The sequence below is a fragment of the Podarcis raffonei genome, chromosome 2 (genome assembly GCF_027172205.1).
Source record: "Podarcis raffonei isolate rPodRaf1 chromosome 2, rPodRaf1.pri, whole genome shotgun sequence".
Taxonomy (NCBI): Eukaryota; Metazoa; Chordata; class Lepidosauria; order Squamata; family Lacertidae; genus Podarcis; species Podarcis raffonei.
In genome coordinates this window covers 63,308,965-63,453,143 of record NC_070603.1, presented here as the reverse complement: position 1 = coordinate 63,453,143, position 144,179 = coordinate 63,308,965, and the positions used below count along the sequence as shown (strand labels likewise).

Below are 144,179 nucleotides of genomic sequence, written 5' to 3'. Positions count from 1 at the left end.
AGAATAGGGGCAGGATGCGCTGTGAGTGACTCACAAGTGGCGTTCAGACAGACACACTGCATATGTTTAACAAACATGGAAGAAGCGAGTCATGGGCCTGCACAGGCCCCCACCATGGACTACGTGAGAAGGGGGCTCCGCGTGTATTATTGCTCCTCCACAACCAGGAGATCCCGACTGGGCCACGTGGTTACATTTACAGCGTGGAATAGTGCGCTTGCCTTGGCGGGTGGGGCAGAAAAACGGGCGCGGACGAAGCCCCCTGTGAGGCGTCGCGCAAATGCTGCTTGCTCAGTTTACCGCTTTCAGACTCTGCAGAGAGACGCTGCCGAGACCGCCTGGAAAAAGAACCGCTCTTAGGACCCGGGAAGATCCTCCCGGATGACTCCTTCGAATCAATGAGAGCCCTGGGAGGAGCCGGCGCTTGAGGCTCCCCATAAACCGGCCAATATCCTGGGCAGATGTTTTACAACTTCTTGCATTCTTCAGAGTTTGCTCAGGACGGGCTTTCCTGCCTGGCTGCGCTCTCCACATTTTGGGTTTCCCCCGGGTTGGTTGGACAGTGGAGGGTGGAGGGCGCGGAAGAGGAGGACGTTGACCAAGATCTGCGTGGATTTTCGAGGCGGGGGAGTTTTAAGATTACTATTATTATTCATCTCAAGGGGGGCTAATGATGCGAGTCTGCCCTCGCCAGGGATCTCCGCCAGGGCAAAGCGCGGAGAGGGCAGGGAAGCCCCCGCTCCGCAGGCCAGGAGGGGGCGCAGCGGCGATGGGGGGCTGAACTCCCGCGCCACCTTCGGCAGGAGTAGCACGTGGAAAGATCCTGTCTCTCCAAAGGGGCTCCGGGACGCTCAGCCCGCAAACAGGGGCGGGGAAAGAGAGAATAAATAACGGCAAAGCCCCAACTTTTGGGATTTCAAACCCCGAAGTCTTTTGAGGGCGTCGTTCTCTCGTACCTTGGCTGATATTAACAAATGATACGATCGCTCAGGAGGATCCCTTTTGTGGCTTCCCCTAGATCGGCTGGGAAATTGTGAATCAAATCATAAAAGTTGCTTCAGGAAGCAAAATAGTTTTTTGGGGGGGCGGAGAGAGGAGATCTCCTGCTGCCGAAGATGCCGGGGCTGCACTAGAAAGCGCTTCTTCCCGCTTTTAAATGCCTGCCGGCTCGGTCCAGCATGGCTGTGTATGCCCTCACCGGCTTCTCCCTCGTCAGCCTGCTGAGTTTCGGCTACCTCTCCTGGGACTGGATGAAGCCCGGCTTGGTGGGCGAAGTGCCCGGGGACCCGATGGGCAAGCCTCTCCCGGCTGCTGCTGCTGCTGCTGCTGCTTCTGCCGCTCTGGCCAGGCCGCCCCACCTCATCTTCATCCTGACGGACGACCAAGGCTTCCATGACGTGGGCTACCACGGCTCCGATATCCAGACCCCGACGCTGGACAGGCTGGCGGCCGAAGGGGTGAAGCTGGAGAACTATTACATCCAACCCATCTGCACCCCTTCCAGGAGCCAGCTCATCACGGGCAGGTAAGGGCTCTGGGGCGGAGGGGGAGGACAAGCAACCAGACCCCCCTCCCAAAAAATACACAGCTTCTTATCAGGATGGTGTGGTGTGTACCACCCCTCCATCCAATAATTTCACATGCAACACCTGGCAAGTGTTAGGACATGGAATTCAAAAGGTAAGGTGAAGATGCCCAGGGTTAGAATCATAGAATTCTAGAGTTGGAAGGGACCCCAGAATCATCGAGTCCAGCCCCCTGCAATGCAACTGTCCCATACGGGGATCGAACCGGCAACCTTGGCATTATCCGCACTACATAAAATAACAACTGGTATTATACCGGGGGCAAGATCTGCGTGCTACTTGTAACTCGACAGCATTCTGTAAAATAAGAGAGAGGGACTTTAAAAGCCAAGTGAGGAACTCAATTTAAAATAACAAAAAACAGATTTCAGGCAACTAAAGTTTTGCTTTTGTTTCCTGGATGCTAAAGATACTAGGACTTTTTTGGGGAGGGGAGTGGGGGCACAAACAATAACCCTAACTGGGTAAAATATACCACTTTATCAAAATAGTGAAATGCAGCGTGGTTGGTGTGTAGTCCGTGTGACGATCACTGGGAGGGGATACTCATTCCAACAGTTCAGTGAAGGCGCAATTTCATTGGATGCCTTTGAACAAGTCATCACAGCTCATTCGCAGTATGGGGATCGCGCTGACCTAAGAATTAGTTAGGATGAATGATACATGTAGTTTGAAAAGCTTTTCTTTCATTAGGAGTACCATAGAAGGATGTGGTATGTAACAGGAGAAAGCACCTTAGACAGAGTAAGGCAACTGCTTCAGAGACAACTGTTTTGGGTTATCACAGAGGGGCAGCAGCAAATCGTTATTTATTTCTTTGTTTTATAATTGTTGTATTATTTACTGCTAGGGAGGGATAGAGGCATTTGCAGGATTCTCTGCCTGTACAGTGGTACCTCGGGTTAAGTACTTAATTCGTTCCGGAGGTCCGTACTTAACCTGAAACTGTTCTTAACCTGAAGCACCACTTTAGCTAATGGGGCCTCCTGCTGCCGCCGCGCCGCCGGAGCAAGATTTCTGTTCTCATTCTGAAGCAAAGTTCTTAACCTGAAGCAATATTTCTGGGTTAGCGGAGTCTGTAACCTGAAGCGTATGTAACCTGAAGCGTATGCAACCTGAAGCATATGCAACCTGAAGCGTATGTAACCCGAGGTACCACTGTAGTGTCAAAATAACTGGACCAGCCTTGCATCTTATGCTCCTTGACGTGTGTGTGTGTGTGTGTGTTTGTAGTGGAGTCTTAGACAACAAAATATCTTTAGTCAGCCCTTCCAAACAGTAGCTCTTTGGGTGGAGAAATCAGTGGCGTTTGAATACCATGCCCCACCTCTCTCTTTTAATTATGTCCTGGACAATTTCCCTTAGCAGTAAGAGTGATTTATTTCCCCCCCCCCCTTTCATTTTTATGAAGTACTTTGAGGCATGATCTGGCTCCTGTTATAAGAAAAGATACTGGGCTGAAAAGTACTGTAGATGTCAAGTGGGGAAAAAAAAGATCGCTTGCCTGCCAAGACACAAGAAGGAGAAAGCTGTGTAGAACCGTAAAGAAAACTAATTTTTTAAAAAAGTTTCTATTAGGAATGTGCCCCTGGGGCCTTAGGTTGCAATCCTGAGCTTCTCTACATGGATATACAGTCCATTGAAATCCACAGATAAATGCAGGGACTGTTGTAAATTTTGGTTCATGAGAGGGGGAATGCAGGCTCTTTTCTGTACTGTGTCTGCAACATGAGGATAGAATTAGTGTTCAATTAATCGGCATAATAATTTACTGACTGGTTGACTTCAGTGCCGTTAGTAAGAGCCTCACAGTCTGCATTATAGGTTTAGACGTCCATGGGTGGCACAGAAAGGGAAGGGTGGATCCTGACATCAAAACCCCAACAATATTGATGGGTGTGTGAATGACATTTTTCCTTCAGCATTCTCCTATTCAGTGGCACCTATTTTGTAGGGAAGAAGAAATCTAGCATTATGACAAAGTATATTGTACAAACTGAGATTGTTTGCTGAACAAAAAACTCCCTTGGCCAACTGGAACAGAGCATCTAGATAGAGAAGATTATCATCATCATCATTTGTTAGTTGCTTTGTTCATGAAAATGATTCAAAGCTACTTAAAAACACAATAGAAAAAAACACAATAGAAAAAAAATCCAACGTCAATAAACACAGTCAATAAAAAACTAAAATCAAAATGTAATATAGCAACTCAAATAAAAGACAAGCGTAGCAGATCCTGCTCCATGGGTATAGCCAAGAGGGGGGCAAGGGGGGCAGCTGCCCCCTCTAAAGCAAGTAAATCAATAAAAAAGACTTAACTAGCTGAGGTTCTGCCCCCCATCCCAACATAAATCCTGGCTACACCCATTTCCTGCACCAGAAGAGACCATCTGAGGATTCTCCCAAATGCTCTTTACTCTACACTCCCTTGTATTGCCAGTGTCTCAAACCACCAAAATAAGTACAGTATTCTGAATAAAAATTATGTTCTAACAGTAATCATTCCTCAAATGATTATGAAACGATCTGCAGTGTGAAAATCAGGAAGCAAAGAAACCTCCCTGATCCCATGTAACCAATCACTTTTCAGTCATGGAACAAAGGCAGAAGGGACTGGTGTGACCTCTCCAGGCTACGCAGCCCAAACCAATGTAAGGGTAAGAAAGAGAGGCCAGAGTCAGCTGTGGTCACTCCTTCAAAAGGAGACTACATTTTGGACTGAGTAACAGGGTGAATAGAACAGACTCGCTGTGAGTCACAATGATTTCATCCTGGGAAGACTTAACTCTACAGTACTTCCAAGGGGATTGGACAGTCAGCAGTGCCAGTTAAAAAGGGGAATCCTCTTTGTACCTGCCTGGAATAAATACAAGAAGAATACTTAAGAGCAGTTGGGTGAATAATTAGCATGTTGGCTGCAGTTTGAATTGCCTGCATGCCCAGGACAAGTTTGGAGGGCGTGTAAGGTCTCTCCCTCCTCCCCCCATGCAATCTGACTGCACATTAACCTGGGATCAAGTCCCATTGCATTCAGTTGGAATTACTTTGAAGTGCATAGGATTGCATTGCACAATAGTTTCTCCCTTCTGGCTGAGCCTATCTATCAAGGCTACCAGTGATAGTGGTGGGTGTGGCCAGATGATCAATAGCTGTGGCTCTTATCTTTGCACAAGAGACTACAATCCAGCCAAGCACAAGCCAGAGGCTTTCTCACCTCATCCCACATATCTTCATTCAAGCAATCACAGTTGAAGAACATGTTCCAGCCAGGCAAAAACATTCAATGAGGGTGCAGAGCGTTAGTGACTGGGGAGGCCATGCAGGTGAGGTTCAATTGCTCTAAACACAGTGGGTCACTGGCACTTACCCAAAGAGAAGAGACAAGGTGTGGGAAGCTTGGCACGGCGCAGCGCATGGGGCCATGTACCCCATGTGCTACCATGTACCGTTTCCCAGTTCACAATGTGTTACACCCCACCCCCACCAGCAACCTGTGGTGTTGGGAAAAGGGGAGAGCATTAAAGCCCCACCCACACAGCCTCACGAGACACTACTGGGGCAGAGCAGGGCCTGGGAAAGGTTTGGCCTGGAGGGAACAATGTGGCCTAGAAAGAGTCCTGAGGGCTCAACAGAGAGGCCTGCAGGAATGTATTTGGCACCTAGCACAGAGGTCCCCAACGCCTGGTCAAAAAGCTTGGTATTGGAGCAAAAACAGGCAAAGGGTACTGTGTCACCTTAACTACTGAATGATGCATAATGGACTGGAGACTATGCTTATGCATCTGATGAGATGGATTCCAGTCTATGAAAGACCAATCTATTGGTCTTTGAGGTGCCTCAAATGTGCATTTCTAGTCCTGGACAGCATGGTGAATAACATGGTGTGGTAACAATGTGATTAGGGCTACAATATCATCATCATCATCATCATTCAATGTAGCACCGAGCAAATTGCTCTGCCAGTGCAAACATTTCTGCCTTCTCCCTCACCTGTGTGCTCTTCTGGGGCTCTCCCACCCCCAACCCTAAGGGAAGCTTCGCCCCATGGCACTAGCAAAAGTCCTTGTGTGGGCTTCCACTGGCAGAACTACTTAGTTGAATCTGCCCCCAATATACATATATTAGGTGTGCCTCCAATTTGAGAATCCTGAATATGCAGCCATGGGACCTTCAATAAACATTCTCAAGTGCACCTAATGCCCTGCAAGGGCAGATTTTTCCCTCGGGCTCTCTGCAAATGCAGAATGAGTGAAGGGCTGAACTGTAGCCATTAACGATTTCCCTTTCTGATGCCCTTTCCTCTCCTCCTAGGTATCAAATCCACACCGGCCTTCAGCACTCCATCATCCGTCCCCGGCAACCCAACTGCTTGCCCTTGAACCAGGTCACTCTTCCCCAGAAGCTGCAGGAAGCTGGCTATTCCACCCACATGGTGGGCAAGTGGCACTTGGGCTTCTACAGGAAAGAGTGCCTGCCCACTCGCCGGGGCTTTGACACTTTCCTTGGCTCGCTGACCGGGAATGTGGATTACTACACCTATGACAACTGTGACGGGCCGGGCGTTTGCGGCTACGACCTTCACGATGGCGAGAACGTGGCCTGGGAACAAAGTGGCAAATATTCCACTTTCCTCTATGCCCAGCGAGTAAACAAAATCCTGGCCACCCACAACCCCAAGGAACCCATCTTTATCTACGTAGCCTTCCAAGCTGTGCACACACCGCTGCAGTCCCCAAAGGAGTACATCTACCGCTACCGCTCCATGGGCAACGTTGCGCGGCGTAAATATGCTGCCATGGTCACATGCATGGACGAAGCGGTGAAGAACATCACCTGGGCGCTCAAGAAGTACGGCTACTATGAAAACAGTGTGGTCGTGTTCTCCACTGACAACGGCGGGCAGACCTTCTCCGGGGGAAGCAACTGGCCTCTGCGAGGCCGCAAAGGGACTTACTGGGAAGGAGGAGTTCGTGGAATTGGCTTTGTGCACAGCCCGCTGATTAAACGCAAGCGGAGAACCAGCAGGGCCCTGATTCACATCACAGACTGGTACCCAACTTTGGTGACTTTGGCCGGGGGCAACTTGTCCGAGGCAGACAACTTGGACGGCTATAACGTGTGGCCAGCGATCAGCGAGGGCAAAGAGTCTCCCCGCATGGAAATCCTGCATAACATCGACCCTCTTTATAACCATGCTAAATATGGCTCTTTGGAGAGAGGCTTTGGCATATGGAATACGGCAGTGCAGGCCTCAGTGCGGGTAGGAGACTGGAAGCTTCTTACCGGAGACCCCGGTTACAGTGACTGGATCCCGCCACAGACTCTGACCAACTTCCCAGGGAGCTGGTGGAACCTGGAGCGCCTGACAGACGGCCTACGCAAATCTGTCTGGCTCTTCAACATCACCGCCGACCCGTACGAGCGCTACGATCTGTCGGACCAGCGGCCCGACGTGGTGAGGGCTCTCCTCATTAGACTCGTCCGCTACAACCAGACGGCCATTCCGGTCAGATACCCGGCAGAAAACCCTCGTGCCCACCCGGACTTCAACGGTGGCGCCTGGGGTCCTTGGGCGACGGAAGAGGAGGACGTGTGGGAGGGAGGACACGGAAAACTGAAAAATAAAAACCGAAAGAAGAAGTGCAAGATCTGCAAGCTGCGCTCCTTCTTCCGGAAGTTGAACACAAGGCTGATGTCCAACCGCATCTGAGGGAGTAGGGGTAGTGCCAGACGCAGCCTCAAGGTGCAGTTCCAAATAGAATCCATGGGGCAGTTTAATCCCCCCCCATACCTAGTGCGTGAAATGGGTTGGGATGCTAGTCCACTTCTTTTCCAGTGGAGGTAGGGCCCCTCCAGGTGGCCTTTTTATTGAGCATTCATGGTGGTATCTGGGGAGTTATATGCAATCCTGCTTTCAATACGGGTTGCACCTGCAACAGTTCCGGGGCAGACGGACTGCTTTGTTTCCAATTATCTCACATCTCGTAACTCCCTGCTGAAATCCTGCAACTTTTTATCCACAAATCTTCTGTTTTCTTTGTGTGGGCCTTGGTTTTCTTGCGCTAGAGTGCAAGAGTGTCCCTCTAGGTGGCAATAATGCGCTAACATTGGGGAAGCACTAATAAAGCGGAATGTTGCACGAACAGTCCAGTATAAACCCACCACTGATATGCTATTATTGCATCAATGACATGTTACAGAAAGAAATCCCGGTCTGGAAGGGCCTTTAATAAAGTTTGACCTAACCCACCTCACTTCCTTTTTTCTTCCACTCTAGATACTGTCCACAACAATGAATATTTTTACTGGGAAACCCTCCAGGACTTGTAATCTCTAATCTTTGAGAGCCTGCTTAGCCTCAGCAGGTTCTGGAGACTGTCTCTTCCCTTCCCTTCCTTATTTCAGAATGTTCCGAACCCACAGTTGTCAAGTGTCATCATGATTAATGAAGGTGTGTGTATCATAGTTAGATACAGTACCGCTATTCAGCAGTAGTCACGCTGAGCAAGGTCTTATCCACTACCCAAGGACCAAACCAATTGTACTCAAAATCACTGAAAGGTGTTTGAAAATGTCTGCAGCTGCTCTGTGGATGCATCATGAAATATCATAAATAATTTTAACTTATGTAACGCTTTTCCTCTGGGAAGGCGTCTGCAGGTTCTCCCCTCCCTCAAGGCTGCAGCCCCCGCCCCCAATCACTTCAGTGCATGTGGGCGGTGATACAGAAGACCTAGGACAGTTATCAGGGGGAGAGAGAGAGAGAGAGAGAGAGAGAGAGAGAGAAAGCAGAGCTCTAACCTTGTGAACATTTTACCCGAAATATACATAATGCCTAACATCTCGTAGGCAGGGACATCAGTAAAGGGTGTGTGAGCACTGCAGGCATACAGTGCGCAGAAAAAATGTAAAATGACTGAGCAATATTTACATACTGATCCAACTACCTCATCGTTTATGGAGAGAGAGATGTTTCCACGTCTATTTATTTAGCCACCAAGTACAAGAGATTGAGAGGAAGCCACAGCTCTTATGGAGCTCCTTTAACTGCCCGGGTTTTCTTTCTCTTGGGCACGCCACAGGATTTTCTTCCTCTTCCCGCATCCTTCAGTTCAAGGGCTTGAGAGCGTTGGCAAAAACTGCTTACATAAACCACTCGTGTTAAAAAACTTAACATGAGCAAGATGTATAAATATAATTAGTTCAAAAATCATTAAACAAAGCCTACTGCTGCTAAACTTTGGGAGCAGTTGCTTGAAGACAGTGCTTTTTTCCTTTAGTAAAAATGAAATAAAATGAGGTGCCGTTATACGTCTATTGATAAAAGTGCTTGGGGTATCTGCACAAATTGGGTGCCGTGGGCAGCAAAAAAGAAAACCAAAAAGGGATGGTACTCTGTACCATCTCTGTCACAAAATTGCCCTGCTTAAAATACACCTTGCAGTGCACAATGAACTTGCAGTAACTGCTACAAATGTAGTGATGCCTACTAGTATAGCCTGCTTTAAAAATATGGACTTGTTAGCACGTTAGCTGTGATAGCAAAATAAACTCCCCTATATTTGAAAGCAGACATTGAAGGCAAATAGGAAATGACCATCATGTATTACTCGCAAGTAGGGTTGGAATGATCTGTCCATTTCTTTCCAATCTTAAATTCAGTTCATACAATTTGCAGGGTTGTTGTTTTTCTAAAATCCTCATGAAAATTCTTCAGCATTTTAATGCAAATTTCTTTTAATAAATACACTTTTGTTTTAAGTTTTGATTTATGTACATATTTTTGAAAGCAATTTCTCCTCATATAATGCATTTTGTATTCTATTTATTCACCAATACATTAATTTTAATGCACATTTCCCTCTGATATATGCATTTTTGTATACATGGATTGGTTGGAGAGCTGCATCACAAAATTAAGATAAGTGCAAATTTTGAAGGATGGCTATGCTTCAGTGCCCATATTTTTTCAGAAGGTGGGAATTGGATAGATTTGGCTTTGAATTTCTCCTCCGTCCCTGCTTGCAAGAGTCCAGCGGCAGTGCTTGATTGACCATTGTGGGAGACGGGCTCTACTAGATGGGCTGCTGGTCTGTTGCACAGGTACACAGGAAGCTCCTGTTTCCAATAGCATTTGTCCAACTGGTTTGGTACTGTCATTAGAGTCTCGGGGTTCAAGGCAGCAGCCTTTCTGAGCCCTGCCTGGAGACACCATGGATTGAACTTGCTTGCTCCAACAAGACAATTCTTTTGATCTTAACATTTCAGAAGAAGCAATGCTGACCCATTCAAAGAAGGCATCAAAGCCTGCAAGCAGCTGAAAGGAATTCAATCATCACCGGAAAACAAAAATTAAACTATTCCCCTCTTTCACCTAAGAATCTGTACGCATGTAAACCAGGGGTTGCTAATCAGTTCAGGGACCTGATTGTTCACTTTTCTGCCCCGCTGAGACACACTTCCCCCTGATTTTGGCTTGGCTCACAATGTACACATATAGGCCTGTGTGTCATCCCAATGTAAATAATACCAGAATTATTAATGTGGGATAACCAGCCCCATGTTATACATGAAGGGGTTAATACCATAGAGTAAGCTGCTTTGCCAGGCTTAGCTATGTTCCCTTCCCTTCACCTTGGGAAGAACTAAGCAATCAGGCCTTCCCAGTCAGCCTGAGAAGATCAGTGTGTGAGGAGGCTGAGGTTGGTTGCTCCACATGGCTCTCACAAGCCACTCTTGGGTTCCCATACCAATAATTTAGGAATTAAATTTATTTCACCACTTTGTAATGAAGCTAAGTTTTACTGCCTGGGCAACTTTCTGAAGCGCATGAATCTGACCTTTGAAGAGTTTGTAAGTAGACTATATTTTATTATTACAGTACAGTGGTACCTCAGGTTAAGTGCTTAATTCGTTCTGGAGGTCCGTTCTTAACCTGAAACTGTTCTTAACCTGAAGCACCACTTTAGCTAATGGGGCCTCCTGCTGCTGCCGCGCCGCCGGAGCACAATTTCTGTTCTCATCCTGAAGCAAAGTTCTTAACCTGAAGCACTATTTCTGGGTTAGCAGAGTCTGTAACCTGAAGCATATGTAACCTGAAGCGTATGTAACCCGAGGTACCACTGTAGTTCCTGCCTTGGGCTGAAACAGGTCCCTCACCCCCACTTTAAACCACTCTTTATTGAACAAACCATGCTTAAAGCAAAGGACATTCAGCTGGTTGTTCTTACAGACATTCAGAGTAACTCTCGCCTGTTTCATCATCCTTGGCCCTCCTTCCTCCCTTCAGCTGTTCCTCTGCTCAACATTTCTTAAGTCTTCATGGCACCAAACTGATGGCATTGTCTCACCACATCACCATTTCCCTTGTTGCTGGTCAGCCGTGAGAGCGAGGGTGTGGGAATCTTCTCTGCAATCTTTGTCAGCTATTCTCCCTTTCCTCCAAGAAGGAAACACCCACAGCCCTTTTGGAGTTTGTGGTTTTTAAAAGCTATTCTCTTCCACTTCTCCGTTCTAAAGCCATGGTTTAGTTTTGCTTTTTCCTTTCCCCAACCAACAGTTGGTTGTTACTGGGAATTCATGCTTTGAGTTTAGTAACCCTCACCTATGCTGAAGCCACCGCTTATCTGTCCCCTATTCCTCTACTACTGTGTGTGTGTGTGTGTGTGTGTGTGTGTGTGTGTGTGTAGTTTAAACCATTTGTTGTAATGACTGCCAGGATGGGAACCTTATTTTGCACCACCCTCCGTTATCAACACCTGCTGTTTTGTTTTGTTTTGTGCCTCATGATTGAAGCAGAAAGTTAATGCCCCCCTCATCTTTCAAAACAGGACTTTGCACTCTGTGCCTTTGCTCCGCAACCCATATGGGCAACCCTTGGTGTTTATATTTCTTTCTCTGTGTTAAAATGCAAACATTTTCCAGCTGCACAAGTCTGTCTGGTAACATCCCAGCCTCATCCCAGCTGTGCAACCCTGCAGTGCTGAGCATCCACATTTTTGAACCCCACCCCACCCTAACCATAGAAATTTTTTTTTGCAAGGACTTTACTTGAAAACTGCATGAGACAAATGTAGCTTCAAAAAACTAATCAGGAGCAGATGTTGCATGAGATATAAACGGGGGAGGAAATGTGTGTGTATATTTGTCACATGCAGGTGTGCTGCGGAGTTAGCAGCGGCATCAGCTTTAGGGAAAGTGCTTGCTAGAGGAGCTGAGCGTTGAGAGCAGCTTTGCTTTACAGATGCTCTCGTTTGTTGGGCAATGAAACAATCTAGACTTAAGCCATAGATAGAGAGGTACCTATATTCACACAAGACGCTAAGTCATGGTTAAGGGCAGCAAGCCAGCAACAAACTATGGCTTATTTTCACAAACAAACCATAGTTAATGGCTTAATGTGATGTGTGAACCAGGTTACTGGGTCAGAGCGCTGGTCTACCTAGCTCTACAGTGGATTTGAGGCTGCTGTCTTTCCTAGCCTTACCAAGATAGCTCAGGGATTGAATCTGTTACCCTATCTATGCAGAGAACAAACTCCTTTTTTATATTTGTGGATTGTTTTCTTGAGAAAATCCTTTAATCTTCATAGCGTAAGAAAGTTGTATTGCACCTGACTAGCAATGTGGACCCCTCCTTCTGATGCTGCATTTTCAAACACAGGCTTTTGATACTCACCTTGTCGTGTCACTGAAAACAATCATAGTATGAGAGATTGCCCTTCGAAGCCTGGTGCTGAATGTCCTATCCTGTTTTGAGGATTGCTATCGATCGGTTCGCGGGACGCGGGTGGCGCTGTGGGTAAAACCTCAGTGCCTAGGACTTGCCGATCGTATGGTCGGTGGCTCGAATCCCCGCGGCGGGGTGAGCTCCCATCGTTCGGTCCCATCTCCTGCCCACCTAGCAGTTCGAAAGCACCCTTAAGTGCATGTAGATAAATAGGTACTGCTTTCTAGCGGGAAGGTAAACGGCGTTTCCATGTGCGGCGCTGGTGCAGGCTCGGCAGATGCCGCTTCGTCATGCTGGCCACATGACCCGGAAGTGTCTCTGGACAGCGCTGGGCCCCGGCCTCTTAAGCGAGATGGGCGCGCAACCCCAGAGTTGGTCACGACTGGCCCGTACGGGCAGGGGTACCTTTACCTTTACCTTTTATCGATCGGTTCCTTTTAACATAGCAGGTGCAAGTATTACTTGACTGCAGCTTCCAGTAGAGGCAGATTTAGGGGAGCATGACTGGTTGGCTGAGCCAAGAGGGTGCTGCAGCAGTGACTTAGAATAGAAAACCTATAATAATTGTGCTCAGGAGTCTCCTGAGCTCAGAACACCTCTTTGGTCAGTGGACTATGGAATGCAGGTGCTTTAAGTAATCCTGGCTACATCATTCTGGGACTTCCTGGACCATTGCAATGAGAACTTGCGTTTTCACTGAATATCTCTCAGCCTCACTTTCAAGACAGTAGCATACGTCATCTGACAGACGTGACTGGAACTTTATGGGGCAAACCGACATTGGCTGGCATGGCCTCTCCATTCTGCTTCTTTTCACGTATGCCTTTTTGTGTGTCTGGAGACCACGTTCTGTGTCCGTATGTGCACCACAGACGGGGGGTAGGCTTTAAAAGCAGTTTCCCATGTGAGCTGCATTTACATTTACACAATGCATTTTACATTTTCTCCCCACAGGTTTTACATGGTGTAGTGTGTGTAGGCGAAAGCCCTGCTGTGAAGTTTGAAAAATAGATATTTTTGTCACTGGGAAAATAAGCCCTTTTATGACTTGTCAGCTCTTGGATGAGTTGTGTGAGGGTCTTTTTCTTTCCTTTCCTTAAAAATAATAATAATGAAATAACATGGATTTAAAATCTGTCACTGAAAGCTGTGATAGTTGGCAGCATTTATACTCTGTAGCTTTAAGTTTGCCTCTGAGCATTTGAGCAAAGTGTGGATTCTTTTGATGGTGTTCTGAATAAATGCCCTTGGTAATCAATGATGCAGATTCAGAGGGGACATTGAACACAGTCCATCATTTACTAAGTGGCAACTTACCCTGTTCTGCAGTAAGCATGTTATATACTGCTCATCTGAAAAGTCGTGTAAATGATGTGGTGCTGACCCAACAGATAAACCTGATCAGCAGTGCCAGCCTACTCATGAGGCAACATTAGGCGACGGCCTCAGGTGGCAGGATTCATAGGGGTAGCAGATCCTGATAGAGATCTTGATCCAGTCATATTGTTCCCAGTGTAGATCTTCACTCATGCCTTCTTCCCTGGTGGGAAAGTGGTGCCATTTTGTGGTTCACCTCAGGTGCCAAAATGTCTTGGGCTGGCCCTGCTGATCATAAACCCAGGGCCGAGTTTATAATAATAATTTTATTATTTATACCCTGCCCATCGGGCTGGCTTTCCCCAACCACTCTGGATGGCTTATGCATCCAACAAAGGCTTGAGTCTTTTTTTTGCTAAATCTCTGGGAACTTAAAAGTATATTTTAAAAGAGTTATTATATTTACCAGGCAGCCCAGCCACACAGAGGAGTCTTATGGTGGAATCTGGCCTATGAGCAGCCTCTAATCATACATACATCATTTTATTTGTCTGCCGCCTTTTCACACTTCATACCATGCTCCAGGCGGCTTACAGCATGAGTAAAATACGTAACTACAAAAGTAGACATAAACAATGAAACATTTTAAAAATGCAAAACTGAACTGAACAATTTCAACATAAATCACTACAAAATATAAAATAAAGTACAAAAAATCAATCCCCCGCCAACAACCCCCTCCCAAAAAACAATACCTCAGCCCAAGAGTGTTCAGCAGTGCAGCTTTTGCAGCTGGAGATAGTCCTCCCAGGCCAGGTGGAAAAAAGCAGGGAGCAGGTCTTCCCAGACTCACAGCCAATATGGTCTTGGCAACATGATTTTGGCATGGAAACCTGAAAGTGGGATAATGGGTGTTACTGCAGCTGTTTCTCCTTGGCTAAGCCACTGTCTCTGATAGTCCCATTAAGGCCCATCTTGGACAAGCTGTTCTGACTATCACTGCTGTGAGCTTGGAAGGCTTTGAATACTTGGAGAGAGTCTGAAATTGCCTAAGGGAGCTGTCTCTGAAAGTGGCTGATTTCTTTCCTGCCTGGTGTCAATCAGTAAAGGGCAGAGCAAATGAGAAAAACAATTAAATTCAAGGCAGCTTTGTGGAAATACAGGTTTCAAAGTGAAATGGCTCCTTTTGAGTCTGCAGAGCCATCACCCAAGATGCACTGCAGCCGTATCCCTGCCTGTCCCTGTTGCTGTTGCCACTTCTGGAATGTTCTGCACCAGCATCATCACTCTGCCTTCCAACAACTCTACACCTTCTTCATTTCTGTCTCAAATGCGCATTGTGTAGCAATTCCAATCCCCCTTCTGAAATTAACACAAGACATTCTGATTGTTGTCTTGTCTTAAGATAATGGGTGATTGACTTCTTTTTTCTCTTTCCTCCACATTTTCGTTTGATCCTTTCTCATCCATCTCTCAGAGGTTTGGTTTCCAAGCCTGCTCCATTCTTTCTGCTTCTCCGAGGAAGCTCTCCTTATACCAGAGGCTGACTGTGTGGCTAGAGAGGGAATATCACCCTCTTTCATGCCTGTTGGTGAGGAATTATTTCCACAAGCTTCTAAGAAATCTAGATGCAGTGGAGCTGATAATATATAGGAAGGAGAATAGGATACGAATGTCCTTCTGGCAGTTTCAGCACCAAAGAATCTGAGCATTTGCTGCTAGAGCTGACAGGCAATTAATTCTATGCTGTATTTTGAGGTGAACTTCAAATGCTATAAATTGGTATATGAGCAAAAGGAGAGCCCTGCTGGGTTAGTCCAAAGGCCTGTCTAGTCCAGCATCCTCTTCTCACAGTGGCCAACCAGAGGACATCAATACTCTCCCCACTTGGGACTCCCAGCAGCTGGCATTCAGAGCACACTACTTCTGAGACATGGAAGATGCTGGCACAACAAAGGAATTAGTATGAAGCTTAGCTCTGTTCTAATACTTCTACCTGTCAAATATCGGATGCACTGAATGGTGTGAATGCAACTCCACTGTACGCCGACAGTTGGGCGGAGCCTGCAACTATTCTTGAAAAACGCTGGGTACTATCTAGCGGCATAATTTCCCAAGGCAACTAGCCCTAACTGTTCCCCTACAAAAAATGTCACTGCACGTAGGAGGTGTGAAGCCAGGAAGCTGCAGGATGCAGTGCACAGGGAATTCACTCATATTTTTCAAGTTAGTATAACACAATCAGTTATGTCAATTACCCATGGATGAGAGAGTTGAAGAGGAAGAAGCTTATCGCATGCTGGCTAGTACATAAATTGAAACCACAAAGGATGGCACAACCTTTTACTCTGGATGAATTAATCCAGATTCACTACCCTTTCTGTCTCCATGCAAATGGCTGTTTTCATCCGGATTCTAACTGATCCTCCTATGGACTAAAATGTATGCGTTGGTGAGGAAGGAAATCCACAATTTTAACTCCATATTTTGAGAGTGCAAAATAGGTTTCAAGGGAACCGACAGGTGTTAATTTATGTCTGGTATGTGTGCCTTTAGATGCTCCTGCCATTTTATGCTCTCTGCATATACATCATCTCTTAACAGTTCAGCCGTACTTTCGCTCTGCTACCATGACAAACTCCTCCGTACTCCTATAACTTTGCCGGGAGTGAGGTGGGGGTGTATGCCAAAAGTGTATAAATAAAAAGTACAGCAGAATGACACAGTATTCTTTAGTGACAGATTTATACATCCACTTAAAACACACTGGGGGCTGGTGCAGTTTGTCCTGCTTCTGATCAAGTCTGAGGAATAGCAAGCATAAGCCTCAATCACATCACTTGAAGTTGGAAGAGCAGCCACTTAAGATCTGGGCATTTATTCAGCGGGTCCTTCCTGGCTTGATCAGGTGCAGCAGGTATTCTGCACATTCTTCACATTTGACATTGCTGTACTGCCTTCTCTCTTCAAGAAACTGTCAGCTCATTCCACATATACATCAGAGTGACATTTCCTATTTACAAATTCCATATCCTGGCCTCTCTTTAATGAGGGTTGCAGCGCCCCCTAGTGACATCTGGGATAAAAGATGTCGCTTGTTGGGGATTGCGCAAGATTTGCAGTTGGCCTTCCAGCTGTGGCCATTTATCCATATGTGCAGCCCCACCCCCACCAAGCCTTCAAAACTCTTTCTCAAACTAAGTAGCTTTCAAAAACCATTTAAAAGTTTCTGTGCTCTTTTCCTTGAGAGGAACTTCCTAATCTTCCCTGCCCACCGCACACCCACAAAGTCCCTCTTATCATTTCAGCACTAAGTGGGTTTCTTTTCTTGCTTTTGGGAAGGCTGGCAGCTCAGTGGCTGAGTGCATGCTTTGCAGGGAAACGTTCTCAAGTTCAATCCCTGGCATGCCCAGAGTGGGCTGGAAAAGGTTCCAAGTCCTGTCTGAAAACCTGGAGAGCCATTGCCTTTCAGTGGCAGCTGGATGGACCAGTGCTCTGACCCAGTATAAAATGGCTTGCAAATAGTACAGGAACTCTGCATTCCTCTGCCCTGAAATGTTGCTCATGCCAGCCAGGCTACTAATATTACAAACATTTCTGAAACAGACAGCAGCTCAATGTTAGAACATATTACACAACCCCCACCCCACCATCTTTTGACAAAGGAGCACCAACCATGTTCTCCTTGGCAAAGAAAATGGTATCACAAATGGTTTTCCAGACTGGCTGATGTCCTATTCTGAAATTTTAGGCCATAATCCAAATTTACTTACTCCAGAACAGCTCCATTTATTGGAACAGGATTAATCTGGAATAAATAGAGTTGTGCCTTACAACCTCTCTTACTCAGATTAATCAGGTACTGTGAAGGGCCAAAATACTGCAAAACGCTGTCCTTAATGGACTCCCTCTGAAGGTGGTGCACTGCCTTTCACTGGAGGTTTTTAAACAGAGATTGTATGGCCATCTGTCAGGGATTCTTTAGCTGTGATTCCTGCATTGCAGGGGGTTGGACTAGATGACCGCCGGGTCCCTTCCAATTCTACAATTCCACAGTCCTCTCTGTTTGAACATTTACACAAGGCATTGCTACAATAACACCTATTTCAATACAGCTGCGAATCAGACAGGCATATGAGCAGGTATGGTAGCACATGCATGTTATAAGAATTTTAAGGTATTATATATATAAAGTAACTGTTCATAAATGTACCAAGCAAGCACATACATAAATGTATAGACCACATGTCTGAGACCCACAGAAAAAGTCCTGAAACCATTTGTCTCTTCCAAATTGACCTCAAATATTTCTCTGCAAGGTCGAAGGAAATGGGGAGCTTCCCCATTGTCTCTTTGCTCACAAATCCTGTCTCAAGGGCACAGTTAAGATATGAATAGGCTGAGCCTGTGACCTGTAACCTGGATTCAATAATTGAGTAGTTATCATAACAAAAGAGTGGCCAGGATGCCCAGGTAATCCAATCAGGTAACCTGGCAGACAAGGATAAAAACAACACACTCAGATTTCTATTGCAGTCTGCTCCTTCTCTGATGTATGTATGATGTATTGGGGGGTTGTCCAGGGAAGGCAGCTCAAAAGTATATATAAGGGCTTGCACACCTTTGTCCTGGGTCCTCCTCCTCTCTCCAGGGGGAGCACCCTGTTGCCACAGCTTTAATAAAGATCAGGTTTACTAGCTGCTTTGCTTCTCAATATTCTCTAGTTGGCCTCTGTTATTTTCTCCTACTGATGGAGAACCTACAAAGGACTCTATAAGGGCTCTTGTGTGCACCATAAGGGAAAGGAAGCAGTTTTTGTTTACAACATGCATAAGGCAAGATAAAAAATACTGAGGTCACAGTGTGACCAAAATTAAAGTGCAATCCTATGCATATCTATTCAGAGGCAAGTCCCATTGACTTCAATAGGTCTTACTCCTGGGCTGTTATCTTAAGCACTTTTACTGACTGATAACATATCCAGGTTAGTAAAAATTAAAATATGCACAAGTTATTGTCCTAAACGTACTTATTTGGATTGACTTTTAAATAAACATTAATACTGGCCAAAACCCAACAAAGGGTTAAACCTGCTTAAGCCCTCTACTTTCAAAGGCATTAAGCACACTTAATTCTCCACTGGACTTCTTAGCCTATGTATTTATATAGTGTTATAAGTATATAATTTACAAATCTCTTTTCTATTTTAAAAATATCCCAGAGCAATAGACATATTGTTAAATAATTCACAAAGTAATATTCTATGTTAGGAATAGTTAGGATTGGGCTGCAGATTTAAATCCAACCAAGTTCCATTATGTGGAGGATGCAATGAAGGGACTGGGGAGTCCCAAAGGAGATAAAGGATCAGCTCAGACGGGAGAGAGCCAGAAGCAAAGGAGTCCTGGGAAACAGTTTAAAAGGAAAAATGAGGGGAGTGAAGATGAATAATCTCTGACCAACCTATCCAGATAAACAAGGATTTATGCAATGTTGATTGCAAGTCTGCATACACAAGCTGCTTGACAAATGCATAATTCTGTCAGTGCAACCATGATTTAACATTTCAGTAAAATGGCCCGGGATTACGCTGCTTTGGAGTAACTATAAATTTCCCGTGAAAGAATACCAGACCTAAGAGACCAAAGGAAAACAGTAGTTTAATGATATGCATATGTGCAGAATTTCTGTTGAGACGCTCCGCAGGCTGGAAACACAAGACTGCATAAAGTTGTAGAAGTGGTGGTGCCGGCTCTCCGCTGAATAACTGCAGTGGTATCTAGAATGCGCATATCGATAAAGGCATTGGCACAGCTTACTCGCTTGTGCTTTTGTGGCTCTGAGTTTCGAAGAGATCCTAACAAAATGAGAATGAACTGGTTGGTGCACTTCTCTGAGGACATTCTTAGGTCAGTTTCCTTGCAGATACAGAGCATGTCAGTGAGAAGGGAAGGTGGCCTTTGGAGCATGCTTTGAGATATACAATGGGAGATGGGAGAGCAGGCAAGCCCTCTCCAAAGAGTGCTGGTCTGTAAACTGGCCTCAGTTGCAAACCGCTGACTCTTCTCCTTGCGGTCTCCTTTTTGCCTGTCGCCCACAAGTGTCAAACCTCTTTCTGATTTGCTGACCTCATTCCAAACTGAGGTCACACCCACACCTTATGTTTAAAGCACCTTTCTTCTCCCCAGGGATCCTGAGAACCATAGTTTCCCCCACACAGAGCTGCAGTTCACAGGCCTTTTTTTTGCAGGGGTGGGGGAGGAAGCTATGTGCTTGAAGACTTATGAATGGTGGGAATGTTACCCGATTCTAACCAGCCACCACCATTAAGTAGCTGCAGCCACCAGCAACCCAAAGCCATTCAAGCTCATTTCTGGAAACCCCTTTTTGCCTGTTAAAGGTACAACTTTAGCTGTTAGCTAGACTTGAAAGTCTTGAGAAAATGCCCTCACTTTGCACAGCCATAATATCATTGCTTGTCAGTGCCCTCCTTCAACAATGAAAGGAGCATCGGTAACCTCTACGTTAGATTACTGCAATGTGTTATACGTGGGGCTGCCTCGGAACACGGTTCGGAAATTTCAGCTGGTGCAAAGTTCAGCAGCCATGTTGCTCACCGGGGCAAGACAGTTTTAGCATATAACACCAATCCTGGACTGACTGTACCAGCTGCCAATTAGTTTCTGGACCTAATTCAAAGTGCTGGTTTTGACCTATAACACCTTAAACAGCTCAGCACCACAATACCTCAATACCAATCCAGACTGTAAATTCATCATTTGAGGCCCTTGAAGTGCCATGTTTTCTCTTTCTCTCTCGCCTAGACACATATATCCACAAAGGGGGACCAGAATATCCTTGTTTCCTTTCTGAATGTCTGCAATTTCAAGCGTAGACATACATTCCTTGGCACCCTGGAAGGACGTGTAGCAAATGAGATGGCTTCTGCAATGGCCATTTTGTATTTGGAAAGCAACAAGCAATGCCATATGCTGTGCGCTGTTTAAAGCAAGACATTTAATTAAGATGCAATAAATCACAAAGGATGAATGGCTAGTGGAGGGGGAACCCTCAAAATTCCGGGGCACATGAAGCAAAGACAACAAGTCTTTAGGGCATAAGCTGTAACACCACAGGAGCTATTTCAAATGCCTCACTCAGCATGCAGGCACTACTGAAGGCAGTGAAATCTGCCTCGAGCACAACTGGCAGAGCAGAGTGTGAGCAGCAAAACACCATGTGAGGTAATGGAAACCTGACTAGCCAGAAAGCAAAGGAAGCCCTCGTACACTGTGGATGAGCTTTGCAAGGCACATGGAAGACTAGCGATTCTCAGCACATAGATGGAGATCTGCTCTGCGGTGACAGACAGAAGAGAACAGAAGGTACAAGCTAGAACAAAGCTGGTAGCTAATAAAACAAAACAAAAAACCAGCAGGGCTGTGATGTGAAGGAAGGATCAGGCTTCTTATTAGCATAATGATCTTTTGCTGCATGTGTGCAGGCAGGGCAGGCTCCAACTAACTGGGCAGTGAGAAGGGGGCATTAAATGGAAGAATATGACCTGGAGGTGAGGGTGGTCTTAATTTATTTATTTGCTTGATTTATTAAATTTCTATACCACCCTTCATCACAGGGCGGTTTATAATATAAAAACACAAAAATGCATATCATGGTAACGAACAAAAACAATAGCCCCACGACATGCAGTTTAAAAGGGTATAGGATGCTAATCAGCTCCAGGGCTGGTTGCAGAGGAATGTTTTGCCTGGCTCCAGCCAAACCTCCCTGGGGAAAGCATTCCACAAATGGGAGCCACAGTAGAAAGGCTCTTGTTCTCTTGTTGCCACCCTCCAAACCTCTCGTGGAGGGGCACATGAAGAAGGGCCTCAGATGTTTCGTTAAGAGGTGGCTTGGCAAGCACATCTGGAGAAACTGTTCCCTATCCACAGCACCAATACTAAAAATTCATTGTTTGTTTATATTCCAAGTAGAAGAAGCCCAGGCCAGAAGTTAATATTCTGAGAAATACATAATGCACAATCCTCTCATCTTCCTCTCATACAAATATACACAATGGAATATTTCTCTGTTGAGTGGAGAGACTAGCGATGGGTTCTGAAGGCTGGCATAATTTCCACCAAGTCATCCTCCCCAAAGAGTTTGGTTATCTATAGCTTCATCATTCTCATAGTGCTTCTCACTTTCAGCGCAGCAATGAGTAAGATCCAGATGGCGTAAGGATTTTGTAGGCAAACACAAAAAACCATTATGAATTCTCAGCAATGGTTCCATAAAGCCAGCTTTACAGGAAGTGAGAGAGAGTGATTTTTAGCCCTGCGAAGGCATTTAGCGAGTGGGTTGTGTGTGTGTGTTTGCATGCGCATGTGTGAGAGAGAGAATTAGTGTCATACCTGCTGCCCCTTCTCCCAGCCTCCAAGTGGCAAGCTAAAAGTCTGAAGATAGGCTATGCGTGTACAGCCATGTGTGGATTGCTCGTACCTGCGGTAGGTTGGAAGCAGGATGCTTCTAGATGCCAGTTGCTGGAACCCATAGGAGTGGAGAGCGCTCCTGTGCTTGGTTCCTGCTTGCTGGCTTCCCGTAGGCACCGGGCAGGCCACTGTGAGAACAGGAGGCTGGACTAGATGGGCCATTGGCCTGATCCAGCAGCCTCTTCTTATGTTTTTACAGCTGGTGACTGCCTCAGTAGGCCAGCAAAGTTATCAAGTACAGTGGTACCTCAGTTTAAGAACAGTCTGGTTCAAGAAAGATTTGGTTTATGTTATGTACTGAAGTTCTCACCCTGGGCCAGCAGGGGGATACTGTAGATAGTTATGCAAATGAAGGATCAAAAGTGACATTCAGTGATTGGATGGATACTGTAGATCGTTATGCAAATGAAGGATCGAAAGTGACGTTCAGTGATTGGATAGTTTTAGAAAGTTGTTACAGTAACGTGGTACTGGAGCTCTATATAAGCAGGCTGACTGAGCCCTTCAGCTCAGTTCTGTCCTGGCCTGTGAATAAACAAGAGCTGTTTGAAGAATCGCTGTGTCGTCTGATATGTTCACCCACAACTTAACAGTTTACAAACTCTGCAAAACTGGAAATAGTGTCTTGGTTTGAGAACTTTACCTTGGTCTAAGAACGGAATCCGAACAGTGGAAGGGCACCGGCAGCGGGAGGCCTCATTAGGGAAAGCGCGCCTCGGTTTAAGAATGGCTTTGGTTTAAGAATGGACTTTCGGAATGGATTAAGTTTGTAAAGCGAGGTACCACTGTAACTGCCTTTCAGTAGGAAGTTGGCTGATTACTTTCTTTAATGTGTCTAGGAAACGGCAGGAGAATATGGGGAGCATTTTGGAAAACGGGCATGTTTCCCACGCCCATGGTGCGAATTATGTAATCTGCGCCTGACAGGAATTTGGAGTTTGAGGCACACGGACAGAGGGCTGAGTTTAGGACATTGTAAACTAACAGTGATTTGGGGTGCTGACTATCTCCCTAGAGACCTGATGTGGAAGCAGTGGACTTGGGCTGGGTGCTGGAATATTTGAACCGTGCCCCTACTCACACTCAACCTGTGTACTTGGTTAGTACTTGCACCCCAGGAGCTTCTTTCCACCTGGAGAAGTGGGCTAAGTGTAATGCTATTTTAACTAAATAGTCGCATGACTCCTACTCCTGGATTGTACACAGAAAATTATTTTTCTTTTGTTGAATACCTTGTATTCGAAATTTGGTCCTGAAAATCTCCTGCGCTGGGGATCTTAAATAAAGGCGTTTTTTCTTCCGTCTGGAGACGGTCACCTCCCAAGTGTGATGTCACGTGCTGTTGCTGAACTCCTTTCAGGTTAGCTTAATCTGAATATATCTATGTATATTCCAGAATCTATCTGGACCATCCCTCCTTGTCAGCACCTTCTGCAAATTAAAGCAAAACCAAAGAGCTTTAATCTCCTTTAAAAAAACACAACCCCCCCATCTTCTGTATTCTAATCTCGCTCACATTTCACCGTGCTTCATTGGGCCTGCTGAGTGTGATTAATCAAATAATTCTCCCCATCATTACTTCTTCATTAGCCTAATTTTTCTCAATGGCTGAGGCTCTCTCATTTTCAGTCCCGTTTCCAAGAAACGCTTCTCCGTTCCCTCCCCAGCACTGCAGGAAGAGCCTCGCTGCCTTGTGTTCTCATGACACATGTCATCACTCACTCAATCAGAAACAAGACATGCTGTCATTCGCTCACCTCAACCGGTCTCTCCATAGCCAGTTTTTGCAGGCAATGTGCCGAATTGAAAATCCCAGCCCCTCCACCATACCAAGAAGCTGCTTACATAACTTAGTTTTACTCCTTTTACAATGAAAAACAGCCTTCAAAGCATCTTTCTAATTATGTGTTCATTTATGTTTCATGAAATCGGGCCTGGCTGTTAGAGGCTCCCGGGGTTGGTATTGCAAAAGCAAGAAACAACAAACATGGAGGCAATTGTGTAATCAGGTGGTTGGAGGATAATCACAGCTGCTCTTTTTTTCTAAAGCAAACATAGGTCACTCAGCATCCTGTTTTTTTACTGGTTCAAAATGTGGAAACGGTAAAGAAGGGGAATCTGTGGTTCTCTGGATGTTGTCCGTGTTGTGTATTGAGTCAAAGGATTTTATATCTGTATTATTATTGTCTGTATTTGCATTAGGGTAAAGTAACTGCCTTTTGGTTCCAGAGGGTACAGCTACTATTGGTTCATTTAAGCTGCTGTATTTGGATCCTCTGTCTTATTGGTTTCCTCCAAAGGGCAGGACTGTGATTGCCTGATATTGTTCCCTCCAAAATGTATCCTTTCTAGCTAGTTCCCTGTCCCTATAAATGTAGCTCTCCCCTCCTCAGTTCTCTGTCTTGTTTGCTTTAATAAAGAAGTGTTACTACAGAACTGTCTCCAGCATATTATGTCAAGAGAGCTGAAATCACAAACCCCACGTCACAACAGTCCGACTGCAACTCCCATCATCCCTGACCATTGTCTATGCTAGAGCTAATGGGAATTGGAGTTCAACCACATAGTGAGGGGCCACAGATTCCCCACCCCAGCTGTAAAGAAATAATTCCCACTTTGGGCAATGCTCTAACCCCGCCTTTGAAAGTATCCTGAAACCAGATTAGCTCCAGGCAGACAGCACGGACTTGAACTGATGCAGTAGTCTTTTCCTTCCTTCCAGGGGCCCCTTGAGAATTGTGTGACTAGGGATCTCTAGAAAAGTTAATATGTCCATAGTCTATGTGCCCTTACAATACATAGCAAGTTCTTAAATTGCCAGCCTTGGTAACTCTAAAAGCAGAAAGGTCTCTGTAGTGTACATATGCCCTTACTACAAATAAAGAAGCATTAGTATAGAGCAAATATTTAGCTGGCCTTGAAGAGGGAAGGAAGAGACTCCCTCTTGCAGATCAGTGTGCAGGGGTGTGTGACCCAGTGTCCTGTTGTAATGTGTGCGCCTGTGTAAATGTGGGCATACCTCATTTTATAAGGGACAATCTCCTGGATTCAATTAGATTTCCATTGTGCTACCTCAATAGGTGCTCAGCCATCAGTCTATTGCTGCTGGCAATGGCATACTTCTTTAGTTTAGATTTAGCGCTGATGGCATTAGACATAATGTGTCTCTGCAAGGGGCTGCAATTATCTGGCAAGGTATAAGCAGAAAAGTATAGACCGAGGCAAACTCTCTCCCAAGATGATTAAAATCACTTCCCTAGCCTCCATCCATCAGCTTGCCTGGCTCTGCCTTGCAAGTTTCACACGGCAATTTGGTGGAAGGGGACAGCAGAGGAGCCTGGCCTAGTTCTGGCAGGTGTCTGCAGACCAGAATTGCAGTGGTTAGCTTTCACTCCTCCAAGGTTTGGGGGTTTTTTTTTGTCTAATCATGAAAGCGAAAATGTTGAAAAAGAGATGGAAGGCAGGTGATCCTATCTGAAACAGCTTTAGCTATACATTCACCATGGTTAGTTGGTGGTCTCTAAATCTATTTTTTTATTTGTTTCTGTTGTACATAGATACTATTGCAAGCTGCTTTGATGTTTTCATTGACATATAAATATTTTATAAATAAATAAAATACCTTTAAAGCACACTGCACTGTCTCTATTAAAGCCCTGTTCAATCACTCCGGATGTTCATATAGTTGTGGGGGATTGGCTGGTTTAAAAAATGCATTTGGGGTGTGTGTGTATGTGTAAGTTGATTGCAGTAGCAGGAGCGTGGGAGACCTGATTAACACTTTACCTCTGGATTTACTATAATCAACCTTCCTCTCCCACCAAGAGTCCCCCTATTCCCCCTCCTGACTGGTGGAAAGCCCTCTTTGCTCCAGACTGACGCCATACTCAACAAATTCACATCCATCACCTACAGCTTTTCACTTAAACAACCACCACCACACACGACAAATGTCAGGAGACTGAAGAGCAGGCATAGGCAAACTCCGGCCCTCCAGATGTTTTGGAACTACAATTCCATCATCCCTAGCTAACAGGACCAGTGGTCAGGGATGATGGGAATTGTAGTCTCAAAACATCTGGAGGGCCGGAGTTTGCCTATGCCTGCTGAAGAGCAACCCTGCAGTCTATATTGCAGGGTTCTCACGCACTACCCTACTTTAGACCCTCTCCTCAGCAATGTGGGTATGGATCACCAACACGGCAGCCTCAGATGCAAAGGCTTCCATTGGCAGCCCCAGGCAGGGGTCCCAGTCTCTGAGCTTTCATTTAAAAAGCAGAGCACAGCATGTCTCTAGCCCTCTTACAAAGAAAAGGTGGTTTGCAGAAGAAGAGCTGGCCAGAGTGGAGTGACAGCTCAACTGCCCTGCTAGCTTGTGTTGGAAGAAATGGGGTCTGTCCTAGGAATTGAGTAACTTCACCCATTCTTCCTCTGCAGCCCCCCATTTTGGGGTCCTGTGTTGGCTATGTTGGTTGACGTGTCCAATATGTTGCGGTTTCTGCAGCCCAAACAGGAGTCTCTGCGTTGGTGGACCTCCCTCCCTCTAGCAGAGGCCAGTGGATGGGGATGTCTGCTACATAATCATTCCCTCCAGCTGGAAGGACCAGGGTTTAGGACTGCAGCCCTAAACATCTTTATTTAGAAACACCTTTGGTCTTGCATGTGGTTGCTGGTCTATTTTTGTTATGTGGGGCGGTTGATGACTGATTTGTTGTCTTGTTTGTAGTTATAATCTGCTTTTACCCAATTAGGATATATGTGGTATTTTTTACATTGTTGGCACTGCAGTCTTCATGAGAGCCATGATTTTTGGCTATTTAGCAAGATCTCAATGTTATAAACAAATAAAAATAAATAAGTTGATGGCAAGAAGAGACACTGTTCTCCAGTCCAATGTGCCTGACTTTTTTCCAAGAAGTTCTTCTTGATTCAAACATTTCTGGGTGGATCACAAGGCCTCTTGCATCGCTTTAAAAGGGTGGAGGGAGCAAGACTGTTCTTTCCCATCCCCTTGTGGTTTCACCAGTTTCCCTCTCTAGAAAGATTTGTGCTCCTGACTTTTATTGTTGTTAGCCGCCCTGAGCCCAGCTTTGGCTGGGGAGGGCGGGATATAAATAAAATTTATTATTAATATTATTATTATTATTATTATTATTATTATTAGTGGAGTATATGCCTCCCATTCATTTTTTACAAGTTGGATGTAAATTAGGGTGGCCACGTGTCTTATTTGACAGAGTACAGTCCTGTATTTGAAAGGCTATCAGAGTAGAGTCCTCTGTTTTCAAGGAACCCTCTGTTGTCCAATCCAAGTCCTTGGTAAAAAGAAAGAAAGAGTGGAGACCATCATTAGCAGCTGGACAGCAAACAGAGCCTTCCCAATATAGTGAGATATATTTCTATTTAAATTATAGTAATTATTTTAATTCTGCATCTGTACATATAAATTAGCACATGCAAATTTTATGCAAACCTGTGCCATGGTGATGTGTTTTCTCTTCCTGGACAATGTGGAAGTTGTCTCCTTAGAGCACTTTCCCCCTGGAAGCAAAGCAATTAACTAGCCATTATATTTGTAAGGGTCTTCTACTGTTTCTAGAAGGGCTAGAGAGAGAGCAAAGCAGAAAGGGAAAAGTCACTGGCCAAAACAGTCATCTGTACAAACTCGTCCAGGAGGGGCCAAGACGTCCCCATCATGCCATGTTTGTGAGGCATCTGTCTAATCACTGTTGGTAGACAGAATGCTGGGCTCCTGGATCCATCGCTCTCACCTAATGCAGGAAGTCTGACATTCATAGATTCCTAGACGTTCTAAGACCTGTGTTCCAAGCTGGGCCTCCTGCCATTTGCTGACAAATTGTTCTCAACACTATTCCATGCCATTTAAACAAACACCATTCGTTAGTCACTGCTGAGGTAACAATGTCAGGAATGCGGAGAAACAGAATCTGCTTTTGGCTTTAGATATATGCAGTTTTGATGCAGCCCGGCCCATCTCGCCCCCAGCTTCTCCTTTTGCAATTAAAAATAATAATTACTGTAGTTCTCCACTTTTCAGTCAAATGTTCTCCCACCATGCTGGTGGACAGGAGCTTCATTCTCCTATGGAACATGTCATCTGACTGAAATCTGCTGGTGGATGGAGTTGAAGTGTATTGTGTGGAGGAATAAAAAGCAGGTGTTTTCACGAAGATGGCAAAAGTGCAATTAAATGGAAAGCCATTCAGGATTGCCTTCTCCCCCATCTTATTCTTTCTGACTATCCTTCTCCATCCACCTTAGCACCCCACCCTGCTCTGGTCCACTCTCTCTACCACCTTCTCTCCCTGCTGCAGAAAAGCACTGTGGCTTGGGACTTGATTTCAGCTTGGTTAGTTTTGCGCCTTTCCCCAATTCTTTACCATACCTACAGAATGGGGTGCAAAACCTCTAAAATGGGGGTGGTGGTGGAGAGGAATCTCTGCAACAAGTACACACTAGCAGTAGTTTGCTTCTTAGCATTACTGAGAATAATGCTGGCTGCTAACAAATTGTCCAGAACTGCTCCGGTCACTATGACACCTGCAGATGTTTGAGAGTGGAATGTGAGTGGCATGCTTCCTTAGTGATGAAATCATTTTGGATCAGGCTGCAACTGCAATGGCCTGTCTGCCTTTCACCCTAGTTTTAGGTCTCTCTGTGTGTCTTCACTTAAAGAAATAACTTGGATCAAAATTCCGTGCCAAGGAAAGGTGAATTCTGTAAGTAGCATGAAACATGTCTATTAAACCCATGTGTATCTATTTGCTGATTTTCTATGATTCATGCATGGGACAGGATGGAAGTTTATAAAGGTATGTATGGCGTGGAGAAAAACATGATACTAGAACCCAAGATCATCCAATGAAATAGATTGGCAATAGATCCAGGACGGGCAAAAAGAAGTACTTCCTCACACAATACATGCTTATTTTGTGGAATTTGCTGCTGCAAGGTCTATTAATGCCTGCTAGCTAGGTTACATGGTTTCAAAAGAGAATTGGGCAAATTCATGGAATCACGGAATTATGGAATTGGAAGGGGCCACAAGGGTCATCTAGTTCAACCCCCTGCAATGCAGGAATCTTTTTGCGTGGGGTCAAACCCACAACCCTGAGATGAAGAGTCTCATGTTCTACCTGAGCTATCTGGTTGGAAGATAAGATTATTAATAGCTACCAGTGCAAGTTCAAAGGCAATATACCGCTGAGGCTGCAATCATGTACACACTTACCTAGGAATAAGTTCCATTGCATTCAGTGACAGATCCTTTTGACTACACATGTACAGGATTGCACCATTAATAGCAGTTGCAGGACAGCGACAACAGGAGAGGGTGATTACTTCCATTGCCTCTAGCAAGGGCACTCCTTCACACTTGGTATACTGTGTCTGTTCGTCATAGTAATGTGGTGTTATTCAAGGAAAGCTGTCTAATAATAGAACCTCTACTGTTCCCTTTATGGGTTCAAAGATTACGCCAGACATTGCCCACTCATTTTCAAGCTCAACTCGTGACATCATGAGGTCTAAAAAAATTCTTTCAATATTAAAGGTCAGAATGTTGATTTCTGCAGCCAGTACGATGCTTTCCATCATTTCCGCTACTTGTGAACACCACAAAGCTCTGAGTATAAATCTCTGAGTTTGTTGTCACTGTTTTACGAAAGAAATATTTCTTAATGTGCAAGCATCTGTTGAGTTAAGAGGCCTGGAACTCTTAGAAATCAGAACACAAACTGAAACCATGATTGTTCAATGAAGAGGTTTATTTTTTAGTACAGTGCTTTGCTTGCTCACACCTATACAGACTGGTGTTCTTCCTTCCAGAATTCTCTGCAAGTCCTGGCATGGACAAGTCTATGCTGCTTAGATCAGAGCATTTTGGAATCCTGATCTGGATCAATGAATGGATCTAATGTAGGCAGTACAGCATCTGAAACATTGAATGCCTGTAGTCTCTGCTGGAGCATGGCTACCACTGAGCACGATGAATTCTTTTCTCTTTCAAAGCCTGCCAATAAGATAACTTGCCGGGAAATGGGGGCACTTTGATTTTAAAATACAACACTGTATAAGAATGAGAAGCCCAGTAGTAGAATTTAGTATCTGAAGGAAAAGGAAATAACTCCACATTGGTTGCTCTTTGGCTGTGTACACACCAATTTGTAGCACAGAAATGTCATTTTTCTTGCTATGCAATCATTCATGCTCATTCTCAACATGCTGCTTTCAGTATAGATAGACTGTACTGGAGATCCTGCTATGCAGACAGTTGGGTGTGGGTACTATGGAAAAAACCCTGATTGAAAATTATCCCCTTGTAATCTTGGTATATGACCGCCAACCATATCATTGGGCAGGTGAGGATACACTCCCCATTGCTGAAGACTACCAATTATGCTGTGGGTTGTGATGCAGAAGCAATCTGCAATAAGCTTTTATTTTTGCAATGAAACCAGTTTGTCAAGAAGTGTTTTTTAGGAGGGAAAAACAAGCAACAGGTTTAGGTTTTGTGTGGACTAGTTTTTTTTTGGGGGGGGGATGCTCAGTTTCCATGGACTCTAAAATAAAATGCCATATGTGCACATCCTTTGATTACACACCTTCATGGATGGAAATGCTGAAAAATAATAATATGAAAACTAGAAATAAGCAAGCACTTGCCACACAACTCAGGATAGTTAATATAAAATAGTCCCCACAAGCATTACAAAGATGTGGAAAAGCCTAAACATATTTAATATGTTTGTTCCTGTGTGGGCGACCTTTTAATATGCGAAAAGGCTGGCTCATTGCATTCCCAACTGCTAGAGAGGGAGGATTTCGGGGTTATTGGCAGAAGATATGGCTCTCAAAATGTAGGCATACTTTTCCGGCATCCTTAACTCAGCCCACACTCCATAATCACATCCACACAAGGACTGATGTCTGCTAGGCAACCTGTCCTTCCATCAGGATGCTTTTCCTCATCAGCAGCTGCATATAACTAACTACTGTATCATGCTGTTCTTGTTTTCTCTCTCTCTCTTTCTCCTCCCCCACTCCTCAGGAAATGTTTTTTTCCCCCCTTTTCCTTTTCCTAAGTTCCAATGGCAGAAACAGAAAGTGCATGAAATCTGGGCCAGACACCCTACTGGGAATAAAGCTCTGTTGCTGCTTTCCAGAAGGTTTTGCAGATTTTGAATTAGTTTTAGCTGCTCCCTCTACAGGAATTGGAAAAATTCAGACTGCTTTATACTTTATTTATTCAAAAACCATGGTGTATCCCTTTAAAGGCACCCCATTCTAATGGTCCTAAGTAAGACTCACAGGTGCCTTCAGAAGCAGCCCCTTATATCTCCCCCAAAAGTAGCTGTGGCTGAAGGAAGCATAATGTTCCTTTAAACCTTGAAAGTATTGCAGTTGCCTGGGCAACGCAGCAATACCTGTCTTTCTGGAGAATAAGATGCAGTTGCCAGGGCAACAGCATCCTGTCTTTCCAGAGACCATCCTGTAATGTGGAAACTGCAGTTTCCATAGTAACCTTTTTGCCCCAGTTAATTCTCAGTTGCTTGACTTAATTTGCCCATATATATATATATATATATATATATATATATATATATATATGGTCTTCTCCTTCAAGTCATCTTCTGTTTTCTGGCTAAGGATGCAGTTTTCACAGTGACAGAGTCAGGGCGTTAGAGAGCTACAAAGTAGCGGGCGAAGCAGGTGTTTGGGAAGCAGTTACCCAGGCAACAAAACCAGGGCGTTCCAGAGGTGGTTGCTATGGAGAACTGGATGCTGACGAAGGCTTGTGAGGCTGAGAAGACAAATTGCCCTCATCATTATCTCCAGGCTTGTCAATCATACATATTCGCTTATTTACCTCTGAGAAGGCGAGAGCGCTAGGAGCGAAGAGGAAAACGAGAAAGTGCGTGCTCAAGAGAGGAGAGGTGTTTGTGTAAAACTTCACGCCAGGGGAGGCAGTCACCATCCAGGATGGCAACCATCACCTGCACCCGGTTCACGGAAGAATACCAGCTCTTTGAAGAGCTGGGGAAGTAAGTTTAAGACAGATACAGTGTGTGTGTTTTGGGGGCAGGGATTGTACTGGAAATGAATGAGAGTACTGGACTGAGGAGTCGGAGGGGGGGATGGAGGCATCAGCCAGAATGGGAACAGCTGGCATCCCGGGGGGGGGGAGCGGGGGGGGGGAGAAAAGGCAACGGAGTGAACAATAAAACAAACTCGCAGGAGAGCAGGGAAATGTAGGCTTTAAAGAGGGCAGGAGGGGGGCTTCCAGGAAAGCAGAGCCAGTCTTGGAGCTGGCAAAACATTTTTTCAGTCTGCTGATAAAATAAGGGTTCCATATTCCTCCACTTTTGTAAAGCAATGAGATCAGTGTGGGAAGTGTTAAAATCGCTTTCTAACATCGTTCGCGCTTGCTGTGTGTGTATACTGTACTTGTGTTGCTATCTGTAGTTCTGAGATGACCCAGCGGAAGAGGGCAAGGGCACTAGGATCCAGGTTAAAATAATTACGCCAAGTGCCACTTTCTTTTTGGGGAAGTTGATGTGCTTGATTTGCCTCGCCAAGCACAACTTTCCGGGGAAGTCGCTGTCTTCCCAGGGAACGAAGGACTGGTGATTTATAAAGCAGCCCTGGATTGCAGTTGCCCCATTGCTTATATTCCCTTAACCCTCTTTTCAGGTGAGACAGTTTTAGAGAGAACCCTGAAACCTGTGTGTAAAAACACTCACAGGTATGCAATAGAAACAGAATGAGAGAATGCCAGTTGGGTTTTTGAGACTGTAATGAACAGATGTGACAGTGTATAGTTTTGCATATTAAACCACATCTTTGCATGCACAGCTAGGTTTGCACCTCTCTTTTGCAGTCAGCTTGCATATCTCTTGTTCCGAGTATTTTTGTGTGCATATGACCACATGTGTGAATTTATATATCTGTTTCACTTTGCATATGCACTTCACTTTAAAGAATGGGAGAATTCACTTTACATGATCAAGTATCTTAGATGCATATCAGGCAATGCATATATCTTTCATGTGTCAGTAGTGTGCCTTGTATATGTGTGTCTGTATATCTATATCTATAGATATGTAACTTGTTCATAAGAGCACATTTAGATGTTCAAGACTGGAAGGATATCGCCTATAAATGATCCTCGAATAGTGAGCATTTATGGATTTTTGTGTGTTTATGTGCTTTTTCTCCACACACGTTGACAATCCTAAGTGTCTGTATAAATAATCCTTTGTTGGAGACCCTCTTGTTTGTGCTGGCATTTTTCTGTCTTTGCAACATATTGTGAATATGTGCCCCTGATTTGAATATGTAGGTGTGTCTATTTGCTGGCATTCGTGTTTCTCCAAGTCCACACAGTGGTACTTTGCATACGTATAAATGTTTGCATGCAAGTACCTGGAATTTTGGATGCATTTAGTTGCACTGGGGGATATCTTCACAGCAAACAAGATTCGAGAAGGGGTGGTAGAGGAAATTAGACTCATGTGTTAACACATGTGGTTTAGCACATGCAATTTAAAGCGGAGAACAGGACAAAGTGGGATAAATTCAGTAAGAGTCAACTCCATAGAAGTTGAACCCGTTTAAACTAGCAGGGTACATGTACCCCTCTGATGTGTGTGCACATATGCATTTGTGCAGGGAACATATTTAGATGTGGTTCACCAGACATTGCATTTATTTTCACAAACATTTGGGCTGTTGAATCATGCATAGGTGGCGGAATGATGAGTCAGTGGCCAGATCTCTGCAAAGCTTTATTTCAGTCCAGAAGATGAGTGCGATTCCTTCTTAATTGACACCTGGGAAAGACTCAAACCTGTTTCTTCGGGAAGCTTTCTAACATCACCCCTAGCCCTCATGCAGGCGCTATTTTGAGGGGTGCTAATGGCTGTGAGTCTGTGAAGTGTTCACAAGAGCCACTGAATTGGATGGAGAGCTTATAAGGAGCAGCGTTTAGATGGTACCTGGCTCAGAAAGAGAGGGCACAGTGTTCCAACAGTGTGAGAATTCAGGTTAAAAATAAAAAAAAGCTGGCTATCTTTGGTTACCTCACAACAGTTTGGTATGGTCAGCATCCATTACTGACTCCCCCCCCCCTCCCGCCCTGGCTCGTTCCCTGTTACTTCACCCAGCACTTCACTCAAACATTCCTATGGTCAGAAGGGTGTGGCAGAACTTCCATTTTTCCTCTGTTACAGCTTAGGAGGAGATTGTTGGTGTCACACAGTATCCCATGGAAGGCTGCATGTGCCTTTGGTTGTGAAATGTTATTGACTGTGACGCAGGAAGGAAAGGATAAGTGTTGCATGGAACATGTCTCTGTCTGGCGGATCTGCCCAAAGCACACTTCACCCACTGTTTTCCATAGTCCTTTGAGCAGTGAGCCACGCCGTTAAAATGTTTTCTGGATATTGCATTACATGTTACTCAACACGGTTGCAAGATGGCCACTTCCTCAGGAAGAAAGCCAAAACAAGTGGGATTTGCTGGAGAGGTTTTGTTTAACTTGAGGCACGAGGTTATGCATATCTTCATCTTAAGATATTTCAGAGTGTACTCTTATGTGGGACACTGTCAGAGATTGTTTTTACTAGACATGAAGGGGCTTGTTTGGCGGGCACCTTCTTCCAAACACAAGCAAACCCCAAAGAATGTTATTTGCATCTTAAAAGCTTATCCATGCATTTACTGAGGCAACTCATGTCCTAGTCCTCAAACTGAACTACTCACAGAGGATCCACTGGTATGCAAATTATTTGTTTCAAGAGATTATTTTGAGTACTGGGCTACTATCAATAAATTTTGGCTACATCGTCATTAGCATTATTAACATGCATTATGTTTTTGTGGAAATGCCTAATGTCACACCCTTCTCATATTGAGTAAATGTGTAACAAAAATATAGCTCTTTTAGGGAACACGTCCCCCATCCCCCTGCTTATTATATTCTAGATTCACACAGCAAAGAAATAATGGGCTTGCAAATCCCACCAGGATAAAGATGGCAGCACCAAGGGAGTAGACTTGGCATTTCTCATTCTCCCCACAGCGCTCCTAAAACATGGCTGTTTGAAAGATCTAACACACCACTGGCTATATGGAGTGTATGTTAGTTGGAAGATGTGGTGTGTGGAGGTTGCTATTTGTGTTATATAAGACAAAGGCACTCCAGGATGAGAAAGCAAAGTACATTTTGGCAGACTGCAAGCAATGAAAAGGAACTTGTGAGTATGCTGCCCCTGGTGGAGACGGAGTGAAATACCTCCGATTACGTACCTTTCCAGGGTCCTGTGGGGAACAAAGTGACTTGAGAAAGGAAATATATTCAGCATATAAAATACTGTCATTTGATATTTATGTTTGTCTTAAATTGGACTGAAAAATCATTCTTGGAACATCACTGTCTCCAGGTGGGATTCAATTAAAGTAAAGGTAAAGGTACCCCTGCCCGTACGGGCCAGTCTTGACAGACTCTGGGGTTGTGCGCCCATCTCACTCAAGAGGCCGGGGGCCAGTGCTGTCCGGAGACACTTCCGGGTCACGTGGCCAGCGTGACATCGCTGCTCAGTTGCATTCAATTGCATACTGGCAAATTCAGGTTCCACAGTGAGAGTTGATTGGGAGCTCTTGCACTGCAAAACCACTTCCCCAAAGGATCAGACCTTTTGTGTTAAGGAAAGTTCAGAATAACACTTTGATGCAACATCATTTAACCTCCCCGTAGACAAATCAGGCTGAATGTGTAGTAAACAGGTTGTGTGGAAGCACCCTTGGTTAAAGTAATTTTTTTTTGTCCAAAATCAAAGCAAAAGAAAAATCCCACCAATCCAACATAATATTATTTTTATTAGTGGTAGTAGTAGTAGTAGTAGTAGTAGTAGTTGGAACCAAGCAACCCTACTGTTTGGCCATGGAAAGAACAATTTTCAGAATTGATATCAAGTAAAGGTAGCCAAAGTGTAGAGCTTTCATTGGTAAGGAACATCCAAATTTGAATTCAGTCTTACTCATTGGAGAGGCTTCCAGTATATTGAGACACACAATAACTTCGTCAAATTCTGAGGGCAGCTTTTCCAGTGCCATATGAAACAGAACTGTTGGTAGAGAAACATTACGTTCTATCGACCATCTATCTATCTTTACCTGGCTGTGTTAAATGGTTTTAAAGTCATTTTAAGTTAACCAATCAGAACATTGTTCTAAATTAAGAGCTGATCAGTAATGGAGTGAACTTCCTAGGAAAACAGTAATTTGTATACAGTGGTGTTTTCAGTGTGAGATTAGAAAGGCGTAAGGGACACTTTGAGCATATGATGTTCTGCCACAGAGCTTTTGGTCATAGTGAGCTGCAAGTCTTCAGAATGCTGAATCAGCACATCTGAATCATCACCCCCCCCAAGGGGATTGTGCCATGTTTCCTCCTTGATCATTGCTGGTGCAAAGAGAGTAGTAAACACAGATAGCTCACAAACTAAAATTCGCCAGCAGCGCCCAATTCTCCTACAGGTCGATACCTCTTCTTAAGATTTGTATCCCTTCCTCTTTGGTTATACCAGCAGTGGTGAAACTACCCTTCGGTCCCTTCAAGCTCTGTAGTTCCAGTTTGCAATAATATCAATATATGGTTAAGACCAGCATCATGCATCTTCTAGATGCTCATATGGTCCAGCTCCAAATGGTCCACATGCACTGTACGAAAGCACAGGATAATTAAAGAGCATGGAATTCCATATCATTAGCTCCCATTTTTTGTCACCAGCAGAAATGCACACCTTTTATCCAGTAAATCAATATTAAAATTACTGTAAAAACACAAGAGCACCCTTATGTTCAAGGGCCTCTTCAGCATCCTCTTTCCCACAGTAGCCAACCAGAGGACTATAGAAAACCCAAAAGCAGAACCTAAGAGCAATAGCGCTCCCCAGCTGTTCTTCCTCGGCAACCGGCACCTGGAGGTGGTATATGGCCATCATGACAACAATAGCCATTGATCCCCATTTCCTCCATGCATTTCTCTGATCCACTTTTAGAGCTATCTAAATCAGCGTCCATCAGCACATATTGTGCAAGTGAATTTTGTAGTTCAGCTATGAGCTGTGTGAAGAAGAAGCTCCTTTTGTCTGCCCTGAATCTCCCGACATTCAGATTCATTTGCATGACCTCAAGTTCTAGTATTATGAAAGGGAGTGGGGAATATCTCTATAATAATAACAATAATTTTTCTATACTGTACATACTTTATACACAACTATCACGTTGCTCGGGACGTGGGTGGCGCTGTGGGTAAAAGCCTCAGCACCTAGGGCTTGCCGATCGAAAGGTCGCGGTTCGAATCCCTGCGGCGGGGTGCGCTCCTGTCGTTCGGTCCCAGCGCCTGCCAACCTAGCAGTTCGAAAGCACCCCTGGGTGCAAGTAGATAAATAGGGACCGCTTACTAGCGGGAAGGTAAACGGCGTTTCCGTGTGCGGCTCTGGCTCGCCAGAGCAGCGATGTCACGCTGGCCACGTGACCCGGAAGTGTCTCCGGACAGCACTGGCCCCCGGCCTCTTGAGTGAGATGGGCGCACAACCCTAGAGTCTGGCAAGACTGGCCCGTATGGGCAGGGGTACCTTTACCTTTTTATCACGTTGCTCCATTACTCTCCTGCCCTCCCCCCAATCTATAGAGCCCCCAAAGTTGTAACCCTTTCTCATGATCATTTTGCATGCCCTTTCCTATGCCTTTTCCAGCTCTACAATGCACTTTTGTGAGATGCAGGAAACAGTAGTACACAGTATTCCAAGGTGCAATCACACCATAGGTTTATTTAAAGGCATTGCAATCTTGATGTTTTTATTCGTCGATCCTTTTCCTAATGATCTCTAGCATGGAACTGTCCATTTATTCCTACTTTTTGCTTCTGGTTCTTTACTGAAGCATAGGAGAGCCTCTCCTCCTGTCCCAGGACTGCTAAGGCTTCTCAGGAGCTTTTCGGAGAGGGACGTTGTCCAAAAGATTTTGAACACCTAAGTGAACAATGTGCACTAGATCACCCCATTGGCACGCTCTCGAAAAACTCTGAAACAGAACTTACCTGTTGTAATATTGAACATTTACTGAAGCCTCAGACAGGAACCGGAGAACATATAAAATATGAGCCTGGAGAAGCTCCTTATAATTTGGTTTTGTTCTCTCTCTCTCTCTCTCTCTCACTCACACACACACACACACACACACACACACGATCTAGTATCTTTTAGATTCTTTAAAACACAATATTCCGGGGAGAGGTTACATTTTTATTTGTAATATCATTTTTTATTTCTTAGTTTTTGAAAACTGCATGATAGAGTTTAAATTTTTTTTTACAAACTATGTCTTCAATGCAGTTTTTTAAAAATTCAAATGATAAGTTTCAGTAAATTACACTTGTGATGTGGGGGGGGGAATGGTTGTAAGGTCTGACTTAATGTCATCTACGGAAAATGTAATGTCATCTATGACCTTTTTGTATCAAATATCCTCTATGTTAAGAAATAACTGGGGGGGGGGGGGAGAGACCATGACTTGCGCTGTTCAGCAAGTTTTTCATTGCGTAAAGTGTTATACAACTGCTTGGTGCTTTACAGCAGGATTATTATTATTTTTTACATCAATCTGAATCCCTGTTTACAGAAATTCACTTGGAATGAATTATTCCTGTTACAATAATCCACTGGTGTGCTTGGCAGCATTAGCTTTTCGATGGCCACTACTTTTTATTATACATCTTGACACTTAGTAGAGCCTTTGATTGCGCAAGGTCACACTGCTCCCATCCCTAGAACAAAACTAGAAGATAAGACTTTCTTTTTCCTTTGGGGCATGGGGAATGGTGATAATTAAAATGCAGGGAAGAGCTGACAGCACACCAGGAATATCCTTCTCAATGCTAGCATTACTGAGTGGGTCTAGTTAAACTGCCCCCCGCCCCCCAATCCCAGGAATGCGAAGGCAGAATTTCTAGAATTCAGTTTTCTTGCATCACTTGAAAATTTGATAGTATGGTCTAAACCCCAGTAGTTCCCTGACCTGGTGAGCTTTGAATGATTTGGGCAGGGAGTTGTAGTCCCAAACATTCAGAGTGCAGCAGGTTGGGAGAGGCAGCTCTTATCATTAGTGAGGCAGAGAAAACTAGCTTCTCTTGGGGGAAAATGCCATTGATCGATCGCTCTGAATGCACGAGCTGATACCTGACGGAAGCAGATGTTTTCCACCCTAATGTTTGTCATGGAATTGTAACAATCCTCAGTCCCAAAGAGGGTTGGGGAGGGGCAAAGAAGATGGAGAAGGGGCATAGAAATGAAGAGGGCAGGGCTGGGGGGAATCAGAGAGAGGCAAAGAAAAAGAGCAGAACGCCTCTGTCTGAGTTCTTTGAGTTCACCCCCCCCCCCTGCCATGAGCAGGCAAAAGAAGTGGCTGAGTGGAATTATCATGTGACAATATATAATCAGGCCCTTCATTCCCAGAGCTGCAGGGGGAAAAGAAAGGATTTGCTGAACAAATAAGAAGGGGAGAAATTTCCCAACCCACACTTTTCTTTCTAGAAGGGAGATAAGCCCTGAAAATGGTTTGGAGGAGGAGTGGGAGGCAGGCAGGTGGCCTCACAGGCTCACAAGTGTGAAGAACTGTGGGGAAGGAAGCTCTTTTTGCCTGGGGGATGCTGCTGCCTGTGTGGCAGGGACCTGCATGCACTCAGAAATTAAAATTAAGGCAGAAGCTGCTCTCCTCCCACTGACAGTTGGCTACTCCCCCCCCCCCAGCCTCTTCTGATATGTAAGTTTATTGGGTGTACTAAAACCTCCTTTGCCACTTTTCAGACAAAGGGAGCTCAGTTATATTCTTTGCAGTAGCCAGAGTGCATGTTCTTTGCATTTATTTCCTGTTTGTCTTCGAAGGGGCTCAACATGGTGGACTTCTGTCCCCTGGCATTATAATATATTTACAAGAGGCTGCGAGGCTGGGCAGACTGAGACATAGTGGCTGGCCCAAGCTCATCTAGTCAGCTTCATAGCTGAGTGGAAACCTGAGTCTGGTCCCCACTGGACATAGGACTCATCTACACTAATCTAACACTAAAAATGAGTTTTTAAAGGTTTATAATAATGACGTTCTTGTAAAACGTCAATAATGCATTATTAAAATGTGACACCAGAGAGCGCTGTAGAGTTCTCCCCATGAAATAAGTGGGTAGGCCTTGTAGAAAAGGAGGCAAATAAGAAATCAAGATTCCTTTTATGTTAGAATGATATCAACAACATCGTTCTAAGAATGTTTAAAGAGTGAGTATAGATCCATCCCTAGTCTACCACCAGACCACAGTGGTTCTTCAGTTATATACTGTGTGGCCTCCATCACTTTAGAAAGGCACCCGTAACTGGTCCCCTGGGTTTGCTCAAGTTGCGCCATGATGATGAGACAGTGCAGTTCTCAGGTATGGTTCTTCAACAGGTGTCCTGCATGGCATTGTTGTTATTTATTTATTTAGTATTTTCATTGCCTTGTTCTTTTTTGTCTGGGGTAGCCATGGTAGTTCCTCCCAGGTGTTGTTAGACTACAGTGCCCATCATTCTTGACTGGGGCTGATGGGAATCGGAGTCCAACAATGAGTTGGCTACCCCTGCTTTAGTAAAGCACCCCAGGAATATGGTGAAAGGGCAATATAAAAATATCACACAGATGTAAATATGAATATAAATTACACTGTAGCAGAGGGAAATATATTGCACATCCTTCAAAGCATGTAGGCATTCTGGTTAATAAATCTCCTGGAAACGTGTAACCCAGCTGAGAAGAGCCTCTCAGGCCTCGCTGGTACACTTACATCCTCACCTCCCCTGTTTCAGGAATGAGAAGTTGGTGGTGCAGGCTGCATGGGCATTGCTGATCCTGAACAAAGAGGTACCAGTACAAAAACAGCACTTTCCAAACGCCTTAGAAACTTCTGCTTTGCGAGCAGAGAACTTTTTTTAGCCAAACAGCCACATTGCCTTTTGGACCATGTCCTGAAGGCCACATACCGAGGGGGGGGGGCAGGGCCAGAGGCAAAATTAGGCAGAACAAAAAAAGGAAGTAAAATTTATCTTTGTACAGTAGGCCATCTGGTTTCATCACACACACCCTCTATTCTGCACCCAGGCAGGCAAAAGGCAGTTCAATGACACATTCCAGTCCAGGAGGGTGCAAAGCAGTGTTGGTGCCCTGGAGAGAAGAGGGTGTGTGACTCTGGGGAGGGTGTGGGGAGGAGTCCTGAGGACCAGATAGAGAGGCTTGGAGGGCCACAGGCCTGAGGTCTCCCACACCACATGGAAATTCAACCATGAGTGTCAAATGCAGGTATCCTGACCTTATATAGATAATAGATTTCAAGCATTTTTTGCTTTCAGACAGCAGGCTTATATTCATGACACTATCAACAGCAAGGCATTTATAGCATTGGCTGAATGTGTGTGTGTGTCTATTTTGAATAGTCGTAGAGAGCTGTTTTCCTGTAGAGCCATGAGCCGTAATCGTATGAGTGGATCAACACTGCTGATTATTACCAACGTTATCTTTCAATACTATGACTAAAGCTGCGCTTGCCAAATTAAACCAAAGCTGCATGTAGTTCAACATTCAGTTTCCAACAGTGGCAAACCAGATGCTACTGTGTGTGTGTGAGAGAGAGAGAGAGAGAGAGGGAGAGAGAGGGAGAGGGAGAGGGGGAGAGAGAGAGAGAGAGAGAGAGAGAGAGAGAGAGAGAGAGAGAATGGACATATTTTCCCCATTGGACTTATGGGGAAGAGGCACTTCCAAGATGCTCATTTACATCAGCTGTGAAAAGATGCTTTCTCTATATGCAGTGGTGGCAACTAGTTCACATTGAATCATACCGAATCATATTGAGGAAGGAAAGTGTGGGTGTAATAGGAGTGAAGGGGATTTTATGGATAACTCTGGACCAGCCAAATTTGGTGCCAACTGGGGATTTCCTCCCATGCAAATAGCAGGTTCAGAATGGATTTTCTTCAGGGCTGCAGCTGGGGAGGAAATTGTTAAACTCCTCCTCTCCACTTATCATAGAATCATAGTCTTGTAGTGATCCCAATAATTATCAGCCACCCTAGTGGATGTCATATGCATTTTTTTAAAGAACAAAACCAAAGTTGTATTTAACGGCAAATCTAGTTTGGTCTTTCATCTCTGCTCTCTTCTACAGACCGCCTTTGTACAATGTGCATGATCGTAGTGAAGGCTGAATGAAGGGATATATTTGCGGGGGGGGGGGGGGCTCATGTGAGCACTACTTGCTGTCGAACTTTATGCGTGTCTGAATGCCAGCAGGGATGCATCACCCACTCAACCACCTACATGCAAACTGAAATATGGACACAGTGAATCCCAGCCACGGTACACAGAACTCTATGCAATATGCTCTTGCACACATGTCCTTCTGGTTCCTTCCTGAACATGTGCGTACACAACCTTTGAAAGAGAAGAGAAAGACAGTTCCAATCTTACTATATAATAAAAATGTAAGAGTGTCGCCACATGGCTCCCCTTGAAGGATTTGTAATGCTACATCAAAATCCTGGATTTGCGTGAAGTCAGGGTGTGGCAGAGGAGCATAAGAGAAGGCAGATTGCCCAGCCGTAGTGGCCATGGCATGGGAGCTAGAAGGGAAGGTCACTGAGAATGGGAAGTGGCGGGAGAGGTCTGAATGGATATGGAATTTTAGGGTTTTTTTGTTTTTTTAAGTTTTAACAAGAAGAAATCGCAGAAATGGATGCAACACAGAAACTGACATCAAGAAGCCAACGTAATACTATAGACTCTTTCCCAGTTCCTTTCTTGCTGTACTGAAACCTTGTTTTAAATTGCTCAAACCTCTGATAAAGTTTAAAGCTGCCATTTTCCTCTCAATGTCATTCCGCTCTTCCTCCATTCTTCATACTCAAATATCTTCCTCCTCCTTTGTTCAGCTGCCTTACATGAGAGAGATAAAGCATGCAGAGCCCTCAAATATTCTACAGCACTTTCACACAGTGTATATCATTCCTTGTACTACGTGTTGTCTTCAGCATGAAGTTCCAGATTCAATGTAGAACAGATCTTTTATTAACAAGCAAACACCCGTAATATGTGCAACATCCATCAACTGAACCAAATTTTTCTTTATTTATTTATTGCATTTACATACCACATTTGTCTTCCACGGATCTCAAGGTGATGTACATGGTTCTCCTCCTCCCCATTTCATCCTTGCAAGAACCCTGTGTGGTAGGTTAGCCTAAGAGATGGTGACTGGCTTAAGGTCCCCCAGTGAGCTTCATGGCTGAGTGGGGATTCAAACACTGCTCTCCCAGGTCCTAGTCCATTGGCTTGATGGTGAAGTGTAAAGCAGGGCTGTGGAACAGAAGACTAATTAGTTGTCTTTCGGAAGTAATTGGGGAGAAGGAGTGGGGGAAGGGGACCCTCCAGGCAATACAGAAGGCCTTCGTGGATATATGTGTGCCTACAGGTACCACACGGAGAATGCCTGGGCCACAGGTTCCATGTCTCAAACATTTGTTCCTGAGCAACTTGTGAAGTTGTGAGGTGGTCCTGCATGCAGTACAAAAAGGGCAAGCTGAATATTGCTCACAAGAAGTCCAATGTGTGTGTGTGTGTGTGCTGCACGTGTAGCATGCATTGAATGCTTAGTGATAATGAGAGCAGTTAAGCCAGAGAGAAGGGGAAATGCAAAAAACAAACTACAGTTTCTATGAAGCTTGCCTATCCCTTTCATTATATCTGACCTGTTCATGGGGGGGGGGGAGGTCCTCAATTTTAAAAGAACAAGGTTACACAGTTGTACTGCACATCATGGTCTTGTCTAATCCATATGAGACACTGGTTCCCCTGAAACACACATAATACTCAGAGAATGCTTGCTAAGCCAGCCACTTCCTCCTTCCTCACATACACCCATGCACGTTCTTTTGTTAACAGGCACCTGCAGTGCTCAGATTGCTATGTGCTCACTTCATCCAAACATCTACCTTTCACCTGCCACCTCTGATTTCAAGCTACTTGAGTAAGGAGCAGCTTTCAGTGTGACTCCCCACCTAAACAAATTGGATAATGGTAGGCAGAGGTGTGACTACGTGACAGATCTAAAGGGTATGGGAGTTTCCCTATCGGCAATTTTCAATAATCTTCAAATATAGTAGTATTCACACCCTTAACAGTTTGTATTATTGACAGATTCACAGCATACATTTAGAGTACACCCAATGCACATAAAAAGCACATGACTCCCCCTAAAGATTCATGGGAACTGTAGTTTGTTAAGGATGTTGGAAATTGTAGCTCTGTCTATGAGTGAAGAAACTATAGTTCTTTGGGGGAATCCATGTGCTTTAAATGTGCATCAGATCATAGAATCACAGAACTGTACAGTTGGGAGGGACCTTGAAGGTCATCTAGTCCAACTCCCTGCAATGCAGGAATCCCACCCACAGCCGTCCCTGGGTGGGGTTAAACCACTAATGTACTTTAAATGCATGGTGTAGACCCATGTTTTAAAATATACCAGAAACCTGGAAAGGATCCATTGCTTAGAGGCAGGGCAGGGTTTGCAGGCTTGACCATGGATGGGTTGCCAAGCTTGGTGGGAGGAAATGGTGAGGAGCATGCAGTGGTGATGATCTAGCAGTGTCAGGGCCTGGGAGATCACACAGTGTGAGTGAGCTAGAGACCTTCGGGTGACCTGTTTATTCAGAATCCATCCTGATTTGCTTGCACAAATCATATATGGTGGTTAGACTACAGATGAATTCCAATGTGGGGAATATTGTCTTGGCTTTCCTGGTTATAATGCTAGTCCTTCTGTCCCATTTTCTAACATTCCTTCCAGACTGCAGTACCTGTTGTGTTATGGAATGGTGTCTTTTTGAGAAAAATTCAGCATGTCGTGCTGAATTTCATTCACACCTGTGGGGGTGGAGTCTGCAGTGGCTGCAGACATATATATATGAGATTGTTTTTGCTTAACGGGTTTTCCGTGGTAAGGGGAAATCCAGATCATTCATATATGTGTATATATATAGAGAGAGAGAGAAAGAGAGAGAGAGAGGCTGGCATTTTGATGACAATGATGTCATGTGGTTGAGCAACAGCGAGTCCACAATAAACTCCCGCCTGGAAGCATCCTGTATAGCAGAGGTGAAGACTATTCTTTTCCACCAGAGCTTCTTTCTTAGTGATAATTTGCATTGCCATAGCAACTAGTCTCCAGCTATCTAGGGGACTCTCTGCAAGTTTGAGAAACCTGTGGCAGATGGGCTGTTGGGGGCTCCCCTCCCACCCCACCCCCAGTTCTGTAAATGCAGCTTTATTTGCTTTCTTTTGTTGAAATCCTATCTGCATTGTTTGTTAACAGTGTTCTAGATATCTGGGCCAAATACCCCATTGGGAGATGGGGGGGAGGTAGAATAGCTCTAGAGCTCTGCAAAGCTTCCCCAGTAAAGCAGGGCGGGTGGGGGGAACTTGTGCCATGATGATAACATCATTTTGCATCATTGCATCCCCAGTTGTAAACATTCAGAGCGAGAGAAGAGGGAGGGGAGACTTGGAACTGCTATTTTCAGGTCAGGCTGGCTGGGGCTGATGGGATGGGAGTTGCAGTCCAAAATATCTGGAGGGCACCAGGATGTGGAAGGCAGTAGTTCTGGGTCGGTCACTGTGTATAGAACACATGGAAGGTACCAAGAGAAAGAGTGTGTATACTTGTGAGAAGCTCAAAGCTTTGCAGCCAGTGTAGTTTGTTAAGGGTTGCTTGGAACTGCAGGACCCAGAGTTCTTTGAGGGAAATAATGTGCTTCCCATGTGCTTTAAGGCTATCACGTGTATACAGCCACAATGAGCTTTAGAACCGAGAGGGAATTTGAATCTGAATTTCACATGGCCAAGCCTAGCGCTGCGTTACACTGGAGCAAAGCAGCTAGCTATGACAAGAACATGGAGGCAGGCAACTTGCAGTCTCATGCACAGCTTATTATACTTGCAAAGGCTCTGCGGGTATTAAAAGATTGCCATCTTTCCTTCCGCCCACTTGCCCTCCTACCCTAGCCAGGTACTGGAGCCCGTTGTGGAGAAATTGTCAGGGAATTGTTCTCACATCCCCCTCTCCTGCTGCTGGGAAAGCAGATGCGATTAAGACAAAAGCGCAGGGAAGGGAAACATAAAAGTAAAATCTTCAGGACCGAGAATGGATTGGTGGGCCCCTCTGTGGAGAAGAAATGCAACATTTATTTCCCTTCGTCCAAATTAAGCCCTTGGCCCTCTGGGTGAATGAGATATTAATAGTCCACTTCATACACAGGCAAAGAATAATTCTCAGGCTCCTACAGCAAAGACAGCCGGCAAGTACTCAGCCCCAGTCCCCTCTGTATAGTTAGTACAGCTACCTTAATTCTTCCAGAAGGGTCTCCTTTTTCCAAACCCCGCTCACTGCCAGGCCTGACTGCCATGTGACCCAGAACGATGGTTTCCAGCAGGGGCCCTTTGTGTGTGGGTTTGCTTTGCTACGTGAATTTCAATGAACATTTTGCTTCTGTTCCTCACACCCCGCCGCTTTCCTATTTGACTAAAGATTCATATTCATGCCCAAATTGCCCTCATCCTTCCACCCCACCGGGAAAATCAGTTACTCTCCATTCTCCTCAGAGGCTCTGGAGCCCCCTTTCCTGTGTTTATTCTTTTCCTTCTCTATATATGTTTTGCTGTGGGGAGAGATTGCTCTTGATATTTGTAATTCCTATGCCCACCCCCTCCAGGCGGAATAGATTTGGCAGAAATAGCGCTAGATACAAAGGAGCGTGATTATTTCCCGACTAAATGGAAACTGGGCGCAGGGTGGGGGGAGAAGGGTGCCTCTGATATGTGGGCCTATTAGGGAGACAAGACGCGCAGACATCACACTTGGGGGTATTTCAAATAGGGGACCCATGATTTATACCTACTACGTATGATGTCTAAAAAAGCGACTTACTCCTTCTCCCATTTTAGTTATTTCTGTCTCTAGCCCCCAGAGTGCAGAATGAGACCTCTGCATCATAAAGGCCCCACTTGAGAGACCCCCCACATGAAACGCAGCAGGGTCATTCCTGCACCACCATCCTGCACTGCATTTCAAGCCACATTTGCACAGAGTTGTTTGTGTAAGAGAGCTGGCAGGGATGTGTCCCCCGGATGCCCCCCAACCTCTTAGGTTCCCCCACCCCTCCAGCTCTGCTGTTCATTAAGCTGTCGCCTGCACTCATCTGGGCCAGTGCAGCGACTGTTAGGGTAATTTCACATTACCGCTTACTCCTCATTCACTTTTCTAATTGGATTGAACCTGGTATGAGGTTGGGGGGCGGCATCAAACAACAGTGTTCGTCAAGTAACTACAGGATCAATACAGATTGTGTGGATGTGGCTTCAAAAATCAGCCATGGGAGCGCAATGGAAGTGAAGTAAGTGGTACTAAGAACACCCCCCTACTTCCACCTTCCATTGCCCCCTGGATGCAGATCCCTAGACATTGTGAATGGCAAGTAGGATACTCTTGTGGTACCATCACTGCTTAATCTAAGCCAGGGATCACCAAGGAACATTCTGTGACACCATTATCAATTGCTGGACCCATGAGTGGTTTTTCTTTTTCTTTTTGTTTATTCTGCAAAGGGTGCATTTTCACAGCACTAACATCTAGCCACCTCAGCTTAGGGAGAAGGGCTTGCAAGGCAGCGGTTGTGGCCCTCAGGCAGGTTTCAGTCCCAGCACTGCTTACTTTATGCCCTTGGCTGGTATGAGCCATGCCTCAGTTTCCCTCAGTCAAGCATAAAGTATAGCTTCAGTTCTGAGCTCCTTGAGATTCATCAGGAATCTGGTTTGCAGGCCCAGGTGCAGTGGAGCTGCAGGCAGTGGGGCCAAGGAAAGATGTAGAGGCAATAAGCACAGGACAACCAAAATGGGATTTAAACAGGCCACAACTTTATTGATTACAGGTGTCAGCAGTTTTTGGCCTAGGCATTGGGTGTGTATCGTGACTTAACCAGCCTGACTGCTGGTTGATTTTTGGCAAGGTTAACCAAAGTTAAGCATCACCCTATAACATACCGGTACATCCAATCAGGGCAACCCCTCCAAGTTCACTATTTGGGGGTGCTGTGGCCCATCAGCCCCTGTCTGGGCATCCAGACAGAAGCATCTCCCCAGAATCACCTTAAGGGGATATGCTGATCCCTTGGGGGGGACACCCCCCATCCAATTAAACTAAGGATCCAACCCAATGTCATATCTGCCACCCGAGTGGCTAGGGCCTGAAACAAGTTGTTTATTATAAGTGGTTAAAGGCATAATAAAAAACGAGAAGGGTGAAGTATCTAATTAGGCACAAAGTCTTCTTTCCCTTAAGAGCATTCTCACACCTGTCTCTGTGGTCCTCTCCAATACCATTTGTGCACATGTGAATATTGTTAATGCAAAGTATAAAGAGGAATAGAGTGAAGGTTAGTCTGAATTTACACACAGGTCACTGTAGGGTTTTCCAGGAGTGATATTTGTGTGGGAAATGCAAGCGCCAGTTTAAACCTCACATCCGGAAACACGTTACCATTCAATTTTAGCACCACAGAGCCAAGAAATGACAAGATTCCCGCTGCAAATCTTATTTCCCAGGCAATGAATATAAGCGTACCTTCACAGCATGTCTCATTTCCTCCTTTGCCTCTACTAAGTATTAGCAAGAGGTAGTTAACTCTACTCGGTAAGGTGATTCTTCTATTTCTGCAGAGGAGGCTCAGATTAACAGAAGCCAAGCTGTTTTAGAAACTAGCAGGCCACTTCTCCCTGTAGGTAAATGGCACTGGTCAGGTCAAGGTTGAAAAAGTCAAAGCTTTGCTTTCTGGTTGAAAAGTAGCTGCCCATGAAGAGGAGAAAAGAACACGCATCTTCAGTCTTCTTTCTTGACCTCTGCTTTAATGTTTACCATCAGGGGTCAATGAAGTCTTGGCATCTACAAATCCACCAGGATATGAACTGTATGCCTGATGTGGAAGCATCCTGTAGGAAGCATGTTTCATAATACAGTTTCACTTGTGGGAAGCCTGGTGGCATCACAAATCATCATCTTCTTAGCAGAGCTCAAAGGGCTCTGCCTTTAACCCGCTCTTGCTTCTCTATGGAGCATTCCTTCTCCAGCCACTGTGGATGCACTAGCCTAATAAATGAAAACGACCAGTCCCATAAAAGACTGTGGTGCAGTGAAGTTGTCACAACAGTTAGGATCCCAAGGGGATGCAAAAAGTAAAGCAAGTTTTGTATACCTGTGGTTAGGGTTATGGGGTGGGGTACAAGTTTTATTTCCAAAGCTTGAACTTGCATGTGATTTAAGCCAGAAGGTAGTACAAACCCCCAATATCCACAAATTTGGGAATTACCAGCCTCACTCCCTGAGTCCCCTAGACAAGCCTTCCTTGCACACCTTAAACTAGACATCTGTCCCCAGGTACAGAGGAGGATGTTGCCATCCCCAGTGCTGAAGTAGGATTCAGCTGTCAGCCAAACTGGATTCCATACATGGAGTGGAGGACACCACCATCTTTGCCTCTGACAGAAAAATATATCGGCCAGGCCTGCTTGACTGACAGGCACAAAACAAATTATATGAAATAAGCAAGCCTATGCAATTTTTCTTAACCTGGCATAATTTATATAGACCGCAGAATGCAAGTTTCTATTTCTTTAACATGAGAATAGTTTAGCCCTGGTAGCTGCTGTCGCTATAATCTTTGCCGCTAGGTCATATTTTAAAATTTCAGCAACATCACATTCAAGTTGGGTCTTTTGCACAAAAACTGCATTGGTGTCAATCTTTCCTTCATTAAAATGCATTATTATTGGCAGGCACTGACTGCCATTTGTACCAAGAGACATTTGATAAGACAGAAGGTGCTTAATGCTTTCCACCAGTGGAAAAAGTCACTGTTCAGGGGGAGGGGGGAGAAGACAATGTGAAAAATTGGAAGGGGAAACATGCCAAACGCTTGAATGAAGGAGACAAATTGTCACTTTTTATAACGGATTTTTTTTTTCTTTATTACATCCACATTGCTGATTTTTCTTTCAAATGCCATTTGAATGGGAAAGTTTCCCTAAGTGGATCTAATGCACACTGAACCTCTCTGTTGGGAAAATCCCCACCCCTCACCTCACCCCAGTGTTTCTACTCAAGCTAGTTATCAATTTCCACTTCAGCCTTAGAGTATTGAGCCAGAATGTGAGGAACCCAAAATCAAATCCCCCACACAGCCGTGAAGTTGAATGGGTGGCCTTGAGCAAGCCATTCATTTTCACCCTAAACTACCCTACACGATTGCTGTAGGAATCTGTTTGGGATAGCCCAGTTGGTAGAGCATGAGACTCTTAATTTCATGGTTGTGGGTTTGAACCCCACCTTGGGCAAAAGAGAGTTGCAGAGGGCTGGACTAGATTACCCCTGTGGTCCCTTCAGACTCTACAATTCTATGATTCTATGAAGGTCATGAAACTAATGTGATACATTAATGTGATACAGCCAGTTCTTCCCATTCCCCCGCCCCCTGTCACACTCAGAATGTGTCAAAGAGATAGGAAATGGCACTCATTTGGGGTAGGTAATGTGTTGAAGATAGAGGCAGAGCTAAGATTTGGCAGCTGTGGCAAAAGGAGAGAAAGTGGGGACCAGAGAAAAGGGAAGAGTGCTTTGGTGAAGGGGATTGGAGGGGGTAGGAGTTAAGATTAGGGGTTATCATAAGGAAAGGATGAACTGCTGCAACCTTCTAAACACCTGACCATTCTCTAGAGCAGTGGTTTTCAACCAGTGTGCTGGGGTGCCTTGAATGATGGTTGGGGTGCTGCGGGCAACACTGGCTTCTGTCCCTCTTCCCTCCCTTTCCTCCTCTGATGCCCTCTCACATCTCTGCCTCCCAAAGGCTTGCACAGCTGTTGGTTGCAGTAGCCCTGGCTACAAGCTCTCAGGGCGAATGGTGCTTCTGGAGCTGGCCAGGGGGTGCTTCTCAGGCCCCAGTGGGGTAGTGGGAGGATCACCTCTCTTTGGGGCAGGGGGGCGTGCAGCTCAGAGACCAGGGACAGCAGCTGTCGCAAGGAGAGGGGAGAAGAGAGGAGGCTGAGGGAATACCCCACAAGGGTATTCAAAAAGGGGTGAGGGGCTGCCGGCTCTGCAGGCAAGGGGTGACCTAACTGGGCTCCTGAGCCCCACAGGGGTGCCACAGAAAGAATGTAGTTGGTCAAGGGAGCCGTGGACCCAAAAAGGTTGAAAACCTCTGCTCTAGGTTTTAATGTGCTGTTAATAAAAAGAGGAGCATCAATGACTACTGATCATGATGGCTTTATACTACTTCCAGGATCAGAGGACACATCTGTTACCTTTTTGTCTTGCTTGTGGGCTTTCCAGAGGACCACTGTGGGAAACAGGATGCTAGACTGTGCACGGGCCTTTTGCCTCCACCAGCCTGGCTCTTCCTAACGTTCTTTTGAACATTCTCACTTTTAAACATGTAGGCATGTGGGGCACGTGACTTTATTCGGCAAACATCTCATGTATTGGGGGTTTCTCCCTCTCTTCTCTTCTTCTCTCCAACAGAGGTGCTTTCTCAATTGTCAGGAGGTGTGTGAAGGTGTTGTCAGGACAAGAATATGCTGCCAAGATCATAAACACCAAGAAGCTCTCAGCTCGTGGTAGGTGCTGCCTGATCTTACTACATGTTGGAAAGGGATTCCTCAGACCTGTGTGCTGCAGTGAACGGCACTTATAGTAGCCTATATATATTTACATGCTTTGGGAACTGATGTGGTGACAATTGCTACAAGCACATGTTTAAAGGAAGAAGTCTAGGCACACGTTTTCATACATGCTAGAACCATTACTTTTACCCATTCATCCATCCTTTTAGTGTAGGATCAGCTGGCACCTAGGAAGGTAATCCCCCCCCCCCAGCTGTAGAACTAGAGTGGCCACATGCAAAACCCTGCATGTGACTGAAAGCCATACTTTCCATCAACATTGCTGCTGCATCTCCAACAACCCCTTTCAATCCCTTAGCCCCAGCCCACAGGACAGCATTTAAAGCAAAAAAAACCACCTTTGGATATTGTACGTTCCCACCTCCTTGAAACTGATGCACAGTGAAGATGAGAAATGGAATGAGAATAGGACAGAGGGAATGGCCTTCTTGAACTGCTAGAGAGATATATATGGTTACTATCCCTTACAATCCCTGATCTAACATTTGAACTGCAAAGAATGCTACGTGGCTAGTTTTCCAGCCTTCCCACAATTAGGTGGTTGCTTTTCCCATTCTATGGATGGAGAACTGAGGCTCAGATAGTTTCTTGTTCTGAGGCTAGGTATAAACTCATAGCTTTGGCCTGTGCACAGTAACTAGTGGCCACACTGCCCCTTTAAGGCTTTTGAGGTTTGGGATTTTGTGCTGTCAACACAAGAGACAGTTAAGAAAGAGCAGCCAGCACCCAGTTCCCAAAGAGATTCTTTCTTCAATTATAACAATCAGTTCAGGGTTTCTGAATTACAGGAACTTTGCAAAACTATTGATTCTATTACTGTGGCGAAACAACTCTAAAATTTTACAATCGCTAGCCCTTCTTGCTTCTTGTAGCTAAAATACAACTTTTATTGGTTTCTCCAATTACTTTTAAACTAGGTAAAATCAAGAGTGTTTTCGCACATCACTTTTGAGCCTCTGTCTCGCTATTGTTGCTAAGTGGCAGAGAGAGCAGAGGGACAGCATTTGCAATGCAAATAGGCATTCTGGTGAATACAAGTTTTACATTCATAATCATAAAGCCTGCTTTAAGAGCTGCTTTAGGTTTTGTGTATGAAAACACTCATAAGAAGCAAGTCATCTTTCCTCCAGGCATTTTTGAAGAGCACATTGTCTTATAAAACAGCAAACATACAGACAAGCCGCATCAGAGTAGCATTACATGGTGAAATCACCACTTGGATAGGTGTCAGTAAGCAGAGGCTTTGGAGAATGTCAATTATCTCAGCCTTGGTGATGGTTAATGTCTTGATCTGCCTGCCTTCCAGTAGAAAACCCATGCTCAAGGGCCAGTCAGAGCTCCTGTCTTCAAACCCACCCTTTGAATGGTCAAGCCCTAAATGCTTGCTGGTGGCTCACCCTCATGCCCTTCCTACTTCAATCCCCAGGACAGGACTCATAAATTTGCATAGCATGATGTTTTCCCTCATGCTTCCTAGTGGGACTTGAAGGAAGTTGCCACCACAGTTTCTGTATCTGTCAATCATACTTTGCATGCAGGAGGTCGGAGGTTCAAACTCATGTTGAGAAAGACCCCTGCATGAGGATCACTGCCAGTCAGAGTAATAGAACAATATTGATCGATAGGCTGATTCAGCAGCCACACTCAAAATATTATGTCTCTGCACCTGCGCATAGCCCCTTTGTTTCTCCTTTTGTCTGAATGGGCAAGGAACCCAAGAAGTCACATTCAACCATAGTTTCCCATTACATCTGAATTAGAATTATGGTTAATGGCTTCCAAACAAGCCAAGATCTGGAAACTAGCTTCATATTCTGGCTTGTTTGGATGCTATTAACCATAGTTTTCTGGTTCAGATCTGATTGGAAGCTAGGGTTAAATGTGGCTTGTTTGCTCATTCAGATAAAAGGAGCCTCAAAGCAGTTTGACATGGATGCATGAAGCTCATTAATATACAGGCAACAACCGTTTTGCACAGGGGTTGCATTCCTGAAACCGCCCCCCCCCCCATTGGCATGTAAGCCTGCCCCCAACCCTGTGACACACCCTTTTCTGTATATTTCTGGGTTGCAGCAATGCGATCTTTGAATGTTTGCAAACCGGGAGTTGCATGTATACATTTTTGCCCTTGCCTTTGACACCTGAGATGTTTATAATTTAGGAATTTTAAATTTTTATAACCACCCACAGGACCTGCTAGTGAAGGGTAGGTAATAAATATAAAAATAACAACAAAGCTCATTAAGGCTTTGTCCAAACAAGGCCCAGTGTAAGGGAGCTTCATAAGCCTCTCCATTTACCTCTCTGTGCTGCCCTGGAGAAGTGGGATGGGCTGTCCGTCCTGCAGGCTCCCCATGCAGAGAGAGGGAATCTGGAAGGACTTATTTAGTCAGTTAATTAATATGTATTCTCCCAAACATGCCTGCTGTCAAGGGGATTCAAAATACCACCTTCCATTTAAACCTATTAAAGTGGTGTGGCATTGACTCTAGAAAAGACACAGTCAATCAGTATTAACCTCATATTTTAAAAAGGTCATAACAGATTAATTAATGCGATGGTTATAAACCTCTGCACAGGCAAGTGTTCAGCAGCAATGGAGCAGATTTCCCTCAGTCTTTAGGGGGAAGAAAAGCAGGGAGAGAGATATTGCTAAACATCCTTCTGCAAGAGATTCCTCGGCCAAAGATGCAGTGCCCTGGGCTTAAGCTGTGTCACAGAGCGTAGTCCGGGGACAGCAGCCAGCCAATTAGGTGACAGAGGAGCCAAAGAGAGGGAACCAGATTGTGTGCAATGAACTGCAAAAGGCAACTGAGGAAGTCAGAGGAAGCTGGGTGACAAACCGTCTGAGGCCGGGTCTCTGGGGTTTCTGTGACAGAGATCACCAGAGGGTGTGGAGGGCAGTCAGGTCAGCTGTAAGAGTTGCAGAGTCTGCTTCAGAGGGCAGAGACAACCTGGGGGCCCTGTACCTGCGAGAGAAGCATAATTTGAGACTTTGAGTTAACAGTGGTGCAAACAATGCCGTGTATGCTTAGTGCAAGTTGAAGAAAGCATGCTCATCGTAGTTTTTACCTGTAGGAGTACAATAGGTTACTCTGAAGAATAACTGGGAAAAGGAAATGCCATTTGCACCCAGGTGGTGGGGCTCATAGTTCAATGGTTAGAGGACACGCTCTGTGCTCAGAAAAGCCCCGTGTTCGGTTTTCTGCATCTCTGGTGGAAAGGATCTCATGTTGCAGGACTGGGAAAGACGGCTTATTTGAGGCCATTGGAGCCGCTGCTTGTCAGAGAATATGCTGGGCAAGATGGACCAATGCCCCAAATAAGTCCGTATGGAATTAGATCCCCAAATTTCAATTTTGGCACTCTGATTTGCAGAAGACTGTATTCTAACTGAACGCCCACTCTGACAGTACTCTATTTGAAAGAGCCTTCTGTTCGTAAGGTGTACAGACAAGTCCAGTCTAAAGATAAGGAGCCATAAGAAGGGGAAGCAGCAGGGGCCTGAATGTTGTTCATCAACAGTTGGCAGCTGGACAATAGTTTTAGCAGACACACAGGTCACCTGGTCAGTCTTCCCAACTGATGTATTGCATTTCTATTTCTAAATTTGTATATTATATAATAAAAATGTAGGAGTGCTGTCATGCTGCAGTTTGCTTGGCCACAGAAAGGTGGCACTGCAAACCACAGTATGATGAAAGGCGGTGGGTGAATCATGGAGGGACAGCCAGAACAGGCTGCTGCAGCTCCCGCCCCCTGCCCCAATCCACAGGCTCCTTCGCCTGCCACTCCTGGGGCCCCTGCCTCCAGGATCCACACCTGTAGGCTAACTCGCACCCCTGCTGGCCAGCTTCGTCCTCCTCAGCCCACTTGGGGCTCTGCTGCTTCTGCCACCACCATTTAGGATGATGAGTTGGGCTGTCAGGAGCAGCAGTACAGGAAGGAGGAAGGTGGCCAGTGGCTAACCCCTCTGGTAATCTGCTGCCGCCGCCACCGCCACCACTGTATCTGGTGGTATATTACGTGAAAAATGTGTATATATTAGCACGTGCAAATTTCATGCAAATCTGTCTCTTCTGTTTTGGTGATGCATTTCCTCTTTTTTAGTGATAGGTAAGTGACCACCCTAGCTAGACCAGACGGACTGGCTCCTATTGGAAATATTAGATGCTCTTGTAACAAGTTGAGGAGTTGCCGCCCACTACTATTTCAGGTCTGTGCCTGTTCCAACAGTTCTCCAATTCATTGAGGGTGCATGATATAACTGAGACTTCTAATGCACTGAGACCTTTGGGCATGTGCTGGAGGCCAAGGGTGGCCAGGGATGTCCTTAGCCATGTCTTAGGTGTCTTTGTACATATGGTGATTATAGAACCCATTCCAAATCATCTAATCTAAACTGGAGTTCAGGTAGACAGAAATGGTCTCATTCTAAAATATGCCAGAACTACTCATATCATAGTGTACTGCACCTACCTTTGGCTGTTTAGCATTGAGTTAATGCTGAGGAATCATTTTCATTTGGTAACCACAGTTATTGCTTGTTTACTTGCAAAACTGCTGTAGACTATAGAGCTTTCTCTCGTATCTCCAGTCAATGAACTAATGAGAGGCAAGCCAGGGGATAATAAGCCTATCACAGGTGTCTGCTCCTGCTTAAGGTGATTTTGTGAAGTGTTCCCTATAATAACTATTCATGTCAGGAGCAGAATGTACGCATAGGCAAAAAGAGGAATATTACTTCGTTGAATAGTGCTAATCATTGCTGGATCAAAGGTTTAAAAAGCCATATGTTATAGATTTTATTTTATTTTTCTTCTGTTGAAGCTTGTTTTACATCAGTGGATAGTAAGGAAAATGGAAACCCTAATAAACTCTCCCTTTGTTCTGCCTTTCCTTTTAATTTGCATTTACTACTCTCTCTAGCTCTCTTCAGGGGGAAAAATGAGTGGGCTTGACAAAGTGATAATTACCGAAGGAACATTATCAGTCTGTGTTATGAAGCAAGGTTAGCAAGCCTACAGTGGCCTTTTTTGATCTTAAAACCCCATCAACCTGTACCAACAAAGCCATGACAGTCTGTTACACAGAGCTTCCTCTCACATAGTTTTTGACATAATTATGTGAATTTGTGTTCTCAACATCACAATATGCCATCTTTGATCAGGAACCATGCAAATGTGTGGAACTATTTCTCACCAATGTGGGGACAGCTCCAGGTGTTCAGTGGAAACACTCTGCATTTGGACCTCACCATAGTTGGTTCCAGCTGTTATTTCTAAGAATTAACTTTGCGTTTGACTTTCATCCTCCCCAAATCATGCATTTTTCTGGATTTTCTGGATTGAGTTTCAGAAGCACAGAGTACGTGCCTTTGGTTACAGGACTAGTTGGCGACATAGGCCAATATGAAGAGATGAATTGGGGGGGGGGGATGATTAACAACAACAACAAAAAACCAGGATGATGGAGTGATATCATTTTTAACTAATCTCATACCTGTTTTCTTGGAATGGCTGTATATTTTACATTTCTAACATAAAAAATATATCTCTCTCAACAAACTGAGTGGAGATGAAAAGCACAGTAATATTAGAAAGAAATATCCGAATTCAATGGCTTGGGCATTCAGGCCAGTAGGTTGCTCAGTCTATCCAGGATTGACACTTGACAAACACATATCAAAAGCAGGATAGAGAAATAAACATCCAATGGTTTATATTGCTGGGTTTTCCCTTTTATCCTTTTGAATGGGTTTGAGCAGAGAGTCTGTGGGCATGCCCAGGTGTCATTTTTATTGTGCATTTATGATTATTTATGTTCATGATATACGGGATCTCACTTTCAACACTGTTTACATTTGCAAAAGTTTCAGGGCAGACATAATGCTTCATTTCCAACCAGTGCATGTCCCATAACTTCCTGATAAAATCCTGTAATTTTTCAAACCAGAAATGTTTCAGGGTTCTTGTTTTTTTGAGGTGTGTGTCCTGTTTTTGTTGCGCTATAGTGGCGTGAGAGTGCTTTTCTTAGATGACAAAATTGAGGAAGCATTGCAACAACCAATAAAGCAGAAGTATGTGTGGCTGGTCTAGTATATGTCCCCCACTAGTGTATTATTATTGCGTTCCTGTTATGTTGCAGAATCCACCCTGTCCCAGTTCAATATTCAAAGGCTCATGCTTCTGAAAAGGCAAATGAAAGATTATGCATAAAGTGTTTGTTGTTATATACACAGTTTCCATGCAAAGCATTCAAGACTGATGGGTTCCCAGTACAATGGGCCTATCTTGTCTTGGTAGCCTACAAGGGCAGGACAAAGCCAATGGAGGTATGGGTCACCAAGCGTGCCCCCCCACCTCCAAATGAAATCCAGTGTTATTTCTGTTTAAAATCAAGTATAGCATTCCAGTGGCTTCCACGTCACACATATCACTTTACCTGGATCAGAAAAATTAACAAAAAACTCTTTAAGGTTAACTTGATTTTTTTCAGGGAATAATACAAGTATGTATTTGTCAGCACTGAATTCCTTGACTCTCCACTTGCTCAGCTAGCAAAACAGCTGTTTCACTCCTCAATCCACTCACCATTCAAAAGTCTTGTGACTTTTATTCCTTTTGTGCTATGAGTCAGGAAGCTGCCCATTCAGCTCTTTCTTGGTGGCCTTAGCAAGGCATTCTCTCTAAGCTTCAGTGTACCCTACCTACTATATGGGGATAATAGCACTCCTTCGCCTTACGTTGTTGTCGTGAAGGTTACAACGTGATAATGCACGTGGTGCTCTTTCAACACTTGGGAGTGCTTTACAAATGCCGCATATTACGATACTTATTATTAGCATTCGGTGAAACTTTTCTTCTTCTTTTGGAATGTTTAGAGAGGACTGTAGGCTTAATTCCTTTTGGATTGTATGTGCGCAATACATTTAAATTACAGTGGTACCTTGGTTGTCAAACTCTTTGGTACTTGTACGTTTTGGCTCCCAAACACCGCAAACCCAGAAGTGAGTGTTCTGGTTTGTGAACGTTCTTTGGGACCTGAATGTCCAATGCTGCTTCCACAGCTTCTGATTGAGTGCAGGAAGCTCCTGCAGCCAATTGAAAGCCGCGCCTTGGTTTTCGAACGTTTTTGGAAGTCGAACAGACTTCCGGAACAGATTCCTTTCGAGAACCAAGGTATGACTGTACATTTAAACACATCCCACCCAAAGAATCCTGGGTATTGTGGTCTGTTAAGGGTGCTCGGAATCTGGCCAGGTCCAATACATTTTGAAACTTGAAGTGAACCACAAAATGGCATTCCCCTCCCCTCCAGAGAAAAAAGATGAGTGAAGATCTACATCAGGAACAAGGGGGATATAAAGATCTGCATCGGGATCTCGACTGCTACATAGTCTTCGCTGTGCCTTATTCTCAAAAAAAGCACAAACCCTGGGTAAGCGCCTGGAGCCCCTGGAATCTCGCACTGCTCATGGAGACTGGGGTGGCGTGTATCACTACTGTTATGCCCTATACTCCCTATAGAGCTATATAAATTACAGCATAGCAGTCCGTAAGTTGGCTTTTTCATTGCCATTCCCAGGAGTTTAGATTCATGATTTCCACCTCTGCATACTTGAGAGCCGCAGGCTTAAGCTGCTAGTCATTTCTCTTGGGAGTTATCCCAGCAGCACTCCATCAATACCCATTTCTTGTGGCAGCTTAGTTTGATGTTTTCTGTCAATATCAGGCAGGCTGCGTGTCAGAAAGGAAATGCCTCTAAATGCAACTTTGGGGGAGTTTGAGAGTCAGAGGACAAAAGCCTTCCAGCTATGGAAGATTTATTGGTTGGAGCTCTAAGCTGGGAGGAACTGCATTGTGTTTCATAACTGGATGGCATTCAATGTAGAGCATATGAAACTGAATTGAGCTTTATATAATGTGTTTCATACCCGAGGTGTCAATACACTTTATAAGGCAGTGAGTAGGAGCAGTAAGTGTGCAAGCAAACAAGAGGAGCCTGTATGTGCGCAGCTGTCACTCAAATGCAGCTTTTAAACTTTCCTTCTTGCAAATGGAAGGGCTGGCCCAAGGCACCGTCAATTATTTTCCTCCCAATAATTTTCACAAGTTCCTCAACTCCCACCTGAACAATCAGAGAAACATACTGGGGGGTTTTCTGACATCCTATTTACTGTATATGGTTGCCAGCCAGTCATGATATAAATCTGACATTTCTATAATGCTGCAATATTTATGTTCAGCCTAGTGTGATGGAACTTATGCTTCAAAATATCTGTGGCATGTTCCTCTGCAGAGATTTTGTCCCATTTCCCACTTCAAAATGCTTCAAAATATCTGTGGCATGTTCCTCTGCAGAGATTTTGTCCCATTTCCCACTGGTTTCCTCTGTGGCAATGCACAGGTAGATAATTTGCCAAAACATCTAGCTGCCTGTACTTCCTGTAGTCCTGGTGCAACAGAGCTTTCTGGTGTACCTGGAAACATTCTCAGGGCTGCCTAGAAATTTCAACACCACCAAGATACTACTAGATTAAAGCAACAACAGAAGGGTCACCACTAGGGTTGCCATATGTAAGTGTCATGACGCAAGTGTAGATTTTGGTGAATTTCCTTAAAAATAGCTCAAAAACTTCCAGCAACTTCTGTGTCCAGATGTTCACTTTTTGAAATATGGTGGCCTTAGTTACCACACATAAATGAATATGAATGGAACATGACATGGGCATAAGGGCATGCCCATGACTCTGAAAGTAAAATTAGATTTAGCATCGTTACCAAAGAAATGCATTACACTGGGTTGGGGGAAGTCAAGCAAATAGCTGGGAGATGGCTACCACCACTCCAAATTAAACTAATGATTTTAATTGTCTTGTGCTGTTTTGATTAAAACAGTGAAATGCAATGCAGTTTACACCAAGCCCACTGATATGACATACAGCAAAATGAAAGTGCATAAATCCTTTCTATACATGTTTTAAAGGGAGAAAGTAGGGAGACGCGGAAAGATGGGGAAGGGCAGTGGCTTAGTGGGATGGCTTTGCATGCAGAATATCCCAGGTTCAGTCCCTGGCATCTGCAGGTAGGGCTGAGAGAGAGACTCCTGCCTGAAACCCTGGAGAGAGGCTTCTAGTAGTCAGTGAAGACAACACCGAGCTAAATGGACCAATGGTCGGGTTCCGTAGAAGGCACCTTCCTATAATCCTGTGATACATCTGAAAAGAAACTCATGGTAGGTCATCAAAGTGCCCTAGGAATAAAAAGAGCTTCAGAAAGGAAGGCGTAGGAGTTCCTCCATCACAGCAACAGGTTGTCCTCTCAGTAAATACAATGTAATAGCTAGGTGCCCAAACTGGAGCTTGACAGGCACCACCACTGAAACCTTTCCTAGACTCCCTTTCATTGTCAGAGTGCTCTAAGCAGCACCAGCAACTAAGTCTGGCTGCCATTTTTAATTTCCCACAATGCCCCTGTCATAGTGTTGCTCTAGGGAACTGTGGGGAATTTAAACAGTGTCCTTCAGACGGCTGACATTGCTTGAAGCACTGATTCATTGCCATGAAATCTGCCAGGGCCTCCCTTAAGAGAAGGGGACCTACTGGAGGGTCCTTTGCCCAGGCCCCACTCAAACTCGGAGCAGGCCTAGATGAAAACCATGTCAATCATTTTGGAGAGACTGTATAGGGATGTCATAATTTTTGGTCAACTGTTACATATCACTTTACGAGATTATCAGATGACTCATTTACACCTCACGGCTGCCTCATGGAAGCCATTTTGAATTTTGAATTTCTTCATTACAGAGGATGCCACTCCATAGTGAAATAACTGGTGTGCAGCTGGATTTCAGATCTATTGGGGCCAGGGAGCTATTTGTGGTGGCATGGGGAAAATCCCTGATCTATGTGGCAAGGTAGCTCACGACTCATTACATGATAGCGACTCCCTTGTGGATGACCAATGCGAGGGCACCTCCACAGGTGAGCTGCACCATGCATAGCAGACCTCAGCTGCCAAAAAGTGACCAGGCTTTTCTCTGTCAAAAGAAGCATCTTGAGTTCCGCCCATTGCACATGAAGAGGCAGCGTTAATGGAGAAGGAATGGCTGATGCCTGTGTGCTGCTGCTTCTTTTGGGAATCATTTTGACTTTGTTTTCTGAAAATTCAAAGTGGGGGCGTTCCCTTCAGCAGAGCTGCTAGTACTTAATTAGTGTGAATAAGAAGCCTGGAAATGGGCAAAGCTTTCCCTTTGTTTCTTCATGACACCATTATTCATCTCTCCAAAAGGTAAAAAAGAATGAAATAAAGGAGCTACTTTCAGGCCCCCAAAATAGAACAGTACTTTGCAGGCTTCCCACACACAGCCCTGCCAGTGTAACACAATCCCCAGAAACCACAGCATTGCAGATCTTCCAGCCTTGGTTCATTGCAGTCTGTTGGAGAGACCGACCTGGTCCTCCCACCTCCCAAGTAGCTTCAACCGGTGGGGTGAAGTGGACAAGTATGTTAGACTGCAACCAAAGAGACCTGTGTTCAAATCCATGAACTTCACTGAGTGACCTTGGTCCAGTTGCTCACTCTTAGACTTAAACCGACTGCCACACAGGATTATGTTGAGAATGAAGTGAGAAAAATGCAGGCATGGTGGAGCACTGGAAGAGGGAGAAGCCTCTGCTGGCAATTAGTTTAGATTTCTGGAAAGGATGAGGGCGTGGCAGAAGAAGAGGAGAAAGGGTGTAGGTGGTGGAGGGGTGGCAGAGAGGGGGAGAGAGGAGGTTGGTATATTCACTGCTGGCATGGGGCTATGTGGTCATTGACATAAAAATCAGACCATTGATCTATCTGACTCAGTATTGTCTACACTGACTGGTGGCAGCTCTGCAGGGTTTCAGAGTGAGAACATTCCTTGCTGTACCCGGAGATGCCGGGGATTGAATCTGGGACCTTCTGCATGCAAAACAGATGCTATGACCCTTCCCCATAGAGGACAGGTGTCTGCTGCATGATGTATCACATTCATCATATCCAGCCACAAGGTGTACTAGATTCATAAGAGATTCACTTGTCCGTGTTGTTCTGGTGACCTGGAAGGCTGAAGGAGCCATTTAGACCTGGGCATTGCACATCCTGCAGATACATTCGCTCCTGACATATTTCACAGGTTTATTAGTATTATTGGCTGATAAAATATTGTGTGTAGACTCTGGCATATCGAGTCCTTTTCATTTCTAACTCAACTGTTATGGCGCAGGACTTAGATAACTTGCTGCCACTGAGAGCAGATGGTGTGATTCTTCTGAAGGGTGCGCCCTCCTGGACTGAGTGCTTCGATGCTCCATGTGAATGCAAGTTGGCAGCAGGCAAGGAAAGGAAACACAGCAGTCTCCAGATCTTTCAGGAAGCACAGATTGAGTTACATTATTTCTTTCCTCTCCACCTTAATCCATCCCCCGTTATTTTTAAAATCTCCCCCCCCCCTTCCCCTCTTCTCAGACTCACAGGAGTACATCCTTATAGCAAGAAACATCTACAGTCCTCTGTGCATTTACTCAAGAGCAAATTCTGCTGTGCTCAATGGGGCTTAGCCCCAAGCAAGTTTGTTTCAGATTGCTGCCTTAGGTGCAATTCAGATGAAACAGGCAACCATGGTTTCTCACTATGTGAACAAGGCATGGTGAGCCTTGACTTCCTGTTCAACTCCTGTTTCATGCACTGGATTAGAAAATTGCTGCAGGAAATTATATTCACAGAAAACAAATATTTCCCCAGTTATTGGTGATGTCCAAACTCAAGGAACTGTAGTTTAAAATATAATTACAGTGGTACCTAGGGTTACATACGCTTCAGGTTACATACACTTCAGGTTACAGACTCCACTAACCCAGAAATATTACCTCGGGTTAAGAACTTCGCTTCAGGATTAGTGAGAATTGCCAGGATCTAACTGGGCTGGGATTGAACTAAATTGTTGCATGCATGGAACAGAGTTGGCTCATGCAACTGGACTTTCCCCCTCCATCTCCTCATTTCATGCACCTCCTAAATATACTTTTTGGGGGTGGGGGTGGGGCCAGAACAGGTTTCGGTTTCAGATACAGACTTGCTTTCACTGCTCATAGTTTACAAACCACACTTTCCTATTTCAATGAACTATGATTAGTTTAAAACTCGTAACTGGATGTTCCCAATCTCCTTCTCTGTGTGAGGGAGGGAGGTGGTGGGAAATAAGAGCCTGAAGTTTGCTGTGGTTCATTTGCATAGCAGAAAAATACATTGCTAAACACTGTCTGAATCAAGGCTTAAGTGTACTTTGCAAATGACCTTGGATAAATAGCTATTGACGCATGGCAATCCTTTTAAAGTCGGCAGGACAATATTCCTGGATAGCCTGCTCCACTGCTATTGCTGTGCCTCTGCATGCTACCTGGGGAACTAGGTAAGGGGACAGCATCATTAGAGGCACTTTGGCTGTCAGGGAGAGAGTGGGATGCAGGCCAGGTTCACCAGCTGCAGCTTCCCTCTCATTAGGGTCCAGCAGTCAGCCAAGTAAATTGCAAGCTTCAAAGGTAGCTGATTACAGTGTAAGAAAAAGTCCTGCTAGTTCATGCCAATGCCTCACCTAGTCCAGCATCCTGTTCTCACAGTGGCCAGGTGCCTATGGGAAGCCTGAAAGCAGGAAATCCTTGCTTTTTACTTGCCCCATTAACAGCACAATTAGACTGCAAAGCACCCTCTCCCTCGCTGCAATCTGACAGGCAGTGGAATGGACTCCACCTTATAATGCATAGCGTGTGCTGTCTTAAGTATAGCCTGCACACCTATTTCACCCACAGAACCCTGCAGAGGGCAGGGTACAGTAATAAGAATATTCTGCTCACTGATCCTGTACAGTACCCTGCTGTTCTTCAGAGCAATCCTCTTTCAGGTGGTCAGGACACTTGCATATATGAATGCATGAAAATTTGTGCTGAATCAGACCAGAAGACTCATCTGCTACACTATTCTGCTTCCCACCATGGCTAACCAGATGCCTATGGAAAGTCCATAAAAGCAGAACGAGAATGCAATGGTGTTCTCCTGTTCATGTTCCTCAGTGACTGGTGTTCAAAGGCATGCTGCTTCTGATCCTGAAATTAGTATATCATGACGAGCAGCCACTGGTAATCTTATCACCCACAAGTTTTTCTAAGCCCATGTTGAAGCCACCTAAATTGGTGGCTAGTACCATGTCTTCTGGCAGTGCATTCTAGCTATGTGGTGCGTGACTCATAGAATTGCAGAGTTGGAAGGGACCCTGAAGATCATTTAGTCCAACCCCCTGCAGTGCAGGCATATGCAGCTGTTTCATATGGGGAGCAAACCTACAACCTTAGCATATCAGCACCACTATCTAACTAACTGAGCTATCTAGCTGATTGATGTCAAGAAGTATGGTACTTCCTTTTCTCCTGATTCTCCCACCATTCAGCTTCATTGAATGAGCCTGAATTTCAGCATTAGGAAAGAGGGGGGGGGAGGTGTTCTGTCCACTGTCTCCGTAATATACATAATTTTATACCCCAAATCATCTTTTTCTCGATGCCTTGGATTGTGATTATAAAAGATGCATAACATGAATTAATGTAGGGTATTATTTTCCCTTTTCTTCCCTTTTATCCCTTCTACTTCTCTCTCTCCCCACATTTGTATCTATTCATTCAATGTTGTTTGTATTTTGTCTTTATTTTAAAAATTAAAGTTTTCTTTTTCTTAAAGTTTATTCCTAAACTGAAAAGCCCCAAAATGTTGCAACCATTCTGGGAGTTGCTGCAGCTCCTTGATCATTTTGGCTGCTCTTTTTTGCACCTTTCTGAGCAGCTCTAGAATATTATTTTTGAGGTGCTGGACCTTCAACAGGCATCCTGGTGAATAGGTTGCTGCATAGACAGAGGTGTGCTGAGAGGAAGGCCGAAGGCGAGTGGCTAGGTGTATTGCTTTAGATAAGTAAAGTAGTGGGAGAGAGGTGGAAAATGCAGGATTTGCCTTCCTTCCAGGTCAAAAGGGTGTTTTGAGTAAAGGAACAAAGGAGGCTTTTCAATTAGCCGACTAGTTTAAAAACTAAACTCACCCACATATTTCCATTATTCATTTGCCATCAAACGCGGAGACCATTGTTTCAAGCGACATGTGCAGTACCCAGAAATCAGTAGCTTTACATATTCATAAGCAGAAGGTTCCCTGCTGCCCTGCCATGCTTCACGGTGACACCAGCTTTTGTTTGAATAAAGAGGGATTCCCCCAGCCTCTTCCCGCCTCCCACCCCCAGTGCAGATCCTGCCAAAGGACATGGTGACATGCTGTACTTAGAAACTCCCTTTCCCATTTCCTTCTACAGTTTGTGTTTGGATTGGTTGTTTTTTTAATGTACAGATTTTAATCTGTTTTTTAAAAAATTCATAACGCATCCAGGGACTGGTAGCAAGAGGGGATTATCATCCATAGGTACTTGTGAATATGCATATGTGAAAAGTTCTTGAGACCTTTCAATGCCTCTGGTTGTGTTGGATGTAGGCATGCGTGTATGAGCTGCCCCTATGTAGAAACTCTAAATTAAGGCATTACTGGGACGCATCAGGTATTAGCTATTGGACTAGGGCAGCATGGAAGAGAAAAGGTCTAAATTCTTCCAGCCCCAGTCCCACTGCAGATAAACACAAACATATTTTGCAGTGAATGTGGCCATGTCTTGCAATGATTTCAGATGTTTGGGCTGGGATTTGGTGAGTCTCCTGAGAAAGGGGATTCATCGTTTACTTTGTTTTTATTCCTTTTCTGCCTTATCTGAAGGGTTTAGGGTTAATCACAACATGTCATCGCTGGCAAATCCTACTCACAGTCCCTGTGTGGTATGAAGAGTAGTTCATTCAAGTAGCTGGTCTCAGTTGATGTTAGAGACTGACATTGGATGTAGGAAAGACTGTAGTATATGTGTGTGTGTCTTAGGCCCAATTAATACAGTATCTTGGCAACAGGGTTCGAAATTAGCAGGGTGCCAGGCGCATTTTGCACCTAAAGATTATCCATTTGCGAGTACTTCAAAAAGTATGGGTGCCATTTTTTGTGCCTGGCTGACACTCAAGCATTACTGAAATGTATGTGCTTTGAAACCTTGATGTAGATGTTAAGAATAAACAGTATGTTAAGGAGTTTAACAATAAAGAGTAGAGTGTTTTGGAAACTGAAGTAAGGTACAAATATTTTTATCATAAACATCAAATTAAACACGTATCTACAATTTCTGATAAAAATGTGATATTAACAATATGTCTCTTGTGTGAATTGCTTATCAAAATAATAAATAAAAAGTGTTGCTGATACTCCGCCCCCCCAATAACGACTAGATATTCTGTTTTAGCGCCCAGAACCCAGGTCCCAGGAACCATTTGGCTCCTAGCTTTTCTACCCCAGTTTCTAACCCTGCTTGGCAACATGGTTGCTGCCATGAGGCCACTTCCACGTCGCACTCATCAGCATCAGATGCGTAGTCTCAGCTTGGATCACACTGGGTGCTTTCCACATCAACACCTCCTCAAGAAGTACTTGATCTGTGCTTACCTATATGATCAAAGCATACATTATGGATGCAGTGTGTGAGCCAGGTGTGGGAGAACTGTAGAAATTATGTTGCATAATCAAGCGATGTATGAACTGGATTGAATGATTCTGCTCAAATTATTGATGTGCATTTTTTATTGCATAGATATGTGTGAGCACAACTTTGCGGCACAGTGTGTCACTGCAGAAACGCTGGGAGGAGTATTTATACACGAGTGCAAGTGTGTTTACTGCCAGCCCTGTGCCAGGTGTTTATATCTGAGCAGGTGGATGTGGGCAGGTACCTGTAAGGAAGGGTGTTTCAGCTCGCCATATGCTGCTCGTAGACCCTAAAGCAAAATAAGTCATTTTATAACTCTTAAGGTGGCAATTCTAGTAGGGAATAAGAATATATTAAACACCACTATACAAAGAAGCTCTGGCCTCATTTAGAATCTGCTTTTAGTCAAAATAGAGAAACTTAAATGGGAACAATTGCAAAGAAGAGTGATTGAATAATTGCTAGGTTGCCAAACCCTGTATGTGGAATTGCAAAAAGAGAAGAGAACAGAAAAGTGGTGCCTTGTCTGTGTTGTAAAAAAAAAAGGGGGGGAGGCATTACTATAGCACACAACCGATAGGGGAAGAGGTATCTGTGTTAAAGTCATGATTCCCCAAAGATGCAGGAAGCACTTTGGGATGTGAGGGGAAAAAAATTCAATCTGGTTCATATTTCCCAATACAGTATGTAGGTATAACACAGCCATTCTTCCAAATTTTGCAGTGCAGTTCCCCAACCAAAAAAATGCCTACAAAAATGTGTTTTATCAGGGGAAAGTGAATATATTAGTGAAGATAACACAAAAATGTTGAAAGTTACTTGCAAAACTGTGTGTATTGGAGAAATCAACAACAAAAAATGCTGACAAATTCTCATGGGGATGTAACACTTTTTAAAAAATCAAAAACTGATGCAGAAATGTATTTTAAGATTGGAGAAATGGGAAACTGAGAGAAACTGAAATAGATGGATTCCCTAGAAGTACTCCCCCTGCCCAGAGGCATGAACAGTAGGTGTGTGAGGAGTTCCCTGGATGCTTCTCCACAAAAGCATGGCTCAGGACTTTACAAATAATATTCCCTAGAAGTTTACCCTCCACATCTCTTTTACTTAAGACAGGCTTTGTACATACATCATTCTGGAATGAAGAGCGACCGAGCACTTGGTTTTCCTACCTAGCTGTGTTGCACTTTTTTTTTTTTGCCCTTGAAAAATGCTTCTTGACAAGCTGGATTCATTCCAAAAATAAAAGCTCATAGAATATTGATTTTGTATTTGCCCATCTGAAAACAGATACAGGCGGTTCCAGCAATGGTGTGTGTGTGTGTGTGTATCCACACCTGCCCAGTGACATTGTGGGTAGGCATATATCAAGATCACAAGGGGAGAGTTTCAAACACATGCCAAGTAAGCACACCCACCTGTCTGGATGGCAGGATTGACACAATACATCTAGACTGAAAGCAGCATGTTAAGGATGAGCATGAATGGTTCCAGACTAATACAAACCACATTTTTGTGCTGCGTATGGGTACCTTTCTTTCCTGAGGATGAGGAAGGAAGAATTCGTCTGTGCTACAGCCACTGATAGACAGGACTCTGCACTGGAAAATGTGGTGGGAAATCGAACAGCTTCCTCTGCATTTTCCTTCGGGATATTTAACACAGCTAAGTTTGCCAGTGCCTGATTGTTGCTGTAGTTTAACTGTAGGTGCAACTCCAGCTGAATAGGAATAGGTATAAATGAAGCTGCCCTGAAACCTGTACCAATGCCTGGAGAGGATGTAAGTCTGAGTAGACGTGAATGCTAAGGAATGCAAAGGAAAGTTCCTCCACAGATCTCTTTCCTTGCGACTTCTCTGCATGTGAGTTCTTAGCACAGATGCATGATAGTGGGTTGTGTGCTAAAACTTGCTCCACAAGTAGATAGATGCTACAGAAAACCTGGTCACGTGGCTTTCTGTATCCTGGCAACCATGTTGGAAATAGTTTTCAGTATCCACCCAACAGCTTTTCTATATATTTTAGGGCTGTTTCACACAGAGGTAAACCAAGGTTGCTACTGAGAGCATGTTTTCAGGGTCAAATTTTATCCAGGCAACCTTTCTCATAATGTTGCCCAGACGCTGCATACATATTCTGAATCAAAATAAGAAAATGAAAATGTCTCAGATGTTGGTTTTACTGAAAGCTTCAAATCTAGTCATTTAAAACCATCCCATTTTAATTTCAGAGAGTTTTTGTATCATGCTTTATACCTATGTGTTGTAAACTGCTTGTGTGCGCAGCAGTGAAGAGGAGGGCCAAAATTAATAATCACAACAACAACATTAGGAGGTAGAAGCAGTCATACGAAGGTCCTTGATCAGTATGCTTGTGTGGCATTGTGTTTGTAGGCATTGCTTACAATACCTAGAAATATAATGTATGGAGTTGGCCCTGAAAAGGTAAGCAAATCAAACCCATAACAACATATTATTATCACCAAATATAATCCATTCTGCATCAGTCTGGTGTGGATTCTGGGGCCCAATGTGACAGCCAGATCTATTCTAGGTGGACCACTAAGGCTGCATCTATATCCACTTATGTGGGAATACGCCCCATTGAAAAGGGTGGGACTTACTTTTGTGTATGTGAGGATTGTGCTGAACAGCTGCTAGTCTGTACATGCCTACTGAGAAGTAAGCCCCATTGAGTCCCATTACTCCTAGGGAAGTGTGCGTAGGATTGTAGCTTTAGTCTCCAGAGTTATTGTACCTCCTCCTTTCTTAAATTCGTGTTCCATTTTACTTTGTTGTTGTTTAGTCGTATAGTCGTGTCCGACTCTTCGTGACCCCATGGACCAGAGCACGCCAGGCACTTCTGTCTTCCACTGCCTCCCGCAGTTTGGTCAAACCATTTTACTTAGTGTCTCCTAATTTCCCTTTGTACCTTTTGAGTTTTAAGAAGAGCTGGATCTGTTCTGGCCGTCTCCTCCACACTAACTGCTGCTCCTTCTTTTCTCTCATTTCATAGTGACAGATTGCAATAGCACAAACAGAAGGAGAGGTTGCTTTGAGGAAGAAGGAGACATTCATTTAGCATTTCAGTCCATATGACAGGAGATGGGTAAAAGCAAGGGAAAGGTTTATAACTGTCTGGTTCTGGCTCTTTCCAGATCCCTTATATGGGGCTGATGATCTCAAAGTATTCTGCAGACAGTGATGTAGAGACCCCATATACTTCTCTCCCACATGTACCTTGGGTAGACATACATGCGGACTGTGGGTGGTATTCAACTAAATAATTGCACTCATGGAAGGACTGGTGCTAGTGCAATGAGACTTTTCCTCCTCTGGTGTGGGTCCATGTTTCTGAGACAGGTTGTCGCAAATAAATAGATTTTTTGCAATAAAAGAAAAAATAAAACAAATAAATTCATATTTGTTAAGCACTGGCTTGTCTCAGATTGTTTCTGATGTTCCCAAGAGACTATGATGTCTACTTAGGACGGTATTGGTGCTTAAGGTTAGAAACAGGACACATAGTGTTATTTATGTATGCAATTATTTATTACATTTTTAAACCACCCTTCATGCGAAGATCAAAGAGAGGTTTACAGTATAAAAACACAAAAATGCATACCATAATAACCAACAATAACAATACCCCCCAAAAAAAGTTCATTGTGTTCTGCACGCTCTACTTCCCCAAACAGTGAGTAGTTCCAGAGGCAGAGTTGGCTTGCTTTGGAGGAGAAAGCTGTGAACACATACTGTGGTTATGTTACATTTTGTTTATTTCACTACCACTCAAGTATAGCAAAAATGCAAGTTAGCAGCATGTGCACTCCCACCAGCAGATCTGTTACCTCACCTCAGGTCTTCAGACAGAGGCATCCAAGATGCTCTCAGCTTTTCAGCTAGACTTATGTTCATCCAGTCACACTTTATCCAGAGAGAGGGTTCACTTCTCAAAGTTCTGATAGCAAACACTCAAGAGAGATAATCCCATTAGTTCCCATTGAGATAAAGCCTGCGCCCCACTTACCAGTGCAAACCCCCTAGTGATAGACCTGTTCACAGGAGCCATAAAGTGAGCCCAGAGAACTCAAAACTTACTCAGTATGTCAGAGAAAAGGTATGTCTGGTTCAGTAGTGGGGGGACTTCTCTTTGCTGAGCGCTACCTTCACTTGGCTGTAATCTGTCAGGGGATGCATGCCAGAAGAAGAAGAAGAGTTTGGATTTGATATCCTGCCTTTCACTCCCTTTAAGGAGTCTCAAAGCGGCTAACATTCTCCTTTCCCTTCCTCCCCCACAACAAACACTCTGTGAGGTGAGTGGGGCTGAGAGACTTCAGAGAAGTGTGACTGGCCCAAGGTCACCCAGCAGCTGCATGTGGAGGAGCAGAGACGCGAACCCGGTTCCCCAGATTACGAGACTACCGCTCTTAACCACTACACCACGCTGGCTCTCCAGAACCCAAAGTGTGTGACGTTTATAGGACTGCAGTTTTGCAGAGCCATCTTTCCCTCCATCTGTCTGACCACCTTGGGTACCTTCTCCTTCAATTAACGCATGCTACAGGGAACCAGGCAGAGGGCCTTCTCGGTAGTGGCGCCCGCCCTGTGGAACACCCTTCCAGCAGATGTCAAAGCGATAAACAACTACCTGACATTCAGAAGACATCTTAAGGCAGCCCTGTTCAGGGAAGTTTTTAACGTGTGATATTTTACTGTATTTTTGGTTTCTATGGAAGCCGCCCAGAGTGGCTGGGGAGGCCCAGCCAGATGGGCGGGGTATAAATAATAAATTATTATTATTATTATTATTATTATGTTAACACGGGAGCTCCTGGTTCCCTTCCAGTGGCTCTAGTCCAACAGAGTATAGACCTCCAACAGCAGGTGCAAAAGGAAGAAGCAGAGTTCTTGATTCCCTGCCATGTGTTAGGACAATCTTTTAACAACCTAAGGTTTAAGGGCAGTCTAAGCAGAAGGGTGGACATTCTTCTGCCTTTCATGAATGCCATTGCCCCCTCTTGAGTAATAAGAATAATAACCATTTTATTATTTATACCCCACCCATCTGGCTGGATTGCCCTTCGAGCCAGACATCTGCTACACATGAATCAACTGTTTGCAGTTGAAACTAGGCCTGTGTTTCAAGAGATAATCCTGTAGAGCCTCCTGGCTATTTCCTCCCCCCCCCCACTGCCCCACCTTCCAGCTTGTGATTGTATAGAAGGGTTACATTTCTCACATTACTTTCAGTATTAAGGGAAGGAAGGAAATACCTCTGTATAAAAGGGCAGAGTGGGAGGATAAAATTCCCTGCCTCTTTGTTCCCTGGCTGTGAAGGTAAAATGAAATGCTTAGCGATCACTTCTTTGCAAAACAGGAGAGTGAGATCTCACCTGCCAGTCACAGTTAAAAGAGCAGGTGCACCTCCCTCCCCCCCCCCAGCTATCTACAATGGCAGTAACACCCTGCTGTTTGCAGCTTTTGTACTTAAGGCAGGGAGCTTGCTGTGCTTTGTCCACCAGCAAATTTTATTGGCCTGTGACTGCTTCGGGCAGGATGCTGGGGACCACTGATTCCTTGGGGGATGGTTTCCAACTAGGAGAATGACCAGGCTTATTAACTACGAACCCCAACAAACCCTTGGAAGCTCTGCAAAATACATAGTTATAGCATCCTCAGTGTGAGGCAGGAGGGTTTGTTCAGGGGGAGAGTCAGGGTCAAAGTGAGATGTGGTCTGTGGAATCACTCCTACTTGCATGGGCTCTGGGATTTTATCCCCATCATGCGTAGCATAAACAAAATACATTTTTTTCTGGTTTTATTAAATGGAAGCATTTGCTTTTGGTTTTAGTTAATGGTGGCTTCCCGTATTGTCCAAACCAGAAGGTTGAAATTTGAGACAAATTAGTTTCCAGACAAGCCAATTTCTAACCATGGATTATTAGGCTGGCTTGTTGAAACTAATAATGGTTTGTATTAAGCCATAATGTGTGCTTACACAAAATGGGGTGCTATTGTTAAATAAGACAAAGAGAAAAGGCCTAAAAATCATCCTCCTCACCATGCAGGAGGAAGGCAAACGAAGGAGGACTTCCAAAAGAGCTGTGCTCATTCATATTACACCGAACCCTGGTTTGGTGTATTATCTAAATGATGCCATCATCTCCCTGTCAACCCACCCAAACACTCTTTGTCCCAAATTCTCAGACATTCTGATACAGAAGATGGATCTACTACTGCTACTACTATTACTATTATTTAAACGTAGACAATCTTGCTGATGTTGATAAGTGAGTGACAATTTCCAAACCTTCTGGAAGAACTACAGATTTCACATTACAGTACTACTACAGGACCCAATGCAAATTCATGCCATGCCATGTGTTTGATATCATAGCACCTCTTGGGCTTTTTTAAAAGCATGAACAGAAGCAATATTACCATGTACAACCAAACACACACTATGTCCTTTCTGAAAAGGAAAAAGGCCCCTCTTGCTGCTTTGCACCACTCTTTGCTATATCTGAGTATCCCCACACATTCCGTTCACACAGTGATCATTATTTCCTGTTGGCTCTCCTCAGAAACTGAAGGAGGATACTTTCTTCTTTCACAATAGAACAACTGGAGTTTGCAGCAAACCCACACAGGATGGCAACTGGAGTTAAATACTGTACAGCAAACAGCCATCCAACTTGTTGGAAATGACATGGCAACAGCAGAACAAAACATATTGTTCTGCCGTGCCGCTTGGTCAGGGGGCTCGAGGAAACATTCCTCTCTAGAAATAATAAGCATTTTAAAGGATTCAAAGCAATTCACACATTTATAATCGGTGTGGGAAATGGTTGGCCCGACAACGGTTGCTGAACTGCAGGTCCCATCATCCATAGCTATTTGTCATGTCTGCTGGGACTGATGGGAGTTATAGTTCAGCCAAAATTGGTGGGCCAAAGGTTTCCCATATCTCCTTTACGACAGCCCTGGGTAGTATCTCACATTTTTATTTGCACATTGTAGGTGGGGTAGCTGAGAGAGTTATTAGGTGCCTAAAGCCACCTAACAACTGCATGTAAACCTGAGCCAAGTCCACAACATTGGGTTTACCCCAAGATAAGCCTATTCAGGCATTATATGCCTGAACAGGAAATATGAACACAACCAGTTCCTGGCATTTCCAGGTAGGACTAGCAGCTGCCATGCTTTCAGACCAGGCCTTGGGCAGAGTTTAAGCTGAATACAACCACACCAAACATTTAAAGCACTTGACTTCCTCCCAAAAGCACATTTTCAGGCTGTGTTCTTGTGTGGCGCCCAAAAACGTTCATTTTTGGGTACTGTGTGAGATCTCACACTGAAAAAAGTGTGCCATGTGTCATGTGACTCACCTGAGAGCTCATCGCAGAAGGTGTGTGTCCCAGTTTTGGCTCCAGAAAAGCTAGACAGTATGCAGCCATGGCAGGAGCCTCCCCTATTAGTGTAGACAGTTGTGAGCTGGACCATCTGGTGCTTCCACTAAGTATAAGTCTGCTTCCTATTTTTCCTTCGTTCCTTGAGAAGGATATGGTTGGGGCATGCCAATAACTCTGACGCAATTGGAAATACATGGACAGACGTCACAGGGAAGAAAGCTTTCTCTCATGGTGCTCAACCATTCTTTGCGGCGTTTTGTCAGCCAAAAGAGAAACATTTGTTCCTATGCTAGGTGAGAGGTGTACTCCTCAGGACACTGTGAGTGGTATAAGCAAGCTGATTCCCTCCTTGGCAGCTGACAGAACCCACTTGAGAATTTTAGGAACCCACACTTAATTTGTATTTATGTACCACTTAGGGATTATTCATTTCTTTTTTAAAAAAGTGCTACAAATGTGCATCGAATGCAACCTTGTATTTAAGCACTCACTGCTGGCAACAAGGAATTGCATGGAGGGTCGACAGAGGATGAGTGGAGAGCCCAGCCTCCCCTCTGTGCCCTGCATAAAAAACAAGTGGGTTGCTAAAGGAGGGGAAAGCCCCTCTTCTCCACACTCAATGTAGAAATTGCAGTGGGTACAGGAGCCCTTCTGTGTTCCTTTGACAGCACTAAGCAGGCTAGTAGGAATTTCTGCGGGATTGAATGACTTATTTACAAGGTTGACCTAGTGCTACATGCATGGGTCCTTTCAGTCTCAGGGATGGCATTTCATCACAGGGCAACCTTCCAAGGGCTTCGTGCCGGTGGTGGGCGGGACCAGAGGCAAAAATGGGTGGAGCAACAGGTAGCGCTCTTTTGCCTTGAAACACTAAAAGCCAGATGTTTCTACATACGCTCATCCACTACCCAGCACTCGCATCTTTTATCCTCCATCAAGGCAAACCAGATGAATTATCCCAGTTTAAGATTAGGCATTCCAGCCAGGAAAAAGCATTTGAGGAGAATGCAGAGCAGGGCCCTTGGTAGCCAGGATTGGGGGGTGTGGATTGTGAAGAGTACCAAAGGCCAAGTACAGTAGGGGAGCTGGGTGAGGAGGGTGCAGTGTTCAGTCCTTGGGCTGTTGAACACTGATCAAATAAAATATTGAGCTGTGCATCAGCAAGATCATTAGATGTGTGTGGGAGGAGGGAATCCAAGGTAGATATCATTTGACCTGTCAAATTGGTACGGTTGCATCTTCGGAACAAATTCAGTACTGAATCAGTACCATTAAGTATGCAGAAATAGACACTGCGCCTCCTCAACCAGTTTATCATAGAATTAAAGGTTTATTACCCCTCTAGATTGAGGCTGCAATCCTACGCATACAGCATAGTCATATGCATGTTTACTCAACTCATAGTACCTCCTCTGACAGAAGTATGCAGAGAATGGTGGCGACACCTCAACTGCTTAAATCCCATTGAAGTCAATGAAGTCAAGATTATTTCTCTTTGAAAGGAACAAGGAGCTCTTGCTGGAAATGGGAAGCCTGCGTGGAGCTCCCCACTTCCCTCTGCAATGTCTAGTCCAGTTAACCCGAAGTTCTGACATCATTACGATGTGTGTTTCCTCGCTCTTTTTCCACACAATTGGCTGCCGTTGATGGAATTGCAGCCAGAACTATAGCACAGAGAACAAGACTGCCTTATAATGGCTTAGACCATTGATGGCTCTGCAGTCTTTGCCAGCTAGTGGCACCAATGGTATGGACATATTGAAAACTTAAGAGCCAGTGTGGTTTTTCCAGAAGGCAGATTAGAAGAAGAGGTGTAGTGTGCCCATGAGAAGAAGAAAACTGTTGTTGTTGGTTCATTTTTGTTGGTTTGCCTCCTTTGTTTCTCGCACACACACACATGCACTCACTGCAAGCATCAGAGACAAAGCAATGGGAGGGAATTGTAAGCGGGGACAACAATGAATTCAATGAGGAGGAGGTGATTTAGGTGGAAAAGATTAAGAGCTGTGTCTATGTCTGCATAGCTTAGCAAGAAAATGCCGCAATGATGAGTCTCTAGATGTAAACGCCAAGGATTGAAAAGGATTATTCAAAGCTTTACATGGCAGGTGCATGAGTAGAAATGCAGTGGAGCCGAATTAGGGAAAATGTTAGCTTTGTATTAGGAAGAGCTGCCTGTCAGACTCAGTGACATTAGCCTACGGAATCCTTCTTGCATTCAAAGTACCAGAAGCTACAGCATCCAGGAATCCCTCTGTGGCCAGGGAGGCCAGTGCAAAAGGTCTGCTCCATTCTCAATAGCCGCAATGCAATGGCTGAGCTGTGCTGTGTTCCAATAATGATGATGAAACACTTGCTTCAGTTGTTGGTGCCTGGTGCAATAAAACACTTTCATAAATGCTAGCAAGGGGAGCACTCTGCTCCCAGGATATTCATTCTATGTACTAAGAAGCCAATAAAATGTAGAGCGATGGGCACAAAGCACTGCACTGTAAAATGGAGAGAAACAAATACAAGATTCTATATTTCAATGTTCCAGAAAACAACCATTGCTAGTTCAGCTAACAAGGCTCAAGAGTGTTGAAGATATCTGAGAATCTGTGCGCAACTCTTTTAACACTTTTTTTGTTGAGAATGCAAGGTTCACGCTGGTGCTGAGATCCCATGGCTGATATATAATCTTTAATCAAATTAGGAGTATCATTGCCAGTGCCAGGGAGAGGATCGAAGTCAATTCTGTGTGAAGAACCACATTTTATATCCTGCTGTTTTTCATTTTCACAACGCCTTCCTACTTACTCAGCTGCAAGCATACCTACTTGTGCAAGCATAGTGATTCTTGCATACTCATGAGTGTGGCGGTTTTGTGGATTTATTTACAGTGGTACCTTGAGTTACAAACTCCTCAGGTTCCAAACGCTTTAGGTTACAAACTCCGCTAACCTGGAAGAGTTGAGAACTTTGCCCCAGGATGAGAACGGAAATCGTGTGCCGGCGGCGCAGCGGCAGCAAGAGGCCCCATTAACGAAAGCACACCTCTAGTTAAGAACAGTTTCAGGTTAAGAACGGACCTCCGGAACGAATTAAGTTCGTAACTAGAGGTACCACTGTATAAGATTTCTTACCCGCCCTTCACCCATAAGGCCCCAGGGCAGGTTCCAACAATACCATATGTTTAGACCCTACCAAGTGTCCCTATTTTCCAGGGACAGTCCTGGATTTACAGAAGATGTCCCAGTTTTTGGTATGATCCCAGAATGTCCTGCTTTTCCTTAGGAATGACCCTAGTTTCATTGTAGACATGTTGGGATTTATTGAGTTATGTGACCCCCAAGCCAAGGAGATAAGTAACTACACAGCCATTAGAAGCAGCGTTAGATACTTAGATATGAAAGCTAGGAGCTAAATGGCACCTTAAACCTAGGATATGGGCGCAACAATGGAATGTCTAGGTGCACTTTTTTAATAACAATACAAAGCTGAAAATGAATGAACTGCAGCTCAAATCTTATGCTCGTTTTTCACGTGGTCTAGTCCTTTCCCTGCCCACCCCTCTAATATTCTTAAGAGGGTCCCTTCTGCAGTCTTCAGAGAGTGGCTGGAATTGGGGAGGCAGAAAAAGGTCCTCCTTTCCTTCCACTCTGTGGACAAGCCCTGGATTCTCCCTACACCCCCTTACCTTCATATAAATATATATTTTTGGCACCACAATTAACACATATTAAAGGCCTATACAACTGGTGGCAGAGACATCCACCTTGAGTGTCCAGTTTGCAAACTTAAACTTAAGGGTTGTTCAGTGATCCCACTCCAAAGTTTATTTTGATTTTAAGCATCACTCTGAGAATCTGAGGTAGATAACACTTTAACATGTGCTGCTTAAACCATCATAACTAACTGGCTAGTATATTTTGAATTCAAAGCACATCATACATTAAAAGAACATTTAACAAGGCAACTAACACCTAAACAAAATATGTTGGGTTGAAAAGAAAAGTTTACAGATCCCCAATCCATGCACGTTTTAGTGGGGAGGAAGCCCCATTGAACTTGGTTGGGATTTACTTCCTAGTAACAGTGGCAATATTAATCTGAAATCTTAGGCGCAGTACTGCGCCCAGAGCTCAGAAACTGCTTGCGTTTATGAAATTCCCTGTAGCAAAATGCGCCTAGAACAATAGGAGTTTCGAATGCTGATTACAAGACATCTGATGGCAGCCCTGTATAGGAAAGTTTTTTACTGTTTAATTTCTAGTATGTTTTTATATACGTTGAAAGCAGGCCAGAGTAGCTGGGGCAACCCAGTCAGATGGGTGGGGTGTAAATAATAAAATGAGGGTGATGATGGAATGGGACATCCCTATTATCATCAGAGAAATGTTGGAGGGTATGTATTATTTAAAACAAAGGAAGTAATTCCAAACAAAAGCAGCTCAGTGTAGGTTAAACAAAAACAGAAGAGGTCCGTCCTACAAAAATATATGAATTGTCAGAGGCCAGAGGCCTGTGTGTGTCTTCAGAATACAGGGGAATGTATACAACAGATACGCTAGATGCCCCTCTGTGGGGAGGGAATCTGACAATTCAGAGGCTGCCACGAGGCAAAAGAACACCAAGGAAGAATTAAGCTTGCTTTTCTTATTGCCATATGCCCTGTTGGGATAGGCAGGCTAAAGGAAAACAGCAGTGAAAGATCAGTGCTGTGCTCGCACATACATAGCCATTCATGGTCTGCTGGAGCTTGTTAAGCTTTTGATGTTTGGCACCTCTGGCGGAGTGTGAGACTGTTGTCCCCAAGCTCCGAGGCACATTTGCAACACAATGGGGAACAGGCAGCAGAAAGTTCACACTGCTGGATTCCTCATATCTTACTTCAACACAAACCTAATTGTGTGTGTTTATCTCAAGAAAGAGGCTGAGAGAAAGGGGACAAGTGGTGCTTTGTACTAGGAAGGTGAGCAAGGAAAATGGGAGGTGGGGACATAAAGAGGCACATGGCTGCTACATCAGAACAAAACCGAGCTAGACATTTAGGCTGTTTGTTTGTAGGACGCTATATTCAACCAGCAGTCCGTGAGCTTGCTAGGGAAGAACTCACAGTTGTAAAATCAGTCTTTGCCAAGAGACCCTTATTTTTAAATTTAAATGCCAAAAGAAAAGGTTTCCCCACTCCCACTATCTTCAAATGAAGTTGTGCAGTGGATATTTCCACTCACTCACCCACCTTTGTTAAAAATCTTGTTCAAAACAAAAAAAATTTTTCCTTCCAGTAGCACCTTAAAGACCAACTAAGTTAGTTCTTGGTATGAGCTTTTGTGTGCATGCACACTTCTTCAGATACACTGAAACAGAAGTTGCCAGATCCTTCTATATCAGGGGTGTCAAACTCAAATTCATCGGGGGCCGCATCAGCAGTTTGGTCACCCTCAAAGGGCCGGTTGTATCTATAGGACTCAATATGCGCTCAATATAAAAACAAGTGGAGGTTTCCTGAATGCATGTAAAGTGGAGGTTTCCTGTGTAGAACGGCAGGCGCCGCTAGAGGGCAGACATTCTCTGGCTTGCAGGCTGCCGCACATGCGCTGAAGAGGCGGCTTTCTTGTGTCAAAAAAAAAAAAAGCGAGAATAAAAGGTGAAGGCTGGCGGCCGGCGGCGGCTACACGGGCCACATGACGAGGTCTGGCGGGCCGGATTCGGCCCGCGGGCCTTGTGTTTGACACCCGTGTTCTATATAGTGAGAAGGTGGGGAGGGGTATTACTCAGAAGGGTGGTGGGAATGGGTGATTGGCAGATAGCTGTGATGAGCCTGTGATGAGCAAATCTTGTTGCTATTGATGAGAGTTATTCTGCTATAATGCAAAATAACTCCAGATTTTTGTGTGGCTTGATCCTAAGTGAGTCGAAAGTAGCCAGTGCTAGGTTGACTTGTGTTTTAAAGACATGCCTTTGAGATTGTTTACCTTTGAGGTTGTGATTTCTGCTTTGTAAGAGGTTGGACTAGGTGACTCTGTGGGTCCCCTCCAGCTCTACAATTCTGTGAGGTGCCAGGGGTTACAGTTACCTGCAGAATCAGAGGATAACTTGTTTTTTTTAATGACTATCAATTCTCATTGTCCTGACTGCTTACTTGCATTTTTTTTGTGTTGCAGATAAACATATATTACAAAAGGTGTAATCTCATTGAAAGGAAGTAAGCACTATGACACTGTCCCTGGAACTTCTTGTCCCTTGGGGAAGTGGCACAAGCAGAAGCGTATTATAAATTAGCATTAATTTTTAAAAGTGGAACATAACCCAGGAGATTGTCAGCTCTAGCTTAGTTTCAAGGTACTTGTGGATATTGCCAAGAAACCATTCCTATGTCATTTTTTCCTAGAGTTCAAGGAAGTAATTTTATTTTCATACAGAATAATCATTTCCACGTTGGCCATAGAAGGGCTTTTGGGTGAATAGCCACTAAGTGGATGGGTGGGTGATTTAGATTTCTTAAGGACATTAAAGGCTGACAGTTCTGACAGAGGCTGGAAAAGTTTGCCTCAACAATTCTATAGGTACTTGCCCCTTAGCTGAATATTTAGATAACTTTTGTTAAATCATCCCAAGTTCTTATTGCTGCCTGGATTTGCATGCTATAAATCCCAGAGGAATAATATGGAGAGCTAATGACTAGCCTACAATCATCTGAGGATAGCATGCATGCTGCTCTTTCAGACACACTGATTTGTTGGCATCTTTCCCTACAGATCATCAGAAGCTGGAACGAGAGGCTCGGATCTGCCGTCTCCTGAAGCATCCTAATATAGGTAGGGAAGAATTCTCGTCTCTCTTTGGGATAATGAGTCCATTCATCTGATGGGAATGTGTCAACTCCAGTGTTTGTTCCATGAAAGTTGAGGGTCACCTGTATTTTACTTTTTGGTATGGAACAGCATTCCATCATGTGAACCCCCCTTCTCAGTCTGATGTGGTACAGTCCTGAAAGATGATGACTAGGCCTCACTCTAGCTTTGAGGGGTCCCAGAGCAAAGTGTCATTTGGTGGGCCCTTCCTCTGTAAACAGACATGCCTGTCTCTAGTACCAGCTCAGTGCAGCTGGGTCGAGAACCCCTTTTGATGTCCCACAAAACCCCAGATCAATGGCAGGTCTGGGTATTGCGGTAAAGTAAAAGAGTGACTAGATGCGGTTTGCAGTAGCCAAGATTTTTGGTCTTGGGGATGTGGTAGGCATCAGCAGTGGGCCCTATGAAGGTGCCCAAGGATACCTGCCTTTATGCCCACGGATGCTAGCCCTGCGTGTATGAACTGTTTTCCTGTTTATGGGACTTTCTTTCAAACATCAGTTCAGAGGGGCAGGGGTGCCAACTTGAATAAAATATTGCAGTGGCCCAGGTATGCCCTGCCCTACATAATCAATCACGTGATGCAGTGCATGCACACCATTTGAATGGCAATGACCATCGCCTTTGGGGGGCCCCAGTCCCCTCAAATATTTTATTGCTGGGCCGAAGCCCCCACAGCCCCTAGGAGTTGGCAGAGGGGTGTAGCCAACTAAGTTCTAATCAGAAACAGGTGTATGTTGGATTTGTGGGATTAATGTTGCTTGTTATGAACAATGCCAAAGATACTGTATTCAAGTAGCTGCGCATCCCATGTATACAGCCATGTTCTACATAGCAGACCCAATAGTAATAAAGCACTACCTGGAGGGGGGGTTATATTTCTTAATGACAAGATATTCTGGTTTAAGCTCTGAATAAATATAGAATCTCAGAAGGTGTGGGTTGTATTCAGTGTAGCGCTAAGGGGATTGTTCCTGCTTGTGCAATGAAATGTTCTTTCCCTCTGCTTCCCCTAAATATGTTCTAACCCTCTGGAGCAGATCTGGGGAGGCAAATGCATGGGGAGAGGAGAAGGGAAGAAATTCTGTTGTGCAAGCAGAAATCCTTATGCTCATGAAATACTGTAGCTGAATACCTTCTTGTATCTTTAAAAGAATCTGGTTCCTTTGCCATTAATTAATAAAAACTGCATATTTATTAAGCAACCCTCTGCCCTCAGAAAACCTCAAAGAGCTGGATTATAATGCTGCTAAAAGCAAGAAAAACCAACCAGTGACTTTAATTAGCATTGGATCAAATCAAATAGCTGGGCAAAAAAAGAGGGTAAAAAGGTACAAAGTAATAATAATCTGCACAGGTAGGTAGCCATTTTGGTCTGCCGTAGTCGAAACAAACAAACAAACAAACAAACAAACAAACTAAATCCTTTCAGTAGCACCATAGAGAGCAACTAAGTTTGTTATTGGTATGAGCTTTCGTGTGCACGCACACTTCTTCAGATACACACACACATGCACACGGAAGCTCATACCAATAACAAACTTAGTTGCTCTCTATGGTGCTACTGAAAGGAATTTTTTTTTAAATAATCTGTACAGTTTGGAATAATACCTAAATGGGGCTAATATTGACTTCAGTTTTGTTTTCTATGACTGTTTCTGTGTTGGTTGAGTTTTATTTTCTTCTATGCATTTTATTTTCTTCTATGCATTTTTTTTAAAGTTGTGTTTTTATAATAAATTTAATATATGTTAATAAATAAACAGACAACTCTCAGAATCATTAAGTTCAGATTCCTAACATGTAGGGGCTAGCTTAGAATCATAGAATCATAGAATCATAGAGTTGGAAGAGACCACAAGGGCCATCGAGTCCAACCCCCTGCCAAGCAGGAAACACCATCAGAGCACTCCTGACATATGGTTGTCAAGCCTCTGCTTAAAGACCTCCAAAGAAGGAGACTCCACCACACTCCTTGGCAGCAAATTCCACTGTCGAACAGCTCTTACTGTCAGCTTCTCCTTTAACCAACCAATCTCACTCACAGAACAGAATAGTGATGAAGGTGGGTAGTAGTAGTTATTCTCGACGCATTGATCCATAGCACTGAGAAGTAATTGGGTGAATATGTGTCATATGAAAGAAGCAGGCTAGAGGAGAGGGTGGGAGAATTAGCCTCAAAAGCCAAAGCCATGATGCTGATTTGCTCTGTCATGTTCCTGTGCTCCTAGAGCTGGAGTTGTTCATGACTTGACATTAGCTACCTACCTAATGGGAGCATTCGGGCCTGGCTAACAGACCTTTCCATTATATGATGGCTATTAGTCAAAGCAGCAGTATCAGCTGCAGAGGACCTGCCGGGCTTTTGTACGCTGCATAAAAGCTAAACACACTTAGCAGCAAGCTTTGGTGCTGTAGGATGATAATGCACACATAGACCAGAATTAACTTATAAGATGGATGTTAGAACACAATGAAGATTTGGGGTGAAGGAATGGGACCTCTTTATCATGCTGATTTACCTGGCTCTTTCACATAATGATGATGAGGATGATGATGTTGGTCTGTCCTTGAAAGCATGGCTTGCTCCTAGTCAGTTAGGAGCTGGGGATGAAAGCAAGCGAGGCACAAGCTGTAAGTCTCACCTTTAAATATTTTTCAATGGCTGCTGAATTTGAGAAGCAAAGCTGCAGTTTGTTCTATATGCAACTGCTTGTGAATAATTCCCAGTGAGACTGTCTCCCGAGACATACGGCTTGGACTGCATAGTAGTCTGATTCTTCAACCCTGGACTACCTCCTAACATCCAATGAGAACAAAAAAGAATGTTGGTTGTAGTCCACAAATGGAGGCGTGCATATTCACTTCCAGTTGCTACTAAAATCATCCACTTTTGAAAATCCTTTCTCCTCTAGCTGCCTGACATAATAGGGGAAGCTTTTCGGGTTACTTACTTTTTTTACAGTAGGAAATGCTTCAGGTTCACCTCCCACCATGTTTCAGTAATACTGTCCTTTATTAGGAGCTCAAATTCTCCTTGCTTGTTTCCCATAATCTGTGTATTAGTACGTATAACTAAAATGAGCCATTCCCTCCAGTTTATTTTCAGGATCACCTTGCCCCATACTTCCCCCTCAATCATTTTGATTTGTGCGACTGGCTCCTCTTGTGCCTTTAACAGCTGCCTGATAAGCAACAAGCTTTCGAAGCTTTCATGGCAAGGAAGCACTAGCACTTGCTAATGTTTAAAGATCAAGGGCATAGAACCAGGGCTAGTTTTAAAAAGTTGGCAACCCCATGTCCTGTGTGCATCAAGGCTTTCCATCTTCACTTTTCAGATCACTTTTATTCACTGACAAACTGACTTCTTACAACTTTAGGCCACCCAAGAACAAAAAAGTCCTCTGGGTGGCTTACAATAATAGTTGAAACTGCCAGATCTACAAATAAGCTGATAAAAACCACAGAATCTTAATACAGCCTCAAAGCACAGTACTTGGTTTATGAACCACAGTCGTTTGCAGGATCCATCCTTTATCCAGAAGCTTGAGTGCAGAATATGTTTTGGTGGAATGTGCTGAACATCCTTGGCTGGTCCTCTTCCCCTCTTTCTGTCTGTAACAGTAGTCTGTTGCCACTGCTCTGATTTCCATCTCACCCTTCCTTCTCTCTCTCTCTACACACACACACACACACACACACACACACATGCTCACACACATGGCCCCTGCTTTATAAATGTTTCAGATCATAAAGAGCCTGTCAGGTTCAATCTGTCTTGGGCAAATGCCTGCACAGCAGCGTCAGGTCTCTTTTACATCAGGCAGAACCACAGACTGAGCTGGACCAAGCTGTTACTATGACAACAGAGGCCTTTCCTCTTTCCCCCTCCCTTTCTTTTCCTTGCCCCAACTGAAGGGATGCTTCTCTAGAGCTAAAAAATAAAAATCCACATAAGAAGAAGACAATGGAGTTTGGGATGCATGTGGGGTAAGAATCAGGTGCTGGTACGACAAAGGAAATGATTCTTTTCTCTTTTACTCCCAATTTTCTTTTCTTTTTGAAGATATTATTATTATTATTATTATTATTATTATTATTATTATTATTAGCATAATGTTACCCACTAACAAGACCAATTCTGTTTAAACTGAATGTAGACGTCAGTGTGGAAAAACTCATTCTAATGGAAAATAAATGTATTTTGTCTATTTCTTCATTGCATATGTCACCACATGCTTATAAAAAGCCTCAGGCTAGCTAGCAGCAATTAAAAACAACCATTAAAAAATCTCAGCAATACAATAAAATTAGTTAAAAATAAACAGCATTGACAATAATGCCGTGGCTCCATCTGGCACCGAGTTCAGATCTCTGCCAGGCTATTTTGGTTTGTTCAATACACATTGTGCTACCAGGTGGTTTGTTTTTTAAGGTCATCTCCTATTTTACCAGCAATACTGCTGTTCATTTGCCCAGCAACTCAGTATACAGAAATGTATACATTTCTGAGTGGAAGGCTGTTAAAACAGAGATGTAGAGATAGGAAGAAAAGCGGAAACCCTATTCACAAAATAGATTTTATCACACAATTAAAATGTGCAAACTTATAAAAGAACAACAAATCAATATCTGATCTTTTATTCTGTGGTCAGGTGGTCAGCATTTTTGCCAAAAGTTTTAGAACTCAAACCATTACATGCATAATACAATATATTCATGTGTGTGTTTATGTGTAAATCACAAGCAACCCTAAAGTGTTCCCCAAACATTGGTGGAATGGGTCACCCTAATGCAAGGGTAGAGAATCTGTAGCCCTCCACATGTTGCTGGACTACAACTCCCATCATCCCTGCCTGTTGGCCATGGTGGCTGGAGCTATTGTAAGTCCAACAATATCTAGAGGGCCATAGGTTTCCCCACCCACCTGAATGCATTGGTTTCAGCATCTGATGCTGTTTGTCTTTGATCACTGTTTCCCAAACTACCCAATGTCTTTGTGTGTGGTTTACATGGGTGTCATGGAAGCAATGCACACAGAAGAATCATATCCATACATCCAGGATATGATGCCAGTTGCACTCCAATGTGCTGTATACACCATCAGCTGCAACATCTGTGATATAGGAAACAAGGATAGACCAAGATCTGTCAATTTCAGTTCTCCCAGATTTTCATTTTTCCAATCTCACATTCAGTTCTCTACATTTCTGCAATTTGAATCCCCCATTAGAATCATTTCTCTTAACAAAAAACATTTTTATGCAAGTGTTTCCCCCTAATATGAGGCATTTTTTATGTTATTTTCATCGATATACTAATTTTAATGCATGTTTCCCCTCCTCAATAGTATGCATGTTGTTGGGTAAACATTGATTGGAGAACTACACTGCAACATTTGGAGAAGTGCAAATTTCAGAGAATGACTGTGTTTCAGCTCTGGCATTGTTTCGGAAGGTGTGAATTAAGTAGCTTTCCCTTTAAATGCAAACTGAATCAAAACTCCCCCCAGCCCTACAGAACAACCCTAAGGTAGGCAATGACGGGGCTGGAGAAAAAGTGTTGGTACTTTCCCTTCTTTTCTTCAGCTCCAAAATGTACTCCATCTGTGTGAATCGCTGCACACAGCTTGCAATCGGGCTTGCAATAAATTGTAGAGTTCTGCAGCCATGGCTTTCCTATTTTCTCAAAGGGATGGAATAGTTAACATTGCTGACATCTGAATTCACATCTCTGGCATTTGAGTTAATCCCACACTGAAGAGGAACAGGCAGTTTATGCCTCTGAAGACAATTGAGAGTGACACTCTGCAGACTCATTCAGTTGCTTTACATAGCTCTTATTGTGTGCATTTTCTCTGCAGCCATAAAACCTTCACACGCACCTGCACACCCTTTTACATACGAAAACCAAGATTAATTGGAGTGAGTGTTCAATATCATTAGATACCAAATTGCCCTTTTGTAGGTCATTCTTCTTCATTTTTACTCAGAGTAGACCCATAGAAGTTAATGGACGTGGCAAAGATGGACCCATTAATTTCAGTGGGCCTGCTTTGAATATCACAGTTTTTCATTTTTGTATCTGTTTTGTTGCATGCAGCAATAGCTTTCCCTTTTGTCAGGGTGCTCAGATGCAAAGGAGAGTGACAGGACTCTTGTGTCGTCTTTTAATATTTTATGTTAGAAGAGGGATGCTGCTTGTTCTGCAGGGCTGGAAGAAAGTTACTTCTTCTGCATTTCCCATTTTTATGCAAATGTCACAGGCTGCATTTAGAACACATTTAAAGCACACCCACCCACCCACCTGGGAATTATAGTTGTTAAGGGTGCTGGGAATTGTAGCTCTGTAATGGGTAAACTAAGGGATGCGGGTGGCACTGTGGGTTAAACCACAGAGCCTAGGACTTGCCAATCAGAAGGTTGGCGGTTTGAATCCCCGTGGCAGGGTGAACTCCTGTTGCTCGGTCCCTGCTCCTGCCAACCTAGCAGTTCGAAAGCACGTCAAAGTGCAAGTAGATAAATAGGTACCGCTCCGGCGGGAAGGTAAACGGCGTTTCTGTGCACTGCTCTGGTTCACCAGAAGCGGCTTAGTCATGCTGGCCACATGACCCGGAAGCTGTATGCCAGCTCCCTCAGCCAATAAAGCGAGATGAGCGCTGCAACCCCAGAGTCGGTCACGACTAGACCTAATGGTCAGGGGTCCCTTTGCCTTTACTTTAATGGGTAAACTACAGTTCTTAGCATTCTTGGTGTGTGTGTGTGCACGCACACACTTTAAATGTATGGTGTATATCATTAACTCTAATCTTTTCACTGGGCCATCTGATACCCTATTAGGGTTGCCAGCTTTTCAATGAGCTGAGCCGCTGTAATGCTGCTTTTGAACAGCTGCTTGATTTTCAGAAATTAACAGATACACACACACACACACACACACACACACCATGGAAATAAGGGCTGCAACCTACATTTCATCTCCATATTGAAAAAGCTTCACTTGCTGATTTTCAAAGCTGCTGCTAAAGGCACAAGAACAGGCCGTGCCATGGTTCCCTCTGGTCATCTGGCAACTCTGCCCCCTGCTCCTTTTTTGCCCTTCTCCCTGGAGACACAGATGTGAGCTGCACAGAGTGGCAGTGCTTCTCTGTGGCAACAGACAGGATTGTGTTAACAGAGCAAGATAACTGAACAAGACCAATCTGGTAGCTATTTATACCCAGAAAGCCATTCTCTCCTCTCCTCCCCTCACACCCCCACTGTTCACTGCTGCCTGGAAACTCAGGAGTACAGTTCCCAATGAAAGCAGCACAAACAGGGTAATTATCTACTGATGATCTAAAATGAACCAAAATGCTGCAGGCTGGAATTAAAGAGGAGAATTGATGCTGCCAGGAGGAGCAGAGTGATATCTGTGGTGGCACAGAGCCATGTGCAAAGGGCTGGACCCCTGGCTTCTGGGGCTGGGTTGACCCTAGTTTACGAGACGCGTCCTCTGTGTTGAATCTTCACTTTATTTAAAATTATGAGGAAGGCGATCACTTTGACTCCACCCTGTCTAAAACATAATAAAAAGAGGGGTACTCTATGAAGGGATTTGTCCCTCTCAAACTACATAAATACGTAAACATAAAATGATAATAGCAAAATAGATTAATGTTATCAATCAGTTTGCTATCTTATGCTTGTGTAATGTTCATGCATCCTGGTCAGTACGGGGCAGTGTTTTGGCTTATAGGGTGTAAAAATAGGCTCCTAACAGTGGCCCAACATCCCTTGTGTCCTGCAAAGCTTACCCCAGTAGCCTATGTGTTTTCACAATTCCTGCTACAGGAATGCTGGAGAGCTTCCTTGCCCACGGCTGTAAGTTGGTAAGCAGCAGTCTTGGGTGGAAGGAAGGACTAGGTCTCAGCCCAGGCTTCCTCAACCTCGGCCCTCCAGATGTTTTGAGACTACAGTTCCCATCATCCCTGACCACTGGTCCTGCTAGCTAGGGATCATGGGAGTTGTAGGCCAAAATCATCTGGAGTGCCAAGGTTGAGGAAGCCTGTCCTAGCCTGTTGCATCTAGCTCTCTAACTAGCTTTACCATGGTGGCTTATTCCCTCCCTGCAGCTGAATTCCTTCACTCAACACATAATTAGCTAATCTTCCTTACAGTGTTGCTGAGGGGAGAGGGAAAAAATGTAGTCTTGGTTCAGATGCTGGATTCTGAATGCTCAGAGAGGCATTTTGTATGGCATCACCTGCACCTATAGTTAAGCTTAGTTTTGGATTTATGGTTGAATATCATAGTCGTTGATGAATGGGTCCCCTAGCATCCCTCCCCCCCCCCACTTTAAAGCGGCTCTGCTTTAATCCAGGTGGTCAGTTCTAGAGTCAAAAGTCATCGATCTAAAGTGGTCTCCTTTATGCTTCAGTGGTGTTGCGTGTTAAGGAGTCGTTCTATTCTGCTCTGCCTCTAATTATAACAGTGAAGGTCTGGTGTGCCTTTTCCAATCCATCTATTCAAACCTTTTCATGCTCATTGAATAATTCAGTCGCTCGCTATTCATAAAAGAGGCATGCCTTTTATGCAACTGCATTTATGTTGTGACTTCTAGAAAGATGGAGAGCTGAAAGCAGGCGAGCAATTTGGACCCTTCCTGATGGAATGAGTGGGAGGTTCTGGCTGAGCAGAGCAAGAAGCAGAGAGTCCTTGTTTTTCTTCCCCAGCACGACTCTTTATTGACTGGAACAGCTCTTCAAGGAGTCTCATGATCCCAGGGCCTGTTGGTGGACGAGTCTGAATAATCTCTTAACAGAGGCTATGCAGTATTAAATCCCCATAAGTCTGCACTTTCTGAAACAAAGCCTCCATGGCCCATGCAATCATTCAGCTGCCTGTTCTGGACTACAGCATTTCCAGGGAGGGCTGGGAAGGTCTCCTGCCTGAAACACAGGAAAGCCACTGCCTGTGAGACAGCGAGGTAGACCAATTGTCTGACAAGGCAGCTTCCTATGCATACAACCCAACCAGGAGATTTCAGGGATCAAACATGGAACCTTCTGCATGTGAATATTCTGCCAAGAGCAGAGGTTCTTTTAGGGTTCAGACAAGGCAAAGAACACACAGGTTGTTCCTTGAGAAACAGATTTTATTTACAGGCAGGATGAGAAAACAAAACAAGGAACAAAGAGGAAAGCAAAAGGCAGGTTATGTCCATTCTGTTGCTGGGAACCCCCTCAGAACAACCATGGTTGGACTCAGTGGCATTCAATCAGTGGACCAGGGGACTAGGCTAGTGCCCTAAATGTTCCCCTGGTGCCTCCCTCCCAAAGCCTGGGAAGCTTCTGCCCTGCCCTCAGGGAAGGATGTGTGATGTTCTGATGGGTCCAAGAGCCCTCCCAACACCTTCCCAAAACCCACCCGGCTTTGGGAAGGAAGCAGGAGGGCCCCAGCATCATGTCAGAGACCTGGCTCCTCCTTCCCAAAGCCTGGGAAACTTTTGCCTGGCTTAGAGAGGGAGGCGCAATGCTCATGCTTGCAACACCGCCCCCCATTGTCCTCACAAGCTGGCGCCTCTATGAAAATTTTCACCACATTCCACTGGTACCTTGTAAGCTGGCCTTTGGCTTGGCCTTCTAAGATCTATTGGAGGACACTGTGCCATTGCCTGATGTTTTATGGTTCTCAACTGGTTCATTGTTTTTGTAAGCTGCCTTAGGAGACATTTTAAATAAAGGATCCAACCCTCCCTCACTTTATCCCAGCGGTGCTCTATCCCAGCTATCACTTTTCTCCTAGCCCAGCTCAAATACTGGAGAGAGAAATCAGACAGAGAGATTAGAGAGGATACAATTAAGAGAAAGACTAAGATGGTAGACTTGGCCAGGTGAACCAAAGGAGATCTTAGGTGGCAATTAAGTAACAGTGTGAGAGTTGCTTGCTCCTTCCATGGACACATATATAGGAACATTCATGTCTTTGGATGGAGGGCTGAATTTTAATAAGTGCAATCAGGAGAGATTATCATCAGAGTGAGCAGGTAAGGCATTATCAAGAGACAGAGAAATTTAGGGGCAGTAGTTCTGCAGGGCGGAATGGATGGAATAGATAGCCTAGAATTAGAGAGAGGTCAGGAGTCAAAGCCACGTGGTGGAGCAAAGTCTGGTTTCGACAAAGGATGCCACTTCTTAAGGTTGTAAAGTGGATGGGGATAATTAATGGTGGTGGCTCTGCCCATGTAGTCCTCATTTACAAGCACATAACTGCTGCACGTGTGAATAGGGCCTGCCTAGGTAAATTTTGTCCCTAAACCCTCCTGCACAGCACACTCTTAAAACCAGCAACTGACTAGTCAATTAATCAAAGCCATGATAGCTCTTCTGCAACTTCCTTACCTGAAAAACTATACATGTATAATAGCAGGCATCTCTGTGTCATGGGGTGAGCTCCTGTTGTTCGGTCCCAGCTCCTGCCCACCTAGCAGTTCAAAGTGCAAGTAGAGAAATAGGTACTGCTCCGGTGGGAAGGTAAACGGCGTTTCCGTGCGCTGCTCTGGTTTGCCAGAAGCGGCTTAGTCATGCTGGCTACATGACCCGGAAGCTGTCTGCAGACAAACGCTGATTCCCTTGGCCTATAGAGCAAGATGAGTGCGCAACCCCAGAGTTGTCTGCAACTGGACCTAATGGTGAGGTGTACCTTTACCTTTACCTTTTACCGTGTCTTGTGTGCAGATATGTGTATGCTGTCTCAGCTCATCCTGATGTGCTTAGATCACCCAATTTGGTCATTTTTTGGGGGGGGAATTCTTCTCTTCCTTTAGTGTTCAATTAACCAATCTGATTTAACCAACATCACTTGAATGGAATAGCTGGCATTAATTTATTGAGGTGTGAAATCCAATTATGGAACCATTTGGTCCTTCAAGAGAGCATAACAAACTGAATCTATGTAGAGACAGCTTCTGGTGCCCTTCTCTCTCTCTGTCAACCCCCCCCCCAACTGTTTCCTTTCTAATTCTTGTGGCAAATTGGGATGGAGAAGAAGGAAGGACTTTGACATTGCCTGGTGAGTAAGCAGCTGCTTGTAGGGTTCATTGCTGTTAGCATGAAGGAACAGCTCAGCCTCTTTGCTGGGGACCCGAAAGGAGCCTTATCCCAAGCCAAGCACTCGCAGAGCATACTTCATTTCACGGATATAATTCCACAGCCCTTGAGCCAAAAGTAAGGAAGTAACTAGGGCCAGTTCAATACATTTTGCTGTGTGAGGCACAGCACAAGATGATGCCACTTCCCTTCCACATACACCCCCTTCCACATACAGAAGTCAACTGGACTAGCACAGCATGGTCCACCGCAACTGAAAGCAGCAGGCCACTTAAGGGGGCACCTGACATGCACAGAGCATAAACTATAGAGTTTGCTCCCACAAGAGGTAGTGATGACCACCAATTTGGGAGGCTTTAAAAAGAGGATTAGACAAATATATGGTGGGTAAATCTACCAATAGCCACTAGTCAACAATACCTATGTTCTATGACCACTGCCAGAGGCAGTATGCCTCTAAATACTGTTTGGGGAGTGTTGTTCTGCTTTCAGTGGTTTACCACAATGTGAGAACAGAGTTTTGGACTGGGTAGGCCTTTAGGCAGGTCCAACAGGGCCCTTCTTCTTATCTAGATAAAGGTAGGTAGCCGTTTTGGTCTGCCATAGTCGAAACAAAATAAAAAAAATCCTTCCAGTAGCGCCTTAGAGACCACCTAAGTTTGTTATTGGTATGAGCTTTCGTGTGCATGCACACTTCTTCAGATACACTGAAACAGACCCTTAGATATAGTGAGAGGGTGGGGAGGGGTATTACTCAGAAGGGTGGTGGGAATGGGTGATTGGCTGATAGGTGTGGTAAACCTGTTGACGACTGACTGTTAACGGCTGCAATTAGTCTTACAGGAAAAAGCAAGCCGTGAGATGACTGAAAATAGCTTTATCATGTATAATGAGATAAGAATCCAATGTCTCTATTCAGACCAGGTCTCTCCATGGTTTTAAGTTTGGTAATAAGTAATTCAGCAACTTCTCTTTCCAATCTATTTCTGAAATTATTTTGTAATATGACAGCTATTTTGAGATCTTGTATAGAATGTCCTGGGAGACTGAAGTGTTCTCCTACTGGTTTCTCTGTCTTGTGATTCCTGATGTCTTCTTACCTGTTCTTCTGTACCTCTTCACTGTTCCCTGCCATTCAGCATTCGCTGCCAGAAGCAACTGCCTCACTGTGCCCCAGAATTAAGTGTATACTGGTGCTAGCAGGACAATTCTAAACCCATTAGCTCAGCTGTACTGATCAAGACTTACCTTTCGGTGGAGGTATCTAGAGGAAGACTATGACTGAAGACCAAAGTAGACAGAAGGGACATGAGGCATGGTTCCCATTGTTTGGCCTCGTATAGGTTTTTTTTGTTTTGTTTAGAAAACAGCAACAACAAATGATTGGTGTGGTGGGGAAACATTATGATTACATAAATTTATTAACATTTCTATTAAAATACCAACAAAAAAGAGGAAGTAATAACTCTTAGCACAAATGAGGGAAATTGGGTAAGCACATATCTCTGAAAGTTAGCAGCAAAATGCAGAAGCCAAAGATGAAAAATAAAACAAATAGATAGGAGTAATGGCCATGCCTCAAATCGTCAAATACACAGAGGTGGAAAGAAAGAAAGAAAGAAAGAAAGAAAGAAAGAAAGAAAGAAAGAGAAAGAAAGAAAGAAAGAAAGAAAGAAAGAAAGAAAGAAAGAAAGAAAGATTCATTCAAGCGTAGCAAAACCCATCATTCTCTGAAATAATGATGTGATAATTTTGAATGAAAATGCCCTAATAAATCTCACAGCAAGTTCAGTGCAAATCAAAACTAGATGGCAACATTTTAACAAAGGTTGTGTTGTATTTATGATAACTTTGAAAAATAAATTTCATGTCAAACTTGCAAGGGGACAAAGATGAAGTGTTGCAAGGGGAAGCATAAAGTATTACAAGAAAGACTCCTTGCCAGAGCAACAAGAGGGCAGGTTTTTATTCTCTCATCTCTGCCCTACCTACCTGTCTTTCAGGTACTGGCACTTTGTTTCTTCTTTGTCCCGCATTCTGCTCATATGTCATTGTTCCTCACCATGTAATCTCTTAAGAACACAAGACATAAGGACAAAATAAGAGCCATGCTGGATCAGGCCAGTGGCCCGACTAGTCCAGCATCCTGTTCTCACCAGATACCTATAGGAAGTCCGCATGCAGGACTTGAGTGCAATGGCACTCACCTAGGGTGCCAGCTTGAATAAAGTATTGGGGGTCCCAGAAAGCCCTGCCTCGCATAATCACTCACAATACATGGCACATGCACACCATTTAAATGGCACTTCCCATCAACTTTGGAGCCCCTGGCCCCCTCAAATATTTTATGGGAGGGGCAAAAGGACCTTGGTCACTAAGAGTTGGCTCCTGTGGCACTTGCCCCACTTGTATTATAGATCACTTTAGACTGGCACTTCACATGTATTATTTCAGTGCTCCTTAAAACAACCCCCTATATTGTAAATGAAATAATTTTGCGGTGAGAAGATGACTTGTGGATTTTTAAATTTTATTTTTAAAAAACATTTTTTCATTAGGCAACATCAGCATCCTCTTTATCCTGGCCTTTTTTGGAATTATGTTCTAGTGGGTAATATTAAATGTTTAAAGAAATATGGAAAGTAGAGAGGTTACCTCCTTCAAAATCAAAAATGACATGCATGCCTCTGAATTATGTGGATCCCTTCCTCTGACTGTTTATAATAACCATTTCTGTTATTATATGAAACAACTCATATTCTTCTTGATAAGGATTCTTTGGGTGTCTTCCCAGGCTTCTTGCAGCTGATTGTTAGATTGTTCTTACATTTGGAAATGTATCTTAGCACAAAATAATTTTCTGGTGATAGCAGGAATGAGATAACTGGATATTTCCCAAAGGTTATGCAGAAGTTGTGATTAAAATTTCAGTAGCTGAAATTGCTCTGCTTAGATTTTTCATAAATACATATAAACCCATTTCCCCCCTCTTTCGTTTCTCCCTCCATTTTTTTGCCCACCATTGGGAATATGCATTTACACACACACACTTTTCAGAAATATCTCGTCATTCTAGAACATACTGAGATTAGATTAAATAGTAATATTTAAATACGCATGGGTCAAGGGATATTTTGATAATGTGCATTTATCTAAATGGCATTGTGACATCCCAAACAATTGACTAATCACATTTTCAGCAGCTAAACCAGGCTGCAGTAGTGCAAACCCTGTACTGCAGAGGATAATAACCATTTCTGTCAAGTTTACATCTGTGGAAATCGACTGTAATAATTCTTGTCAATTTTTCTTCTAAGGGCTATTTTTTTCATCACAGTATTTTCCCTGATGAGAAAAAGCAAACCTGGTGAAATTGTCTCTTATAGGCAACCCTTAAAGGTGCAGCAATATTCCTTTTAAGCCTTCAGAAAAAAATATAATTGTTAAATTTAAGCACAGCCCCCACATTGTGAAAAATATAGAATGGATTCCCTGGAAGTTGTATGTGTGAAGTCTCACACAGAGAGCATCAAGGCTGTTCCAGGATGTTTCTCATTCCATTCCCGGTCTTTTGCCTGAGTTGTGGATGATGGAGGAGGAGTGTTCCCTCGGCTATGGAAGCTATCCTTGGAGGATGCCAGGATAATTTGATATCCGGCACACAGTAAGGAGGGAAAAGGTCACAGGGAATGCCATCACCAAGCCAAGCCACTAAAAAAACCATGCCCTGCCTGCCAGAGTACTGTCTTAGCAAGACTGCCTTTGAAGCTGTGTTTATCAAGCCAAGCAAATGGCAGCAATCTTTGGGATATGGGGATATGGAGAAGATATTAGGCATTGAGAGCTGGTGGAAGGGAGATATAGAGAAGTTGCTGTCACCTGGGCTGTGGCATCTACTAGCTGTTATTAGCTGCTGGGTTCTAACTGTACAACCCTGAATAGTGGGAAGAGCCACCTTGGTCAACCGTATGATTTGTTTTTTCCCTTTGAAGAATTTCAGCTTTCACCCTAAAATGGAAATCTGTCGGATGTTAGTGTTTTAGGCTGCATACAATTGCAGCCCAGTTCTCAAAAGAATATAAACTTGGAATTCCCAAGCTAGGCCTGACTCATTCTAACAATGGCTGGCCCAAAGCCTCAGGGAAGTTTATAGTCAGAGTGAGATGCTGTCATCTATTCCCTGTTGTGAGTCAGCACGATCTAGCAGCTAGAGGTAAATGATGTGGTTTTTTTGTGGGGTGGTGGTGGTAAGATCACAAAGCTCTTGTTGAAATATCATACACATAAGGCATTGGCAAGATTTTATGCATCTAATTTACATGGAAAGGGTAAATCTGAATTAAAGGGAGAAAACAATACAGACTGGCATTTTGATGACAATGATTTCATATGAATGCAGTAAAAAATCCCAACCAACCTTGTATGCATGAGATGCACCGATCCCACAATAAAGATCTGTTGTTTCCCTGAACATGGATGAGATATGGGGAATGGTGGATTCAAACTGCAGCAGAGTCCCTGGTAAAGCTGCCCGATTATTTCATCGCGTGTCCAACTATCCAGTTAGCCATCAGTGAGCTGAATGGAGAAACAAATGTACTTGGCTCCACTGTGTAAGGCTGACAAGTAATTCAGGCACATTATAAACAAACAAACGAGCACTTTAGCACATCCTCAGCTGAAAAGCAAATCCATTCAACCCACACCTGGGCACACACACAATAGGTCCCATGAATTGGCCCGTAGTCTGCCTTCTTTCCATTGAAATCCACTGTTTCTTTTCGCCCTCTTCCGTGTTATATGGAAACCATTGTTTCTGTTACTTGACGGTCTGCAGTCATAAAGACCTTCAGCAGAAAAATGGCGGTGTTTGCCAAGGTCAGTAAAGTCGACTTCAGTGATCAGAAAATACTCCCTGGATGCATGTATGTTGCAGAAGGTTTACCTCCTTTTCAACATTTTGAAGCATTGAATATATGGCAAGATGGGGAAGGTTCCCAGGACATGTTCTGAAGGTATATGACGCCACTACTTTGATAAAGCTAAGTGGGCCTGGGTCTGGTAAGTGCGTCGATCGGTGGCCCTCTGGGAACCACATGGATCTCACCTTGGGTTCAGTGATGGAGGAAAGGCTGTCAATGTCAGAAAATAAATACATACATGAATATAGGTGAGGTGAAGTGTGGTTCCACTTCATACACTTGCAGCCCGCATTGCACTAGGGAAGTATTTCAGCTCAATGGACCAAGGTGAAAGACCAGTAGATTTACCTCTGAATATAATAAGTTTATTCTGGCTGGTAACCTGTTCCATTTTTGTCTCTGCAGTGAGGCTTCATGACAGCATATCAGAGGAGGCACACCACTACCTGATATTTGACCTGTAAGTAATGGCGGAACATGAATAAATCTTCATATGCATGTTAAGTACTCTGTGAATCACTACGGGAGCATTACCTCTCAGACACACACAGAGTTTGAGAGCTACTCAGTCCAAAGTGGACTTAGATCATAGAGTTTCTCCACCCACCTACTGAAAAGTGAACGTGGTGTGATGGAGCCATTTTTCCACATGCCTCATGCACACATTTTCTGTCTCTCTACCATCACGAGGCAAACATATACTTTGGAATGAGTCAAAACCCTGCAAAACCCATTTGACAAGAGACAAATAAATTGGTGTGTAGTGCATCACAGACTACAATGGCTCTGCCAAACAACCTTCAACTTCCTTAAAAGCTGTCTCCAGGTTAAGTTGGTGCCCTATCACAGTTGGATATCAGTGTTGGGTAGCTTGTGTCCAACCCTTTTAGAAAGCAGAGCAGCTAAGTGGCTTGGATTTCGCAAAGCGTTTTGCAGCATCCAGCTTTAAGAGAATTAGCACTGCTCTTTATGCAGATCAGCCCTTCAAGCTTCTTAGAACAACAATTAGCATATTGAATGTGAAGTCCCTGGAGGACCAGCTGCTCTTGCACTGTTCTCCAAATCCTTTAAGAGATCCTGCCTGGTGCTGCAGTTTTTCTTTGTTACTCCTTTGAGACAGAGGGGTCTGGCATCCAAGACGGCGCTGATACATCTCCTGTTCCAACCTGTTCCTTCTCAGGCTGCTCTTAATTTCTCCTTCCTATCCAGCAAGCAAAATCACAGTAGGAATGCTCCACGAGAAATTCTAAGAAAGCTAGCGAGGAAGTAGTGAGGTTGGCAAGGTCACTTGAGAGGGGATTGCTGTTCTGCATGCTTAGCATATGGCCCACACGAGGCAAGATATTAAGACAACAAAGGGGAAATGGTGATAGCCCATTTCATCATTTCCTCCAGAATTACGGTCCTACAGTTTGCAGAATGAGGCAAAAAAATCTGATAGGATGAATAGCACTGCTAGCTATGGTAGAATAATAGAATTATAGAACTGTATAGAACTGCAAGGGACCCTGAGGGTCATCCTAATCCAACCCTCTGCAATTCAGAAATCTCAACTAAAGCATCCATGGCAGATGTCCGTCCAGTCTCTGCATAAAAATCCCCAAGGAAGGAGAATCCACCATTTTCCCACAGCTCTTACCATCAGAAAGTTCTTCCTCCAACCTTCTGCATACAAAGTGTGTGCTCAGAGCTGCTTTCATTAATAAAATACATTTTGTATCTCATTGCCAGTAATACAGGCATTCTTATGGGTGCTTTACCCTAGTATATGGTTTAAAAAAATAATGTATACATTACTTGGCTGCAGAACTTCATTGCAAAATTCAGAGAAGTGTGCATTTCAAAAGATGGTTCTTTGTTTTGTGTGTTCCTTGGGAAAGTGTAGGTTTAGCACACTCCCCCCTTTAAACGTGAACTGCCTTGACTTTCTCCTCCGTCCCTTGCAGCAGGAGGATGTCTGGAGCTGGGACTGATTCCTCTTTAATTTCTTCACAGGGTGACAGGCGGAGAACTGTTTGAGGACATCGTTGCTAGAGAATACTATAGTGAAGCAGATGCCAGGTGGGTATGGGGGAAAGAATAAGTGCCTAGGAAAAACTGTACAACACTTCATCTCTGAGGCTGACAGGCAACAAGGCTGAGAACCTGCTGCTTATCTCTATCTCTGTCACTGATTAGTTTTGCCTTCAATCTTTTTGTATTGCTACACTATGCTTCTTGTCATGTAAGCAGGCAGTGTCCAACAACAATACAAAATACAGTGCATATTCTCTCTCTCTCTCTCTCTCTCTCTCTCTCTCTCTCTGTGTGTGTGTGTGCATATATGCAAAATAGACACAATAAAATTAAAATCCAAAGACAGCCAGTAGTCCAAATAAAAGTAAGATTCATGATGACAGACATCATGGGCCAGCAATGATCAAGGTAAATGAAAAAGTACTGGTGTGTGCCTTGTTTTGGGGTGGGAGTGGAGCCATTGCAGCTGCTCATACACAATATAGGCACAATCTGTGATACAGTGTGACTCTAGGTGAGGGACTGGGAACTGATGGCTCACGGACAGCATCTGGCCCATGAAACCTCCTTAACCAGCCCTTTTTGGCCCTGCTCCTTCCTTCTTGATATAGGCAGCTGTGGTGGGAGCAGCTACAAAAACAGACACTGCAACGGCAGTGCCTACTTCCGTCTTCCCTTTTCACCCTGATCTCAGACAAATCTGCTCCCTTCTCAGCACCGACAGCCTCTGTCTTTCCCTGGTCCTTTCCCAGTGCTTGGGAAATACAGTGGAAAGTGTAAAATGCCACTTGCTTTGATGCAATGCCTTCTAACCTCTGCACAAATTATCAGGGCAAATGCTCATCAAATAACCAGCATTGTGTGATTGCTCTGCAAATAAATCAGGATGCATGCTCAACAAGCAGGTTGCCCTGAAATGCCCTTAATTGAAAGTTTGCCAGCTTTTAATTTGGATAGTGACTCTTGGGCTGGGGTGGAGGTTGATTCTTTGGCTTTGTGGGACAATGAATTAAACTAGTAAGATGACGATTGCCGTGCAAAGATGCTTACTTGAAAATAGGTCACACCAACTTCAACTGAACTTACTTCTGAGTAAGTAAGCATAGACTTGCAGCCTTAACAACACACACATGCTTACAATCACCTGGCGTATCAGCTTGGTGTGCTTCTTAGCAAACAGCTTTTATTAAGTTTCCTGTATGCCCAGAACATTATAAACGATTGCTTTATTAGCATCTGCCAAAAACGTAAACAGAGCCATTTCATTTTGCAGACAGCTGTTCTGGCACCTGGGCCTTCATTCTCTGTTTTCCACATGCCTGCAATATGATGTGTGTGTCTCATCAAGCTGTCGTAGTGAGACCTACCAACATGAGAAAAGTGATCATGAACTTGCCACCCCATCTCTACTGCCATAATTTCTGTGAGAAACCGATCCAGTGGTTTTTGCTCATTAGCTTCTGCAACACTGCATGCTCATAAAGCAACCAGCTTTTCTCTTTTTTCCTCTCACGGAAGAACCCGAATGCCTCCGATAATGCCCTGCTGTAATACAGTTTCAATGGCAATCAGATTACAATGGTTATTTCATTTCCCGTCCTGTTGGTAAGCCTGGCTCCGCAGAGAAAGGCACCGAGCCATTCTTCATGGCTGCTAGCAGGAAAGGGGAAGGGGAAAATAGGAAATGGCAAAAAGATAGCAGTGCAGACAGGACTCTGCTGGGAAACCTTGCTGCAAGCCATCTCCTGACCCCTTCCAAGGTAATGTGACTGTGTTTCCTCTCTCTAGTCACTGCATTCAACAGATCCTGGAAGCTGTCTTACATTGCCACCAGATGGGTGTAGTGCATCGGGATTTAAAGGTAAAATATTTATAAACTGTAAGACTAAAAGTGTATCCCTTCTGCAGCCAACTCCTACACCCAACATACATACCCTGGATGATTTACTTTGATAGAAAGTAGATGATAGCATAGCTTCGATAGAAATAGAATTGTTAAGTGGTTGAAGTCTGTAGATTTCATAGGTCCTAGTTTTCACAGACGTACAGTAGTAAACTTTCAGAGCTGTACGACCTTCTAATTGCATTGGACTGAATGCTCCTCCTCCGAAAACAAATTCCTGTCCATAGAAAATTAGCATATCAGGGAGAAAGCTTGATTAAAATCCTTCATGCTGATACCTAGCTTTCTGCAAGGAGGGACTTTTTTTGTACAGTGGTACCTTAGGTTACATACGCTTCAGGTTACATACGCTTCAAGTTACAGACTCTGCTAACCCAGAAATAGTGCTTCAGGATAAGAACTTTGCTTCAGGATGAGAACAGAAATCGTGCTCCGGCAGCGTGGCAGCAGCGGGAGGTCCCATTAGCTAAAGTGGTGCTTCAGGTTAAGAACAGTTTCAGGTTAAGAATGGACCTCCAGAACGAATTAAGTACTTAACCCAAGGTACCACTGTACTATGAAGGAACATTCAATCATGTGAGCCCTCCCCTCAGCCTGAAATGATACAGGTGGCCACCTCCAGTTTTAAATCTGCCTTCCTAATTAACCCAGCTGTAAAATGTAAGTGTATCCAAGAATACTTCAAGCCAAAGGTAGGGTTGGAAAGATCTGTCGGTTTTTGTTTTCTCCGTTTCTCATTTTCTCAATCCTAAATTCAGTTCCCCACATTTCTGCAGTAGCTCATGAGCCAAATGAGTACCACGTGGCATGGTCAGAATCTGGCCAAAAGATGCTAGCTGAGGCATATCGCCATCCTAGTATTCCACCTCCTACTCCAAATAAGATGTTTTCTCATTCGGACATAAGCAGCAGTCAGAGGATTTACAGTCTCTTTTGTGTCTCACTGGAAAAAACCAAACAAACTGCAAGTAGCTTGTACCTGGGACTCAATAAGAAACGGAGGGGCGTTTTTTTGCTGTTTGCCTTGGGATTACTGAGCCAGCCAGCTGCTTCCTTGCTGGCGACTGCAATTGTAAGCATGCAACTTGACCATAATTCTCTATAGTGGATGCACTAATAACATGGTTGCTGAATGTGATCTGGGAGTCAGGCAGCCGAGCAGAGAAGAAAACCTGATCTATGTTTCTTCAGTCAGTGCTGTTGGCAATCCCAGGTCCTGAGGTGCAGCTGACAGCCCTGTTAGTACACTGTTGTCTGCCAAAACAGCCAGCCATATGAGCTACCTCTTCACTAATTAGGGAGTTGTTCTATCTGTGGGCTGGCTTATTATGGGATGGGAGCTCACCATGCATGCAAAATTTTCACAGCATGCATGCCATGTTGTTGGCATCAAATCCCACCCACAGTTTAATCCTTTCCAGGGAAAATCCAGTAAGTTTTTAAAAACCGATTTGTGACATGTGAACGTTGGACCATTCTAGGGGAATGCGGGGCCCAGGAAAAATGACACCTTTCGGCTCTCCCCATTGCCTTCATCTCCCTTTTGCCTCTGCCACCTCCTCCTCCACCTCCCTCCCTCCCTCCCTTGCTCTAGGAAGGGAGGAGGTGGAGAACCTTCCAAAGCTGGGTGGAAGGTAGCTGGGCTGGCCAGGCAGCAAGCATGCTGACTGGGACTGCCACTATCAAGTACAGGGCATCCAACATGCAGTACCTGGGGCAGTTGCCCTTAGAGACAGCCCTTCCTGAATGTCCTGTTTCCAAATCCTTGTCCCCACCTGCAATCACCACCATAAGCGATTCCTTTGCCTGTTGCTTTAAGAAACACATGCTTCATTTCTGTTATTTCGCTCCTTCTTCTCCCTCCTCCAGAATACACGTCACCCTCTATATTTCTCCCACCTACTGAAGTGCTGCTAAACTCCCTGCTCACACTCATTACCAAGAAAAATGGCCCACGCAGCCATGTGACAGGGCTCCCGCTAAGTGTCCAGGAGAGAACAGAAGCTGGTACATAAGAAGAACCTTGCTGGCTTAGACCAAAGGCATCCATAGCTCAACACCCTGTTTCCCACAGTGCTAAGCCCATAAATAGGACACAGGCCCCTCCTCTGGTTGTTCCCCACCAATTAGAGTTCAGACAGATACTACTGCTTCTGATCCTGGAAGCAGCATATATAGTGAGCATAACTAGTAGCCATTGGTGATGATAGGCTTCTAGGGGGATTTTTTTTGCCCCATGTTGCATCACTTTATACTCACCTAGAACTGCAGTTGCTGTTTGGTCGCCCATTCACTTGGTTTTGGAGAGCTCTGAGCATTCCAGTTTTGTTTTCATTCACACTGAAACACCCTGGGCTTGTTGTTTAGTGCTTGAATGTAGAAGTGGAAGTTCAGGAAGCAGTCTTGAGGGAAATAAATAATGTTGTATACCACACCTTCCCATGGTGAGAGGAGCAGGGTACGTAAAGGTAAAGGTAAAGGGACCACAACTCTGGGGTTGCAGTGCTCATCTCGCTTCACTGGCCAAGGGAGCTGACGTACAGCTTCCGGGTCATGTGGCCAGCATGACTAAGCTGCTTCTGGCGAACTAGAGCAGCACACGGAAACGCTGTTTACCTTCCCATCAGAGTGGTACCTATTTATCTACTTGCACTTGGATGTTCTTTCGAACTGCTAGGTTGGCAAGAGCTGGGACTGAACAACAGGAGCTCACCCTGTCGCAGGGATTCGAACCGCTGACTTTCTGATCGGCAAGCCCAAGAGGCTCAGTGGTTTAGATCAGAGCGCCACCCGTGCTGTGTATCCCATGCCTTCCCATGGTGAGGATAGCGGGGCACATAAGTATCCGCATTTCTGCTGAGCATGGGGCAGAGAGAGGAGGGCTGCACCATAGACATGCTTTCTGACCAGCATGGTTATAATTGAAAATGTGCAGGTGGTATTTTTTAAAGACTCGGAACTGATGGGTACTTCAGAGTTGTGCTTCTTTTTGTTTATCCTCTAACTGATTCCTCCCATAGCCGGAGAACCTCCTGCTGGCATCCAAACTGAAGGGAGCTGCTGTAAAACTGGCTGACTTTGGGCTTGCCATTGAAGTGGAAGGGGAGCAGCAGGCTTGGTTTGGTGAGTGGGGCAAAGTTGGGTGTCATGGGTGTAACACTTCTGTGGATCTAGTTATGCTCATGTAACAAGGGACTCAATTGCTGTGAATATTTTAAGGATCTTCGGACCTTAAGCCCAGTACGTTGTACATATCTGTTGTATAAGCTTTAGAAACCATAAACATGGTGATTATTCTGCCGCAGAGTAGGTGTATGACAGTGGTTAGTACTTCAGGGAAAAACTCCCAAATAACCACCAACCAAAACATATTCTCCTTTTTTTGAATATTTTAGAACTATCACTACACAGAGAGGTGGGGGGTCACAGATGCTAGGAGCTGTAGTACAGCAACATCTGTAGGACCACAAGTTAGCCACACTCGCCTTAAGCATGGTCTGTGTTATTTTTCTTCTATGGGTCACTCTGGTTTGGATCTCATCAAAGGTATACCTGATATGTGTTGCTTGCCATTAAAGATCTGGAAAGCTATATAATTGCACTATCCTGTAAATCTGCTAGGTGAGATTTGATAATCTCTGTTGTAGGTAGTCATGTACAATATGTAGAACAGAGAGGGGTTCAAAGTAGCACAGCTGCCCGTTCATGTATCATCCTATTTGTCAATAAAAATATAGTGCATGGACCACATCCACACAATTAGATAATGGGAAGGGACCCAAGGATCAAACCCCCTGAAATGCAGGAATCTCAGCTAAAGCATCCATGACAGATGGCCATCCAACCTCTACTTAAAAACCTCCAATGAAGTATATAAATGAGCTTCCTACATCTGCACATTTGTTCTTCTCTTCACACAAATGGGCAAACGAGCCATGAAGCCATAGTTAACTATAGCTTCCCTGTGACCTGGTTTACATGTGATGCTAAGCCAAAGTTTATTAAACTATGTCTTAGTATTATGTGTGAACCTTGCCCAGTGTCTTAGCCATGGTTTGTTTACTACCAACAAACCATGATCTGAAGCCATGATTTATCATTGCCTTACAAAACTTTTAACTATGGCTTGGCATTGTGTGTAAATCCAACACCTTTCCTTAACCATGGTTTGCTTGCCTGCCCAACCCAGGGCACTCGCCAAAAGGCACAGGGTGAGAGCTTAGGAGAAGCAAGTCATGGTTTTTTTGATTTGTCTGTGGGACAACTTGTGCTTAACTTGTAGTTTTTTTAAAAAACAAAGCACAGTTTAAATAAACCATGGCTTTACATTCTGTGCAAATATGGCATTAGAACCATAAAGCTGTGATTAATGGTTCCCATGAAAGCCAACTTGATCTGGTAGCCACCTTTAAACCTTGGCTTCATATACTGGCTTGCTTAGAAGACATTTGTGTTGTAAAGGGAAGCTATGGTTAACTGCAGCTTCCCGGCTTCTTTCCTTGTACAGCAGGAGTGAAGGGGCTGCATGGAAGTGAATGAGGCTCTTTCATATCTCAGCTTATTAAGCTTCAGTTTGATAATCAAAATCTAGAACAGGATTGCTGCACTTCTAAATAGGATAATGCACCATAATTAATGCAGTGTAAATACATATTAGATAGGAACATGATAACCTGCAGCAGTGTTACAAATGTCTGAGGGGGACTCCTGTGGGATCCACTACACACTCCATCTTCCCAAAACACCTGCCTCCCAGAAAGGAACAAAATGTTTTGCTAGAAAGCAACAGGCACCAGCCTATCTGTGCCTGAGTATGGGTGCAATCATGAAGTACTCTTGGACCAGGAATCCTTCATTAACTGCAACTGAAGAATCCAGGCATATCAATTACAGTACAATTTTATTACTAATTAGGCGTGGGAGCACATTTGATGTGGTTGATGCATTTGATTATAATCTTGGCCAATCATAACTAAGAATTTAAGAACCGCTAGGCTAGAAGAAGGAAGGGTCTGAGAAGTATGGTGATGTGGCATTCAAAATCCCAGCTTTTTTCTGGCTTGGGTTAAGGAATTCCTTGCCATGTGTGTGAGGTCAAGGTGTGGGGAAGAACAAGCACCAATTGTGTTTTCCATGGATTGACGTTTGTTTTGATTCAGCGGTAAACAAAAGACCCATGTTTCCATATATCTGATCCCTTTGGAACTCCTATATGACTGACAGGCAGGCTTGGTAAAAAAATACTGAGAAACGTTCTAGCCACCTTAGTTCCATAAATAAGCTTTTGGAAACTAAAGGCTGAGAAAGCAAACCCCCTAAACAGCAATCTGTCATGCTTTGTAAGAGGCTGAGTAAATATATTACTGGAAGAAACGGAACACACCAACCATTTGTGGTTTGTTGCCTTTTGTGTAAAAGGTGTGAGGATTTTGTGTAGATGAAATATACAAAGCATTTTAGTTGCTCCAATATAGTCTTCAGTTCTAAAAATGCCACCCACCCTGATTTTGACTACGTAGAGTCCCCTGACTTAACTGAGTTACGATGGCCAATATGTTTAGCCAAACTGTATTAGTTCTTCTCCCCTGAGGTTTCTTTTACTGAGTTAGTGGCATATCTTCAATTTGTTTAGCCATTTAATTGCATTTTCTAAAAAGTCTACTTGGGTACTAGATGTGGTTTAATGAACTCACGATAACTTGCAGCTATAAATGTAACTTACTAAGGTCATCATAACTTACATTGCTATTGTATCTTTGAGCTGTAGACATAGGCTGTTAAGGGAATCCATTTATAATTTCTCAAACCACAAATACATTTTGGTGGATGCAATTTGTTAGGGGAGGGGGCATAACTCAGTAGCACAGCACAAACCTTTGCATGCAGAAAGTCCCAAAAGGATCTCAGCAACAAGGCTAGAAGAGATCCTTCTGTTAGCTCAGAAAATGCTGTCCTAGATGGCATAGCAGCCTATTTTATGAGGGGGCAAACTAGGACTGCATAGACACTCGGGGAAAACAAACATGTCTATTTTGATTTCTCATTTTACAGTGTTAAATTCAATGCTCCACTTTTCTACATCAGTTTACGATTATTATTATTTTTTAATCCTCACAAACATTCATCAACCGTTTAGTATGGCTTCTGCTATACACATTTTTATATGGGGCAGGCTTAACTTAGTGCAGTGAGTGGTTCGGCTCCTTAGCAAGCAACCTAACATTCTGCCTTGAAGGCAGGATCTCTCCCATCTGTTCACACCTCCCTTGGTACCTCCAGGAGCTAGGTGATGGAGGGAGTGTCTCTGCCCCCTCTGGAGAGGAAGGGTTAGATTCAACATAGTGAAAGGCATTGCGGAGGTGTCAGAGATAGCTGTGAAGCTGGCCATTGAGTTCTTATGGGGCTGGTTTGGGGGCTCCTCCCCTTTGGACTATTTTCTAAAGATTATTATTACAATAATTATTTATTGAATTTATATACCACCCTATACCTGGGGGTCTCAGGGCGGTTCACAGAATAAAATCAAGATATAAAACCACAAAATAATGAAAATGAAAACAGCAACCCAATACCCTCCCTAAAAGAAAACACATTTTAAAAGGGCCTAGGATGTAAATCGGATCAACCAAATGCCTGGTTAAAGAGGAATGTTTTTGCCTGGCGCCTAAAGGTGTATAATGAAGGCGCCAGTCGAACCTCCCAGGGGAGAGCATTCCAAAGATGGGGAGCCACTGCAGAGAAGGCCCGCTCTCTTGTTGCCACCCTCCTGACACCTTGAGGAGGAGGCACATGAAGAAGGGCCTCAGAAGGTGATCTCAGGGTCCAGGTAGGTTCATATGGAAAGAGGTGGTCCTTGAGGTATTGCGGTCCTGAGCTGTTTAAGGCTTTATAGGTCAACACCAGTACTTTGAATTGGGTCCGGAAACCAATATCAGGTTACCACAAGACTACGTATACTTTTCTCTTGTGGATGGGAAGTGAGGTTGTGGCAATAGCTCTACAAGCACAGGAAGACTTGAATCAGAGGTATTAGGAGTGATTTTCAGCAAAGGTGCTCCAGGATAGCATGTATCTAGTGCAGAAAAAAACACCAGGTTCAGTGGGAATATTAGAGAGCAATTCTCTTTACCCATTCGACTGCCTTGAGCTTTTTGCTGCAGACTCTGCTGGACCCCATGATGTGTAACTAGCTGCATATTGTAACTTTTTGCCTTACTAGGTTTTGCAGGTACTCCAGGCTACCTTTCACCCGAGGTGCTCCGAAAGGACCCCTATGGCAAAGCTGTGGACTTGTGGGCATGTGGTAAGTGAGGTTATGTTTCGAAAGTGGCTAAACAGGCAAAATAAATCTTTAAGGAATGAGATGGAGGCTGCTGTGATTCTCTCCCCATCTTTCATACTGTGTGCAGTCCCTAGCTTGCTCACAGGGCTTGGTTACCTCTGAGATATGTCAGTGCTGCTGTGTGAACTAGTGTCAGTGGACTGATAAACTCTACAGGAAACAGAATTCTAGTAGCACATCATGCAAGAGGATGTGAGCATTCATTGTCATCCTCTGCCGTGGATCAAATGGAAAGCCAGAATTCTTTACCCCCATGTGAGCCAGTGCGGTGCAATGGCTAGAGTGTTGTGTGACCTTAGAGCGGTCACCATCTCTCCACACAGCCTAGCTCACAGGATTGTTGTGATGATAAAATAAGGGATGCTTTTCGAAGGGAAATATTTTATGCTCTGTATTTGAATGCAGTTGTGAAAGCACTGGCATGGCTCCCTCCCCACATCAGCGCTCCCTCTGATGGGTTGTTGTCCTTAAAACTCTTAGTAAAAATAGCAAAGTTGTTCTGGTCAATATGACAAACTCATGTATGAATCTGTGACTCCGCAATCATGTGTACTAGAGGAAACCATAGAAATGTTTTGTAAGCGATGGGCTGAAAATCTTACAACCAAAACCCTACTCCTATGACCTGTGGGAGGAATGGCTAGCTAGCTGAATGAGCTTTTAGCAGCCAGGAAGCATTATGCTGCAAAGTTTATGGATTTATGGGATTAGCATTCACCAGAGAGTAACTTCCACAAGAGCAATTTGGAGATTAAAAATTGTGTTTCTGGATGTTTGTTAACTTGGAGAGTCCATTATATTCCCCCCCCCTCACCATAGCATCTCTAAAGGAGTCTCTCATTCATTAATCTATTTATCCTCCTCATTCTTTTGAGACTCAGGGAAGAGCTCTTATCCATATTGTGAAATGAGAAAAGGAAACATAGTAAGCCTAAATCACTTGTGTAACCCAAACAAGTAGTTACAGTAGAGCAGAAAGCGAACGCAGGTGGCCTGAATTAAACTTTATGAATGGGTGCTATTTCAGATGGAATGTGTTCCTTTCTGGCAAAACACCTGGCTTCCTATGGCATGTGTTTTTTAAAAAAAATATTTGATGTGAATAATGAACCACAAAGATCTTCTGAATGGTAGGAACTGAAACTGTGTCCTGGTGCAATGACTTAACATGCAGTCATCCCCTCAGCAGGGCCACTTCTGAAGAATAAGAGTCTTAAGGGGAGTCTCAGGCAGTCTCTATGAGAAAGTCCACTTCTCAACAGTCCTATGTTGCTCATCATGCAAGTTCAGTGATTTAAAAATAAATAAATCAGATAGTGCTCTCAAAAAAGGACAAGCCTTCTCATGAGGCCAGATTGTATGTGTATGTTGCCTATTTGGCATGTTGATGCCTCAGTGACTCACTTAATTAAACGTTTTACCTTCAGCCTCATTTTCACAGCACACACATGGAAGGAACAGTTTTTCCTGTGTTGGGTTGCAGAATGTTGTAGGAAACAGATGAGGAGCATACACCTGATGTTACATTTTCATTCCAAAAGAATCTTTGAGCAGGGTCTGATGTGTCTGAATGTTGCATTACTGCTGCTAGCATGCATAACGTGCCAATCCTTGCAAAAGTTTGCCAAGGCATTCCCAGATTTTCTAAGTTCAATTCCCACATACAAAAAAACTATTAGAGTGGAAGAAAATTTCCTGGGCAGCATATATGCAGTACAGAAAGAGAGGGGGCATTGTGATGTGTGTTGTTGATAAAGAAATTTCTTCAAAATAATAAACCTCAGACAGTGTTTTGGGTGTCTGAGATCAGACATAGGGACCTGATAGTGTGTAAGAGAACAGGTAGAAATGGTAGACGAGAAGTAGGATTTCTTCCTTGTCCCACCCACGTTCAGCTGTATGAACTGATATGGAGGAAAGACTGGGCTTAAACAAGCCCACAGAGCAGACTGCAGTGTTGCGGTTCCTGGATGTTGTTACTTAGCTAGGATGGGTGCTGTTCTGGACACTTGACAAGATACTTTTTACTAACTGGATTCAGGGTATCTGACAATTAAGTGGCAAGTGATTTCTTTGTTTGGGACAGAGGGTGCTTCCCTCAGATAACAACTGAACAAGAAACGGCTTCCTCAAAGCATTAGTTTTTTTGCAGTAAGGAAAATGACGGGGAAACACACTGAAAAATGTGTGTTAACACTTGCTTTGACTCTAACCTACCCACAAGTTAATGAGTGAATGCTAATTAAATAGCCAATTGCTCAATGAGCTGGTCATTTGTTAGTGCCCCCTGTCAGGCAGGTTCTGATGCTAACTGACGACTCAGCCTGAACCATAAAAATGCTCCTACTTACCATTGACAATTCAGACAAGAAGGAGCCTTTTCACATCCGCTTCAGTTTTGAGTCTCACAGGCTCACAGCTGCTCCAGGCTTCTGAGTCACTGAACTAACCCCTTTTCCCCACCTATGAGTGGCTGGAGCTTACATAACAATGCCTGTCCCTGTCTCACACAGGAGTTATTCTGTATATTCTGCTGGTTGGCTATCCTCCTTTCTGGGATGAGGATCAACATCGATTATACCAGCAGATCAAAGCTGGAGCCTATGATGTAAGTGATTCCACCCCCAAATCCCTTCATTCTTTTCTCTTCCTTTCTCACATGCCATCATTTCTTTGAAGAGTTCTCAACTCCCACTTTGTTTTGTACACACAGAGAGACAGAGCACCAGGTCCGAAAGCTTATTTGAGAACCAGTGTGGTGAAGTGGTTAGTAGGTTGGACTCTGAGACCTGGACTCAAATCCCAATTCACCTGTGATGCTCCCTGAGTGAACTTGGGCCAGTCTCAGTCTTTTGGCCTCACAAGTTTGTTGTGAGGGGAAAAATATAGTGAGCTAAGTGGGGATATTTCTTTTTCTTTTTTTAAAGCAAACAATTTGTATCTATTTATTTCATGGGTTTGTATATGACCCTTTAAGCAATTGGTTTACAACAGTAAAAGAAAGAAAGAAATAAGAAAAAGCCAATTAAAGCACAGGCCCCCCCTAATAAATAAAAGCAGAGGTTTAAATGGTTAAAACTCAAAGCTTAAAAAGCTTGGGAGAATAAAAAGGTATTTTCCTGTTGTTGAAAAGATAGCCAGGTGAGAGTCTCTGGGGAAAGGATTTCCATAACTAAGTGACAATTAAAATATCCCTTTCTTTGGTTACAACTTCCCTCACTTCAGGAACACCCTTGCTGACCTCAATGTGCAGGCAAGCTTATGTAGGAACAGGTTTTCTTCAGGTACCTGATCCCAAGGCATGCAGGGCTTTTGATAGTGCTGTGAGTTTTGTAGGGGGAGTAGGCTGTATGCCAATCCCTTTCTAATACCTGCACCCCTCCTTCTAATTCTTGGAATAGTCAGGCTAGCCTCCAGGTGAGGCAATAGCCTGGGTGACGGGCCATTAAGGGAACAAAGAAAGTGGATCTGGGCCAGATGGCAAATGGGGCGACCTAGAATGAACATGCAAATTGCAGCCACGCACCTGGCTCTCCTCCAGCTTTACCCACCAAGTGGATGAACGTAGAAAATAAAAGTTTACAAAGTTCAGTTGTGAAAATCCACACCAAAAAGATACTGGTCAAAGTACTGATAGTGTCTAGCTGCCAACCTCTTTCACCCCACTCTGTGACCATTCAAGGGCAAGGCCTTATGGCTTCCCCTCAGTGCACACAAAGGCCAAATGGGCCATGCAACGGGGCTGCTCCGTGGATGTTTTTATTTTTTGCTGTGTGTGTTAACAAGCTGGCAAACCTGCAGCTGGATGGCAGTTCAGCAGAGAACAGGGTTTGGCAGAGCATTTTCAGCACCTGGCCCCCACCCAGTGGTCATTCTGTGCTATGTTTACTGCCTTGTATTGACTGTGATTAGCAAGAAATGCACCCAGCCTTAAGGTTGGTCATGTGAAACTTTTTGTTTTGTTTTAAGAAAAGCTGCTGGGTGGAAATCAGTGGTAAAAATATTAACAAACTCTTACAGTATCCTGTGCATGTCAGAGACCATTTCCTACAAAAATGGATGCTTTTATCCCTTCCCTATCTCAAATCCGCATTATTGTATCGTGTGAAAAAGAGAGTGTGCAAATAGGCCAAACTGCATGATGCAAAAAAGGAGGGGGAGCTCCTGATCAGATTGTTATGAGTAGTGCTGTCCCTTTGCTCTTACAGTTTCCTTCTCCCGAGTGGGATACTGTCACTCCTGAAGCAAAAGATCTCATCAATAAAATGTTGACGATCAACCCATCCAAACGTATCACAGCGGCTGAAGCTCTGAAGCACCCATGGATATCAGTAAGTGCAACTGCCCAGATCCTGAGGATTGTCTGGATGAAAAACAGTTTTTTTAGAGGGTTTCAGTGGGACAAAATATATTTCAGTTATGTAGCACACGCACAGCAGAGTAATCATTTGTTCGCATGTTGATTAATAAGCATTGTATCACATGAGGTACATGCCATAGGTATATGCTTATTATGGGCAACTGGTTATGTGGCTCCAAAAAAACACTGAACCATTTGCTGATTGCACTTATTAAGTGTCTGTGTTCATGCAGTCCACTTATAGCAATCAAGACGGGCTCCCAGGAAAAAAAAACAGCTTCAGAGGAGCGCAAAGCACATAACTTTTAAAATCACTTTTCCTGTTTTCCACCAGACCTAGTCATTCTGATCTACAGAAATAACAGTTTGAGATGCACTTTTACTATTTCCACAGGCCGTATTGTAACTCAGCTGTGCTCTTGGAATAAAACTGTTACAGAGGACTTTGACAAGTTTATTTTTAATTTAAAAAAAAATAACTCTAGCTCTCATCCACTCAGAATCAGGAAGCCTATATAGGATGATTTCCCCAAACCCCACTGCTTATCATTAAAGCAATATCCTCAGTTTCCTGGAACATTTTTTTACTTGTGTACTTCTATCTATCTAGTGTTGCTGCCCCAACTACATAGATTGCTAAACTATGGGTTTCCTTCCCAAGGGGCTGGAACATTTATATTCAGGTCTTTGCTTTGAATGTCCGTTGTGCTCGAAAAGGACAATAATCTGAGCCATCAGTGCATAAGAGAATCAAACTGGGGAGGGTTACCTAAGCCACCATCAACCTAATGAACCATCTCCAGAATCTCTGGTGTAGCAAAATAAGGAACAAATGAATAAGCAGGAAAACTAGTTTGCACAAACCATTAAAGTTTTATTTGCTACTGCTTGGAGTAGGCAAACATATGCCTAATATATGAGTGCACATTCAAGAGACACAGAGATGGTGCAGAGTTCAGACTTGACTGTATAGCCATGAAATAACCATCCTGCGCAAAGGTGTAAGAAGCTGAGAGTTATCTAGGCTAACCCACTGCACAAAGGCTGGAGTCTCCAAATAGAGGCTCCCCAAAATATTTTACTGATCTTACCTGGTTACAATGGGCAGGGAACAAGTTCTGATTAGGACACATGGGTTCATGCAAACCAAGGAGTATCACAAGTAAAAGAAGCCAGGTTCTATTTTCTATTCCCTTCTATTTCTGAGCAACTTTCTTTTTGCCTTACAGCACCGTTCCACCGTGGCATCTTGCATGCACAGGCAGGAGACTGTGGACTGCTTGAAGAAGTTCAATGCCAGAAGGAAGCTAAAGGTAATCCACACCTCTTCTCTGACTTGTAGGTGGTCTTCTAGGAAATGGGTGTACGTCACCAGACTGTTTTCCATTTCATCTGCCTTCCCGTGTTCATAAAGGTTCCCAAAGAATTGACTTTCCAAGAAAGCTGTGAGGCTTCCAAGAAATTGGCTTTCAGAATGGCCACCTTTGTGCTGAGAAAGGAAAGGCCTTCCTAGATATCTTAATTAAGTCTTTGGGTTGTATGCACTGAATGACAAAGGATAAAGTAGAGCAGTGGCTCCCCGCTGCCCCCATTGATTGTTGTTGTATAACTAGATGCTAGTGTCTGCAGAAGGGACAACCCATTTCAGGCTCACTCGAGTCTGCAGTGCCTGCAGTGTCACCATTTCTTGGCATGTCAAGGACTCTGCTCTTTGATAAAGTCCACTAAAATAATTCCTGAAAAGTGAACACTGATTAGACTAAACCCCTTTTTTTATAGGACAAACTGAAGTTGCTTCCTAGGAATCACTGAATCTGAATTCCTTAAGGGCACTTCCATTGATTTCCATGGAACGTCCTTCAAGACAATGAAATTGGGATCAGTGTCCAAATTCACCATTTTCAAATCACTGTCCACCAGCCCTATGCCCAGGGGGAAAGTTCAGTATCGGCTAAGAAGTTTATATTGCCTCCACTGCTATCATCAGCACCTTCCTCCGAGGCCTTGTTGGATATCTCCACATGCTGTTATTCCTCCTTTGAATGCTGTGCAAGTTTCCAGCCTCAGGGCTGGAGGCTAATAAGATTACTGAGCAAGGAAACAGATAATCATTTGTGTTTACTTTTCCTCCAGTAATCTGTTACTGCTTCAATTATGTTAATGTAATCCTATTATACATGTCCTCTTACTAGCTCATGAAATTGATTGGGAAATTGAGAAATGCTCTGTGTGTCCGCACCCACCCACAAAAATGAGAGAGACCAAGAGTATCAAATGAGGCATAGCCCGGTTGACCTTTTTCACTTCCCCTCTTGGAAAGTTATATTTGGATGGAAGTTTTGAGTCCTGTGCAACCAGTGGGAGTAAATGTAAGTTCCATCATGCAGGGTGTATCTGACGTGGCGCTTTCTAGTCCCCTAGTGGTACACTTGTTCCACGGGTAAAATGTTTTCCAACTGCAGAACGTTGTTGTGGAAGAGAAGGCATTAGCAGGTTGCTTGTAACTTTGTTGCACAGGTTGAACAATCCGCTGCACAACAAGTTTTCACTAGCTCAGCTGTTGCACAGGATTTAACTGTTGCGCAACATTAAAACTCACCTGCAGCTTAGTACAACAAGAGCTCTTGTGCTAGCGGACAGAGAATGTCTGGGTACAGGTCGGAATCTTTATCCAGTGGCAATATGTGTGTCTACATCCTGTTTTAATTTGACAAAGTAGAAACAGTTTTATGCACAGTACTGCCCCTTCCTTTTGTGAGGTGTTTTCTTTTTCAGTAAGAAAACAGGCAGTCGTAACTGAGAGATAGTCGGTGTTAAATGCTTGGCAAAGGAGAGCAGGGATCTATAACCAGTTCTTTTATTAACTTGCAGAGAATGGCTCTGAAGATGTTACTTCAGTACTGTACCATAGTCTTCCCATCTATAAAATGGATGTGAGGAGACCGATCTGCTCTTTGACATCTATGGGACAATATGCTATGTGAGAACAGATATGTGTAGTAATAGTAGTAGAAATAGTGGTAGCTGTGGTAGATTTTATTATCAGGTGCTAAAATTGAATTGCTTTTTTAAAACAAACAAACCATGCCACATATATAGATCTGTCTCTAAATGTCCAGTATTTTTTAATTTCACAATATATCAAGTTTGGGAGTACCATGTAGCATTCTGGGGCTTGGGCACAGTTCTGAACAATAGGAAAGCAGGTTATTCTCGGGCAGGGCAGGGGGCTTCTATCGCTGATGTGTCTAGTAGAGTCTAGCTGCAACTGCAGCTTCTATGGGGAGATGAGATATGGGGAGTTCCCCTCAAGACGCAATGGGAATTCCTCATCAGTGACTGCTAGAAACTTGTCAGTTGTCCTGGTCTCATCAGAGCGTGGAGGATGCTTGTTTATCAGAGGACGAAATCCCATTAACACTGCAAGAAAGGATACTGAGTTTCTATAAGGTGGTTATAATAAACCCCTGCTGCCATCATTGAGAAACTTGCAGAGTAGTTAAAAATCCCTGAGCCACTATCCAGTGACTTGTTTTCTGCAAACAGTTAGCTATATCTATTAATACCACCTCCAAACTATATTCATCATACCCCTGGAACCATGCCAAAGAGCCATCCCTCTTGGAGCCCCAGCCAGCTCCATTTTCCACTAGATGCCTTTAAGAGGAAGGAGACTAGGGTTGGGGGAAGGGATGGGTCTGATTCTGAACCCAGTGATGTTTCTTGCTTCCCCGTTTTCTTTTTGTCTTTTGTGTATTTCAGGGTGCAATCCTCACTACAATGCTAGCAACCCGGAATTTTTCTGGTAGGTAACCCAACTCTCTCCAGGACAGTATTGACTTGCTGCCTCTTCATATGTTGGATGCTAGTCATATGTGCTTAATATGACTGGCCAGTGTGGCAGGCTCCCTAAGCCCTGGCTCTCGTTGGAAAAGACTGGGCACAGGGCATTTTCATGCATCGCTCTAAAGCAGGAGTGGGGAACCTCTGATCCTGAAGATGTTCTTGGACAGGACTCCAGTTTCCATCAGCCCCCCAAGCAGCATGGCCAATGGTCAGGGATGATGGGAGTTGTGGTCCAACAGCAACTGCATCGTCAGAGGTTCCCCAACCCTGCTATGATACCATTTTGGAATTCTTCTGCCATTTCTACCTGCGGCTAAACATTAATGCAGGAAAGAAAGAAAAATGGAGAAGCATTTTAAATTTACATTCTGACCCTTGTTGGTTTGGCATTAATGAAGGTCAATTTGTATGTCCTAGACTTGCTCAATGCATAAATCCATTTGCTGGATTTTACTCAGTAGACAAGGCTGCCTATTGGTTGTCTTGAAATTCTAGCATTTCTGCAGCTTCCCTGCAGGTTGCTACTTTCAGCACTGTACAAGCAGATGCAATTTGGAAAGCAAGATACTGGGACTGCAGTGGAATCCTATAAGGTTGTTTTGACTTATGCTTAAAAATCCAGGGTTGTTGACTTTTGATTTAGTGATGAAGATCACATGCTTTGGAGATAGCTTGCATTTTAATATGATGTTTGGGTCTTCCTGGTTGCGGTGCAGTCAGGGGAATAGGGCATTGCAAAGTCTTGATGTGGTTGAACTGATACTGTACTCTCATTTTTCATACTGACACACTGCTAATACTCAGGGGGTTTATTACTAGGTAAATCACAGGCAGCCAACCTGCAGCTTGTCAGTCACATGTGCCCTCACTGCTTGTGCCAGCCATACCAACTGGCATGCAGCACTTGACCACTTACCCACCTCACCACATGAGTCCCTGGGGGCAGTAGGCAGGGTTTCTCATCCCTGGTATAAACCAGCACAACTAAAGTCCCCCCTCCCCAATACACCAAAACCTTTTGGATGTTTGGGTTGGTCTGTTTGCACCATGTTCCTATTCTATAACATTCCCCAGATTTCACCATCCTATTGGTGTTACATTTTAGGAAAAGAAGCTTGACAAACAGACTTGATAAATGCACCAGCAGCCTGCCTCTTAAGTTTGGGCTCCAGCCCTGTTATCGGTTATGCTTGGGAAAGTGGCACAGAATAACTATCTGTGTGTTCCTTTGCATTGCTTCTCAGAAGTAAACTGCGTTCAATGGTGCTTACTCACTTAGAAGAAAGCATGCATAGATTTGCAGCATAGATTATATTGGTAAAATAATTTAGTTTGCTAGTGGCGGGGAGTACTGATGTATAAACGATCATTTTAAAATTCCCTAAATATTCACGACATGCATTGTCGCTGTCTGCTATGTCAGGAACTTCGTCCAAGATTTGTTTCTGCGCACAGCCTCCTTTCATTTCACTGGGCATCTAGCTCAGCAAGGCTTTCCTTGTCGTGGCAGCCTGGAAAGAAGGCACTCGATGTCTTGTAGACCTATTCCTGGAGTGTGACTCAAACGTTTGGTGTCCAGACATAGCTCACATATTACTTATTTCAGGAACTTGTGGCCCTCAGATGTTGCTGGACCTCCGACCATTGGCCATGTTGGCTGCAGCTGATGAAACCTGGGGTCCAACAAGATCTGGAAAATCACAGGCTTCCCACCCCAGACCTATTTCCAAAGGTCTCCAGGCAGCACAGTTTGAATGTGGAAAGAATGTATGTTAGAGATGCTACAGAGCTGACAAGGATTTACTATATGGCTTAATAAGATTCATGCATTCTTCCACTCCACGGGTGGGAGGTATTGAGGTGTGTTTACTACTTAAAAGTGAGCACTTTGTAATTTTGAAAGAGAAAGAAAACTACTTCTTATGCACTGGACCCCCCACTCTACAGTTCAGCTTTTTACACACACACACACACACACACACACACACACACACACATCTCCACTAAGCTTCCCCTCTTTTCTTTTCTTTCCTTCCCTCCCCTGGTTCCACACTGTGATAACTACTCAAAGTGAAAAGCTCACAGTTTGGAGGTAATTATACACAACCAGGACTACAATTGATCACAGTTAGGTGCACTTAAGCTGCAATCCTATACACAGATATCTGGGGAGGTGGGGAGTAAGTCCTATTGAGACACGTATGGTTGTGCAGTACTGCACAACTTACTTCTTCCAAGAGGCTTAAGTGTTCCCGACTCTGTGCTGGATTGTGGCTTAGTTGTCTACGGCAGAAAGCTGATGTCAGTCCTTAACTCAGGCACTGGCTTGTGGCTTTTCTCACGTCACATTCATAAATAGTTATTAATCGTTTACCCAAAGATCACAAAGAAGTGACAAAGCACAACTAATCATTCCTAAAATGCTTTGTGACACATTGCTGGAAAGGCTGTCGTCAGTGGATCAGTGCAGCTGCCAATCCTCTTCCCTTCACACAACAGAAGATTCGCAGCATCACCTTGATTTGGCAGGATTTTACATTTGCTTTAAATTATGGATGACCCAAAAAAAGGCGGGGGCAAGATTTAATCCTGTACTCTGGAGAGGGAGCTATTGTGTGGACGTGCAGCTCCACCTGAAATATACCGTATGGGAAGAGGGGGGATATTAGGCGAGAAGGATTACAAAATTGTGATTGCCTCTTTGGAAGACAGGAACTAGATAGGTTGAAGGTTCCTTCCCAGCACACAGGAATTGCTTACAAGTGTCCTCAAAAGGCCAGTGTTCAGGAAAAGCCTCTTCTAAGCTGTTTTTTTAAATTTTAATTTGAGGTAGGCAGAATTTGAAGAGGCTTTTCCAAGAAGCACTTTATGAGGACCTTCCAAGGATGACTTCCATCTTCTGAGATTTTTATTGAAACATGGCAAAAACCAGCTCCTTGGAAAATACAGGGGGACACTTGTTTGCGATTACATTTAACATGTGGTCAAATTATTAGAAGTAGTGTGGCATGTGGCCCCAGAAACTTGTTCAAAAGGGAAATGTGGCCCTCCAGCTGAGAAAGGTTCCTCATTCCTGCTTCATGTAGGAAATAATGTGCCATCTGTATGTACACAATCACAGCTGATAATAATCAAATATTTGGTGTTCCAGCATGGAGTACATGCAGTGTGAAACCACAATTGGTTGTGACTTCCTACAGCATGCACATGTAGTGTAGTACACCTGTGCAATATACACATGTGACACACTATGCATGGGGCTGCATATTATAAGCTGGAACACTTAGCCACAATGAGCACTTGGACGAAGCGGAAAGGGCTGGGAAGAATTTAAATAAATAAATGCTGAACTGTAGGGAAAGATAACATAAGATGCTTAGCTAATGCAGGCTGGTTGCTTATTGAATGGAGTAAACAAGGTCAAATGGGGACATAATTAAATCACTGAAGAAAAATCTAGGAAATTAGGGTTGATTGTCTACCATGACACTCTTAGGAAGTTTGTATTTAAAAAATGGAAAAATGTGGAGGTGGAGGAGAGTTAATCAGCTGAGACTGCTCTAAAAGTGATAAGGGTTCACCACTGAAATTCAAATCAGGGAATTCAAATCTTGATGCTTTATTTAGTTTTGTTCAGATGTGTGTTCCCCCCGCCCAAAACCAGAGTAGTGATTGCTACTGACGGGTCATCTTTTGCTCAGAAGCTGCAGTCAGGCCAAGCGTGCTTATGCCATGCTTCATATCTGTGTGTTTTATGCATTCAGAATCTATTTGAAGGCAACAGAGGGAAGAGGGAGGGATTATGAGTGGGCTGCAGTCCCAGGAGACGAGGCTGGCTCTGGGATAGTCATGGGGGAGGGAGGCACGGGGGAAGATGTCTGCTTTTCATCATTGTCAAAATGTGGGCTGCAGCTGTCAGGATGTCATAATTGTAGCACATGACCCCACCAGCATGGGGGTCTAAAATTAGCGAAAGAGGCAGAGTGTGAGAAAGGCAGGCAGGCAGGCAATTGCACGCTGATCTTATCGTAGTTGAGCCATTAGCGTTCATATCTGAGACCGCGAAACAGGGCAGGCAAGCCCAGGAGGTGAGGGTGATGGCACAGGGCAGGACTGAATCCCTGTAAGCCATGTTGAAGGATCCTTGAGCCCTCTCAGGAAGGAAACAAGTGTCAGAGAATGCTCTGTCAGCTTCCTTCTCTCTCCGTCGCTGGCCATTCTGCTGGTTCCTTCAAAGATTTGGGAGTCCGAGAGTACAAGTGGCTGTGGCTTTTCACGGGGAAGGATCCCAGTAATCCAGCTGGTGAGCTTCATAGTTTTCTGAAAGAGACTTCCTCCAGAACTCTGGATCATTGCAAAGCAAGTTCACTACAGCAGAGGAGGCGGTGGCATTGAATCTGTGATCTTCGGTTCCTGCATTCTGCTGCTCTCACACAACTCCCCCCATGTTGCTGGTTCTCAGTGTGCTGACCCTGATACCATGCCTGTTCCTCTTGACGTGGTACTTTTTCTCCACAGGAGGGAAAAGTGGTGGCAACAAGAAGAACGATGGCGTCAAGGTAAGTCCTGGGCTCATAAAGCCACCAGCTTGCCTGTACTCAAGAAGGCAGGAATGTTTGGGCTGGTGGACTGTGTGGTCATGGGTCCCTGCGTGGCCCAGGCCCTTTGCGTTAAGGCCTTGCATTAGTGAATCTCTTGCATCATCCTCTTCTCATCATGAAATACATTTCCACACTCTGAAAGCAAAAAAGGAAAAACAAATACCTTTACCTAAGCAAAGTTTGCTGCTTAGAGTAATGGATGCCTTGACTCATGTTCAATTTGCTTGGCTAACTCATATCCTCATAATCTCTTTCCATTCCTGCTTTATTTCCATCAAGAGGAGAGAAAAAGCTTGTGCCTTTCTCCTACTGTCTTACTGTTACTATGCTACGGCCATTTCGAGGAAATAGAGCCAATCCAAATGTTTGGAGGCCATGGTGAAACAGCCCCACAAGAGGACAGTAACTCACAAGTCCAACTGATTCAGAAATCTGGAGGTTGATGCTCCTACGGTCCTTGTGTGGGAGTGAATTATCCCACAGTGTGCCTCAGAAATCAGGCAGGCCTTCTTCCTGGCATGTTATCTTTCTGTGTGACAAGGAAGCACTTCCAAACAAACAAATCAACACCTCAGTGAATTTGGAGGTGTTATGGATCTGCCAAGAGAGCTTTACCACATCCCCCTGCCCAACAATTTGAATTGGCTCTAGGGCATTTCTTAATACTGTAAAGGGGGCTGTGACAGGTAAGACAAAGACACTTAATATGGAAGAGAGGGAGATGGGATTGGGAGTGGGAGCAAGGATGACTCTTTCTTTGATTGGCTCCTGTGGACATCAGTTTAGACTGAGCCTCTGAGCAGTGGCGAGGGGCCCAGCTGCCACCTTTTCTTTTCAGATAGGTCATTGCTGTTTTATTTGAGTCTGAGTCTCCCACGGTGGCCTGATGAACTGTCTTCTGATCAACTGAAAACCTGGGAGGAATGAGAAAATATAGATGTTTCTGTCATCAACCCAAAAGGAGGGGAGAAAGGGTTTAAAACTGAAAACAGAACTAGGGACACAAGAGATCCTCCCCAACACACACACACACACACACACACACACACTCGCCTCCTCCAGGTTTTTGATTCTACATTGGTCCCTTTGGGTTTGCAGCACTCATGTCATGCCTTGAAACCTGGTTCATTGATTTGGCAGAGATGCAGATTATTGGATGAACAGGTTTGCTCATTCCAGTGACATCACCCATTCCAGCTCTGAAATATTTGTGAAGTTTGAATACTAGCGTTTGAAAGAATGGCTTTGTGCTGATATTATAATGATTTTCTTTTCTGGAAACCAAACTGGAGTATTCTGGACAGGTGCCTGGCATCTCTTTCCACGGTGCCAAAATGAGACTTGGTGGCTATCTGAGGATGTGGCAAAGGTTTCTTCAAAGAATGAAGAAGATTCTGACAACAGTGTTCCTTGGCCAAGAGATACACTTACGCTTGCCCATCTGCCTATTTCCTATGCTAACAGCCACTCCTGGCACTGTCATCTCACCCCCATTTCTTTGCAGAAATACCCCAGATGGACAGACCTCAATTCCAGCAGTGGAATCCCACTTAGCTTAATTGTCAAATTGGCTTGGCTGCAGATTCTCCTTCCCCTTCACCTTGTTTAGTTTTCATATCCCCCTCTGTAGAAGGAGATGGCTGTTGGCACCACAAATTGTGGGGTCTAGTTCACGATCTCATGCTTAGCTTGCCTTTCTAATGAAACTCTCTGGTTTAAGCAGTTCATGCTAACAGAAAGAACCTACCTACTGTGTTTGAAGTAACATGGTAATGGCAACACCCCCCCCCCCATTGCAGAAAGGATATTACCCCCTACTTTGGCTATACCTTTTAGTGAAAAAGTAGATATTTATGTGCCACCTCTGCAAACATGCTATCCATGGAGAGTAGAAAGGACGACGGACCCCTTTCACCAATAGTTTATTGAGAGAAGAGGCTTTGCCCCTCTTGTAACCAGTGGATACTCAACAAGTTCACTGCCCTGTGTCACATCCTGTTACATTGTTAATTAATGCAATCACTGCCCCATGTCACATCCTGTTACATCCTAAATTAATAAAGTCACTGCCCTGTGTTGCATCCTTTTATTGTATGTACGTCCTACTTTAATAAGGTCACCACTTTTGTGTTGCGTCATGTTGCGTCAATTGCTTCTACAGTTACCGTCCAGTAAGGTTTCCTAGACAGTTCTTGGTTCTTGGGATGTTCTCAGTGGAGCCACCATGCATCTGAGCCTAGCTACCTCCATCATATATAGCTTAAGGACCAAATCTAAGAGTTGTAGTAGAGTCTGTTCTCTTGTCTTTTTGTTGGCTTTGGAGAAGAAGCTGTAGAGGGCTAGCTGAGGATATCACATGATGAAATAAAGCAGTCAGAACCGCCAAGTGCCAATGGGCTCTTTCTACTGTAGCTCATAGAACGCATTTCATCTCACCAGATATATGCAGTTTTGATACCTTTTAAAATAAATAATAGTGAAAAAGGTTAGGATGGAGGCTTCTACACTATGCCTATGGTGAGCCTGTTTAGATGCTACATTTTCTGGATTTCATCTAGATCCATTTTCCAAGTTTCATCTACAGGACAGAAAGAAGTAGTGTGAAGAAGGCAAGAAGAAGCCAAGAATGGATTTGTGGGGTAGGAAATAGAGAACTTATTCAAGACTCTTTTGAGTGATAATTAGGTATCTGACATGATGTGCCTCTCTTTTGATGTACATTAAAGCACTGTGTTGAGAGAAGCTGATCAAGAATCAAAAGACAAAAGTCTTAAATATTGAATTATTTGCAGGATTTCTGCTGTGAGCTGTTCAGTACTACTTTGAGGTGTAGAAGGAGCTTCTTAGGTCATGTCTGCAATGCAAATAAACTCACTTCCACCATTTGGCATTGTGTTGATTTACCACGTTTGGTACAATGCTGGGATTATATGAATCAGACTTTCCACTCCTAAAAACTGCAGTCGTAGTCCATGTAAACATTGCAGTTTGCCTGTGGTTTCAGTCATTCTCTCAAGGTTTTCTCACACTTTTAAAAGAAATCCCCGGTGAAAGCTATGTGATAGCACATTCCTGCACACTGCTCTGTTTCTTCTCACCCAGATACTTGTTGCTGAACTTGCACAAATCTAGAAAAAGGGGGTCACTTGGCTCAAAGTTTGAACATCATCTACTTCATTTGTATTTTTCATGCCCTAGCAAGCCTCTCCTAGCTCTGATATAGGCATTCACATCCCACCTAAACAACCCCCACTCTGATTTGGTGCAATGTACAGCATTATAACTGGGCTGCTCCAAACAAACACTGATATTATCTCATAACCATTGCAAATGGCAAGATGCTTGCATCTTAGTGTGGATAGTGAAGACTTTTAAGTGCCCAAATTATCATGCCAAAATGATGTGCAGACGTGACCTTAGAAGAGTGATCACTGAAGACAGGATGAGAAGCAACAAATTTCGATCACAGTGAGAATGCAGATTAGATTAGTGAATAACAAGACTGTTCAGCACTAGTGTAACTGTCTATGAAGGGTTTTAGAGATGCTATAGATGTAAAATGCCCATCCTTATTCGGTGCAGTGGAGGATCATTTGGATTTCTTCTGGCTTCATTCTTTTAGGATTCAAAGTGAACAATTCCAGTCTTTAATGTCTCCAGCTTCTTGCTGCCACAAGTAGAATGATGCAAAGTCACAGTGGCAAGGAGGGTTGGAAAAGTATAGCATTTCATTTATGGAGGGCTGTATTCAGATATTGTTGTGTCCACAAGTTAAGTTGGTGTGGCAGTTTTAGCTTGATGACTAGTATTTACGGATCTCAAAACATGATTCCTCTTTAGCTTGGAAATCTTTTGTTGGATTGGATTAGAAAATGGCAGGAGAGATGTTAAGGTGGAGCCCTGCCCTGGGTCAGGATATTAAGGTTCATAGGGATGCAGACATCTGTGGGTCCAAACATAGAATAGTGGACAAGGCTGATGGATTTGTTAATTGTGGTGGAAAGTTAGATTGGCATGGTTTGCATTGTGAGAGTTTTGACTTCTCTTTGGCATTAAGCATCAGATTTATTCACAAACTCTTCACCTTTCTAGTAGGATCGCAAAAAGGTGCCCTAGGACCCACTGCGTCCATGTTCTGCTCTCTTCCTTCTTTCTCACTCTGTGTCTTTTCTTGTCCTATCTCTTCTCCTTGTTTTTCCAGAAAAGAAAGTCCAGTTCCAGCGTTCAGTTAATGGTGAGTGTCCTTTGTCTTCCTCAATGCTGATAATGTTGGGCCTCTCAACATGTTCCAGCCCTCCCTGTTTTGGGGAATCACTCTGAGGTGTGGAGAGCAGGGCTGAAAGTAATTCCTTCAGAGCAGCATCCTCCCCTATGGGGATCCTTCTAAACAGGAACGGCTGGAACAGAAGGATAGTTGAAGCCCAAGAGCACTGAGAACCTAATTCCATTTTCTAGCGAAAGGTTCTCCATGGAACTTCTCCTCTAGCAGATCTGCAAGCTGCACCAGTCCAAGCAGCCATGAGGGAAAGGCCATCTTATATGGCTTTGCTGGAACTGTTCGGTCACAGGAGACCAAATGGCTGGCACGGCCTTGGTCAATCTGCTGTTTAATATTGTTTGCAATATGTCTCTGGTGGGATGAACTGGTGGTTGCAGCCCAGCTACCAGAGTTGTCTTGATGAGAAGCAAATGGTTCCCTTTCTCTGTGTTAATCTGTGTACCAGTTGGCTGTTTATAGAAAGAGGTGTGTGTCAGCCTTTGGCGGTCCATGTGGTTCTTGGCAGCCCTCTCTGTTTGAGTGTACATTTCTTTCTTTACTATGCGGTCAATGTGGTCTCTTTCACTCCTGCACAATCTCCCTCACTCTCTCATCCTAGCTCCCTCTCTTTGTTAATTTGTACATTCCTCTCCCAACTGTAGTCAACATGGTGTCTTTCACTCCTACACAGCCCTTCTTGCCCCCTGCTAGCTGTAGCTGTAGGAGATGTCAAGCCTCTCACTCCTGATAGTAGTGCAGTGGAATACTAGTGAATTCACTCCTGCAAGATTCTTCACAATCGGACCTCCGGCTCAGTTGTGGTTTCAAAGTCAAGACAAGTATTACAGTCACAAAGCAAAATCTGTGGTTACTGACAAGTGCTTTTATCTGATGCTTACCTGGTTTTCGTCCCTTTGCAGTGTTTGGTCCTGTTGAGGTAGAACCTGGGTGATGGGTTACCGGTCAGGATTTTTCTGGGGGGGGAAGCCATTTGGGTGCATCTTATTCTGCTTCTGTCCTCTCCGTTCTTTCTCCAGGAATCTTCAGAGAGCACAAACACCACCATTGAGGATGAAGACACCAAAGGTACAGTATAAGACTGTGTCGGAAGAGGTAAAAGGAAACCCTTTTTAGTCAATGACTTCCAGTAAGCATGAGTTGTGAGACTATGGACCCCTAGGCAATTCTCGCTGTCAGCCTATATAGGTAGAGCTGTTCAAATACTAAAATGAAAATTGAAGTTTAGGGTTTTATTTTTCATCAATTTTTCAAGGAATGAAAACTTCATCCTTACTCTATAGCCCACTGACCAGGATTGGTCAGTAAAACTGTTCAGCTACCACAAAACTATTCTGTTGTGAATTTGCAAGCTAAAACTTATTTTGTGAAGTAAAAGAAAAATCAACTGTGTGGAGAAATTTACTGTGATGCGTCTAAAAGACTCAAATTTCATTATAAGTGGTCCTGTATCAATTTATGTGCAATGCGCAAAATTCTCCTACAGAATAATACCGCTGTTGTGACTACCATTTGTGAATTAGCAAGGCAATTAGACCTCATTTGTACATACCACTGCACCACACCTACTCAGGGACATAGCGTTGGAGGGGGGCGCTGCTGGGGTGATGACCCTGGGCACATTTTTCTGGGGAGCACTGCACATTTGGCTCTTCACGCCTCCTGCCAGCCCTGCACCACATGACGAGGCTGGGCTCAGATCTGAATGATTTGCCAGGTGAATCATTCAGATCAGATTCCAGCCTTGCGAAGTGGCATAGGGCTAGCAGGGCAGCATGCGAAGGACTTAACAGTCATGCACCTTTCAATCCCAGCCTCGCCTTTGGCATTGTCTTTGGCCATTTGCTATGCATGCAGGGGCTAATGAGAGTTGAAGTTCAGCAATATCTGGAGACTCAAGTTTGCAAAAGGCTGCCCTAGATACTTAAATCCCTTGCTCTCCCTCGGTTCAGCTTGCAGTGTGTTGTGATTTTTCTAACAACTTGGCAAACACTGACTTTTTCATTCCTCTTCTCCACCGAGTCTCTATGGAAGTTGTTTCACTGTCACCATTTTAAACCAGTCTTTGGGAAGAACCTTAGTGAGGCCTCTTTCTTACTGCCTGACAAGGCCACAGCGTTCCCATAATAGCTTGAGAAATCAGTGTTAATTTGTAAAGTCTCCCCAAATGAAAGGAACTCATCTGCTGTGGAGATGGACTTTGGCCTGACATTAAAGTTAATTGAAAATTTGTCTCTCTGGGAATAACTCCCACAGGAAAGGCAGGAGTGTGTGTGTGGCAAATTAATATGAAATGATAGAAACACTGCTGATGAGGAAAGGCTTCCTTGCGCATTTTATCATTAACCACTTTGTCTCTTTAGTATAGGGAATTAGATCTACCCACAGGACACCCATATTTTAGCCTAATTAATAAGCACATTGGAATGCTTTGGCACAGTCTTTTGGAAGATCCAGTTCCCTGAATGTGTTGCTGGATTTCTAAGAGATTTCAGCCCTCTTGCAGATCCAACAAAAAGCAGAGGTAAGGAAAGAGGACAGAAAAGAATCATCCTAAAGTTTGTATTGTCTTCAAGGCTTCTTTAAAGTGAAAAGGAGGGTAATGGTGAGGTCTCTGTGTTTGTTTTTAAAAGAAGTTTGTTGTTCCAAACTTTAAAGCATCTATCTTTTGAAGGGCAGTGAAAGAAACCTGAGGAACTTGACTTGGCACATTTTCTCATTCCTTGGGGGGAGGGGGGAGGCACAAAGAGGCTGTTCATATTTTGTTGCTGCAAGCAACCCACACAGATTCTGACACAGGGATCCAGGTAAACCTCACAGCCACTACTTCAAGCCTGCCTTTCAGGAATAATAATCCCATATAATCGGGGCACACAGCCTCCCATGACAAGTCATTTGTTCACAAGGGTGTAGGGGCTAAAAGCACATGAGATGCAAGTACCTGTAACAAGTCCCAGCACCATTTTTTAAAAGAAAAGGTTTGTGAGGAAGGCTTTTTTTTGTGTGAGGAAGCCTTGGGGCAGAGAAGCCAGTGGCTTGGGATACTGTGTGCTTAATTCTTTCCCTATCTGGCACTTCTCAGCTCATCAAGCTGCCATCCCCACAACAGCTTCCCTATGCAGAGATCAAAATTACATATTTACCAATGTTTTGAACCTTTAGAAACTTAAAGGAAGGAAAAAGTTGCCTCCTCACATATCTTGAGCTTTTAAACACAAGCCTGAAGAAGGGAGCACCTTGTAACATGTCATTCATTTACTCATTTTATGCTTGATATCAATTAATACTAATCCTGCAATCAATCTTAGTACTACAAATAATAATAACAAAACAACAACAATCAGTAGTTTCTAAAGAAATCCTGCTGTTTGGCGTGTTTTCCCTCACAACAGCTTCCATCTGATTTGAAAACATAAGCCACAATCACCGTTAAGTTGAGGTGTGTACATTTGAGACCACCATTGCACGTGCTCAGATGACAACTTAACGCATAGGAGTTTGGCAGGGAAACCAAACAGGTAACACACATCAGGTGAAGGCATCCCGGCCCCCGTTCTGGTGCGTACAGTGTGCAACTGCATCTTGAAACACAGCAGGCCAGTAGAAGGGGACAACCTCGCTGTGCTTTAGGCCACTAAGAGTCTCAGGCCTCTGAATACAACAGGTCTCACTTGGCACCTGTGTGGGTCTCCTGACTGGTGTGACCAGAGCCATCTCTCCAGTGAAGATGCTGTTACTGGTGTGGGAAGCTCCCACAAACTGGCGAGCTGTGTTTGCATATGTGATTGTCACACCCCCTGGCCCTAGTCTAAGACTGTGCTCTCCACTGTGCAAAAAGTTGCACATGCAAAAGGAGATACCACCATGGCTATTCTAACAGTGCTGCTCAGAGTGCCAGGAAAGCAGCCTGCCCTGCCAAGGTTTGTTTTTAAATGAAGTGGCAGTCACTCACTCATGGCCAAAAGTGAAAACAAGCTGCTCTTTGGCCAAGAAAGGTGCCGTTTTCTAACAACGCTCTCCTCCGCCTCTTCTCAGTCCTTAGTCTGCACTGATGCCTTTTGTTCTCATTCTACCCCCTCTTACTATCCTTCCCCCGCTGCCAGGGTCTCTTTGCTGCTCCATTTGTTTCCTCTGCCAGTTCCTCTCCCTGCTGGGGTGTAATGTAGCTGAGCAACAAAAGCTTGCCTCCCTAAGCCTGGTGTAATTGCTTGTCTGTGCCTCAGCCACTGTGTTGAAAGAGCTGTGCAGGCTGGCAGGAAAGCACCAGCCATGTCTGTAAATGCCTCTGAAGGCTGCTTGTGTGTCACCTGCCAAGCACCATCACAGCTGAGGTGTTTATGGTAAGGCTTGCCCTGTAGTTGATTCTTCCGAGGCTGGGAACTAATCTGCCACCTCCAGCCTGCATAGCTAAATGGACAGGCGTTGTGGTCCAGCGACATCAGGAGGGCTGCATGGACCTCACCCCCGCTCTAGGCAATCACTAAATACTGAGCTGGCCTTTCCCTCAGCCCTTCCACTGAGAGGTAGAAACAACCAAAGATTTCTAAATCTTCCTCATTCTGGAGGAGTATCTTTTCCCAGCCGTTTTTATAATCTCTTCATCTAGTAAGTCTTTCTTTAAATTCCCCCCCTTCTGCCAGACTATCCAGGGCCGTCTGTAAGTTAAAATAAATAAATAAATAAATTTGTATGCAAGCAATTCAGTTTTCTAGTTTTGGTAGTTCTGAGAAGGGCAGAAGCAAAGAAGCCCTGTCCTCAACTTCTGATCTTCTTGGCCGCCTGCAGAGATTTTCAAAGGCATTGCCCCAAAGATTTTCAAATACATCTTCACAGCAATAAGGACTAGAAACTTGAGGTGCTTTTTAAAATGAAAGCAGGCATTTTTAGAAAGTCGAGTTCTACGTGCACTACCACTTTCTGCAGTTCACAGCACTATGACATCCACACAGCTCTAACAATGCCCTTTCTCACTGTCTTATTTACATTCAATATTTTCTCTCCCTTCTTCCCCCCCCCCCCTTAAACCAACAGTACGAAAACAGGAAATCATTAAGGTGACGGAGCAGCTGATTGAAGCAATAAGCAATGGGGACTTTGAGTCCTACACGTGAGTGTGCCCAGTGGGTGTCTTGACTTTAACAAGAGAGCGAAGTATATTCCTGAGCTGGCCCAGTATGGAGGAAGAGGGTTAGCAGGAAATCCTTCAAATGGCCTTAACTGTGAAAAAACAGTTTTGAAATGTCAGGTTCCTCTGAAGGCAAGCAAATTAGTGTTTTTCTTTTATGGGTTTTCAAAGCACAGCTAGAAATGGACTTCAAGAACTTGTGTTTTCCGTTTCTTCTGTTCCTACCGAGCCACTCTGTCATTATTATCTCCCATCAAAATTAAAATGGATGGATTCATTTTGCAGTCTGGCCAAGGATAAATCGCAGCTATTACTGCTGAGTGAGCAAGCAAAGGCCCTGGATTCCTGGTTAAGAGAACAAAGAAGCATGGGTTTATTGACGAAGAGTAGAGGCTGCTGAGTTTGTTTTTTTCCTGTCTACAAGAAGGGCCTGTTTGAAAACAAACGTGCAAACAAAACCCCTTTCTGTCTTTATGAATCAACCAGTTAGCACGGTAATGTTATGGGAAGGAGCACAGGTCAGTGCTGGAGCTTCTGCATTTTGTGCAGAAAGTTCCATGCTCAGTCCCTGGCCTTCCCAGGTAGAGCTGAGAGAGAAACCAATAGGCTGACTCAGTATAAGGCAGATTCCCATGTTCCTAAATGAAGCTTACTTTACGCTCATCTCAGCATAACTTCAAAATAGTTAGCACTAACTCATTAAAGCTTAACAAGATAATGAGGAACCCAAAGTTAACCTCCGTAATTTATAATAGTATTTCCATTGTGGGTAATGGGTTAAATGAGTGCTTTTCACCTATATATATAAAATTTGAAACCTCAGTTGAAGCCCATTTGTTTACTAAGGCAGGATGCCAGCAGACTGGAACTGATGCATGTTCTGCTAACTTCAATAAGGCTGGATATATTTTATTGATTTGTTTTGAATCTGCCCAAGGATGGCTCCATAAAGTCCCCCACGCAGTTGGCAGCGTGGCATAAAACAACAATTAATACAAACAATATGAAGCAATATCGGATTAGATTACAGATATAGGCAACAAATCAAGAACGAATTAGTGGCAAGGAAGAGTCGACGGAGAACCTTCCCTAGTAGATTTATGAAACATAAAAATCTCTGCCAGTTCATACAGTCAACAAAGCGACCCTCCCACCTTCCCTCCCAAAAGCCCACTGGAACAAAATGATCTTTTTGTCTTTTAACTAACTTTCTAAAAATAAAAAATGAGCTGATGTGGCGAGTCTTCAGGAAAACAGTGTTCCATAATGAAGGCGCTACTTACTGTTGTTTTCCCTCTAGCCTCTGACAAAGATGAAAGTTAAAGCAGAGACCTGTCAGATGATTTTGATGTATTGGTGGGTGGTCTCATATAGGAGCAGGGAGTGTTTTCTAATATGAAACAGACCATAATCATTCATGGCTATTAACACCAGCCCTGCAGATTGTTCTTGGAAAGACATTGGGAGCCAGCACTGCTCTGAGTTTATTCACAATTACCTGGGCCTAGAAAAAGCCCACCTGCCAACACATCAAAATCAGAGCAAATGTCAATTCAGATTTTTCGTGGATTGCCATTTGCTCCGATTGAGCTTTAAAGAGGGAGTTTTTGCAGGGAAAGCTCTGGGGCAAATAAAGGGCACTCAAGACATGGAGCTTGTCCATCCTGCAGGAGGGTTTTACAGATGCTTCCTTTAACCTGCCACCAAAATGACAATTTCTTCAATCCATTAGGAAATTATTGCAGCCCCTCACTCTTCAAAACTGAGAAAAACATGTCCTTTAAGGTCACAGGCCAAGAAGCAGAGAAACTATTGAAGTATGTCACTGAGCACAGTGGTATGCTTAAGAGCTAAGAGAAAGAAATTAAAATAGATTATGAGAAAGAAATTATGTATTTGTATTGCATAGACAGGTTAACTTCATTGGTGTTAAATCCATAGGAATGAAGACATGTGACTAGACAATGAGGTTATTTAACTTCCTTTTCTCTCTCCACCCTGACCCTGGTCCTTTCATGGGCTCTTCCAGGAAAATGTGTGACCCTGGGATGACAGCTTTTGAACCAGAAGCTCTAGGGAACCTGGTGGAAGGGCTGGATTTCCATAGATTCTACTTTGAAAACTGTAAGCACCCTCTGCCTTGTCAAAAGGCCCTTTGACTCTCTTATCAGAATGGAAATATTTGCAATATTGGGTCACTTCATCAGCCTTCTAGCCCAGTGACCAGCCTCTTAACTACAACCAGTTTGTTTTAAAATAAAGTATGTTAAGAGATTTGAAGGCATATAGATGGAATCTTCTATCCTGTTACCCGCCAAGATTCTGCTTGTCAGAGTAGAAATTTCATCCTTTGAACATTTTGGTTCACAGCAATAGATAGGCCTAACATCCCTTAAATTTGTCTTATCTCTTTTTGAGCTTTCTGAAAAGATAAGGACAACTTGGCTGAACTAGCACATGCATTTAAGGGCAGGACAGTATATCAGAGATACAGCACGAGCTCAGATTTAACTGCTGACACCTCCTGTTAAAAAGCATATCTGTATCAAGGCAAAGAAAGACATCTGTCTGAGGCCCTGGAAAGTCATTCCCAGACTGAATAGACCATGCTGGGCTGGATGGACCAATAGTATGTGTCAGCTTTGTAAGCTCATAGGTATGCATTTGAAGGTTTACTTCTAAGTAGATTTGGTTAGGCTTGTGCTCTTAATCTCTCACTCATTTCCAAAGTTTCAAACCAAATCACAAATGGTTGAATGTAGAGTGGATGAGCAGGATTCACCTAATGAACCCTGTCAGCAGTGCCCCACCCCAATGGCTGGGGTGGGGGTCAGGAGAACCCCCCAGAACAACACGGGGGGAGGGGGGATTGTTCCACCTGGCAAGCTACAGTACTTTTGCTGATAATGTTGAAATCCCAAACGATGTTTTTAGTTTTTAGAATGTGAACTGGCCAGTGAATGCAATTTAATGAATTTTTAAGAGAATAATCTCCCTATGATTGGGACATAAACTTAAACAAGCCTAGAAATATTCTGCATATGCATCTTTTTCCTTGTTGCTACAATGATTTTATAAAGATTAGAGAAAGATGTCCGTCCTAGTTATGGGGAGACGCAGGCAGCATTGATCTCACTGGCTTTCCCCTCAACCCCCAGTGTGGTCTAGAAACAGCAAGCCAGTGCACACTACCATCCTGAACCCTCACATTCACTTAATGGGAGATGAATCTGCCTGCATTGCCTACATCCGCATCACGCAGTACGTCGACACCAGTGGGATCCCTCGCACTGCACAGTCGGAGGAGACCCGAATCTGGCACCGCCGGGATGGCAAATGGCAAATTGTTCACTTCCACAGATCTGGAGCACCTTCTGTCTTACCACAGTAAGTCATCCCCAGGCCTTGGTGATCCCTCTCAAAGCCACTCTTGTCATACTATTGAAAACTGAATATTCCGTTTCCACAGTGTAAACAGGAGTAGATAAGTGTAAATTAAAGGTGAGAGTATAAGCAAGGCAGTAGAAGGAAAGAACAGCAGCAAAGGCCAAATGTAACACATCTATGCGTGGCTTAACAATATTTGTAGCTAGGTCAAAACCTTCCTGAAAGAACTTTTATCTATGTCAGTGGTCCCCCACCTTGTTGGGCCTGGGGGCGCTTTTGGAAATCTAAGTAACTGTTGTGGGCACCACAAAATAAAATAAATTTCCCAGAAGAAAAACTGACAGTGCTCAGACCCCCCCCGCCCCCCCCCCCGGTCTCTCAAAATCAAACACCTACACCACCACTCCCAACAAATAAAACAGATGGGGGGGAAATGCAACACCTCCCCCCAACACAGGTACCTCCCCCTCGAACAATGAAAAGCCCCAAACCACAATTTTAAAGAAAACTTAAAATTGGAGGGGGCCTTGACAGATGCCTGAGAGTGCTGTAGTGCCTGCAGGCACCACATTGGGAAACCCAGACGGGGATTATTCATTTGTCTTTATGCAAGGATGCATTCATGGCATTAAATTACAAGAGATTTGAAGGCAATTCATGCATATTTAGTTTAACGTCCCACCAGTTACAGTCACACATTATTGTTTAATGATTTGTTAAGATCCACGTGCATGCTGCCAGAATGGAGAAGTCCCCCCAAATGTGGTAGGCTCAGAATGGTATTTTATTGGTGGCAATGACATGCCTGGAATAGAAGTGTCTAATGACTGGTTCTTGGAGTTAGAGCAAGTTTAACATTCTCTCTCTCGCTCTCTCTCTCTCTCTCTCTCAGACCCAGTTCACAGGTCACTTTTTCACATGGTAATTTCACCATGTCAAATTATTTGTGAACATGATGTTTGAATTTGGTCACATGACAGGAGATATTTATAATGCCAGAGCATGCCAAATTAATTGCAAAATACCAACCCAACCTGGTTTATATTGGTTTAGAAGTTTCAACTTTTAGTGATGTCATTCAGAATTGGGGCTCCCACGTTCTTCTCCCCATCCCCATTCATTTTCTTACTGTATTGTTATGACTGTCATAGGTGTTTTCTCAGTAAAGAAAGATGCATCCTCATATTTCATGTTAACAAATGCACTGCCAGTTTAAATCATCAAAAGAAATGAAAATAACTTTATTATCCATAAGGTAGAGTTGAAAGTGAAGAGGGAAAAACTGTGTTATTTTATCACTCTCTAAACTTCTTGATAACAAGGTGCGAAGGTGCAGAAATGAAGTTAAGGGTATACACTGTTTGTTTTTTAATAGGCGGGAACATTCAAACACACAAGCCCCTACCTGCACTCTGGAATGATACAGTCCAGCATCAGATACTTCACGTGTGTCTGATCATCTGTTTCTGATGTGAGTGCAAGAAGATTCCATATGGGCATCCCTGATAGCAGAGAAGAGTATCTTTTGTCCAGGTTTGATGAGACTCCACGGCTAGCCCTTAGTGGCCAGCGTGATAGGGGTTACTCACTCTGTTGAAAACTACTACTGAAGTTAGAGTCATTCATTCATTGCTTGTATGAATTGCCTCTCTGCTTAAATAAAAAAGTGTTCAAGGTGATGTACAAGAACACACCCCGCTGGGGCTTAAACAAATTTGTTTGCAGTTAGGGATGGAGGAAAAATGTCGTGCAAACCTGTGTAATTCCCACTTGTGAAATTCAGAAAATGTTCAGAAAATGTGAACAAAAATATGTCTGTTAGGGGCAAGTCTTCATAAAATACATATATATTAGTGAAAGCAACATGCTAAAATGCATTGCATTAGATAATTTACTTGCAAAAATGTGTATATTAGGAGAAATGTGCACTAAAATGCAAACAAATCTTAATGAGGACTTTTTAAAAAGAAAAATCACAGACTGATAGAAATGTGGTGAACTTAAATTAAGGTTGGGGGGGGGACAGAGAAAAAGTGAAACTGACAGAATCATCTACCCTATTTGCGGTAGCTGCTTTTCCTGTTTGCCTCCACACTAACTGTTTTCTGAAGAATTGCCATCCTTCCCTCATTTAGGTACCATAGAGAATCCAGATGACATTTTTGTCAGATGGTTGCATTCTGGTGTTTTCTGTGTCACCTTGCCATATCCCCCATCCCATATCTAATTTTTGGCAATTTTTCCAGCTGAACGGGAGGGGGGGGGACGACGACGACCCACTAGCTTGTTCAGCATGGTTATGCAGAGAGCTATTGATTAAACCGGGACGCGGGTGGCACTGTGGGTAAAACCTCAGTGCCTAGGACTTGCTGATCGTAAGGTTGGCGGTTCGAATCCCCGCGGCGGGGTGAGCTCCCGTCGTTCGGTCCCAGCTCCTGCCCACCTAGCAGTTCGAAAGCACCCCTAAGTGCAAGTAGATAAATAGGTACCGCTTTATAGTGGGAAGGTAAACGGCATTTCCATGTGTGGCACTGGTGCTGGCTCACCAGTGCAGCTTTGTCACACTGGCCACGTAACCCGGAAGTGTCTTCAGACGGCGCCGGCTCCCGGCCTCTTAAGTGAGATGAGCGCACAACCCTAGAGTCGGTCATGACTGGCCCGTACGGGCAGGGGTACCTTTACCTTTATTGATTAAACTGGCTTTCACTTCTGCCCATGTGCAGCCACTGTTAGACTTTTAGGGATAAAAAATTATTTTTGACACTTCCTTATTGCACTGCTGCATGTACAGCAATAGATGCATGAACAAATTTGGGGTAGGGAACCACAATGACATTGTGATGCTCCTTACAGTTTCAAGCCAGAGAGGGTTGGGGAGACTGCTCACTATTTTACAAGCCTCTCTGGGGCTCAGTGAAAGCAAGGGGATTCCCTCCCATCATTTTCTGGTTTCTCTCAGCTGTAGAGCTTGGAATTCTAATGAAAATGCCTTGCTGCACTTGCACTTCAGTATAACAAGGAAGGACCATTTTTTAAAAGCACCTAAAATGGTATGTCAGGCAATGCAAGCCTAATCCTTCCTCTGTCCCCTGCTTCTCAGAGATGCCTTGTGGCATGTGGGAATTTAAGAAAAAAAGTTAACTGGTGCTCTAGAGTGAATGTACATTCATAAAGGGGTGGAGGAAGCCAATATTTTAAAACAAAATTAATTCCCCTCCCCCATTTTTTTCAATAGCTGCCATGCCCTGTTCCTCCTTCATCATGTGTATAGGCATTGCAGGATGCTAATGGGGAAGATCTGTGCTACACAGAACCGCTATTTTAATTTCCCGTCCAGCTCGCAGTGCAAGAGTTATGTCTCAGCAGCACTAAAGAGGCATACTGCTTCTTATGCTTGTCTGAGGCTAGGTGTATTGCTCCTGCCTGTTCTTTTCATTTGGGTTCCCTGAATGCTCTGTTCTCCCCTTGAGAGATGGTGGCACTTAGTAGTTTGGGGTGCAAGCGGCTACCGGGATGGTGCAGCCCTCACCCAGCTCTTCTCTTATTCTCCTCCTCCTGCTGCTGCTCTCTTTTAAGGGCAAGGCTTTTCAAAAGTAGTCTAGTGGTGGTAGTTGCGGAAAGAAGGTGGGCCCCCTCAACATGAGTCACATCCACCCCACACATTGAAAGCACTCCTATACCACTTTAACAGGCGTGTCTTCCCCCAAAGGATCCTGGGAACTGTGGTTAGTTAAGGGTGGTGGGCACTGTAGCTCTGTGAGGGGTCTCCTACCCAACTCTCAACACCCTTAATGAATGACAGTTCCCAAGATTCTCTGGGGCAAAGCCGTGACACCAAAGAACGCTTTCAGTGTACGGTGTGGGTGTGACCGAATGTTTTACATTCTCCTGGACATCTCTTGTCCTCTCGTGCTCTTCACTCCTTCACCCCTGCCCTGCCACAAAGCTTGAGAGATGGATGCCAGCTGGAGGACAAGACTTCACAAATAGAAAAGAGTAATTATTTGGGGTGGGGGTGGCTAGGGTTGGGGGGAGAACCAGATGGGAAGGTCACCATTTTGGTGGAGTAAAAAGCCATTTCCTTTTGTGTTTTTCAGCTGAAGCATCAGCCCCTCAGGCCAGGTTTCTCACTGCCTCACTACAAAGGGAAGATCCCTGCTATCCTTTACCTAGGGAACTTGGCTGCTGCTGCTGACTCTCCTCTTTGGTTCTTGCTGGAATTCCTTTCACACACAGAGCTCCTCACCAAAATAAACCAAGAATTTAATAGACTTTTTCTCCTTCTGTTTCACACGCTCTGCGTTTTGCCACTTTGTGCCATTGTAGTAGAACAGGGCAAGACACCCTATTGCATGAAAAAGCTTTTCTGTGGTTAACAGGAGAAACCCAATGTGGGGGTAGCCTTCAGCCACTACTGCCCACAGAGCTCATGGAACCACCCTGGTTCAGTACTTAAAATTAACTGTGTTCCTCACAAGGACATGGTTTATTTTGGTCTCTTTGCTGTTTTCCACTAAGTCTTAAGGGGCCTGAGAGAAAGGGGAGCATGTTCCAGTGCAGAATCAGAAGCCACCTCCTTGCAATGGCAGATTGATGCCCATCCACATAACGCAAAGTTCTTGCTCGATTATGATCTCAGCCAAAATAAAAAATACTTTTATACTGCCCTGCATTACCTAAATTCCAGATCGATAAGCATACATGCAACGCAAGATTCTTGCTTGATCATGACCTCAGTCATTTTATTTATTTTAAAATATTTCTATGCCACCATTCATTATCTAAAACCGGAGCAGTTCACACTGCGCCACTGTCACCCATATCTATATCTTCTGTTCTGTGTGAAGTTAAAATCTTACAAGTATCAGCCTATATTCATTAAAGCCTAGTAAAATTCTGCTGGGATGAATATGGCTGTATGGCGCATAAAATGCAAAATCAATTTCTCTTCCCAGAGAACGTACCTTTTTGTGTGCCTGGACCAATTGAGGTTCATGACAATTCCTTTCTCTTTTCAGAACGTGCATGAAATGAAACTGTTAACACTATATTGGCATTATAATGTGTCTAAGAGCACATAAATAAATGAAATGATAGGTTAGAAATTCAGCATGGCAGCAGGGTATTTTTCACCTTATTTGTAATGCAGTGATATAGTTGAGGCAGTTTCTGCCACTATCCAGCACACCATAGGAACTTCCTTTATTCAGCTTAGTAAGGATCTCCTAGATGTTTCATTTTGTTTAGAATTCAGTTTTCTTTGAACTGGCCTTTTGCTCCTTTCTGGCAGGATTTTGAGTCATGCTTTTTCCCTCTGTCCCTTCAAGACTTATATTCACCATTAAGAGGAAGAGGGGAGGCTGAACCTTTTTAGTCCCACAATTTCCCACATACACACTTCAGGCAATTTGACAGCATTGAAGATGCGGGCACTATGGAAACAGAACTGCCCCTTCAATTTGACATAAAAATAGAGGCCAACACTTTCCAGCAAAGACAGAGAATGCAAGCTTTACTAATGACACTTTGAGGCGTTTTGATTATGCTTTCAACAAACAAAATGAAACCTTTCGCTATCTCTTGTACTTTGAGCGCATGCCTTTTTATATGAAAAACAAACAAACAAAACCCTTCCGTGTTATTTCGTAAATGGATTTTGAGTATTTGCTAAAATGGATCTTTATGTAATACCTAGAAATATCAATTGTTTGGGTTTGTGGCTGATTTTTAATGAAGTTGGGATGGGGTGGGTGGGGCTTAATATGTTATTGTTTACATTTGGAGTTGACTTTGTGGCAAATTGTTCTTGAAAGTGCAAAAGGGCACAATAAGCTGGACATGTGGGCAGGATTTCTGATGTGGGCTTCTGGCAAATCTCAGAGTGCTTTACGCCATAATAGGACTCCTTGTGGTTGTGTACTCTCTATATGCCATGAGAAAGGTTTGGCAATCAGAATCGCACATCCTAATGAAAGGAACCCAATGGAGAGACTGAGGAAACTTCCAAACTGGGGTCAAACGACAGCATCTGCTTTTAAAAACACTGGAGTCATCTTCAAGGAATGCAGGAATGGGTTCTTCACAAGCCAGAATGTCCCTGACAGCATTGTTGTTTTGATGGCATATGGAGGGGCTGAAAGATCTTCTATTTTTGGCATCACCTTCTTGCCTTCTAGTACAGGTATGGGAAGTGTGATGGTTGTTAATTTTTTGGCAGTCTTTCCGTTTCTTGTTATCATTTATTTTTTTGAAACTTTACAAGTCTTTACTCTTTGATGTGAGATTAACTACCGTGCACTTCTACTACCAAGGGAACTTATAAATGGCACTTTCTTCATTTGCATGACATTTAACTTTATAGACAGCTACGTGTACTTCAAAGCAAACAAACATGCTTGTTTGGGGACAGTAACAACAACACAACAATAGCAACAACAACAGTGGGGGAAACTCTCTGTGTAAATTTTGAATGGTGTAATTTTGCCTTTTCCGTGGTTTGAAGTGCTTAGCTTTCCATCTTGTAAGGCAGGGTGGACATCTGTCAGTATGACGCCAAGTTTTGCAAAGTGCAAGAATAACTTCCCATTGGAGATGAGGGGGGAGAGTGACTAAGGGGAAAGGAGGGCCGTTTGACAGGATCTGATTTGCCTAAACAGGAGTTTGCTTTTTACTCAGAAGGGGCTGTCAGTGTACCATTTTCCAATTTCTAACAGAAAAAGTATAACATGATTGAATCATTGGAATTTTTTTGATGCTCAACTGAATACAAAAAAAATATACTGAGGTGAGAAGGGCTTTCATATCAGGGGGGCTTGCCATGAAAATATAGACCTGAGGACCTGTTTGCATTTCCCCACTCAAATTACTTGGATTTCAGTCAATTTGTTTCATTTTTGTTTAATTATCCTCACCTACTAGTAGCATTTAAAACATACATGGCAGCTCATCTTTACATATCTATAACTACAGGCCTAATTTTTCAGCTGCCAGTGTTCACATGTCTTGATCTTACACTGGACTTCAACGAAGTTCTCTCCTGTTGAGTTGAGCAGCACTGAAATTTCCTGACCACTGAACTACTTTTGACCCATTTCTCTGTGAAAACCTCTGCTCAGGTGATGAATCTGATAAACCTTGATAGCCTGGCTTGTCTGGGCTGTACCCACTGAACCGGGCTTTTGCTTCCAGTGTATTATGATGAGTACTTCAGGAATGAGGAGGCCCTTCCTTCCTGTTTCCCAAGCACACATTCTGTCACGCATTAGCTGCCTTGACTGTGTTTCTTTGGGCAACATAAATACTATTTCCTGCATTGAATTTATATTTCGTAATTTCTGGCATCCTTTCCAAACATAAACCTCGACATTTCAAAGAGAAGGGGGAGTCTGTCCTAGCAGAGCCTGACTTCTCTCAAGTCTTCCAATAAAGAGGGGAACCTGACAGGTGACAAGGCATCTAATCCATCCCATTACAATTTTGCCCAAAACATCTGATTAAGCACCTGCACTTTAAGGAGGGGCCTCCTACCATGAAGTTCTTTTCAAGGCCCTCTCATGTATTATTTGCCCTGATTGCCACTGGCATTTCTGAAACCCTGTTTTGACCGTGAAAGCAATTGTACCCAGATTTTGATCCATTGTCTGTACCTCCCCAAACCCCACCTTTACTCTTCCGTATCAGTGGCATAATGCCTAGAGACAAACCAGTTGACCTTTCCTGGCTTCCGCAATAAAGGCCTATGGATCCTAATCACTTCTGGAGCACATAGCCTGGGTACCTCTTCCATAGGCTACAGATGCCAGTAAGGCAGTACATGTTCCACAGAAATGCATGTAGCAAACCCACAAGCAGCATCAAGGGGCTGGGATTTTGAAGGCATGGTAAAGGGAAAGGAATGCTTTCCATCTTTCTGCCCCAAAGCCACCCCACCTCCCCGTCCTCCCCACAATAGGGTTGAAGTGCTTTAGGAGGGTAAACGCTCCTGGAATTCCCACAGAGGTGAAACAGTTTTGTGTGTAGTGTTGGTGGGTGGAACCCAACAAAACCCCTGGCAGGGCATGGGTTAAGCATTCCATTCCTCCTCTTAGTACAACACTCAAAACTGTAGACTCTTGAAGCTACTTTTCATTATAAACAGCAGGGCTTCACAGCGTGCATTTGTGTGTAATGTAACACAGAATCAGAGAACATAGAGTTGGAAGGGACCTCGAGGGTCACCTATTCCAACCCCCTGCAAGACAATGTGCAGTTTGCCCCTCGGTTTTAGGCAGTGAGGCAGATTTCAGATGGTGAAAGGTACAAATGTAATTGGAATTTCCTCTCTAGTATGCGGTAGGCTGTTAGCAGCATCTGTTTGAGCACAGAACAAGATCATGGCTCCATATGAGCTTTATGGAGTCCAACAAGAAGGGATGCTGTTGGAAAATGTGCTTTGACTATTCATCACCATCACTGTCATTATCAGCCAAGTCAAATGTTCAGTGACAGCCTAGTGATATGATCCAAGAGAAAACACCAGTTAAAAATCCTAAAATTGTGCCTGGACAGGCCTATTTTGTCATGGTTTGTCCTGGGGAGGAAGTGCTGCAAAAGGCTCACACTTTTATCTTACAATCTGTCCCAGTAATGTGTCACTGGGTTTTGCTGGTACCCATGCTAACCTTTCCCACCACAATGCCCTTTGCTAATGTTTATTGAAACACCTTGCTCTTTTCCTTATCCAGAGCATTGCCCTGGACCTCCTCTTGCATTAGCGTAGCCCTGCCTTTTTAACCACAACTACAAGCTTTCGTGGGACGCGGGTGGCACTGTGGGTAAAAGCCTCAGCGCCTAGGGCTTGCCGATCGAAAGGTCGGCGGTTCGAATCCCCGGCGGGGTGCGCTCCCGTTGTTCGGTCCCAGCGCCTGCCAACCTAGCAGTTCGAAAGCACGTCAAAGTGCAAGTAGATAAATAGGGACCGCTTACTAGCGGGAAGGTAAACGGCGTTTCCGTGTGCGGCTCTGGCTCGCCAGAGCAGCGATGTCACGCTGGCCACGTGACCCGGAAGTGTCTCCGGACAGCGCTGGCCCCCGGCCTCTTGAGTGAGATGGGCGCACAACCCTAGAGTCTGTCAAGACTGGCCCGTACGGGCAGGGGTACCTTACAAGCTTTCGTGCATTTCAACCCATTCCCTGTAGAAACCTCACAAACACCTCCTGATACCCTTTGTGGAAGTGGAATAGTGGGGCTTTTCCACAGCACAACCTCAGCTTCTACACAACCCCACAAAAATATTTCAATTCCTCACCCCCTTTTGCATCCCACATCAAAGTTCTTGGTGCATGAAGGGCTGCACATCTGTATTTGTGCTTATTTTATAAAATAAACATATCCCTTATCTACAGTCTTGAACAGAAAGAAACCATGGAT

The 144,179-nt window shown here is 44.0% G+C and overlaps 2 protein-coding genes and 1 long non-coding RNA gene across 6 annotated transcripts; 2 read left to right on the top strand and 1 right to left on the bottom strand.

Annotated features, from left to right (window-relative positions):
- The first annotated feature begins 345 nt into the window (after window positions 1-345).
- Window positions 346-7,838, top strand: ARSI (arylsulfatase family member I). The gene is made up of 2 exons (XM_053377023.1): window positions 346-1,525; window positions 5,901-7,838. The coding sequence occupies exons 1-2, from the start codon at window positions 1,179-1,181 to the stop codon at window positions 7,297-7,299; spliced, it is 1,746 nt and encodes a 581-aa protein (XP_053232998.1). The 5' UTR covers window positions 346-1,178; the 3' UTR covers window positions 7,300-7,838.
- A 24,004-nt stretch (window positions 7,839-31,842) lies between these two features.
- On the top strand, window positions 31,843-141,709 carry CAMK2A (calcium/calmodulin dependent protein kinase II alpha). 4 transcript variants are annotated; one of them, XR_008328940.1, is made up of 20 exons: window positions 31,843-32,190; window positions 51,849-51,943; window positions 81,809-81,868; window positions 98,321-98,375; window positions 99,911-99,976; window positions 101,720-101,792; window positions 104,855-104,957; window positions 109,054-109,137; window positions 111,690-111,784; window positions 113,385-113,507; window positions 114,766-114,849; window positions 117,299-117,341; window positions 121,901-121,941; window positions 126,185-126,217; window positions 127,279-127,327; window positions 131,291-131,366; window positions 133,414-133,508; window positions 134,543-134,771; window positions 136,147-136,242; window positions 138,869-141,709. XR_008328940.1 is itself a non-coding variant. In XM_053377020.1 (19 exons), the coding sequence occupies exons 1-19, from the start codon at window positions 32,129-32,131 to the stop codon at window positions 138,870-138,872; spliced, it is 1,470 nt and encodes a 489-aa protein (XP_053232995.1). In that variant the 5' UTR covers window positions 31,843-32,128; the 3' UTR covers window positions 138,873-141,709. The 4 variants fall into 4 exon arrangements, 2 of the variants coding, with proteins under 2 accessions (XP_053232995.1, XP_053232996.1); XM_053377020.1 differs by lacking the exon at window positions 136,147-136,242; XR_008328941.1 differs by lacking the exon at window positions 126,185-126,217 and having other exon boundaries at window positions 31,845-32,190.
- LOC128407960 (uncharacterized) lies at window positions 121,900-127,272 on the bottom strand. Its single transcript, XR_008328942.1, has 2 exons — window positions 127,141-127,272; window positions 121,900-122,118 (listed from the first exon to the last, which is right to left on the bottom strand). It is a non-coding gene; the product is annotated as an uncharacterized LOC128407960 (long non-coding RNA).
- Window positions 141,710-144,179: the final 2,470 nt, after the last annotated feature.

Bases quoted from the DNA above. Each gene is read 5' to 3' on its own strand.
- ARSI (XM_053377023.1), top strand. From the start codon at position 1,179: ATGGCTGTGTATGCCCTCACCGGCTTCTCCCTCGTCAGCCTGCTGAGT. The intron at 1,526-5,900 runs GTAAGGGCTCTG...CTCTCCTCCTAG, and splicing joins AGCCAGCTCATCACGGGCAG to GTATCAAATCCACACCGGCC.
- CAMK2A (XM_053377020.1), top strand. From the start codon at position 32,129: ATGGCAACCATCACCTGCACCCGGTTCACGGAAGAATACCAGCTCTTT. The intron at 109,138-111,689 runs GTAAGTGAGGTT...TGTCTCACACAG, and splicing joins TGTGGACTTGTGGGCATGTG to GAGTTATTCTGTATATTCTG. The intron at 131,367-133,413 runs GTGAGTGTGCCC...GGGCTCTTCCAG, and splicing joins GGGGACTTTGAGTCCTACAC to GAAAATGTGTGACCCTGGGA.